The 117402-nt window shown below is 39.6% G+C and overlaps 1 protein-coding gene across 1 annotated transcript; it reads right to left on the reverse strand.

Annotated features, from left to right (window-relative positions):
- Window positions 1-2088: 2088 nt before the first annotated feature.
- Window positions 2089-101960, reverse strand: zmp:0000001114 (suppressor of tumorigenicity 14 protein homolog). Its single transcript, XM_042107500.1, has 19 exons — window positions 101703-101960; window positions 99937-100084; window positions 99438-99601; window positions 88364-88434; window positions 84053-84222; window positions 72080-72115; window positions 63437-63665; window positions 63087-63226; window positions 61106-61209; window positions 60776-60885; window positions 60307-60437; window positions 55457-55561; window positions 39916-40023; window positions 36633-36746; window positions 35840-35959; window positions 10879-11044; window positions 7582-7856; window positions 6688-6824; window positions 2089-2444 (listed from the first exon to the last, which is right to left on the reverse strand). The coding sequence occupies exons 1-19, from the start codon at window positions 101724-101726 to the stop codon at window positions 2283-2285; spliced, it is 2514 nt and encodes an 837-aa protein (XP_041963434.1). The 5' UTR covers window positions 101727-101960; the 3' UTR covers window positions 2089-2282.
- Window positions 101961-117402: the final 15442 nt, after the last annotated feature.

Genomic DNA, 117402 nt, shown 5'->3' on the forward strand with positions numbered 1-117402 from the left:
TGTATTGGTATGTGAGAAAAACTTACATTTGGAAACATAACAAAAAAAATGGTAACACTAATATCAGATTAATAACTTCATTGTTCTTGCTAAGGTTGGTGGGATTCATTTAACAAAGAAGGGGTGGCAAGGTTGTATACAGACCCTTTGTCAGCATTTCCATTCCTGGTTGAACTTTGTTTTACCTTACATGATTCAGTTAGATAAATTGAATTCTGTGTCACACTGTTGATATGAACTTAAAGGATAATTCCGGTAGCACTTTGAGTCCCTTTTCTTATTTGTTTTGGATGAACTAGAGTGGTGAACACCAGAATTTTGACGATGGGTCCTGTCTCGACTTTCTGACTCGTTTTGAATCGCCTTTGACTCTTTCAGAGTGGCTAGCTATGGGCATGCACAATCATGTTCTTAAAACAACCCTTAACGTTGGTTTTCAAAACTGTAACCAAGTGGTTAGTGGTGTTCGTTGATTAGTAAAAACAAATATATCGGCGCAATGTATGATTTCAAGCCATGTAATTTGCTATTCACTAACCACTCAGTGAGTTGCACAGTTTTGAAACAAACGTTAAGGGTTGTTTGTGCATGCCTAAAGCCAGCCACTCTGAAACAGTCAAAAGCGATTCAAAACAAGTCAGAAAGTCGAGACAGGACACATTCTCAAAATTTCGGTGTCTACCACTCTAGTTCATCCAAAACAAACCAGAAAAGGGACTCAAAGGGCTAAATACCGGAATTATCCTTTAAGATATCAGTTGTTCACAATAAACGTTGTACTTTCAAAGGGAATGATAACCTGCATGACCATACTTTACAGCAGACACACGACATAAGCTATCATACAATTTTGTACAGAAGAAATAGTCTACTGGTAACACAAGGTAACTAGCAAGTAACAGAAATGTTGGGTTGAGTTAAGAAATCCGCAATTTGAGGACAGTGGTTGCAACATTACATCATACTACCGAAGCTGAATGTCAATGTGATAGTACCATTGTCTTTTACAAACATTCCATCACCAGAGTTGAACACTTTTTAATGAAAGCCAAATATGGATCATTCTGGACTCTATTTTGGCGGTCAAAAACAAAGCACAAAGTTTATTCTTATCACGACGCAAAGCTTATTCCTATCTTACACTCAAATTTTTCACCATGCGCTTCACTTTTATTAAGCCTTGCGCCCAGGGGTGTGGCAGAAGGTGTGGTCTGGCACATGACCCAAAAATTGCTATCTTACACCCTTTAAAAAAATCATTACGCCACTGACCAAGAAAAACCTGGTCTATAGCGAAAGGCGCATCTAAAGCACAGCTGTGAAGATGCGCTGTCATGAGATGTAAGCAGCCCTTAGCAAGCAGTCCCAAACAACTTCTTTGCAGGATAAATAGCCTTAGGATTTTTATTCAGTCATTCTAACATTATTGGGGTAAATGTTGCTTTTTTCAGACTATGATTTTGATGGTAACCCCTTGTCAGTCAATAGTGAAAGTAATTAACTGTTTATAACTGTTTTGTCGTTGACTATGAGACGACGAAGTTAATTTCACTTTGCCAATAATAGACGAGTGTAGATGTGTGTAGGCTATACTTGGTCTCGCGTGCAAGCAGATTCCTTCAAATGCGCCGCTGACTATTAAAATACTGATGCGCTGTTTAAAGTTGCACTGCTTGCTGTTAAAGGGAATAACAGATGTCATTCTCATTGGTTTAAAGGATGTTACACCCAAAACACACCCATGACTGATTAAGAAACGTAAGAACCGCCTTTTTGTGCCAAGCAACCGTCGTTTGATAACAAAACCACCCTGAATGTGGACTGGACACACCCCTAAATGTATTTAAGCTTTTCACCAGTGACCATACGTTTTAGATCGCCAAGATAGAGCCCTCTATGTTAAATCAGAATCAAGAAAATAGTTGCTGCATCGTCTGAGATTTTGCTCAGAGTTTGTCTACATAATGTTTTAAGTTCCAAAGCTAAGACCTGTCTTCATTCTTAAATATTCTATCTTAAATATTTAAATTTTCAATTCCCAATGTCCCATTCAATTCCCAATTCCCATTTTTGCAGCCTTGATTTTTCATCATTTTTACTATAAAAAATACCTTACCTCCAAAGCCATGTTTAGACATTAATGTCTTAAAAAGTATTATTCCAAGCCTGCCCAAACTTACAAAAACAAGTATATACAGTAGTAACCTGAGTGTATTTTTGCTCTTTTTTCCAAATCTATATGGAATGACCCATATATGACCTCCAACCCAAACACCTCTGCACTAGATACCTGTTTTTTCATGGATCCAGTCCCGCAGTTTAGTTACACGAGTATATACACCAGGCTTATTGCGACGGGCACAACCTTCACCCCAACTCACAATGCCTGATTGGAACCACTTTCCAGCCTCTGAGAGACACACCAAGGGGCCACCCGAGTCTCCCTGTAATGAGGGGGAAAAGAGTTAAACATATTATACAGAAGACATATAGAAAGTCTTTTTTTCTAAATTTATGGTGATTTTAAGGTTGAGGGTGTTCAATAATCTACGGTCACATAGTGTAGATGCATGCATTTGTCTCTCCAAAGTATGTCGTTTTGCAGTTGGACACATAGCTCAGTGCACATCAATTACTTAATCAGAGTTTATGAAATAATATGTCATTTTTTCAGCCAGCGCTACACTCTGGGGGCATGTTCATGAGCCCCCATGTTCATGCCCCTAAAGAGTAGCTCTGTAAATGCCTGGCTTCTTTAGCTGTTTAAGTTTTTAAGTTTACTGGCAAGGACATGAGTCAAACTTCATGTAGTCCTTACCAGGACTGGAGTTAGCTAAGCTACCAATTACTCTATATTAAATGAAGCTTCATTATACACAGAAAGCAAAACACGGCAAAAGTTGTTTATTTCATCAAAATGCCCTGCATATGCCAGGACATTGTGCATGCAAACACGCATGCACACACACACACCTGCAAGTATCATCTCTCTCCTTCACATTTGAGGAGTTTCATTTTGTGTCATGTGTAGGGGTGTCACAATATCGTTTTTAAGTTGAAAATCAATCGAAATGACATCACAATCTCAAACTTCAAAATCAAATGTAGAATCGACGATGCAGCCACACCCCCATGTCACATCCAGCATGCATGCCAAGAGGGAAAAAAACAGACAGCTGAGCCGCTCCAAAGTGCTTCACAATAAAGTGTTTAAGCGCAACAAAGGAATGATTTAAGGCAAAAAGAAAAAAGAAAAGGGCTACAAGACAATGACTGTAGGAGTTAAAATAATGCAAAAAAGAGAACATTTAACACAAGGTAACCAGGAGACACTATGCACTGGCACTTGGCACAAGGAGACACTAATCAAAGGCAAGTGAAAAGAGGTGGGTCTTTAAAGGAGAATTCCGGTGTGATATTGACCTAAAGTGTATTGAAACATGATACCGAGTGTGAACGTATCTCTCATAGCCCATCTCGGCTTGTCCCCTGCACTCCAAAATCTGGCGCTAGTTAGCCGATGCTACCAACAGCTTTTTCAATAGTGGTGCTTCGGCATCGGGCTAGCCATGCAAATAAATCACTGTTTTACACCCATTTACGAGGCTCAATGTATCTCCACACTTCATTGGTAGACTTCCGAGGGCCCTGACATTTAAAACGAGACATTGAGAACTGGAGAAAAGCACTGGTAGTTTACTTACAAGACGATTTATACAGACAGTATCTTCACGAAGTTTAGCATTTGCAGCCATCTTGAATTTAGTCAAGATGTCGACGATAAGTCGAGCAACGAGTAAGAATGAACAGGTATGATAAGGGATCAGATTCCAAAAATAATTCAGTGGAAATGCATGGATTCCAGTTGCTGCTACTGGAAGAAACTGGAATCCATGCATTTCCACTGAATTATTTTTGGAATCTGATCCCTTATCATAACTGTTCATTCTTACTCGTTGCTCGACTTATCGTGACTAAATTCAAGATGGCTGCAAACGCTAAACTTCGTGAAGATACTGTCTGTATAAATCGTCTTGTAAGTAAACTACCAGTGCTTTTTCAAAGTTCTCAATGTCTCGTTTTAAATGTCAGGGCCCTATTCACTACCAATGAAGTGTGGAGATACATTGAGCCTCGTAAATGGGTGTAAAACAGTGATTTATTTGCATGGCTAGCCCGATGCCGAAGCACCACTATTGAAAAAGCTGTTGGTAGCATCGGCTAACTAGCGCCAGATTTTGGAGTGCAGGGGACAAGCCGAGATGGGCTATGAGACATACGTTCACACTCGGTATCATGTTTCAATACACTTTAGGTCAATATCACACCGGAATTCTCCTTTAAATGGGACTTAAAAATATTCAGAGACTGGGCTGCACGGATGTGGAGGGCAGTTCTAAAGTCTGGGGGCTGCCACTGCAAAGGCTCTGTCCCCCTTGTTTTTTTTGCCTGGACCTGGACACTTCCAACAGCAATTGGTCAGCTGACCGTAGTGCTCTGGTGGGGATGTGGTGGTGGAGAAGATCAGACAGGCATGTGGGGGCCAGACCATGGAGGGATTTGTAAACACTCAGTAGAAGTTTAAAGTCAATGTTGTAGCGGATGGGGAACCAGTGGAGCGATGCGAGGACTGGGGTGATATGTTCGCGCTTTTTTGTACAGGTGAGGAGTCGGGCAGCTGAGTTCTGAACCAACTGCAGGCGGCGGAGCTGTGGTTGATCAATGCCAGTGTATAGAGCATTGCAGTAGTCTAGTTGAGATGTTATGAAGGCATGGATGACTATCTCTAGATCACTCTGGTGCAGGTAGGCTTTGGTCTTAGCTAGGGTTCTCAGGTGGAAAAAGCTTTTCCTAACTACTGCACTGACCTGCTGCTCGAACTTGAAGGCACTGTCAAAATTCACGCCCATATTTCTGACAGAAGGCCTGATGTAAGAGGCGAGAGGGCCCAGGGCATCGGTTGAGAAGGCCGGAGAAGTTTTGCCAAAAACAATTATCTCAGTCTTACTCTCATTGAGGTTGAGGAAGTTTGCACCCATCCATGCCTTGAACCCAGCCAGACAGTCAAGCAATGGATGGATGGTATGAGTGTTCACAACTCCAGAATGGTTCAGTCCATGTGGTTGTGTTAATTGTTTGTGACTGCCATGCCTATTTAAGGGCTGGCTCATTTCTTGTTAGAGACTAAGGGCTGTATTTTGGGCTCCAGCGCATGGCGTAAAGCTCGTTATTCACCCACGCAAAGCTTAATTCGGTATTTTGCACGTTTATTTTTTTGCATTAATAACATTGCGACCAGGGGTGTGGCAATTAAAAACCTAGGGAGGGGCCTGGCACGTTGTCTAAAAATCGCTATCATACACCACCTAAACCTGGTCAGAAGTCAATGGCGAGTTGTTCATATGCTATTTTAAGAGCGCATGTCAACAGCAGTGATGGGCAGTAACGCGTTAGAAGTAACGCGTTACTGTAATCCAATTACTTTTTTCAAGTAACGAGTAAAGTAAGGGATTACAATTGCAAAAACAGTAATTAGATTACTTTTACTTTCCTGCAAGCAGCCTGCATTACTGCTTACTAAACCGTGATTTTGCCATAGACAGTAAAAGAATTTGGGATTTTGCCATATGGATTTTGTGACACTAACTCGTGACAATGATGTAGGCTATAGATGCGCGATATAGATGTAAACAACAGACACACATGTGCAAGACATGGAGTGCAGGAGAGAGCTCGAACATGGAGCATTTAATTCATTGCAGTTCAGACATTAAGAAAAAAACATTAACGCTGTACACTCTTCGTGGGAAGAAAAATGTTGTCTAGCGAAAAATTCCACCTCAAATCTGAGCAAGCACCTAGCAAGCCGGCACAGGAATGTGAAACTCATTGAGACACCCCCAGATCCCGACATGACGGCTGCAGCAACAGGTGAAAATAGAGGACGTCGCAGTTCCCTGTAGCCTAAAACTATGTTGTTTTATTCAGTCATTTGAGCAATATTAGGGTAAGTGTTGCTTTTTCCAGCCTATGTTTTCGATGGTAACCCATTGTCCGTCAATAGTGAAAGTAACTGCATATAACTGTCTTCGTTGACTGACATCTTGGTGAAGTTAGTTTCACTTTGCCAATGAGTTCAAATAATAGACGAGTGCAAATGCGTGAAGGCTATGCTAGGTTTTAGTAATGCATGGTTTAAGAATGACTATTTCATACGGTCTCGCAAGCAGCCTCCTTCAAATGCGCCGTTGAATGCCAAAATACCGATGCATTTATTTGACATATCGCGCTTTGCGCCGTTAAAGGGAATGCCAGATGTCATTCTCATTGGTTTAAAATGATGTTACGCCCCAAACACACCCATATGACTGATTAAAAAACCTAGGAACACCTTGTTGCGCCATGCGCTCCACTTTTGATAACGAAACCCCTCCGAATGTGAACTGGACATCCTACTAAATTTGAATAGATTTTTGACAAGTGACGATGCACTTTAGAATGTCATGATAGGGCCCTAAAGGAGGGACCAGGAAGAGATATTTATGCACTGTAAATATTTCAAATAAGAAGTTTAGAAATGTCAGAAGTTCAGATGTTAAAAAGTGCCCCAAAATGAAAAATCATATTGAGGCATTTATATATTTATTATCACTATTATTTATTATCACTATTACAACAAGAACAAACCTGGCAGGCATCCACCCCTCCTCTGAGAAATCCACTGCACATCATTCTTGAGGTGACCTGGCCCTCTGTCACCACATTACACACTGTGTCATTAATTATCTTGACCTCTGCTTTTTGCAGTACTTGGGCAAGGAGTCCTATAAAAAAGTAATACATAAACCCAGGATGGTTTTAATTTCACATACTGTATCCTATATGAGTGAACATGAACTCAAATATCAACTTCACATAATGTTTAGGTTTTATAGCATTCTCAAATATATTTCATGGTTTATGGCTATGTGCCTTTCTTACAAGCCACCCAAACTTTTCATTGTATGGTACACAGTCATCTTCTACAGGATTACTTCACCAAATACACAGAATAAATGCACCTGTTATCCATCTGGCTTGTGTTGCCGAAAATCTGTTGGCTAATAGCTACTTAGCTGAAATATATCCCTAACACCTCAATCCTGTTGCACACCCACAGTCAGGTCCCTCACACCTTGTACCCCTAGTTAATGTTTTACCAAATAATGCTAAAGGGTCCTATATCCTGAAATTACCAGGAGTCTGGCTTGTTCAAATAAGTATGACTTTTATGACCAATTTAAAACATCAGAACATTTCATCCAAATCAATCATAACTGCTATCTAAAATGGCTTGTGCCACAAATGTATCTCTCCCAATCATATTAGCATTTGTCTCAGTATAACTGAGATTGTAAAAATGGAGTGAACTGACCCAATCTCTGGCTCTACACCTCTTAAGTGTACAGGATTGATTGTGAACATGAAAAGAATGACATGGATTCCAGAGACAGAGACGTCTTGACAACTGAAAAACCCCACAATAAACACAAACTGCATCCTGCAAATTTGGCTAATTTTAAGAGTCCAAGAGAAACCTACCTCCTTCTCGTAAGGTTCCCCAGCCTGTAACCCAGCAAGGTGTACCTGCTGAGAAAACATGTGATTTGGCAGGCAGACAGATGGGGTGGATCAGGTTAGTGAACTTCAGTGGCTGCTCTAGTTCTAGCAGAGCAATATCATAATCAAATGTCATAGGATTGTAGTCAGGGTGTGGAATGATGGTCTTCACTTTACGCAGTTGCACATCCTTATCAGTGACCTTGAACTGATCCCGAAGACCACTATATGTCAGCCAATCTCCTGCATTATCATTCCTGTCATGAAGCAGAAAGCCATGAGAGAGCAGTGAAAGACTGGGTAGTTCAGAAAATAACAACTCCTGTGTCCTTTTGGTCCCTTACAACCACAAAGTCTTTCAGGAAATTTGATATGCCTAATATTTTTTTATTTATTTTCTCCCCATACTGTTGATCTCTGATCAATGAAGACACTACATACAGTATAGGTTAGCTACATATTTTAAGAATTCATCATCAGCTTCATGTTGTTTGGTATTGTTCTATAAGTTTAGAGTGACATCCACACTACTCTGTTTTCATCATAATACAGTGTTTTTAAATAGATAGATAGATAGATAGATAGATAGATACAGTAGATAGATAGATAGATAGATAGATAGATAGATAGATAGATAGATAGATACTGTATTGATCCCCAAGGGAAAATTCAAGATAATTCAAGATACGACAATACGATGCATCTACAATGCCATTTCCAATTGCAAGACAGAAATGTTTTTCGACCACACCACTGCCTTCATACATAAATCACAAAACCATACACCTCTGTCAAGTCCAGCATTCCCATCTTACTGTTGCTAGGTCAGACAAACAACGGCCAGGCAGGGGTCGATTCCCATAGAAAAGCCTTGAAAACCTATAGACTTAGTAGGTATTAAAACTTGTAATTCTGATTCTTAGAAATCATAACAAAATACAGTCTAATACAGTCAAGTATGGGTACAGTGCAAAAAATTACCATCACATAAAATCTGAATACTGCTGAAAATTGGGAAATCTTTCCAATATCTGACAACAGTTACTGCCTGGGAGCAATAGACAGTGCTTACGGTTTGTTTAGCATGCCCATTCCTGGTAACACTTTATAATAACTACACACAATTCATCATTTATTAAGCCTTTGTTACTTATTAGTTAATGGTTTGTTCATCATTAGTAATTCATACATAATTTTCCGGTTCCGGCGCCGACGAGGTAGCTCTGTGTCTTTGTGTTTTTCTTACCGTCTTTTGTTTACTTTTTACTTTTTTTACTTCGCAACTTTTTTTTGTTAGTTTTCTTATCTTTTACTGTCTTTATTGTACAGTGGAGTTTAGTTATATGTTTATACTTATACTTATGTTTACCATTTCTGCTGTAAGTGCATGTTGTGTGTGATGTCTGTATGCTACTGAGACCCTTGAATTTCCCCTTGGGGATAAATAAAGTATCTATCCATCTATCTATCTATCTATCTACTGTATCTATCTATCTATCTATTTATCATCAGTAAAGCATTTGTTCACACAGGTATTGTTTGTTCATAGGTTTGTTAATAAGCCTATATCTAAAATATGTTTATACATTATTATTAATACTTAATAAATGATGCAATAATATGTTTTTGATGAAGTAATATTTCCATTATTTAACAGTTGTTACACATTCACTAATGATTAGTTAGGGTGAGGATACATATTTTATAAACCACTTCCTAATTGTTCTATCTATCTGCAGAGACAACTGTTTCAAAATAAATGTCCTCACTACAATAATTCACTATTAAATAATTGAACTATTTAAATTACTCAACTATTTAACTGTTCAGCCATCTCAACTGTCAGTTGTTATTAACTTTGACTCCCACCAACTGTTTCCTCTGCCCACAACTGTTTCAATAGCCCAGGCTACTGGCTCGCATGCCAGCAGCACTCTTGAGGCGTCGGGGAGTGAGGTTTACCAACGTTCCACACGCACAGCTAAGCTAGCTGGCATCCGTTACACCAACAGAGGGTCAATTGTCAACAAGATAAAAAGACAATTCACACAGTTGTAAAATGCAGTTCAATTGCACTAAAAATGCTACCAAAGATGGCAAAATCAGTAAAGCTTGTACTTCGTTTAACCATGTTGCTTTCACTGCCAGCATGTGGAAGTGGAAGTGGGTCATGAAACATTGCAGGGGATTTTTTTATTTTCTTCTGGAAAAGGGGCACCTGGCCATTATCACAAGATCTGAACACAACAAACCAGGGAAGGAAACATCAGACTGACCACGTCCAATCATTAAGGCCCTGTTTACATGACAATGCTCATGGGTGAAAACATCAACACATTTTTATCAGATGTGCCTTTCGGCGTTTTGAGGCTTAAAAACGCAAAAAAGTGAGACCAAGAGAAATGTTAAAAACGCTCCACTGTCACGTTCCCGTCTAAAGGGTAAAAACGCAAAAGTCTGCTCCAATCTGGTAATGGTTGCTCTCATCACGTACACATTTACGTCACAGGCATGCGCCAGTACAGGAAAATAACAACAGAGCTCAGAATTTCACCACATATGCTAAGATCTAGGTTCTATAGGAGTTAGGAATGTTAATTTTGGGCACGTTTTCATGATCCTCAAGCCCTTCTGACTATTCGCCTTATTCACCCAGCGGCCATTACGAGGCTAAGGGGTACACCTGCCATTACACCTCAGACCAGCAGATGGTGGTGGAAATGCACTCCGTTTGCAAACTGCTAAAAAAAACTCACTGAAGAAGAAGAACAGGCCAGTGAACCCTTCTTTTTTTCGGTGAGCTTCTAATGTAAAGAAGCATAGTGTGGATGTAACCTAAATCATGCAAATGGTTAGATAGGTGTTAGCCACAAATCCCAACAACATTAGATAAGCGTTAATCATTGGTGCCTGTCAAATTTAATGGCCCATCAAGCTGTCATTTGAAAGGATAGAGACTGCATTGCAGTGCCTGCAGTTTTAAAAATCTGGGCAATTTTCAGCAAGATTCAGCTGTGTACAGAATACAACTCAATCCTGATGGGACTATGGCATTCAAAGACAGGAGTTTTGAATGTCAGATATACTTTCGAATTACACACTTGACAGAGGCCTAAAATGTTGTATAAAATGGCCTATTTCCGCAACCTGCCAATGGTGACTGACCTCATCTATTTTACTCATTAATGTGGATTTTAACTCACCTGACCTCAAGCACAACAAGTTGAATTCCAGCCCTTTATCCCAATTTAAAAAGAAAAAGAAGACATTGTTACTTACTGGAAGCAGTGGGCAGCAGACAGTAGCCATGTGTTTGATATAATGGAGGCTCCACACACATGTGCATTTGTCCTGAAGTGCAGGCTAACCTGCCAAGGCCACTCTCCAATATCTGCATCTTGCCCACCCACAATGCGGTTATGTTTGTATGGCCGGACTCCGCAGTCTACAACAAAATATCAATGAGTGTCCCTAATTACAGGTTTAGTCTGATTTTAAAACAAGTCAAGTCAAGTTTATTTATATAGCGCATGTCATACACAGAGGTCATTCAATGTGCTTCACATAAACAAAAGCAAACATAATAATAGCAAATAAAAACATAGAAGGGAAATAGTCAAAGAATGGTTTAAAAGGTAAAGATCATAATAAAAAAGAAAACATAAAACGCACAAGGTAAAACAATTTAAAAAATAAAGAATAACTAAAAAGACAAAACTTAAAGACACAAAGTAGAATAATTTAAAGGGACACCAGGCAACGTTTTCGTGTTAATTACTCATCTTCGTAAGTCGGTATATGGTTAAATGACTCATTACAGGCCGATTAAAGACTCTCTCGCCCGCCCCTACTGCCTGTTGGAAGAATATCCCGCTTGCAAGTTCAGTGTATCGTACCCGCCGACCGAAGCAGGATCAGTTTACATCCTGCATCCACAGCACAGAGGCAGGCTAACGAAACGCTAGCCATTGTTGCAAACGTGTGTATAATGGCAGAGCCGGCGAAGAAGCAGCGAAAACCCTTGACGGAAGATGTAAAGAAAAGGAAAAGAGCTTCAGACCGAGCGAGGGGGAGTTTTGTAGAGAAAAAGCATCAGGCTTGCCTGGTGTCCCTTTAAAGGCAGATTCAGAATTTGTAACTCAAAATATTGCAACATATTCTTGTTTGCAGTAACAGCCAAACATTTTAAAAAATGGGGTCGGTAGGTAGGTCAATATTTTTTTTTTTCAAGATAATAAAATAAAATCAATCAATAAAAAAAGTAACATTTTGGTCATGGTGATTACGTAGGTATGAATTTAAACACATTTGCGTATCGTGACGTCACTGACTGTGTCTTCAACCCGTGCCTTCAGGCGCACCATTGCAAACCTCATTCTGATGCAGGTTATATAGACTGCAGGTTATATAGACCAGCCTTTTTCAAACTTCTTTGACCTGAGGCCCGGTCATGGCAGACTTAGGGGTCATTGGGCCCACCTACACATACCCAAACCCACCCCCCATCAAATTATCATTCTCATTATCACAATTATTATTATGCCTATATTGTTATACATGCTCTTTCACTTCAATGTTTTTAAAGTGCTGTTCACAAAAACTTTGTGAAAACATGCACATCAGAGGACTGCTTTGTAAGAATAATTGAATGTAAGAAATAATTATTAGTTGCATTGCTTTTGCATTGTTGCATGATGCTTGCATGAGAAATACTTCTCAAAACAACAGCAATTATATGGGTGCTATTGTTTTGGGATGTTTCCATTATGCAAGCGTCATACACTGGTAGGCAAATGGAGAAGAGATGTTTTTTAATGAAATTTAATTTGAATGCCTGAATGTAAGGATTCAGGAAACACAATACCAGCTTTTGTGTACGGTAAACAGCGGAGCAGATAAGGCATAAATCATTGATCTAGATATCTTTAACAAAAAGACTAAGGCTACAATAGCTTTTGGCCACGTTATATTCAAATTTGACTATAGGCCTACAATACTCAATGTTAGACAGTGTAGGCCTATTATACAGTCTCTGCTCTGTTTCTATTGAAGTTCCAATAATCCACGTTCTATTAAATGTCGTTAAATAAATAACATAATAGCCTTCCAACAGGTTGAAGCGGAGCTTTGCTACCAACATTATCGAGTAGTTTCAGTTTCTCACGCAGACGCGCACACACATGCATTGAATGAATGCTCATACCACTACTTAATTGTATGGCTCCATGTCTAATGACATCGAATTAGAAAGTATTTCCTCCTGATAGCAGAAACATTTGTTTTCTCTTTTCTGTTGGTCCGCGGTTTCTTGATCAACTGCGCAGCAAATTATCAGACAAAGCACCGGGCCTAATTTCATTCCACGGCTCCGCGGACCAGGAGCCTCCACGTTGTGGACCCATAGTTTGAGAAATGCTGGATAGACCACAAAAATTTTTAAATCTTTGACAAGGTCACCGTTAGACTAGAGGGGAGAAGGGATGGGAAAAGATCTGGACACAGTTCTTCCAGAACTTTATGTCAAGTTAAAGTGTTGTCGAGATGTTTGTGTGAATGAAAGGAAGCGTATAGGCCATAGTGTGACATGCGTAAACCAATGGTGTAGATTAGAGTAAAAAAAAGAAATTGGTCGGTCTTACAACAGGCAAGTCGGTCGGACTAAAAGGGGAAAAAAAAAAATATTTGGGTCGGTTCTAAATTGACAGAGTCGGTCGGGTTACGGCAAACAAAAATATTTTTAAGGATGGCCTGTAACACCCACCAACGTAATAACTTCCCACCAACGTAATAACCCACCAATGTAATAAAAATCTGCACAAAATCTGCACATTTTAAACGTAATAATCCTGCCAACGTAATAATTTCCCACCAATGTAGTTGTCAACAATTGTCACCATGTAAACCATCTCATGACCATAAAACATGGACCCCCCCCCCCCCCCCTTTACCATTTACTTATACCTTTACTTATTATTCATCACCTTTACAAGGAGCCATGCAAAGCTACATGGACACCCCTTGTGTTTTTTTGTTATTGTTATTACTTGTCTCAAGTAAAGTATGTAAAACAGTGATTATATCGATAGCTAATGTCATTATAGTGTTATGATCTATCACCCAGAAGATATAATCTTTTCTGATTGGCTGGTAGGGTGGCTATGAAGTGGTAAAAAAGTTAATCAACATTCCATGTCAATGAGTAGAAACACTGCAGCTTTCTTGGCCCCCAGTAAGAGAAGGCATGGGTACATTCACAGCTGCTTGGCCCCCAGAAAAAAGGTGATGAAAATAACTAAAGGTAGAAAGACAATGATATCCTGTGCAGTAATCTGCTTGGCCCACACTAAAGGTGTTGAATGTATGTAAGGTAAAAACACAATGGATGCTTAATCAACTTTGCATAAAGAGTCTGGGACCTGTCCCTATACACAGCCCCTGTCCCTATACTACATTTAAAAACTGTTTCTACGGTTCTAGGGCTGCTACAAACTGCAATTATGGCATTTATCTGAGTGAAACAATAACAAAATATAACCACAAGTGGTGATTGTTGGTCCAAGCAAAATGGCAAGAAGTGCGCTTTAGTAGAATGAAGGTGGGGGCTGTAGCGCCCCCTATTGACCGAAATGTTCGAAATTTGGTGTGCATCCAGAAGACGTATAATTTATCATGTGTACCAAGTTTGAAAAGGATTGAACTTTTACAAGATACAATATAGGTAATACAATCATTATAAGCCATGTCCCAAAATTGGATTGATGTGTAACTTTCAGACGGAGTGACGAATCAAAAATCGAAAAAAGCTTGGTCTGAAGATGATGTGTACCGAATTTTGTAGGAATTGAAACAACTGTCAAGGAGGAGATAGATTAGTTTCACTTTTGAGTTTTCAGAAAATGGTGGGAAAATGTGAAGGATGGAAATGGGTGTGACTGAGTTTATTGGATGCAGGAGATCTGAAGGTACAAATGGAAAGAACTTGTCACAAATTCCATACGGTTCTGGAGATATGAGCAAAACTGTAAATTTGCTTATTATAGTGCCCCCTATGGAAAGAAATGGGTAATTTCTGTTTTGTGAGATCATACATTGATTTGGGACCTATGGTAAAAATGTACTGTCTGTGCCTATTATGGTTATGGCTGCAGACACTAATGTAGTGCTCTCTATGGACAGAATTTCATGAAATTCAGTGTGCCGCCAAAGAATGTTGTGTTGATTATGTGTACAAAGTTTGAATAGCATTCGACCTTTACAAGATACAATATAGGTAATAGAAACGTTATAGGCCATGTCCTAAAAGTTGATTGATTGACTTTCAAATGGAGCGACGAATCAAAAATCAGAAAAAGCCAATAGGCTTTGTCTGTAGATGACATGTACGGAATTCCGTGGGAATCGGAACAACTAGGGAGAGATAGAATAGTTTCACTTTTGAGATTTTTGAAAATGCCGCGAAATTTGTCCAATGGACTAGTTGCACGAAAGGCTCTCTATGACCTCCTTTGTTTCCTGTGGTGTTTGAACCTGCTGCTATTCTGAATGTAATTAGTGTCTATATGGACCCGGTTGGGTGTGGCACCAAGTGAATCAGCATGTTATGATAAAGAAGGACGTGTGAACAACTAGTCCATTGTCCATTCCATATGGTTCCTGAAATACGAGCAAAAACGTAAATTGGTTATTATAGCGCCCCTATGGACGGAATTCGGTCATTTCTTCTTTGTGAGATCATTACCTCTTCTTTGTGACATCATTACATGGTGACAATTGCTGACAACTATACACTAAATCATTGATTTATTACATTGGTGGGAAGTTAATGTAATAACTTTTTTAACTTCCAACCAACGTAATAACTTCCTGCAAACGTAATAATTACGTTGGTGGGAAATTTGGTTATTACGTTGGCAGTAGGCAAAAGTTATTACGTTGGTGGGAAATTATTACGTTGGTAGGATTATTACGTTTAAAATGTGTAGATTTTGTGCAGATTTTTATTACGTTGGTGGGTGTTACAATGGCCTTAGCAGAAGGCATCTGAGAACAGTTTGTATGTAGGAAATTTACATTCACAATACTTAGGCCCACTAAAATATAATATTATTATAAATAAATATTATTTTATTGCATTTGCATTTGTTGTTTAGAGTAAAAAAAAAAATTGGTCGGTCTTAACGCAAGTTTACGGTCGGGTTACGGCAAACAAAAATATTTTTAAGGATGGCCTTAGCAGAAGGCATCTGAGAACAGTTTGGTCTTAAGTCTAGATTTAAAACTGGCTACAGTTGGGGCCTTTTTGATGCCATCCGAAAGTTGGTTCCAGAGCTGAACTGTTCAGGTATAGGTCCTGCTCCATTTACTGATTTATAAACAAGCAGTAGTGCTTTAAAGTCAATTCTGTGACTTACTGGAAGCCAGTGCAGGGAATTGGAGTAATGTAGTCAGTTATTTTAGTTTTTGTGAGAAGCAAGAAAATTGGTGTCATTAAAGGTTGGTCATTAAAGTCATTAAAGTGACATTATGGGAACAGCACTTAGCATTGCAAGCCTAACCCAATGCAGTATCAATGGGCATGTTAGCTAAGGTTGCATTTTGATCACAAGGGTCCTTACGCTCTATTCCCTACTCTTTACCCACTGCACAGGGTGTAAAATTCACAGGGAACTCGATTGCTAAAACAGTTTCATTTGGAATGCACTGCTAGTCATAAAGATGTTTGAATTCACAAGACATGTCCGTTCAAAAAACAGTGGAGTGTAGTTAGCTTGCTAGTTTGCCAACGTCGAATAACTTACACAACATTTCAGACATGTTTTGGGATTACAATAAAGGCTTTTTTTTTAGAATGTACAGTGTCTATTTGGCACTAACTTGAACAAAATCCAAGCATTAAAACGGCGTCATTGAACTTCTGGTTAAGGAGCTGGAAGTAGGAAGCGGGCTGGTGTCTATATAGATTTCGGGGATGTTACAAAGGTACAGACCAGAGCCAAATAAGATGCAGCCGCCAAATTGTTGTCATTTATTAGCTTTGTTGTGATTCGCCTGTTTAACGCCGGCAGTTCCAAGTTATAAGATTTCCATATGAAGGAGGTGACAATGGGATTTTGAAGTTCCTTGTATGTTCATTTTACATAGATAGATAGATAGATAGATAGATACTTTATTGATCCCCAGGGGAAATTCAAGGAATACCGAACTTCTGTTATTCAACTATGCCAAGGTAAACTCGGTTTTGCATTTCACCCCTTTAATTATATCTTACTTTGTTTATACTCATTTCTATCTTTTTAAAAAAAAAATATTAATATATATATTAAATGTTGCTATTTCTACTGATGATGTAAAGCTTGGTATGAAATGTGATGCCTTGCAATCTATGACCCCTTTAAAAGTACATGTGATTTGTCTCCAGGCCAAAGTGTTTTGAAACAAAATATACATTTCATTTTTAATTTAAAGATCTCAACAATGCCTGATTCCCCTACATGTAATGGAAGGCCGTTCCAAAGATTCAGTGGCGGCTGATGGTCTTTCAAAGAGGGGAAGCTCATTTTCGGCCTACATCATAATTTTTTTTATTTATACGTACATTTTGCCCTACGTTCCTTTTCAAGAAAATGCTGTGTGACCCTGTCGTACCAACTACGCGTCTTTTCCAGTGACTTGACCAGTGTCCTCTCAATGGATAGCAGAGTGGGTGTAGGACTTGGGCCACTTTAAACAGGAGAAGTTCCTTTCTACACCTGCAGATGTAGCTCCAATTGTAGCCACTAATGACAACAGTTTGTAAAGCTGAGGCATTGCACTGTCCAACTCCCCTTTAGAGAACACCAAGTAATCACAGCTTTCCCCTGTTACCCTGCAAGTCCTGATCTGAATACATTTCAGACCTCAGTCTCTCTGAATCAAAGTGATGGCCATAACTTTTTAGGACACTTTGGAAGGCCTCCTCTGGAAACACTTGTCATCAAAATCCTGCCCATGCAACTTAATCTTGCACATGCACTCACATGTTCATTGCTCTTTTCATGCCTTTTATATGCCATTTTATTATTAGACAGATTGCCAAACCCCACCTTTGACCAAACAACACATCCGTGGGATTGTTTCATCAAGAGGCATGGCCACCCATACAGACAAATAACATTCACATGCAGCTTGAACATATTCCAGTTTAAGATCTATGTTAAATAAATATATTTCCATCTATGTTAAATAAATACATTGCCATACCAATATATTTTAAAATATGACTAAATATTCAATATTGACCACTTTCTTATATTGTCTGCATATCATATAGTCAGCAGACTTATGCAAGATATCCAAATATAGCCTATGTTGGGTTCAGGTGGACAGCAGTAAATTTCCATTGTCACAGCACTCTCAGTCAGCCAGCTAACTTTGTCATACCAGGAGAGCTGAAAAGACCTGGGGCCGGTTCCCCAAAACGTTCTTATCGCTAAGTAGTTCTTAACCTATTCCCTTACCTCTCTCTTAACGTTATGGTACGATTCCCGACACGTTTGTATGCTAAGTATATCTTCTGTAAGTCACACGTTCGTAAGGTTGGTCTGGACCATTCGTAAGCTCTCTCTTAGCGTTGTTTGAGCTCTCAAGACGCTAGTCGCTGCCACTGTGCAGCAGTCTTTAGAAATCAGCGCAGCGCAGTACAAGTCAAACTATGGTAGGCCGACAGTATGTTGACAATGTTGTGGCTCAACGATGATTTTATGTTATGGACATTTTAAGACTAATAATAAAATATGTTCGCAATGGATGCAGGCCTATTTATGAAGTTTACTGTATTTGGTATCAGAACTAATATGGTGGTAATTAGCCTAGGCTATTTAGTAATGTCTTTAAAGCTTTCAAATTGGCAATCACTTTTGATAATTAAAAGCTGGCAAAGAATTTACCTCTAAATGGCTAAGATCTATAAATGGGTAAGCATGGTGGTGTCCAGTAAGCGACCAACTAGGCCTATGGCAGCGATCCAACGTGTCCTTGCATTAAATCAAAAACGGCGTGTAGTCCATAGTCGCTCCATAGCTCTTTTTTGTTGCTGTTGCACAAGTTATTCCGAAAGCTGGAAAACGGTGTCACCTTGTGCAAGCTCACCTCGTCCAGCAAAACTTCAAGTTCCTCTGACGAGAAGCTTGGTGCCCTTTTTTTACGTTGCTTCCCCACCCTACTGTATCTAACTCTCTCTCTGTTCATTGAAGATAGGTTGCTTTTTATTGAAAACATTAACCAATGGCAATCATTTTTTTAATTTGAACCTTGAATTTCCTATCTATCAATACCGCATTAAACAGAAGTAACTGCAGCTGCTTGCCAATCAATTATAATTGTAAGGTACCTTACCATTAATATAAAAGTGTATTACATCATTTTAAGAAGTTGTTAAATCCATGTCAAGAAGCGGCACAAGTGGCATAACGGGATAAGGAGGGTGGATGATTAGCGAGGGATAGGCCTACCCGGTTAGTCTACCCGTCACAACATATCGTGTGAACATATTACTGACAAGTTGATAATTTAGTTTATAGTTTATATTTTACTGATAACTTAAACTATGTTAAAATAAATGTTACTGGAATAATTTGAGGAATGTTTCATTTGCATAGAACGTGTTGTGTTTCTTAACGCCGTCATGCACCTTCACGTGAAGTAGAAAATCGATTCCTGAGCAATCGATGCCAACTAATTCAGCACCTTCACTTGGGACAGCGCCTTTGTAACGTCGAACGTAAGAGGCAGCGTGTTAAGAAGCTTCCTAAGGGACACTTCGGGGAACACACAACTTTGGTAAGATATATCTTTTGAGTCTTCTTAGCGTGCTAAGAGTGAGCGTTATCGGGGAACCGGCCCCTGTTACTTTTCCCTATCTTTTGCACTAAATCAATCGTATGTGCTGATCTGCCCTGCTGTTTAATTTTAAGTTTCTCCTTTTAAGGGAGACTTTCAAATGGCTTCGCCAAAATCAGGTGGACAATATTAGAATGGTCTACCATCGTGTGCAGTTTGTTAGCTGGCTAGTTCACCCCTACGACACTAGCCTAGCCTACTGAATGAATGAATGAACGAACGATCTAGCGAAACAATATTAAACTCGAAGGAGGAAATGTGGGGATTAGTTCAAACGGAAACAAGGAATGTGGTGTATAAGTGTTTGAAATGTACGATAAAAATTGGCTAAAAATGTCCCCAGCAAAACCCTGGGGCCGGTTCCCCGATAACGCTCACTCTTAGCGCACTAAGAAGACTCAAAAGATATATCTTACCAAAGTTGTTTATGTTCCTAAGTGTGTTCCCCGAAGTGTCCCTTAGGAAGCTTCTTAAAACGCTGCCTCTTACGTTCGACGTTACAAAGGCGCTGTCCCAAGTGAAGGTGCTGAATTAGTTGGCATCGATTGCTCAGGAATCGATTTTCCACTTCACGCGAAGGTGCATGACGGCGTTAAGAAAGGCAACACATTCTATGCAAAAGAAACATTCCTCAAATTATTCTAGTAACTTTTATTTAAACATCGTAAACTCTGTTTGTTTGTTTTTGTGATTGTGTCTTTACGCACCTTTTACGCACAGTATTTAATGGCCAACAAAACATCTTACTGCTGGACTTTTAATATACTTTATTGTTGAAGTTGAACAGAAAAGCATCAAATCATGGAGATAACCGTCTTGTTCCTTCTGTGGACAGTGATCTATATCGCGGAAGCGCTAACCGGGTTCACCAAACCGGAGCATATAACATACAGCAGAGACTTTCTTCTCCAATGGAGTTACTTTCAGAATCTTTGTGGTGTGGATCTAGTGGTTCCCGATCTAAACTGTCTTGCCGATCAAACAATTGGAAAAAGGGATTCTACCTGCGCGTTTCCCTGCAAGATCAGGAAGCGAGGAAAGTGGGCTGGCCTGCGTCAAAGACTAAGGAAACAACCCCTTTCCCGTATCCCTTTGCCTTCCATAATTCTCTCGAATGCGCGGTTTCTTCGAAACAAGGTTGATGAGCTGCAAGCCAATGTCAGATTCCAACACGAATTCAGAGATGCTTGCTTGTTGGCGATCACAGAGACATGGTTGTCAGGGAGGGATTCGGACACCGAACTTGCCATTGACAGCTTTGGCTCACCCGTGCGGCTTGATCGGGATGCTGCTGCAACTGGTATGTCACGAGGGGGCGGGGTCTGCCTATATGTGAACCAAAGATACTGCAAAAATGTTCTTGTAAGAGAAAGACTGTGCACTAAAGACATTGAACTGTTGTGCGTATCACTGCGCCCCCCTGATCTTCCCCAAGAGTTCCCCCAAAATGTTGTCATGGTTGTGTATATTCATCCAAGAGCAAACGCTGACAATGCCTCAGAGACTATATTGCAATCTACCCAAAAACTACAGGCAATATCACCCTACGCCAAGGGCGGACTCGGACCAAAAATTGGCCCTGGCATATTTGGCCCCAGCGGCCCTCAAATCGGTCGGCACACCTAATTAAATACAAAATCTTTGCATTACCCTTAAATATGCATATATTTTCAACTGCCATGGAGCACTGAAAGTGATGTAGCCTAGGCCTCATTGGTTATCTCTCTGACTGATCAGAGGTAGGCATGGAGCATATGATCTCCATATTCAAGTAGGCTAACAAGCAATTATTAAAGAAGAGTTTCTGCTTGAATTCAAAGTGTCATTTCAAATTATTCAATGGGCTAAATTGACAGCAGCACCAAACATTTCTGAAGCCTACTGTATGTGTAAAGAGTTAAATTACCCAGATTGTCTTAGACATTAATGTAATTTATACCAGTTATCACTATAGGACAACTGAAACAACACAAAATAAACAGGGCTGTTGCTGGAAATATTTTATTCCTGTAGGCTAGACTACCTACCTACATTGCTGGTACATTTTGGAACAGTACAGCTACATGAACTAATTATCTTTAGTGTCTTCCAGTAACCTATCGTAAAGGTTATATATACTGTAGCTTAGTTGGCTTGTGCATGACGTGACGTTTTGTAACCTACATTTCTGTCAGTCTACAGTCTTTTAGCCCTTCTTTACCATGATAACCCTTCCAAGAACCCTTCTCTACTTTGAGAGACCAACCACCACTCATGCCATCGATGTTGAATTTTGGGCGTCTGACGGAAACTGATCAATCTGACCAACAATTAACGTCGATTTGACACTATTTTGCTGTCTGGGTTTGCAAATCATTCATTTAGAAAATTTAAGTTGCGCTATTTGTCTACATTGGTGTTAATTTTGCACAATTGTCACTACCGGCACCCGCCGCAATTTCATGTAGGCAACTTCGATTAATTTTTGATGCGCTCACAGAATCCTGGCTCTGAGCCAAAATGGGAGGGGTAGGGTCTGATGTGAGCTGTTATTGGATCAGTCCAGTTTCAATATTGAAATGTAACCAATGGGCCGCTGATTGTCCTTCCTTTGGGACGATCGTTGTCCAAAATAATTAAATTATATAGCCTATTCTATCTGCCCAAAAGGTGCGTCGTCCCACCAGGAAAATGCCTGGTATGCCAGATGGCCAGTCCGCCCATGCCCGACGCTCCAGTGCTGATCCTTGGGGATTTTAATCATTGTTCTCTTCAGAAAACCATTAGGGACTTTGACCTATATGTTAAGTGCCCTACCAGACTCAACAAAACGCTGGACTTGTGTTATGGCTCCATCAAAGGAGCATATAAAGCTATTCCCCTTCCTCCACTTGGGGGGGCCGACCATAATTGTATTCAGCTTATCCCATCATACTGCACTGCACTGCAGAGGGGAAAAACGGTCACCAAGTGGGTTAAAGTCAGGACTGAGGAATCCATACTGAGTCTGCAGGAGTGTACAGACTGGGAAATGTTTAAGCAATCCTGTTCGGACATTGACGTTCTCACAGATGTTGTCAGTTGTTATGTCACCTTTTGTGAAGATAATGTTATTCCTGAAAAAACTGTAAAGGTGTACCCAAATAGTAAACCATGGGTGACAAAAGCACTCAGGGCACTCCTATACAGGAAACAACAGGCATTTAGAGCGGGGAACCTTCCAGAGCTTGAAAAACTAAAAAAGGAAGTTAAACATGAAATCGCAAGAGCAAAGCGGAGCTATAAAGAGGACCAACTGGGGAACAATGGGCGCCCCTCTCCCACCTCCGGGTAAGGTGGGACGGGCCTCTCCCACGGCACAAGGTCGGAGGAGCTAAGATCATGCAAACGGTTTCTTTTAAATCATTTTCAGCAGAGCGGGACATATTAGTGGGACTGGGGCTTATAGGTTGCCCCAGTCAGGACGAGTTATGACTCACGGTTGCTGAAAAGTTTTGAAATTTACTTTGATGATTTAGTAGGTGTAACATATTTAATAAAATGTTCTGCTGTATGACTGGCTTTATTTTAACTCTCATATTGAACTTTACGTTGTGCAAATTTACAAAATTGGATCGTCTCCTACAGGCGTCAGTGAGAGAACACTTAAACTTACATGATTTTGGTTTCGATTTTCTAATTGGAGTAAGTCTTTGTGACAACACGTCATGATACATTTGATAATGTTTGATCGTTGTTTTGGTATGAAGCATCTTTTACGTAGCCTAATGAATGCGCTCTAAAGTGAAAGTAGCCTAACCTAGGCCTATATGCGCTCTGTGTCTGAGCTGTATGTGCACGTCCGCAATTGATTACGTTCCTCAAATGGAGAACACATCAATCCCATGGTATTTTTTTTGCCCTAAAATGCATGAAACATGCAAGTTCAAAATCCCGCCGGTAGCCACGTTACATCTCCGTTTCATATTTGCCTAGGCTACCAGCCTACAATAAATGAATTGAACGAACTCAACTGACAACAGGTATATCTACTGATTCGGTCATTGCGACTACAGAATACAGACTACAGAATACAGTACAACAAACTTTCTGTCTTTCTGAAGTTTATTTTTGTATTCCGGGGTACAGTAGCCTAATTGCCTAATGTCTTGACAATAGTTTTTCTTACCGGCTTGCTGTTTAAACCAGTGTTTCTCAAACTTTTTTTCTGGGGACCCACTTTTTAAAAATGACAGACTATCGCGACCCAACTCGTGACTGTGGTAGTTAACAAACTAAACTGACTGCACCGCTCTGAACTTTCCTGCCAGGTTTATGACGCAAACCGCTACATCTCGGCTCTGGCATTGCCTAAACTCATCGTGTGGGAAATCAGATTAGGCCTATCTGTCAATATTGGGCTTTGAAAGTAAGGAATATTTGCTCAGTAGGCTAATAGTAGGCTACATTTTGTAACATTTATAGAGAAACCGAGGGGAAGTTAAATTAGAAATTAGAATCGTTGGAAATTGAAAACACATACAAAAAAATATTCGGGGCTTTTAAAAAGAGATTCGGGGCTTGAGCCCCCGAAGCCACCCCCTCGCTCCGCCAATGCAACCACCCAGCAGTAACTTCTGCATTCAGTGAGATTTGCACCGCCCGAATTTTATTTTTGACTCTTCCCGTCACCGTTGCAACCTCTGAGCGCTCATTCTCCAAGTTAAAGATCATTAAAAACCACTTGAGGAGCACAGTGGGACAGGAGAGACTGAGTGGACTTGCCATGTTGTCCATAGAGAATGAGAGAGCAAAGAAAATGGACATACACAGAGCATCGTGGACGAGTTCGCGGAGAGCAAGGCTCGTCGTATGCCCTTCAAATAGTGCTGCGTATTATTGTTGTTTTATTATTAGGGGTCATGTAGCCTAATGTTTTTGTTGTTGTTCTCTTGGTTACACTTCATGTACGTTCGATGGACTTCAAAATGACATAGTTGCTCTCCGTGGCGCTGACGCTTGTAAGACCCGCTGTTGCGGGCATGTGTAGCCTATGTTGTAAAATTATGTTATGATGAGTTTAATAAAGGGCCCGGTCATGTGCCCCGCCCCCGGCCCGGCTCGGCTCTGACTTGTTCCGCCACTGGTCCTCCTCATCTCTCCTCACTGTTTCTTCTCCTTCTGCCTCTGTTCAGGAAGAATTTTCTGAATCTCTGAATAGTTTATCAGAAGGCTATGTTTAGTTTTACAGTAGGACAGCTTCACAAACAGTACAGGCTACTTTTACAGGACTCTCTCTACACTATACGTAAATCATTATTAATTGTCCGCACGTGTGCATGCAGCCTACGCATGGTGTGAGTGTGTGTGTCAGGGAGAGAGCACAAGCTGGTAAACTGTTGCTAAATTTAGGCTACAAATTTGACGCTAAGCATTGAAAAACAGATGCTAATTATGTGGGCAACATTCTCTAACATCGATCAACTTGTCATATTTTCTGTCAAACAAGTTGTGAATTTGTTGTAACATTAAAACAGAGGACGACTTACTCTGCGCTCAAAGTGATGAGATGAGCTCCAGCGGTTTCCACTGTACAACGAAACACTCGGAAGAATCATTTGAACGATTTTCATTGGTTGTTGCGTTCAATCTTACCCAGCTACAGAGGTGCTATTTCCTGATTGGCTATTATGGCCCCTTTCTTTTTTTCCTTGTTTGTTTTTTATTGGCTGGTAAGTGACAGGCTCGAGTCATGACTAAAGCAGGCATGGAGATGCGCTCATGCCGTTTCCAGCGAGAGCAGCGCTATAATTTTACTGGGGCACTGGAGACTTTTACTAAGGCATGTGCCCCAGTGAATAAGGTCTAGTGACGCCCCTGAACCTATGGCCTCTTGTTGCTTGTTGCTTAATTGCATGGCAGTCGAACGGTAAAATTCCTTAAGGTACTGTCTGTATAAATCGTCTTGTAAATAAACTACCAGTGCTTTTTCAAAGTTCTCCATGTCTTGTTTTAAATGTCAAGGCCCTTGGAAGTCTACCAATGAAGTATGGAGCTACTTTGAGCCTCGTGAATGGTGTAAAACAGTGATTTATTTGCATGGCTAGGCCGATGCCCGAGGTACCACAACAAAACACTGTGTTGGTACAGTGGGTCCCCGTTAAGTTTGGACGGGTTCCTTCATGAATCACGCACCCCATTTTCTCAGCAGAAATGGCACAAACTGCAGTTGACACAAACAACCACAAGGTGTCACTTGGGTGCCACTACTATTTTTGATGCGACTGACTTACTGCTTCCATGACGCAGCGGGGGCACGGGAACTTAAATCGATCACGGTAGTTTAAGCTTACACTTGACAAAACATTCTAATATGAAAATGTAGATGCAATTGTTGTAAAATGGTGCAGCTCCTTTAAGAAAGCACCGTGTGCAGGGATGGAGAGAGAGAAAGCGAGAGGGGATAGGCCTATGTGTGTTAGAACTTAGCGTGTGGAAAAAGTACGTGCTGTTGAGACTGGAGCGAGTCATATTCAAAATAATGCAAAAAAAAGCAATTATCCTCATTCATTGCAACCAAAGCATGCCTGCTTGCCGACGTTCAAACGAAAAATATATCAAAGCACCTTTTGCGTTTGAATGTAGCACGAAAAAATGTTTAAACAGCTGGACAAATCATTTAGCTAATTGATTATATAACCTGTACACCAGCAATTGTTGAACATTTACCTGTACAAGTACATTGACAGTAGCCCAGCCAAACAGCATGTTGTAGGCCTACTGTAGAAATTTCACTTAAATTGCAACCGCAACATGCCTGCTTGCCAACGTTCAAACGACAACGAAAAAGATAATAAAAGAACAAGAGGGTTGAGTCTGAATGACACTGAGTTTTTAGACACTGAGTTTTTGTAGTTAAGAAATATTTTCGTATAAAAAAATGGTCATTCTTCAATCTCCTTCACTGACGCCTATGGAAAAGGCTTAACGTCCCAAAACAACGATCAATGATCATCAAATTTCTCTCTCACATTGCTCCTCATAACCATCTATAAAAAAGTGTTTTTTCTTTTCTTTTTGAGCACATCCGAATCCCAGGACATAACGCACTGGACCTTATAATAGGCTCGAGATATAATTCCAAAGGGGGCAGATAGGGGCCACTGCACTTAAAACTTAAAAAGATGAAGCTTTCCGAACTTTGAAATTGCGATCAGTGACTGGCATCGGGTGAACGAAGCTTTTCGAAGTTGAACAGGCTATTAAAAACTATTTGCGCACCTCCATGTCACAGGAGAGACTGGGCTCTCCCTTCTATGAAAAAGACGTTAGGCTACCTGCAAACTGGCCTATGATTGAAAGCAAGAAAAAAATTTTTTTTTCCTGAGTCAGGATATGGCGAGTCAGTGTCATTTATTTGTCCAATGTTAGCCTATAGATACAGACCAGTACATCTTATCAATAGTTTGAATGTCGTGTGTGTTTCTGCTCATTGACAAATACCGTTCAGCACAATGATTCATGCCCAATTAATTCCCCCTGTTAAAGTGTTCGCCTTTGTTACACTATTTGGTTTCGTGTTGTAGCCTATGATAAATACATATGGCCAAATATGTGACTCAGCTAATGTTATAGGCTATACAATTGAATTTCCCCTCTTAAAGGCAAGCTGGTGTAGCTTATTAGACTAGGCTACTATTAAAATACACCGACGGTAGCCTTGGCTATGTGTAAAGTAAGCTATCGCATGATTTCATGCACGTAAGTGAAAAGGGCCTTGCATCTGTCAAGTTCGCACAGGGCCTCGCATCCCCTTGCGACGGCCCTGCAGCTCCTCCTAAGACAGCGAGGAAAAAGTTAAAATACGCGATAAACCCGGGAAAAGTTGACAGGTTTGTTTCGGTCCGGTGATTATTTGTGAAATTGTGCAAACGACAGCCTTTTCAAGGCATTTCAAGGAAGGAGTCGTAGCATGCAAGCTCCCAAATTGACCCAGTAGCCTAAGGCATCAATAAATTGTTGGGACTGGGGAGGGTCATGCGTTTTTTCTCAATCACTTTGGAGGGTCATAGAAAAAATTCTTGCTGGCGAGGGAGGGTCACGTCTTTTTTGACTAACGCTCCCAAAACTCCTCCGGTAGCCCCTTAATTAAATAAATAACGAACAGTCCCTAATTGATTAATAGCCTAGGCCTACACCAGCAATTGTTGAACATTGACCTGTACAGGACATTGACAGTAGCCCAGCCTAACAAGCAAATATTGCAAAATACATCAAAAGACGCAATTAATCAGAAATAAATAATGTAATCTGCATCGCTTTATTTAACAAACTGCAAGCAACAAGAGCATTGAGTTCGCTGTAAGGCCAAACCCAAGAGCAAAGCCTACTGTATCTGTTAAGGCAGTCGATAGGCTATATAACGAGCTGTGTGCCTGGAAAGACGATAGATGACGGCTCTGGTCATCCCATACCCTCCCCCCACTTCCTGTAGCCTACCATTATGAAGGCCTGTAGCCTAAAATGACTCGTTGCCGTTTTGTGACATTAAGCTTTTTCACGTTAAGCCCCCCTCCCCCATCCCCTTCTTTCACAAGCAGTGGGGGAGCGCGGGGCACAAAGTAACACTTTTTGGTAGACAAAGGAGGGTTCTCCGCGCTTCTGTCGTTTGGCCACAATCCGTTGCAACCAGGCCAGGACAGATATTTTAGAGAGGAGAGACGCCGGGGCAGCTCAGATGTCTTCTTAATTTTCTTTATTCTTTAGTAAAAGCTGCAGAACATTATTAAACTTTGACTAACATTTCGATGTGTCGATGTTTTTGACTAACGAATATCGAAACGTTAGTCAAAGTTTAATAATGTTCTGCACCTTTTACTAAAGAATAAAGAAAATTAAGAAGACATCTGAGCTGCACCGGCGTCTCTCCTTCTCTCTAACACTTTTTGGCTTTGGCTAAATATTTCTAAAATCATTTGAGTTTCACTAGTCACATGTTTTAACAAGCAACACTTGTTATTGAACTAATAACAGATGTGTGTCGAAAACTGACTTTATTTTCCATACGGAGAAATAACATATGCGGAGTCTAACCAAGGTCAATCTTGCCAAAAAAGCCCTCAAACCTGAAAACACATGAGGCAAAAGTGCAAAACATCACAAAACTAACTAAACTAACACGCGCATATTTTTGTATTGCAATCATTGTAGCCTACGGTTGTAACAGCGCGTAACAGTCGTTTTACTCCCAAAAACAGCTGTCAATTAATCACCAAACGTCTTATAAACAAGTATTGCCAGGAGCAACACCTTGCAAAAAATTATAACAATAGGCCTAGGCCTTTATATGGCTCTGCTCCTGCCTAGATTCAAACTCAGAACTACCTGAAAGTTGCAGACCTGTTCTGGAAATACGTGCATTAACCCACTCGACCGTCAGACAACGCTATCTGCTTCGAGTAGGCCTATTGGGTAGGACTGTAGCCTACACTGGTTGCTGTGGCACAGTCTTGAGTGACCGAATTCGTTTTTCTTTGTCATATGAATGCTGTCATTTTGTTAACATTACTGTTAAGGAGATGCTGTAGGCAAAGTCTATATTTCAACCTCTTTAGTGTAGTAAAAAAAATCAGAACTATTCACAAGGTTTCTGGGCAGCATATTTATGTTCTGTTAGCAAGCGAACTTCTCATGACTACCGACAAAGTAGCCTACTGCCAGCTGACGAAGCTCTCATTTTAAAACATTACTGAGAGACAGACACTGTACAATCAAGAAATCTTGCCACTGAATCCAAAACTATGTTTAACATTATGTACAAGGCTTAGGCTACAGTGGACTAGCATGTTGCAGGGGCTGCTAAAAACACAGAAAAACGCACTGAAAACTCGGCCAATCACAGCCCTTGCTGTCGAATGCGCCGTCTGGTTCGACCGTGGAACTCCACAGCGGACTATGCTGCCCCCAAGCGGCTGCAGTTGTACTTACATTTCACCATTCACCATGATCGAGAATGAAGTGTCAATTTTTAACTGGGACCCACTGTAGCATTGGCTAACTAGCACCAGATTTCTGAGTGCAGGGGACAAGCCGAGGTGAGCTATGAGACATACGTTCACACGGTATCATGTTTCAACACACTTTAGGTCAATATCACACCGGAATTCTCCTTTAACGAGAGCAAGACTGAGTTAATTGTCTTTGGCAAAACCTCTCCGGCCTTCTCCACCAATGCCCTGGGCCCCATTGCCTCTAACATCAGGCCCTCTCTCAGAAATCTGGGCGTGATTTTTGACAGCAAATTCAAGTTTGAACAGCAGGTCAGTGCAGTAGTTAGGAAGAGCTTTTTCCACCTCAGAACCCTAGCTAAGACCAAAGCCTACCTGCCCCAGAGCGATCTTGAGAGAGTCATCCATGCCTTCATCACTTCACAACTGGACTACTGTAATGCTCTCTATACTGGTATTGATCAATCCCAGCTCTGCCGCCTGCAGTTGGTTCAGAACTCAGCCGCCCGACTCCTCACCTGCACTAAAAAACGTGAACATATCACCCCAGTTCTGGCTTCACTCCACTGGCTCCCCATCCGCTACCGCATCAATTTCAAACTCCTCTTGACTGTATACAAATCTCTCCATGGTCTGGCCCAACTGACCAACTGCGGCTGGAAGAACCCAGGGCGAGGCTGAAAACTAAGCAGCCCATCAGACCTGTACAGTAGATTTGTCCAAAAAAAGGCAGAATCTATTTTATCAGCAAATGGTCATCCTCTTCACTCTCAGTTTCAGTTGCTACCTTCTAATGCTAGCTTCATATTCCCTGCAGTTACAACCAATAGATATAGACATTTGTTTGTTCCCAGTGCCATTTCTCTATTGAACTCAGATTTTGGAGCTCTGGGCTGACATCATGGTGTTTTTGATGCACAGTGTGAGATATGATTTCTTGCTGTATGAAGGTACTCCATGGAGAGCAGAAAGTGTTTCCTGTTTTTATTGTATTTTATTTATTTATTTATTTATTTATTTATTTATTTATTTTTTGCCTGTATACACACTGCACTGCTTATCTGCATGTATGTTTTCTTCACCCATTGGGTGTTCATGTTGTCATGTTGTACTTTTTGTCCCATGTTGTCTACTGTATGGATGTCTTGCTGCAAACCAAATCGCCCTTAGGGGACAATAAAAGCTTTAAGTAAAGTAAAGTATAGTTTAAGTTATCAGTCAAATAATTAAATTATCAAATTGTCAGTAATATGTTCACACGATATGTACAGTAATAATAATAATAATAATAATAATAAAGCTTTATTTGTATAGCACCTTTCATACACAGAATGCAGCTCAAAGTGCTTTACATTTGAAGCATGTAACACAATAATAGTCAGTCAGTCATTATCAATCACTTTTCTTTGCTGTTTATGTTATACTCAGCAACATATCAAAAATATAGAAAATGACGTCATAAGACTGGCAGCCTTAACCCTCTTACCCCCCACAAGCACGCCATATGGCAACTGTGGCAAGGAAAAACTCCCATATTCCAGGAAGAAACCTTGAGCAGAACCTGACTTAATAGGGGGAGCCCATCTGCTTCTGGCTGGCTGCGCCCTCCAATAGTAGCAGATGTAGAATAATCTGAAAATGTAGTCTACAGGATAAGATGAGTTAACTAAAAGCTTTCCTGTACAGGTATGTTTTCAGATCTTTTTTAAGAATATTTACTGAACTCGCCTGCTTGATGTACAGAGGCAGGGTGTTCCATAGTTTGGGGGCATAATAGATAAACGCAGCTTCTCCACTTTGTTTGTGGAGCACTTTGGGTACGATTAAAAGATTAGAATTGGATGATCTAAGTTTCCTTTGTGGTTGATAAGATATTAAAAGCTCAGAGATATATGAAGGTGCTATGCCATTCAGAGCTTTGTAAGTAATTAACATAACCTTAAAATCAATTCTATAGGAAATAGGGAGCCAGTGCAGTTCAGCCAACACAGGGGTGATGTGTTCTCTCTTCTTAGTCTTAGTTAAAAGTCTAGCCGCAGAGTTCTGTATGAGTGCCAATTTCTTTAGATGTTTTTTGGGAAGACCAGTGAAAAGTGCATTGCAGTAGTCTAACCTGCTAGTGATAAAGGCGTGAATTAGTTTTTCTGCATCTTGTTGAGTTAAAAAGGGCCGCACTTTGGCAATGTTTCTCAAGTGGAAATAGGCTGTCTGAGTAACTTTACTGATATGGGGCTTAAAACTTAACTCTGCATCTAAGATGACACCGAGGCTTGTTACTTTTGGTTTGACCTGGTGTGCCAAGTTCCCCAGATTACTAAGAATAATATCTCGCTTTAGTTTTGGTCCAACCAGAAGTACCTCTGTTTTGTCATCATTTAGTTTCAAAAAGTTTTTGCTCATCCACTGATTAATGGAGGTTAGGCATGCAGTGAGGGAGCAAAGGCCATCTGGGTTAGTTGGCTCCACAGAAAGATACAATTGGGTATCATCTGCGTAGCTGTGGAAGTTTACATTATGCTGACTTATGACGTTTCCCAATGGAAGCATATATAGAGAAAATAGCAGGGGACCAAGGCAGCTCCCCTGGGCCACACCAAAAGGCAAGTCATGTTTTTCAGATACATGATCTCCTAGACTGATATAAAAATCTCTGCCAATAATGTAGGTTTGAAACCAGTTTAGAGCATTATCAGAGAGACCCACCCACTTCGCAAGGCGGTGAATTAGGATACTATGATCAATGGTGTCAAATGCCGCACTCAAATCCAGAAGAATAAGGATTGAGACTTTGTTTGAGTCGGTAGCTAGTCTGAGATCATTGACTATCTTTACTAGAGCCGTTTCTGTGCTGTGATTTGATCTAAAACCTGATTGGAATTTTTCAAGGATACTGTTTTCGTTGAGGAAGGTATTTAACTGATTACAAACAACTTTTTCAAGTACTTTGCTCAAAAACGATAGATTTGATATAGGCCTGTAGTTGCTCAGATTGGTATGGTCAAGATTTGACTTTTTAAGTAAAGGTTTCACAACAGCGGTTTTAAAAGCAGTTGGAAATATACCTGTTTCTAATGAGGTATTTATTACCTTGAGAAAAAAGGGAGCTAAGCCATCATATACTTTTTTGAGGAATGTAGTAGGGATTGGATCTAAAACACATGTTGAGGAGCCGGTTTGAGTTATAATTTTACCAAGCTCAGATTGAGTAATAGTGCTAAAGGACCTTAATTTTGGGGGGCTGTTTTTGGGTGTACTATCAAACATATTACTTATGTTACCAATAGCCTCCCTTATAGAAATGACTTTGTTTTTGAAGAAGTCTGCAAATTCTTCGCATCTTAGAGAGGATGCCTGACTGAGTGTATCAAAAGGTGTTTGATGCAATAGCCTATCAATGGTAGAGAACAACACCCTAGAGTTTCCACTGTTTTCAGCAATTACCTTAGAGAAGTGGTTCCTCCTCTCATTCCGAATAGCTCTATTATAATTTGCAATTTTTTCTTTTAGAATGGCACGGTGAACCTGTAACTTAGTTTTTCTCCATGTTCTCTCAGCTTTCCTACATGATCTTTTTAGATCATGGATATTTTCGTTCATCCAAGGTGTCAGTTTGCTACAGGGCCTTTTTTTAGTCTTTAAGGGTGCCACTCTGTCAAGCAGAGCGCCTAATTCACGATTAAGAGCCTCTACCATTTGATCAATGGGATGATGTAAAATATCTAAATTTATGGAGTCTATAAGAGCTATGAACTGCTGTTCTGCTCTAATGTCCAAGAGTCGCGATTTGATTGCAATTTCGGGATGAATTTTTGGAGTATGTAGTACAATATTAAAAGATACACAATGATGATCAGACATATTTATATCATTTACTGATAAGTCTGTGACTTCTATCCCTCTGGAAATGACTAGATCGAGGGTGTTGCCAAGGTTGTGGGTGGGTCCTGTAACATGCTGCTTTAGCTCTAAACTGTCCAACACATTAAGGAACTTACTGGCTTTAGCATCAGTTGTCTTATTGACATGAATATTGAAGTCGCCATTTACAATTATCCGATCATAGCTAGTGATGATGAGCGACATAAGTTCAGAAAACTGGTCGAGAAAGCCAGTCCATAGTTTAGGAGGGCGGTATAAGGTTAATAGAAGTACAGCTGGGTCAGCCTTCAGAGTGAGGGCAATATACTCAAAGGAAGCGAATTCGCCAAAGTTGACTCGTGTGCAACTATATTTGTTTGAGAGAATGGAGGCAATTCCACCACCTCGTTTGCCTTGTCTAATTGAGTGGAAGAAATTATAATTTGGGGGACAAGTCTCAACAAGAACAGCTTCGCTGTCTGAAGTCAGCCAGGTTTCAACAAGAAACAGAAAATCCAAATTTTTTTCACTAATAAAATCATTGATTGCAAAGGTTTTGGTAGTAAGTGCACCTATATTTAGTAAACCCATGTTAGCTGAAAATGCCTCTGGCTTTTGAGGAATATGCTGAGGTATGGAAAGAATATTTGTTAGGTTTCTGGTTTTAAATTTGTCTTTTCTTTTTACTATACGTTGGGTAGAAATGTGTTGGGTACACAGTAGACTAACCGGGTAGGCCTATCCCTCGCTAATCATCCACCCTCCTTATCCCGTTGTGCCACTTGTGCCGCTTCTTGGCATGGGTTTAACATTCTAAAAATTATGTATTACACTTTTATATTAATGGTAAGATACCTTACAAATAGAATTGATCGGCAAGCAGCTGCAGTTACTTCTGTTTGATGCGGTATTGATTGCCATTGGTTAATGTTTTCAATAAAAAGCAACCTATCTACAATGAACAGAGAGAGAGTTAGATACAGAATATGGTGGGGAAGCAACATAAAAAAAGGCACCAAGCTTCTCATCAGAAGAACTTGAAGTTTTGCTGGACGAGGTGAGCTTGCACAAGGTGACACTGTTTTACAGCTTTTGGAATAACTTGTGCAACAGCAACAAAAAAGAGCTATGGAGCGACATGGACTAAACGGCTCTGCGGCCAGCGCCGTCTTTGATTCAATACAAGGACACGTTGGATCGCTGCCATAGTTTGGTCGCTTACTGGACACCACCATGCTTACCCATTTATAGATCTTAGCCATTTAGAGGCAAATTCTTTGCCAGCTTTTAATTTAAAAAAATAAAAAAGTGATTGCCAATTTGAACGATTTAATGACATTACGAAATAGCCTACTAATTACCACCATATTTGTTCTGATACCAAATAAAGTAAACTTCATAAATAGGCCTGTATCCATTGCGAACATATTAGTCTTAAAATGTCCATAATATAAAATCATCGTTGAGCCACAACATTGTCAACATACTGTAGACCTACCATAGTTTGACTTGTACTGCGCTGCGCTGATTTCTAAAGACTGCTGCACAGTGGCGGCGACTAGCGTCTTGAGCTCAAACAACGCTAAGAAAGAGCTTACGAATGGTCCAGACCAACCTTACGAACGTGTGACTTACAGAAGATATACTTAGCGTACGAGCGTGTCGGGAATCATGCCATAACGTTAAGAGAGATGTGAAGGAATAGGTTAAAAAACGACTTAGCGATAAGAACATTTTGGGGAACCGGCCCCAAGAAATTTGCAGTTTGTCTTTGGACTACACTTGCAAAACCCGAAATGGACTGAGCTTAAATGGCTTCAGTTAGCCTGACGAGCTAGACCCACATTAAAATGTAGGGTCTGGGCACTCACCGTTGGCAGTGCTCAGTCCGAGGGGCAGGATAATTGGTTGTCCTTCAAATTCCCTCTGCACGCAATAGGACAGCGCTATGAGTCCCATGCGTTTCCCCACCAGCAGAGCTAGTTGGCTAGTTCAAACTTTTGCCAACTTATAAAAAGCTTAACTCGTGTCACGCTGTTCGCAAAAAGCAACATCCGTCTTCTTTGTTTTCAAGTAGCAGGGAATTCAAGCCAAACCGTTGCAACTCTGCCATCAATCATTCTGTTAAGCCCGCCTAACATCTCTATGCACGATTTGATTGACCTGATAGAAGTTTAATTTTTCCAGCTCACAAGCCAACGGAGAGTTGCTAGACTAGCCCTGGCAGCAAATATAATTTGCTGCCGCTAGGGCGTGTCTAGATTTCTAGGCTAAGCGTAGAGGGTATGCCGGTACGAACAGAATCTTCATAACAAGGAGTCTGAATTCTCCCCTTGGGAAATACTCTGTTTACAGACTCTTCCTTGGATCTGCAGCTAGAACTTTTTAATGAGGTCTTTCATAGAATTGGGCCTAATCTGTGCTGTTAGTGAATTTTTATTTCACTTCAGCTTAGGGATACACATTGAGGCAAAACAAGAATTTGCATTTGTGCAAAGGTGTCAAGAGAAAAGTAGACAGTGAAAGGTTCTCTGACTTACTGCATCCCTCCTCATCAGATCCATCGGCGCAATCCTTGTCGTGGTCACACTCAGCATTTATCTTGTTCACACAGGTGCCGTCTTGACACTTGAAAGTGAAGTCTGTGCAAATCCCTGAGGCTGTAGGAGTAATTTATACTGTCAATATGAGAACCTACAAAAGGATTAAAACAGTTCCCTCAAAAAGACGTTATAAAGTAATACAGTAAAACAATAAATTGTTGAGAACAGTGAATTCCAAAGCATGCACGTTCAGAAAAAAAGCAGCAAGTGCAACATTGTGGGGAAAGTACTTCATGCTGCAGGTTCTCAGTAGGGATGCTCGATTATAAAACAATTATACGCTTATTTTGTATTAAGATTATTGAGCATGTGTATAACTTGACTTTGGAAACATCCTGCATTAATTGAATTTAAAAAGTCTAACAGTGGATTTCTGAGACTTAATAAAAGCTTAACTCATGTCACACTGTTCGCCAACAGCAACATTATCTTATTTGTTTTCAAGTAGCAGGGAATTCAAACCAAACTGTTGCAAGCCCGCCTAACGACTCTATACACGATTTGATTGGCCTGATAGAAGTTCTCACACGCCAACGGAGAGTTGCTAGACTAGCCCTGGCAGCAAATGTAATTTGCTGCCGCTCGGGTGCGTCTAGATTTCTAGGCTAGAAACAAACATGTTTTATGGCAGTTTTATGACAATGCACGGAACTCTCATTTTTCAACAAAGGAAAGGTAAAAATGGGTTTCCATTCTATGTCATCTTTAATTTCAAAAATACTTCACTCACATTCTTTACAGGATGCTTCATCACTACTGTCTTCGCAGTCTTTCTTGCCATCACAAACGCCACTCTGCTGAATGCAGGTACCATCACCACATCGTACCTCGCCCTTACCACAGCCTGGAGAAATTAGACAATTTTTCCCTTTACAGCTGCACATTTCCTTAAGCATCTTAAAATAAAATACAGCAGGTAAAGCTGCATCTAATTACATTAGTTCTGGTACACTCACAATGGAATAAGAGGAACAACAAAAAACAAGGCATGAGGATAAAACAATAAACAAGATTTCAGCAAACTGAAAACATCTCTGCTTATGACAGTGATAGAGGCAAGGCAAGCAAAGTTTATTAAAAGCTCATTCCATGTTAATTCAATAATGTTTTGGGGAATCCCATACGCATCCCATACAAAAATGTTATGCATGAGGCACCCTGCATTTTAAAAACAAAATCAGGCCAAAACTGTTTTAAATAGGGTACAGCCAGTTTCCTGAGGAGAGAGGTGTGTGAATTTGTGTGGATCTGTCTTAATTATTCTTCAAATTTTAAAGTCCATGGGCCCTATCATGACAGTCAAAAGCGCATCGTCACTCGTCAAAAACGTATTCAAATTTAGTAGGATGTCCAGTCCACATTGGGAGAGTTTTCGTTATCAAACGTCGAGCGCATGGCGCAACAAGGTGTTCCTAGGTTTTTTAATCAGTCATGGGTGTGTTTGGGACATATAACATCATTTAAACCAATGAGAATGACATCTGTCATTCCCTTTAACAGCGCAAAGCGCGATGTCAAATAAATGCATCGGTATTTTGACATTCAACGACACATTTGAAGGAGGCTGCTTGCGAGACCGTATGGAATAGTCATTCCACTAAACCATGCTTTACTAAAACCTAGCATAGCCTTCAAGCATTTGCACTCCTCTATTATTTGAACTCATTGACAAAGTGAAACTAAGTTCACCATGGTGTCAGTCAACGACAAGAGAGTTATATGCAGTTACTTTCACTATTGACTGACAATGGGTTACCATCGAAAACATAGGCTGGAAAAAGCAACACTTACCCTAATATTGCTCAAATGATTATCCTGCAGAGGAGTTGCTTATATCTCGTGACAGTGCGTCTTCAGCTGTGCTCCATACGTGTCTCTCTCCTCTCCCCTAATCGCTTTTAACCGTCATTACCAATTTGCAAATGATGCTGAATAACTACTCATCATGAGATGTACAGTATTTCGTAATATCTTTATTCTAATTATGTTTCCTATTGTAATCGTGCAATTTGTAATGTTTTGCTTGGACGTGGCTGGTGTGCGTTCATGGATGATAGGTGCACCCGCCAATATGACTGTTGACAATGCGCTCTTAAAATAACATATAAACAACTCGCCATAGACTTCTGACCAGGCGTAGCGATTTTTAGACAATACGCTAAGCCACTCCCTAAGTTGTTAATTGCCACACCCCTGGGCGCATTGTTTAAAAATTAAACGTGCAAAATAAGGAATTAAACTTCGCGCCGGGTGGAAAACGAGTTTCACGCCATGCGGCAGTGTGCAAAATACAGCCCCATATCTCAAAACTGAACCACCTAGCAGGCTCAGACCTTTCATGCTAGTACATAAGTATAGGATAAAAACAAAACAATTGATCCAAATGCTGCCCCTCAAAGATGACTTGAATTTAATTTGATATTTATTTATGACTATACAGTAGGCTGTTGATTTTTTCCTTACAGTGATACCAAAAAAGTGTTGGGGTTTAAAAAATGGCCCACTCAAATTCCAATCAAAATCCGATTTCACCAAACCCTACAGCGATGTGTAAATATAATTACTTTTCTTTATTATTGTACAATGCCCCTTCTTTATCAATACATAAACTTACTTTAATTTCCCATTCTAAATATGGGCCAAATTCACCAAGTGTGAATAATTATCATATGTGCATAATCTAAGACCATGTTTTTAGTTTCAGTGGAAGCAGCAGTTTTTCTTTTGGGGTGCCAAACAGAACCTACAATGACCTATAATGGTTTCCCAAACATAGACTTTACCTGGGCCCAGGTAAATTAATGGTCACCCAAGTATAATTGGCGATGCATTTTAATTTTTTACATTTGTTTTCATTCAAAAAAGAGATGTTTTTTCCTATTTGTTTGTACGATGTAGCGATACTAGGAAGGTATCATGATGCCCTCCCGTAAAAAAAAATGATACAATTCCCGACGTTTCGGGATAAAATAGGTTTATTCCACTGTATTAAAGAGTAACACGGTTGTAGCAGCACAGCTGTTACATGTACACTGAAGACAATAAGGCCTTGACTGGAGCTAAGAATGGTTTGTATATCAAATCTATCATGACCAGATTTACCCCATCCAGCAGGTCTCAGGTCAGCTCTTTGCCTCTGATGAAAATTTAAGGCAAATTGGCAAAGTTTTGTAAAAGCACTCAGTATCACAATGTAACAACTATATGTAGGTACCCACAAATACATAATGCAAGTATGTTGTTACACAGGTTGTACCACTGTACCTAATTAGGTTGGTACACTGTAACAGCGACACATTAAAATAAAGTGTTACCGAACATGCTAAGCAAGCATCTCACAGACAGACATCCCAACCTTTTTAAAGAGTTCAAAGAACGGCAGGTTAACATGATCAATGCCAGGCTTATTCGCTCAGTTATAGGCTATATATATATATAGCCTATATATAGGCCTAGCCAAAGTGAAATAAGTGAGGTTTATTCTGTGATTAAGCAAACCTTCCTTTTTCACTGAATTTTGACGAGGCATAACGACTGTGATCATAGTGTGATGAAATGCAATGTTCACGCTAGTTAACTTGCACACAATCTATTTACTTTTTCGGTGTATCATGTATCATGGCATGTAGCCTGCATTTCTTCAATAATTATTTCCTTGATATAGGATAGGCTACCCGAAATGTGCACAGTAAAGTCCATAGCCTACCACATAAGTGTACTGAGTCCTAATAGCAGCTATAGCCTAGTTAGGCTATGTGGTAACAAATACATACACAGGAAAAGAACACAATTAGACAAAACGTGACTTATTTTTGTGGAAACAATGTGCTGGACTGGGCGGCGGTCATATTTTGTACCGCTCTGCGGTACATCAAGTTATATACCAATGTCAGTTATTCTTCTTATTTCTTTTTATGAGTGTTTATTAGAGTAGCATCTGTTCAAATATCCACTGCCATAAATGAAAGAGGAAAAGTTAACATAAGGAAAAGAAACCCATTAAGAAGACTTACTGCACTGCAACTCATCACTGTTGTCTCCACAGTCATTGACCCTGTCACATACCCAGTATTTCGGCTTGCACATTCCATTGGCACAGGCAAATTGATCCTGTTCACAGTCTGATCAATAAAATGCATTGTTATTATTAGTAGTCTGTTCACAATCACACATGCACGCACAAGTACCAACAGGAAAAACAGCACAGTCTGTATATGCAAGCTACTTGATTGTGAAATTATATGCAGAAAATTATGTGCCAAGAAAACAACATGTGCGAACAGCCTGCAGCCTATAGCAAAAGGAAATAAAATGAGTGTGTATTGTAGTATTGTAAGGGTATAATGGGAATGTACATGTACTGTATATAATGTCACCTATATCTAGCCATGAGTGTTCTAGATGTCAGTTCATGGTCTTGGTTTCACTTTGCAACACTGTGCTGTGCTGTGCAACAGAGCTATCAGAACTCTGTTGTTAACATCCAGAATAAAGAACTATTCTTTCGCAAGCCAGCCTCAAGTTTTACCTGCTTTAAAGTACATTGGATCAACTCGGTCAACGGTGTCTCCATTTGGAATTAAGGAGACCTTTTTCAATAGCATTCTTCAGAGGAAAACAAGTGTTGCCAGAAGCACCCAGTTTTGTTGCTACACACACTTTTTAATTTCTATAGATATATTTTATCTTATTATTTTTATTATTATTATTATTATTTTATGTAAAGCACTTTGGTGCAATGCTATTGCTTTGAAATGTGCTATATAAATAAATTTGACTTGACTTGACTATAGGTAGTGAAAAATTGCTAAATTTAAAGCCTGAGGGCCCTATCATGACAGTCTTAAAGCGCATTGTCAAAAGCTTATTCAAATTTGGTAGGATGTCCAGTCCACATTGAGAGTGTTTTCGTTATCAAACGTTGAGCGCATGGCACAAGGTGTTCCTAGGTTTCTTAATCAGTCATGGGTGTGTTTGGGGCATAACATTATTTAAACCAATGAGAATGACATCTGTCACACTCGCCGATATGACTGACAATGCGCTCTTAAAATAACATATAAACAACTCGCCATAGACTTCTGACCAGGTTTCTCTTGGTCAGTAGCGTAATGCGCTTTAGGTGGTGTTCAATAGCGATTTTTAGACAATGCGCTAGGCCACTCCCTAGGTTGTTAATTGCCACACCCCTGGGCGTATTGTTTAAAAAAATAAACATGCAAAATAAGAAAATAAACCTTGCGCCGGGTGAAAAACTAGTTTTACGCCATGCGCCAGGGTGCAAAATAGGGCCCTTAAACCAGGGGCGGAGCTTGAGGGGGTGCGGGAGGTGCGGCACGCCCCCGGCCCGGACCCGCAGGGGCCCGTTGCGAGGGCGCCCCTCCCCCACCTCCGGGTAAGGTGGGACGGCCCTCTCCCACGGCACAAGGCCAGAGGAGCTAAGATCGTGCAAACGGTTTCTGTGGAAATGCATGGATTCCAGTTGCTGCTACTGGAAGAAACTGGAATCCATGCATTTCCACTGAATTATTTTTGGAATCTGATCCCTTATCATACCTGTTCATTCTTACTCGTTGCTCGACTTATCGTGACAAAATTCAAGATGGCTGCAAACGCTAAACTTTGTGAAGATACTGTCTGCATAAATCGTCTTGTAAGTAAACTACCAGTGCTTTTTCAAAGTTCCCAATGTCTCGTTTTAAATGTCAGGGCCCTCGGAAGTCTACCAATGAAGTGTGGAGATACATTGAGCCCCGTAAATGGTGTAAAACAGTGATTTATTTGCATGGCTAGCCCGATGCCGAAGCACCACCATTGAAAAAGCTGTTGGTAGCATCGGCTAACTAGCGCCAGATTTTGGAGTGCAGGGGACAAGCCGAGATAGGCTATGAGACATACGTTCACACTCGGTATCATGTTTCAACACACTTTAGGTCAATATCACACCGGAATTCTCCTTTAACATAGCATACACAGTAACCTATGGTAGCAACCTATATAGTCATAGAACCCAGACAGATTTGTTGAGCTCATGCCATGATAAAGTCTCTTAAATGACAACATAATATTTTAAATCATCATAATGTAACCCACAGGGAAAATAAATATGCGGATATAAAGTTAAATAGATAAATAGATAAGTTAATACATATGCTAATACTTAAATATGTAAAACTACATTCAATATTTAAATAGTTGTTGAGAACTTTCAAGAGTTTATTTGTAGGCACTCTAACCCATAGAACATTAAGACTGGCTTACAGCCAATCACAGTTCATACAGGGGTCCCCGGGTTTTTGAGTAGTGAGCGAGCGTTGGAATAATAAGACGCCCTGGGAGTAACGTTAGTCAGGCTGACTACAGGTGAAAGGACCCAGATGTGATGAGATTATTTTGTAAATAAGCAATTTTTTTTGGTATGCCAGTTGTCTATTCGGGAACTGTGTGTAACGAGTTTGTTTGTTTTGTAATAGTGTAAAAACAAAAAGTCTCATAAGTTAAGGGCTATAGTCGTGTGTAGATAAGTGGCGTTGCTAGCAAGCTAAGTAAGCTAGCCAGCTAACGAGTGAGTTCGGTTTAGCTGCTAAGTGTCTGCTGTTCACTCGACGACGGTGAAGGAAAACCAGATAGGCTACCGAGTGCCTTATACCTCCTCTGGCAACGTTGGACGTCTCACTCTCACTCCCTCTTTGCTGGATGTTTTCCCCCGCTGTTGTCCTGTCACTACCTCGGGTCTGTGGAGCCTCATTGCCAGCGCGAGCTAACGTTGTTGGAGGTATCGTTACCCTTTTTGTTTTCAGGCTCAGCTGGGACATTCTAAAACGCTTAACGTGAAAAAGCTTAACGTGGCTTAAGGTAGGAAAACAACGATGAATCATTGTTTAGGTACATTGAATTGCGTTAAGCTTTTTCCTTTCAGGCCTCAATGAAGCAGAAACGCTTAATGTTAGATAACGTCCATAATAATTGGACTTTGGGTTTGACATTTTGACAGTTTTATGTGCTTATTAGGAGCAATATGAAAGAGAAGTTTGGTGATCATTGATCGTTGATTAGGTACATTAAACCGTTAAGCCTTTTTCTCGCCATATGCGCCAATGAAGAAGAAAACGTTAATGTGAGATATCTTCTATACCATATTTTCCGGACTATAAGTCGCATTTTTTTTTTCATAGTTTGTCTGGTCCTGCGACTTATAGTCAGGTGCGACTTATATATGAAAAAATATATAATTGAACATGTTTTTAAATGTTAATTTATATTAACTGACATGAACCCTACGTGAAACATTACGTCTACAGCCGCGAGAGAGCACTCTCAAATGCACAAGTCCTGTGCACTTTCAGTCAGAGATTAGTGCTTGCACTACGCCTGAAACACACGTGCATACCTAAATCGTCAAATTATGGCAGGGATTCTATTTATAGCCGGGCCTCAGATTTGGACAAATAAAAGCCAGTATAATTTTGTTTCAATTTAACTCATAAAAGAGCTCTTCTTAATATTTTATATTGTTGGTTGGTATTGTTGCCAATGAAAAGTCATTTACTGTACACCATGAGTCTCCAACACGTTGCTCTCATTGCTCTCAAGCTAGTCGCATGCTGCACACTTCTAAGCTAGAGGCTGAAGCCTACATTTAAACACAATTGTTGCTGCCAGGCATCAGCCTATGAATTTTATAAAAAAGTAAATCATGCATAATTTAAAAAATAACTACATTTAGGCTATCTTAGAATAAGGTTTCCCTTGCAGCACAGCACACGAATGAATGAAAACGCGGATACCTTATCTCGCAATAAGTGGATGGCAATCGAAATTCCCGACACTATGAAACTTAATAGTAAGCCATTAAAAACCCCACAGATTTCAGTGGTCATCAGTCCCGATATTTAGCAATATAATCAACAGTCCAAACGTAAATTAAATCTCAAATTAAACATCTGCTTTTGATAGCCTACCCATGCCGCTCCAAACGAAAAGTAGGCCTATGTCTCACAATAAAACGCAAGAAATAAAGGACTATATTATAGCTGACTCGAATACAAGCCATGGCCAAATAAAGGTGCTGTGCTTTGCTAAATTTGAGGATTTACGAGTCTCCTAAACATCCCTCACCTGTTATCTAGACATGCATGAAAACATTTGAAAACAAAACGCACTGCCATGTAATATTTGATCGCTGTTTTGCTACTAATTATCTTTCACGTAATGAATATGCACAGAAAGTGAAAGTAGGCCTAATGTGCACTCCGTGTCTGTAGCTGTCTGTTTACGTCCGCAATCGAACGTCAAATAGAGAAGTCATCCATGTTCTCTACGTTATAGCCTAGGCGGTCATGCTTCTGTATTTGCAAGATTCCTGACGGTTCCTGATCGCTAAATGTTGGTTTTCCTTTCCTGTCGATAGCGGTTGATGTTGAAGCACCTAGGCTATAATTTGACTTCAGCGGTGACAAATCCTGCTGAGAGAGAGAGAAAGAGCAACAAAAGAGAGGCACCCCCAAAGTGGTCCTGCGCGCGCGTGTGTGTGTCTCTGCATGGGGTTCAATTGAAGTCAGAGTTGGCCCGCATTCAGGCCGCTCCATTATTATATTAATGTCAGACAGGGTACAGGGTAAAATGTGTGGGAATCTCTCACATTATGATGGCTAGATTTGCAGGACTTTTATTATTATGCTCAATACTAAGTAATAATTTATTCGCAATACCCGCAATTCCGCACTGGAATTTAGACCCTTTTAAATGTGCATCTTTTTTTCTCTCGCTCTCTCGGAGGTGGCCAGGCAAGCAATTGTTCTGCTGCATCACATGATCACATGTCCCACCATGAGCTCTTTGAACCTCTCCAATCGGGCTTCAGACCCCATCATAGCACCGAAACCGCCCTCATCAAAATAACAAACGACCTCCTGATTGCTGCAGACAACGGCTTTGTTTCCATCCTCATCCTCCTCGACCTCTCTGCTGCCTTCGATACCATTTCCCACTCCATCCTCCTCTCCCGTCTCTCTGAGCTCATCGGCCTTACCGACACTGCTCTCTCTTGGTTCCACTCTTACCTCTCCAACCGTAAACAATACTCTGCAAGGCTCCTACTCCAACACTGCAACAGTTAACCATGGCGTTAACCTTGGCCCCCTCCTCTTTACCATCTACTTGCTCCCCCTCGGTCAGATCATCCGCAACCATGGACTCAGTTTCCACTGCTATGCAGACGACACCCAACTGTATGTCAGCACCAAGCCCTCCTCACAACTCCCACCAATACAACTCAACAACTGTCTGCATGATATCAAAACCTGGATGACCAACAACCTTCTGAAACTCAACACCAACAAGACAGAGCTCATGGTGGTGGCCCCAGCACCACTGCTCAGGAAGGTTGGAGACCTCACCCTGGTCATCGACGGCTGTCCCACCTCCCCATCTCCCAAAGTGCGGAACCTGGGCGTCATTATGGACTCCACACTCTCATTCAGTTTCCACATCCAGAGCATCACCAAATCTGCCTTCTTTCACCTCCGTAACATTTCAAGACTCCGGCCGTCACTCACCGACTCAGTCAACGAAACTCTCATTCATGCATTTGTCACCTCCCGTCTGGACTACTGCAATGGTGTCCTGTCTGGGCTGCCCAACAAAGCCCTAGACAGATTGCAGTATGTCCAGAACTCAGCTGCCAGGGTGTTAACCCACACCAAGCCCTTAAGAAGCTCCACTGGCTGCCAATCAAACAACGCATCAGCTACAAAATCCTCCTCCTCACCTACAAATCACTTCACTCACTGGCACCCAAGTACATCACTGACCTCCTCCACCCGTACACCCAGTCACGGTCCCTGCGCTCCACCAGCAAGGACTTACTCTCCACTCCCCGCACCAGACTCAAGACCTTTGGTGGCAGGGCTTTCTGTGCAATTGCCCCTACCCTTTGGAACACCCTGCCCCCTCCTATCCGTTCCGCCACTTCTCTGACACAGTTCCAAAAGCACCTCAAAACACACCTCTTCTCTCTTGCCTACCCTCCCTAAACCCCTACCCTGCCCTTGCCGCCCTACTCCCACTCTTGTAAAGCGACCTTGGGTATCTTGAAAGGCGCTATATAAATTGAAGTTATTATTATTGTTATTATTATAATATTTTTGGCCTCAATGTGTACAGTTACATAGTCTGTCTGTTCTTAGTCTTGGATTTTGTGAAATACATTTCTAAATATCACCTGCTTGCTGCAGCTTCGGTCTGCACGTCAATTTAAACCCGCATCTTTTTCTCTCTCGAGCATTTAATCTGCTGCCAGCTTGTATCTCCACATCGTCCAAAATGCTTGATTGCATTGCATTGTCCACATTTTTAGCTACATTTTCATGTACCACATCAGCATTTTTGTTCTGTGAATCTTTTGTAAATTGCTTTACAAATACCGTCGGGCCTATTGGCCTATTGCCATGGCTTGCCTCAACTAGGTCACGTCCTTTTAAAACCGTCTTTTTCTCTATCGTGAGCATTTAATCTGCTGCCAGCTTGTGACTCCACATCGCCCAAAATGCTTGATTGCATTGTATTCTCCACATTTTTAGCTACATTTTCATGTATCATATCAGCATTTTTGTTCAGTGAATCTTTTGTAAATTGCTTTACAATTACCGTCGGGCCTATAAGGCCTATCGTTTCGGTCACGTCTAAAACTGCATCTTTTTCTCTCTCATGAGCATCTTTTACACTTGCTGGTCAAGTTCGTCAAGCCACAGGTTTTATATTGTATGTATTGATTGTTTTTATAACCTTTTACTATTCAGAATATTTAGTTGGCAACTGATTAGCGAAGTGGTCATATAATGATTGTCAAAGGTTTTTTTTTTTTTTTTTCTTTCCCTCATCTACTTCCTGAATTTTTGGTCAACGATACCCGGGACACCGAAACACCGGTGCACATGACATTTGGTGGGTATGTAGCCCCACTAGACTTTTACGGAAAAATTTTGTTTCGTCCCCGGGGGCCACTCCCCCCCCCGTGCTGGGCCCCCCGAACCGTAAAAAAAAAGCAGTTTTTCCTAAATAACTACCTGAACCGTGGCACTGAGGATGAAGAATCTTTTATGGTATGTTGGTCTCAAGGGCCCACATCAACCTGGCCCATAATCACTCATTTGTGATTTGCACCCCCCGGTAAAAAATGAAAATGCAATATCGTTCTGCTTTAATCGCCCCTATCTTCAGTTAAGATGTTCAGAACTGCACCAAATTTTATGTGTATGATTGACCTGGCATTCTCTGGGGGTATGCCAAGTTTCGTAGAATTTCATCCATGGGGGGGGTCTAAAAAAATTTAGGTTATGTGTACATTTAGTGACTGTACACTCATTGGCCTGTAGATGGTGCTGCACACATATACACATGCACACACACACAGGCACGCACATACTATCGGTATTAGAACGGCTGATACATAATTACAAATTCAGTAGGATTAAAAGAAAGCCAAATATTCATCATCATGGCTGCATTTCCAGTATTGGCGATACGTAGTCGTTTGTCCACTAGATGGCGCATCGTTGCAGTGAGACGTAAGTTTGTTGGAAGTTAAAAGTGGGTTGGAAAAACAATGGACGCTTCCTACAAGGACTGTAGTTTACCACAGAGAACGTCTAATAAGGATAGGACGATGTTCACATGAAATGTAATTCCCATTTCTTCTTGAAGCCGAAATAAATCTGAGAATGTTTATCGGACATGCTTGGTTTTTACTGCAGGTACGTTAATCTTATAATATATCAATAAGGACCTAGGTATAATAATGTTACCGTTAGCGTTGGTTGAGTGATGGAGGCCAATTTGATTGATTGCATTTGTAGAAAACTATAAATGCGGTTGTGGGCAGCCGTGGCCCACAGGTTAGCACTCTGGACTTGTAACCGGAGGGTTGCCGGTTCGAGCCCCGACCAGTGGGCCGCGGCTGAAGTGCCCTTGAGCAAGGCACCTAACCCCTCACTGCTCCGCCATTGTAGCAGGCAGCTCACTGCGCCGGGATTAATGTGTGCTTCACCTCACTGTGTGTTCACTGTGTGCTGTTTGTGTTTCACTAATTCACCGATTGGGTTAAATGCAGAGACCAAATTTCCCTCACGGGATCAAAAAAGTATATATACTTATACTTATACTATACAAAGCAAATTGATAGCAGCACTGTAATTGTATCTTTCGACTGTCATTTGTTGCATGTGCTACAAAAATCATTCTGTGCAATGGAAGATTTACCAACGTTACACCGGTCTGATACAGTTTTGCCTATACATGCGTGAGACTGAGACGCCTATTTATTTGTTTTAAGTGCGTGCAGGGTGTGAGAGGGGAATCGATGTGCTTTGATTCCAGCTTGGTAGTTGTAGTCTGTGAGATTAAAAAGCACATGTATGTAAAGTATCCAAACAATGACACCTTCATTTCATTATGGCTGCTTTAGCAACACACCTTAAGCTACTGTGTAGAGGGTCCCATTTAGAAGTGGCTACTTCATTCGCGCTTTCCTTGACTCATGGAGCTGCGTGAATTTTATTACAACTTTTCGCCACGATATGGCAGTTTAAGTCCGCTTGATACTGTAAGGCGTAAGCCATTGGTTTCCAAAGGAGATTTTATTTGTGTCGCCAGCATAGCCTATTGACAATTTATGTTGTAAATAGGCCTACCTTATAGGCCTACCTGTAGCTTAGGGAAGCTAACAGCTTTCTATTAGGATCTAGTTTGTTAGTTACAGTTTTGTCCTAACTCCCTGATGCATTTTTGCATTTAGAATAGCCAGAGCGTGGATATCTCAATCGGAAAATTAAACAATATCAGGCGCCTATGGACTAGGCTGGGTGAACCCAGCCTGATCTGCCCGCTATTTATTTTTTGATTTCTTAAAAGATTGAGCTTGGTCTGGTGAAAGCCAGACTAGCCATGGACCTCAGTTACACAATGCAAGGGAACATGAATCAGCCTATATTTGCACGAACAATAACGGACAACAGCTCTTCAACTTTGACCCGTTAAAATGTGTATGAACAGTCTAGCGACGCATTTCATCAAGGCCCATTTGGACATGTCAGTTATTTGCACCACTGGTTAGATGTAAAACAGCATTTCGTTTCAGACTACTGTTACTTAATTTGTGCATTGACAATAACGTTTCAGACTACTGTTACTTAATTTGTGCATTGACAATAAAGTATCACATGAACTAAAGATGACTAAAATCTTATGTAGAAGAAGAAACATTAACAAAAAATCCATCCATCCAAAAATGACCTTTGTTTTTGATAGCTGTTGAAAATGGCATGGAACTGACAGAGATGTTTTTGTTTATTAATAAATAAATAAATATATACATTATGCTGATACCTTTTGCTTTTCCCAAATACAATGTAGCCTACAGGTGTAAGTGACCTTTCATCAATCCAGTTGCAATGGATGAACTGTGATGAACTGCCCTACTTGTGATTGTTTAGAGATTTTAAAGGTTTTATAACAATGCTACAACTTCTTTGGCTATTCTACAATCTATTCACCTTTTCAGCGCCAGTAGGCTACTTTATGTGCAGCCGCACACACACACAGGCATGACAAAACAAGCATACACAAAAGTTTCAAGAGTGGGGGATGGAGTAAAAGATGGAGACAAATTAAAGTGTGATTTATTATTGCGGAACGGATGTACAGGACTGAGCGGTGGTCATATGTTGTACCGCAATGTGGTACATCTAGTTGTACATTAGCTATACATAATTTATATATTCATTGTTAAACATACAGTTATATTTCACATTTATATATTTATTGTTATTTATATAACTCCCATATCCTTACTTTTGTTAGTAGAAATAAAAGAACAGCCATTGGTATTAAAACTGTGGTATTTGTCTTGATGAGGGGATATTTATTAATTGTTCAGAAATGCTCATACTGGGAAATTTGATTTAACTAAGCATTAAAAGTATTGACACAAAAATGTAAGGAGAGATCCACCTTAACAGAACTCAGGCCTTTACCTTAAGTGAAGCTACAGGTAAAGGGCGTTAAAATAATACCAGACTTCCTGGTCCCCTGGTGTAGATAATTAGTCACTCGCTTGCACTCGCTTAGTATAGCCTACTGATTTTGACACTGACGTGAGTGGATCATTGCCCATTCTTCAAATGGTTTGGTTGAGCAGCATTCAATGAATCTACCATGCTATATCCCAAAGGTGACATTTAAGTGCTTCGACAGAAAGAAAAACTTTATTATCATACTGCCTTTCACTCATGTACAATTTGTTATTCAACATACTTTATAATAACACTAATCATTTCACAGAGGGTTTTTTTTTTTTGGGGGGGGGGGGGGTGATGGTGTGTCAGCTCAGCTGAAACTAAATAAAATGTTTAGCATTATAAGTGACTGCTGTTTATTAAGGGACTATGTATTATAGGTTTGATTGGTTCCTTGTCAAGATTGTTGATAAAACCCTGTTAAAACAAGCCTTCATAACCCTATATAGTCTGACGTGTTTTGGGCTATCTTTTAACGTGGCTTGTTCAAATGTATAGACTATTTCTTTACGCAAAGGCTGACTGTCATTAGCTCTGAATGACAGTGCTACTGAAGCACAATTAACCTTATTTTAAATATTTAAATGTATATCCCTTTCACTGCAGCCTGAATTTTTTGGGGAAGATCTTGTTTTCAGTTGGTACTAAAGTTATGTTTGAACTGCCTGATTATGTTTTTTGATACTGACTGATGGAACATTGAGGTCTGGAGGACACTTGTTTGATTATTAAAGACGTTTTTACAACAAGTGTCGGGAACTTTCCTGGGTCATTCCACGTCAATTGAACCAGGACCCACGCACTTAGGTCTCAAAAAATTCTGAAAAAATTATCAGGTGTACCTATGTTACCCAGGAGACACACTGTAAAATTACTCTTATGTAAGATCAATACTTTCCAAGATACAGCCAGTTTTACAGGGGGAGGGGGGTGTCGATTTTGGTCGGCCTCTTTTTTTTGTCAAAGTTCACAAGCCCCACAGCGCAAGAACTAAACCTTGTAGGAGGCTCAAATTTTGCATGCTGGTACATAAATAGGAATAGTATGTAGCAAAATCGTCACGTTTGGTCTGGATAATCCTACAGGGTCATAGCTGTCCCTCAAAGTTGATACAAATTTTATTGGAGTTTTTGGCTGGGCTCTGAATAGTAGTTGAGTACAAATATGTCTTCAGAAGACATATTTGTACTCAACATAGTAAAGAAAATAAATCAAGAGCCTGAGATAAGTAGAAACACTCTCACAAAAAACAATGAACAGAAAATAAATTCCTTCAGGGTCTGAACAGCAGACCTTACAAGTCTGAAAAGTCATTTTGGTTCTCATTTTCAGAGCACCCAAACACCTTGTTGGAATATGCAAAGATTTTGTTTATATTTTTTTCTTTATTCTCCATGATCCTTTCTTTTTAAAAACACTAATTTGACTTGTCTTATGCAAATCTTTCTTTTTCACTTTCCACCCTGAACATGGGCAAAATGCACCATTGAGATCAATATGTTTTGTATAGAGCTACCACAAGTTACTCTATACAACCACAGGTGGCACTGTGGTAACTCTATATAAAACATATTGATGTCAATGGGGCATTTTGCCCATGTTCAGGGTGGGAAATAAAAAAGAAAGATTTGCACAAGACAAATTGGTGTTTTTAAAAAGAAGGGATCATGGAGAATAAAGAAAAACATATAAAAAAAATATTTGTATATTCCCACAAGGTGTTTGGGTGCTCTGAAAATGATAACCAAAATGATTTTTCAGACTTGTGAGGTCTGAGAAGAGGTACAGAAGCCTGCACTCCCGCACCACCAGACTCACCAACAGCTTCATACACCAGGCTGTTAGGATGCTGAACTCTCTCCCCCCTCCACCCTCAGCTACATAACACCCTGGACTTTGGTAGCCTGGCGGGCCATCCTATATCATTGAAATGTATAGTCTGGAATCGAACCATTCACCTCGCTTAATCCAAGGGGCGGGCAGAGAATTGTCTTTCAAACTGCCTAGGCATGCAATAGGCCAGCGCTACGACCATATCCGTATCCGGTCGGCAAAACGGCAAATACATCCTTCTTCGAAAGTAATGACTTAAGTGCATTGTGTTGCTCAACTTTCAAAGAAAAGCACAAGTCCAACTCCTCCAAAGTTGACGCTAACGCCGATTCAAACAACCGCTCTTCGTTCGCAATAGCCACCTTTCTTGTTGTTCACAGTCGCAGGACTATAGTTATCCTGTTAAGCCCGCCTTAAGACTCTCTAACAAAATAGAGCGCTGTGATTGGATGAAGTCCACGGCGTCAGCCAATAGAAATCCCTATGGTTTGATACTAGACGTACAGGCTGAGCACATTAATTTGCCGCCGCTAGGGTGCGTCTAGATTTCTAGGCTAGGACTTTGGACCAGTGCTCGAATTACGTGGGAGCCAGAGGGAGCCGAGCTCCCATAGAGTGAGGACTGGCTCCCATGAAAGCAACAAAGTCAAAAATCTGAGGGGGTCTCTGATATCTGAAGGTGTCTGGCATTGTAATTTAATCTTAAACAACCGCTCATTATCTATCCCTGTGCGATCTCTTACCATTACAGACGTGAAATTAAAATATAGGCTACTACGGGACGTAGACCTACCCTACGCTCTTGACCGCAGCATGATGACACTTGACCACCACACCACTAGACTATATGAGCAAACCGCATACAATCGATGATGACAGCACTCACAAGTCTGAAGAAGTTACCCTGCTTTGATGAGAATGTTTTGTGTATTTACATAGGCGCTCATTGGGCTAGCCTACATGGGTTGATACGTGCGGAAAAGTCCTGTTTGCTGTTGAACTTGCGCCGATCTTCTATGTTGATTAACAAAGCCATAAATTATGGCCCATAATGCAGCTTACTTCAATGATTCTGTGAACTGATCTGTAGCTATCCTCTGTCATTCAGAGCTCCGGGAAGTTCCCAGATATTTTGAAACACCTGTTAGCAATCTCTGATGGCAGAATAGCCTATTCAATGGCTACCCGACAACATCTCAGTGCAAATTCCAAAATTGTTTGTCTATTTATTCCCACGGTTCAACACACGAGACGACTTAACGCCCAGGTGTTGTTACTATGTGCACATTAGCCTATAATACTAGAACATAGTTTGGCTGCAATGGCTTTATTATTTTCTGCCAGTTAGTGCATTTTCCCTGTGTATAAGTTATACTACATGCATTATTGTGTTTGACACTGAGGATAGCCTATCTGAGACGGTGGTCTGCTTCAAATGAGTTAGCCTACGTTGTGAAATTGAGAATGGCACTCAGAGTAAATCCTTTAGTCTGTCTTTGTATTGTGAAATTAAAATTAAATATGGAATATTACAATCAATAATATGTTGAAATGAATTAAAAGGAATCAATTTCTATGAAAAATCTCTGTCTATTGTGTGCGTGTGTCTAGGGCCTATCGTGCGCATATAGGCTACTGCGCAAAAGCGCCACTCGCGCCTAGGCTATTTAATTGTATCGCCTTGTTAGGCTATGCGCGGGGTGTGCCAACTTTTTATGAGATAGAGAGACCCCCTTAAAGACAAAAAGATAATTCGGGCCCTGCTTTGGACCCACTACTCCACTTGCACTACTCCACTTGTACACTTGCACACCTTGCACACTTTGCAACTTGTTGTTGTCCTGTTGTCCTGAAAACACAACACACTTCTGCTGCTCTTACATAACTTGCACCACTATGCCACTTGCTTACTTAGGTCAAACAGAACTACCTCAGCCATTTATTGGCCTGACTGCACTATTATATTGACTGTCTATGCACAATTGCACAATTTCAACCCAATTTTGCTGCTCTTATTTCTTCATTGTATGTGCCTTCTTATTTACTTCTTATTGTTTACTTGAATGTTATGTTTGTCTGTGGACTTAATTGGTAAAATATGTCTTGTCTTCACCGTGGGATAGTGAGAAATGTAATTTCGATCTCTATGTATTTGGCATGTGAAGAAATTGACAATAAAGCACTTTGACTAAAAGACTTTGACTTTGCTGTTCAGACCCTGAAGGGATTTATTTTCTGTTCATTGCTTTTTGTGAGAGTGTTTCTACTTATCTCAGTAAGGAAAATAAATCAAGAGCCTATGTTGAGTACAAATATGTCTTCTGAAGGACTAAACAGAGCCCAGCCAAAACATCCAATCAAATTTTGATCAACTTTGAGGGACAACTATGACCATGCAGGATCATCCAGACCAAACGTGACAATTTTGCTACATACTATTCCTATTTATGTACCAGAATGCAAAATTTGAGCCTTCTACAAGGTTTAGTTATTGCGCTGTGGGCTTGTGAACTTTCACAAAAAAAAGAGGCCGAACAAAACCGACACCCCCCTCCCCCTGTAAAACTGGCTGTATCTTGGAAAGTATTGATTTTACATAAGAGTAATTTTAGAGTGTGTCTCCTGGATAACATAGGTACACCTGGTAATTTTTTTCAGAATTTTTTGAGACCTAAGTGCGTGGGCCCTGGTTCAATTGACGTGGAATCACCCTCCTGTATTATGCGCCAAAGGGCATGTTGTAACTTACTTTGAACTAGGCTACCTCAATATTACAGTAAGTGATCTTCTCAGTCAATTGTGTTATTTTTTCTCATTAAAATAAAATTCGGAGTAACAGAGACAAAGGTTTTCCCCCATTTTTGTTGGCCTAGCCTATATTTGGCAAACTCAGCTGGCAATATAATTGACAACCATAAATGAATCTCATCATAGGCTACCTTCAGCCAAACATTTGTGACTTTCTTAGACTACAAACTGAATGTTCTGTACTGTAAGCCTAGGCCTATAGCAAAAATGAGGAAAATCATTCAAAAGATCAAAAGTGTTGCCTACAAGACCCGCCCTGTTCAGCTTCTGATTGGCCTGTAACATTTGGCTAGTTAGGATGAGAGCTGCCTTCCTCTCATATCATTGATAGGTGAACTCAGTCGATAGACAGATGCCTACAAAGCCATTTGCTCTCACTAGCTGATGTTATTTCACATTTGATGCTATAACTGTAACAAAAGTAATGATTAACTTCTGAACTGTGAGCATTAGAATTATAAAGCTAAATATTGTATACTGTATATAATATAAATGCTGTAGACTTTTCCCAGAAATAACACAAGAGGCCATAGGTAGAACATTTGACATACACAACATTTCTCGCCTAATCACGGTTAGGACATGTTAGCGTACTTTTCTACCCAAAACTACACTATCTGACTCAGGGACTCTCAAAAGCAGAGGAAACCTATTCCAAGGGTAAACAATCACCAACGCTCAATACTGTATATGTATTATTACAATACAATAATAAAATCAATAATTAATATTCTAATTGTTAAACACATTCCATTTTCTACCATTAACACAGTATCAGCTAACAAGAAGCTTAAGCCAAACAACAGTAAATGTATAGCAAGTTGTAAACACTCTTACTTACGGCATGTTCGTTCATCACTCATATCTCCACAATCATTCCAACCATCACATTCCAGACCTTTATCAATGCAGATTCCTGAAGAACAAGCAAACTGTGCAGGGCATGCTGTGGAACATGTAAGAAATAGAAATACATTAGGCGTAAGGAAGGACAGAGGAACAAGCACATGCTTTTGCTAGTTCATATTATTTCATAATTTCCATGTAGAGAAAGTGATTGTAAATCTTTCCATAACATGGATACTGCTAGTGTAAAGTTACAGTGGTCGTCGCTGGAGCAAGGTTGGTGTCGTGAAGCTTTGCGCACACCCATTTCTGCCCAAATAGATGCCTGATAAGTGCCAAACAGCATTGCAATATAGCCGCAGAGTGGAGGGACTTGCCTAATAGGACTTTGGTGAAACCCCCCGCGGCTCCTGGATTTTTTTTTCCATCTCAATGAATCCTTATGGCAAATAAGTTCCACCCGTGAAGCAGTGACCAATTGGGCAAAATTTTACACTTCCTGCAGTTGAATATGATTGACCCAAAACTCTGGCCAATCGCTGCCTCCATTGTCAGCTTGCCATAATTTTTCAGTTGTCTGTCAGCTTACGATAGCTTCATGATAAACAGTGTAACTCATACACATAATACACATAATTGTTTTACATTCATTTTGTGAGGTACATTATTTTTTGTAGAGGAGGAAGTTTTGTTGAGGATTATTGTGTATACGAATCATATGATACATATCTTTGGCTATAATGTTTTCCAGACTTATCGCATGAGCAGAGGGGGAGTTGCGATCTATGTCAAAGTATCATATGTTTCAACTGTTTATGCGTCGACTCGACCAGCAGACCTAAGTCCTTGAATTCCCAAACAACGCTGACCTGAGAGAAGTAGGATGTTACCGCCCACGATCGGCGTCACCTGAGACTGCTACCCTCCTCGCAGAAATCCGGCACAAATTCTCTGATAACGAGTTAATTCTGTTGGAAGATTTAAACTGGTTATCTACTTCTTCTAACGCACTCAAGGATATTTGCGACACACTTGACGCAACTGATATCCTCTCCCACTCGTCTAAACCAAAAACACATGGATAAATCAACCTAGCTTGATGTGATTCTAACAAATGCCCCACATAAATATACAGCTATTGGCATATTCTGTAATGATATTAGTGATCATTGTACTATTGCCTGTATTAGAGACTGCAAGCTTCCTAAAACTAAGCTACGATTTATCTTTAAGAGGAATTATAAACGCTTTAATGAACAAGCCTTCCTGCATTACCATAGTGATTTGAAATTTGTGTGTGAGATGGTGGATGTATAATTGGCATGGGATTTCTTTAAAAACACCTCCCTGTCCTTAATTGATAAGCATGCACCTCTGAGAAGGTATAGGATTAGCGGTAAAAATAACCCTTGGTTCAATGAAAATAGTGCATCACAGAAAGGGATAGAGCATGGACTAAAGCAAAACAAAACAAGGACACCAAGCACTGGACAGTTTATAGGGAACTAAGAAACCAATGCACCAGATTGATAAAAAATGCAAAAAGTGGTCACTATTTTGAATTAATAAATCAAAACGTAAATGACCCTAGAAAATTCTGGAAGCTGGTCAAATCAACAGCTGGAGAGGTTACACCTCCAACTCTTCCAGAATTCTTAAAAATAAACCAAAAATGAAACCACAGGGAAACAAAACATTGTGGATGCCTATAATATTAATTTTATCAATGCAAGGGTGAATACTCAATCCAGTATATCAGTAAATTTTGAGGAGCGTGCACTTTCAACTACACGTGACTGCACAAAAATTTAAATTTTCAACGATTCTTGCCTCCCAAGTTCATAAGGCCCTTTCAACCCTGGACTGTAAAAAGTCCTCTGGACCAGACCAGATAGAACCATTTTTCTTAAAGACGGCAGCAGTTCTGATTGCTGAACCCATTGCCTCAATTTTTAATCTTAGTTTATGTAGTGGGTCTATTCCCAGCTCCTGGAAGTTGGCTCAGGCTGTTACTAAAATTAGGTGATCCTTCTGCTTCAGATAATTACCGCCCCATATCCAGATTGTCCGTTATAGCAAAAGTATTCAAATCCCTTGTAAATGAACAGCTAAAAATCCTTTTATCTGATGCTAATATTTTGAGTTCCACACAGTTTGGCTTTAGGCAAGGTCACAGTACTACAACTGCTGTAACAGCTGTCACAAATGACATTATTACTGCCTTGGACCACAAAAAATCTTTTCATTGATTTATCCAAGGCATTTGATACTGTTGATCACGATCTCTTATTGCAAAGGCTGTGTACTTTGAGCTTTAGTGACTCTGTATTGGCCTGGTTTTCTGACTATTTAACTAGGAGAACACAGTGTGCCTCCTTAGAAGATTGTCACTCTGTATCTCTGGGAGTAAAGACTGGTGTCCCACAAGGGTCAATCTTAGGTCCCATTTTGTTTTATCTGTATATAAATAATATAGGTATGGGTTTAGACCCGGCCAAGGTACACCTTTATGAAGATGATACAATCCTTTATGCTATTGCTCCCTCAATACAAGAGGCAATGGATACCCTACAGACTGCATTTAATTCACTACAAATGTCTTTAGTCAAGTTAAAACTGGTATTAAATGCCAAAAAAAACGAAATATATGACTTTCACACGGGCATGGTCAAATTCTGACCGCACAATACTGTCACTGGATGGCACTCATATAGAAGGGTAACCTCCTATAAATACCTTGGCATCTGGCTTGATGACAAGTTATCTTTTGATGTCCATATACAGATATATTTGAACCCATGCTAAAGTTGACTAAAAAGAGGAATATAAAATAATCGGTTAGAAATTGATCTTAATGCCTTAATTAAAAAAAATGATTAAAAATCCAACCCGAACACCAATTTTAGTGAATGAAGAATGTATCGTAAATAAATAAATGTTCTTCCTTAAAATACAGGGGTAATAAGTATTTGACCCCTATGTTAAATTCCTATAGAGGCAGGCAGATTTTTTTATTTTGTTGATTATCTTATTTTATGGATCCAGGATACTATGCATGCTGATAAAGTTTCCTTGGCCTTTGGAATTGAAATATCCCTACATCACCACATACCCTTCACCATACCTAAAGATTGGCATGGTGGTTTTTTTTTTTGTTGTTGAGTCTATTAGCTGGTTTGATGTTCATTGAGTTCAATGCAAATTGAACCAGCTAATAGGCTAACTGAAAAATACACCATGCAAATCTCTACACTACTACATGACTACATTAAGGAGAATATCAATAATAAACAACAATGTCAAATTAATCAACAGCCTAATGGAAATAAAAAAATATTAGAACTAAGTGCATGTTGAACAGAAATATCTTTAGACCCCTCTTAAACGACCCAAAACTATCACAGGAACGGAAAGCACTGGGCAACTCATTCCACCAACATGAAACCACTGAGGAAAAGAGTCTTGAATTAGACCTAGCATTTATGACTGGTCGACACAACAGACGCTCATCAAAAGACCACAGTGGGCGGTTGGGGATGTACGTCTTGATTATTGAATTAAAATGACTAGGAGCAGATCCAGTCAGTGTCCTATAGTTCAAAGTGAGAGATTTAAATTTAATTCTGGCTACTATAGGGAGCCAATGGAGAGTAACTTGGAGAGGAGTTACATGTGTCCTCTTTGGCTGATTGAAGACCAGGCGTGCGCCAGCATTCTGAATCAGCTGTAATGATCTTATTATACAAGCGGGTAAGCCAGCTAATAATGAATTACAATAGTCCAGCTTCGAGATGACCATGGTCTGAACACGAAGTTGTGTGAAATCTTGTGTCAGATAAGGTCTGATCTTCCTAATGTTGTAAAGCATAAACCGACATGATTTTGCAATAGAAGTTACATGCTCAGAGAAGTTAAGTCGGTCATCTATTACAACGCCCAAGTTACATGCCGATCTAAGTGGGGTCAGTGAAGTTGAGTCGAGCTGGATGTTAATCTGTTGGGGAATCGCTGTCGGCTGAAATCGGCTGAAATATCCTTAAGGCATGCAGAAATCCGGCGAGAAACAATAGAATCATCAGCTGGGAAAGACAGATAAAATTGAGTGTCGTCTGCATAACAGTGATAGTCAAATCCATGGGAATGAAATGTCTCACCTAAGGAAGTGGTGTAAATAGAGAAAAGCAAGGGTCCTAATACTAATCTCTGAGGCACACCTGTGGTGAGGTCATGAGACTTTGATACCTGTCCCTGCCAAGACACGTTGAAAGAACGCCCTTTAAGGTAAGATTCAAACCAGTCAAGAGCTTTCCCAGAAATTCCCAGTTCAGATAGTATAGAAAGGAGAATGTCATGGTTAACAGTATCAAAGGCTGCAGATAAATCTAGTAGAATTAATACTGATGACTGAGCAGAGGACTTAGCTACTCTCAATGCTTCAGTCACAGACAGAAGAGCAGTTTCAGTAGAATGACTTGAAACCAGACTGCATAGGGTCTAGTAAATTACTTTGATGAAGAAAGTCACATACTTGCTTGAAGACCGATTTCCTTTATTAAGGCATTAATGCTCTTACTTAAGGGTTTTAACACTGAATTTCATCTACAGGTCTCAGATTTACACATTTGTTAAAGTCCCCACAACAAATTAAAATCCCCTGATTTTCCCTTTGTCCTTAGAACTTCAAATAATTTATTGGGAGAGCATAAAGTCATGGCTACATTTGTTGGTACCCTTGCAGATAAATGAAAGAATGATTTTCCTTAAAAGAAACACAATTTTCTCATGTACAGCTGCAAAGATCTGGACAGATTTATTGGTATTATTACAAAATCCATCGTCACTTACGGTTGCCAGGGTCATAAGCATTGAACTCTGCTTGAAATCCTTTGTCTGTGTAAGATTCATCGGAATGAAAGTAAACTTCCACTTTATCTGATGTGCTTGTGAGTGACAACGTAGACCGCTCTCCACAATATCTGTCAAAAAAGAGAAAAATCACAAAATATTGTTACGCCAGGCCATCATTAAAACTCCTATCTGTTCTCAATTTGTCTTAATAAAATTGTTATAATCATTCTATTAAAAAATCCTATATTTCCAGTCTTAAACTGTGTTATGCTGTTTTGCTCCTGACATTTACTACATCTACATCTACTGTTTTCACCATTAGTGTACTTTTTTCCAGGGCCAGAAATGTTTCCCCCCACATGTTGCCATGTTTATCTGCTTCATGACCTTGTACCCAGTTACAGTCATCAATCTCCAACTTCTTTCATGGCCTTATTATGATAAAGTGATTATACTGTGCTCTTACTTTATGCCCAAGACCTCCACATAGTCTTTGTGACAGACTCGAATGTCCACTCCTGGCTCTTTCATACGAAACATTGTGAACGTCAAACGCACATTCATACCTTTAGGCACCTGCAAAAAAAATATCACTGTAGCCAGTCTCTTGAAAGTCAACACATTGCCACCTTTACCATGGAAATATCTGAAGATGATTTCAATTGACATATAATTTTGATAAATATTCATAATGAACAGTGCAAATTAAAGTTTTAGAAAATATTCAAATTGAACTCAAATTGAAGAGTTTGAGAAAATAATCAAATTTAACTTAGAAGGATGGACGCTAACTTACTGAAATGGTCCATTTGCAGTCTATGTCTGGTGGATAAAAACTGGGAAAGTGAGGTGAGGTGAAGCTACCACTGGTGTTGGTAAAAGTTCCACCACATGTTTTGGCTGCAAAAATGGACCCAATCAAACAAATCATATTTTACAATACAACAAATCATATAATACAATTTCACAGTGAAAATACAGCAACAATAAAAATAATTGTTTTCATTAACTACTAACTCATCTTCAGCTGTTTGTTCACAGCGATGGCAGCGAACAGGAAACATGTATGCCGACTTCTAGTCAAAAATGGAAGATTGTCACTGTGCTAGTGCACAGAGTCTGTTTTGGGGCTGTCTCCGTCCTTTATCAAGGCTCAGCGTGATTGGGTACGGGTTGGAAATGGACATACAGTAGACAGCTGGTGGTGGCAACCGTTTTGCTGCTTTGGCAACAATTCACAGACATTTCACAGACACTGGCTCCTCTACAAGACAGCCACATCCTAGCCAGGTTGTGAGCATGTCCTTTTCCCCCACCAGTTATGTTTGCTCCCATTTAATTAACTTAGCTCCCATTTAATTAACTTAATTTAGTCAAAAAGAGCACATTACAATAAAACACTCACATGATGTTGGAAACACTAAATATGCCCCTCCTACTACAGGGTTCAGGTCTTATATGTCCTGACCTCCCTCAGGGTAAAGTCTCAGTGCAATATCCTTACTGACACATCTAGTCAGTGCACCAAATAAATACCCAGCTGTCTAGCACACAGTGGCTATCACCCCCCCCAATGGTCACTGGAAAGTGGGATTGTAACACATCAGACCAACTGCTCAGCCTCCCTGCCTCCCTGTGGCAGACAGGTACAACTACACCCTGTTTTTTGCAAAGGTTACAATTACATTACCTGTAGTTAGTTACCAAGAGGGGACAAAGATAGCTACTGGATACATGGCAGTGCTGAAGCGGGGAGGGTAGGGTGCACATAGCATAAATGTAACTCGATTCCATGTATTTGTAGTACTATGGACTGGGAGACGGGTGTTCTATCAAAGAGGCTGAAACCCATATAGTTTCACTAAAATAAACAAATTGTAATTGTTTTAGAGGTATACTATATATACCTCTAAAAGAGAGGTATAGAGGGGGCAGCCGTGGCCTACTGGTTAGCACTTCGGACCTGTAACCGGAGGGTTACCGGTTCGAACCCCGACCAGTAGGCACGGCTGAAGTGCCCTTGAGCAAGGCACCTAACCCCTCACTGCTCCCCGAGCACCGCTGTTGATGCAGGCAGCTCACTGCGCCGGGATTAGTGTGTGCTTCACCTCACTGTGTGTACACTGTGTGCTGTGTCTGTTTCACTAATTCACGGATTGGGATAAATGCAGAGATCAAATTTCCCTCACGGGATCAAAAGAGTATATATACTATACTACTATACTATACTATGAAGTTTCAGGTATTTTTGGCGACTGTAGAGCTCCGCCTAGAGTCGTGATATATTTATATTTTACTCTGCTGTTGTAAATAGCCTACTTCTCATGGTTTGTTCCCCCTGTACACAATGAAATGCTTTTGTTGTGGAGGCGAAGGATTAACAACAGGCAAAACTATCTCCAAAGAGCTACAGTCCCCTCCATAATTTTTGGAACACATGCTAAAGTTGACTAAAAAGAGGAATAAAAATCATCTTTTGGAAATTGATCCTAATGCCTTAATGAAAGAAAATGAGGAAAAATCCAACTTTTAAGGACACCAATTTTCACCAATTTTTGTGAATGAATAATGTATTGTAAATAAATAAATGTAGGTAAACGATTCCCCTATTGCAAGTTTGTTATAAAGGTAATATAAATGTGAAATTCTTAATAGTGTACCTTTAAAAATTTGGGTGCAAATTTCGTTCATTTCTACAGTAATTTTATGAGCTAACTCTATCTGCCTTGACTGTGCTCAAAGTAGTCTCAAAATATTTAAGACAAAATGACACATACTTGTGGTTATGGGAATGACAGATAACTCTCCTTGGAAACCTGGCCACTGCTTATTGCTGTCAGTGATGAAGTTGATCAGTAGAATGTTGCTTGAGGAAACCACTTGTAGCTGGTTAGTGGGAGGTCGCTTGCCACACTGCCTGTTAGAACCATGTGAGAACCATATGAAGACCAGTAAGAACCTGACCACCTTCCTTTCAACCCTTACAAGACAGACATCTGAAACATTTTTGAAAGTCTGGAACAAATATTAGTTACCATTAGTAACCATTAAGTAGCAATAAAACATCTTTAGTAATCATTTCTTCTCATGAAGTACACACTTGATATGTTACAGCAGAATTACTGACTTGGTGATGGCTTGGGAGTCATCTGGGCTGAGTGAGTCATAAATGAATACAAAGTCATTGGTACAGTCATCCTCCACATGGAAAAATGGGAACTTTACAAAAATGGCAGTATCTTTGGGTGCTCGAATCTGCCACTGACAGCGTGCATGGGGTGGGTACTTCTTTGGAAACCCTGGCGACTGGAATTCCTTCACAGAATAGTCGGCTTCAAGGCGGTAGAAGCACTCCTCTGGCAGGGAAAGAGAACCCTGGTGGGTTAGTCTGGTCAAATTTGTAACACACTTCAACCTAAATCACTATTAACACAATATGTAACCAAAATGTAAAGATGCAGAGGATACACAACCTGGGGTTTTGGTGTGACTACAGCATTCATTAACTTGTTAAGAAGATTAATATATTCATTAAAAGAGGTTATAAAGTCTATATATCTTTTCATGTTGCTATGTTGTATTGGATGGTACAACAGGGTTTCTGCCAGTTCAAAAAAGTAAACTTTAAGACCTACATGGCGTAAAATGGCAGAAAATCCCAGAATTACTTTCAACATTGCAGTGTGCCAATAACTAGAAAATTAATATAGAGCTAGAACACACGGAATCAACTATGAAATAGCTGCGAACAGCAGTGAATGGGGTCCAAGCAGTTTATGAATATTATGAATATTAATGAAATTGAGATGCTAAACTTGGGTTACTCCTGCAATGCTTGGAAATTGAACCTGCATCTCCCATGTTGTTATCTACACTGCTAACCACTGCACCAGCAAGCCCTACACTAGAGATGCAACGATATGGAATTTTAGGGCTGATAACGATAACCGATATTTATTGGTTTGTTGTGGCCGATACCGATAACCGATAATACTCTCGAAAAAAAATTGTGAAAAGTGAATTGGGGACAGCATTTTTTAAGCATAATTTAATTGCAGTAATTTTACCTACCACCAATGATGGACAGAACTCATAATAGTCCTCAATGGTACAGCAGTCAACAAAATAGCTGTAGCCTAGGCCTATGTGTGGCTCCTTTAAGTGAACCTGACGTCAGTGAATTGCGACTGATTGGCCAGCGACAGTGTATGAATCGTTTTCTTATGGAGTAAACGCCTAACGCAGATAAACGGTTAAGCTGGGGAAAAGCTATAGCGACCAAATCAGTTTGTGAGGGAAACTTATGTTTAGTTTCAACTGCATGTAACTGAATAAAGCTGCAACTCCTCGGTCTGTATCTTGTGTCCGTCTATTCTGTTGTGCACAACCTGCATCAGAAATGAAAGGGGTTAGCCCTGAAGGTTTTAATGATGATATACTGATGATGACCTGTCTGGAACTGAAGCAGGAATGATTAGCATATTTCTCTGCAATAATACAAGCCAAACGAACGAAATACAGTTATTAGGGGTTTGCACGGCGTGTCATCAGATATGGACGTCGCCATATTGGAGATACTCGCCTCATTAGAAAGCATTAGGCACTGAAGTAAATCCCTAACATTGTCAAGGAAAATGGTTAATTATTGCCGTGTTTTAGGTTGTACCAATAGGTCAGACTGGAAAAAACATCTGGTGTAGGTATCGACTTCCAAAAGTTATTAAAAAACCAGGGAGAAAGGAGAATAATGCCAGAAGTTATCAGAGGAAGGGGGGCGCTTGTGGTTGAACTTGGTACTTCATCTCCCTTACCCAACTCATATGGATCTGCGCTGCCAATAAACCGTAATTTCTCGAAATATCGCGCCTTTTCTTGTGGTCCAAGTCCTGCCCTATATGCCTTTGCATCTCAGACGCATTTTGATGAATTTTTCTGTTGTTTAAAAACGGCTACAATCACATAAGATATCCAAAGTGCATAATACTCCATTGTACTTCATTCACTGAGTACCGCCAATATGGCCGCGCATGCTGGGTTACCATGGTTACCGGACAGAACGTGACGTCCATGCAAACCCCTAGGGCTGTATAAAGTTGTCCAAATCAATAGGTCATAATTAGGCGTTGTGTTGTTATGTCCAATGCACAAAAAAAACCAGGAAACAGACAAATATTATCAAGGCTTTGAATGTTTCTGTGTGTGCACGGGGTGTCTGTAGATCGGTGTTGCAGGTGCCCCTGTGGCCATGCATGCACCCTTAAAATAGCATCTGAATTTGCGCCACTGACTTTAAATGCAGCAGGGGTAAACACAGTTTTCATGTTACAAATCCGTTTCCCATTCAGTCTTTAAACAACAACAGAAGCGGAGCGCATACACGCTGCTCGCACGCATAGACAGTAAAAACTAGCTCGTCTGGTGTAGCCAATGGAAGCATATCTTTGCAAAAGTTCTGTGGCCATTCCATGTTCGTCAAATACGGTTCTTGCATGATTGTTCAAGAACTGAAAAACAATTGCTTTAGCTCACAGGCCTTTTCTCCTCCGTAGGCTACTGCCGTATAATAGCGCTGAAAATGTTGTGGCATGCATGACTGAGCAGAACTGTGCATTACCTTTTTTGTCAGATCATGGAGAGATTTCAGGTGTGCAATAACTTTAAAAGGAGTTTTCATATGTTAGGGTGGTGTGGGTGATTACTATTGAAATGTTAAAACTGAATTGTCCACTGAAATCACAACTTAAACAACCCCTGAATTCATAATGGTAGGTGGGTATAAATTGGGTACAAATTTTAACCCAAATTATTAATTGCACAAAACGATTGTTTTTTTTGTTAAAGATTTTGTTAGATTCCCCATGCAAACTTTGAAATGAACAAACTGAACAAAAATGTTGGTAGTGTTGCATAGGCCTACACAATATTGATAATTTAAAAGTACAAATCTCATAGGCCTATTATTTAGGAGGACTACCCTCGCAAAAAAGGGGTGACGGTATGTTTGTTTCAAATGAGTAGCCCTCCATATGATTTTTTTGGCTTTTTTTCCTTTTATTTGGACAGGACAGTGGAGAGTGACAGGAAGCAAGCGGGAGAGAGAGAGATGGGGTGGGATCGGGAAATGACCACAGGTTGGATTTGAACCTGGGTCCCCCGTGGGCACTCGGACCCGTATATGGTACGGGCGCTGTAGCCTGCTGCGCCACAGCGCCCCCAGGTACATTTTTAACAAACTAGAATATATGTTTTAATTCTTTCATGGAGTAAACATGTATGACTCCTTTCTGGCCAAATTTCACAGCTTTCACGTAACAGCTTTATGTAGGCTAAATCGAGTTTGAACGGAGAGAATAGAAAAGTGTTGACTGTGCCAATTCTCCCCTACTCTCGCATAGTAAACAAATGGAATGTTGGAACATTGCACTCCCCAACACATACGCGAAAGGTCGGGTTTGCTTCATCTTTTGATGACACGTTTTGAAGTTTTATTTTGAAAACAGAAGATTAGCCTACTTAACATAACTGTGGTTCTGTGAGAAATGTCATAAGATCCAAGACCAAGAAGAGAGAACATATTACCCCTGTGTTGGCTGGACTGCACTGGCTCCCTGTTTCCTATAGAATTGATTTTAAGGTTATGTTAATTACTTACAAAGCTCTGAATGGCATAGCACCTTCATATCTCTGAGCTTTTAACATCTTATCAACCACAAAGGAAACTTAGATCTTCCAATTCTAATCTTTTAATTGTACCCAAAGTGCTCCAGAGTGGAGAAGCTGCTTTTATTCATTATGCCCCAAAACTATGGAACACCCTGCCTCTGTATATCAAGCAGGCAAGTTCAGTAAATATTTTAAAAAAAGATCTGAAAACATACCTGTATGAGAAAGCCTTTAGTTAACTCATCTTATCTTGTAGACTACTTTTTCAGATTATTCTACATCTGCTGCCATTGGAGGGCGCAGCCAGCCAGAAGCAGATGGGCTCCCCCTATTAAGTCAGGTTCTGCTCAAGGTTTCTTCCTGGAATATGGGAGTTTTTCCTTGAAACAGTTGCCATATGGCGTGCTTGTGGGAGGTAAAGGGTTCAGGCTGCCAGTCTTAAATGTCTGTGTATAAAGTCAAATAATTACGACATATGCTAAGAACATGCTAAAGCTGGCTGCTTGGAAGCCGCATCAACGGGGCCTAAGCATTTGTTAGCAAAGCCTTTATATATCTATAGAAGTATAATATTATTTCTGATATGTTGCTGATTGGATCATTAACGGCCACAGCAACAAAGGGGAATGACTGACTCTTCTCTATAATTGTGTTCCATGTTATTTTCTATATTTCTGATATGTTGCTGATTGGATCATAAACGGCCACAGCAATGAAGAAAAGTGAAAGTGATTGATAATGACTGACTGACTCTATTATTGTGTTACATGCTCCAAATGTAAACCACTTTGAGCTGCATTCTGTGTATGAAAGGTGCTATACAATAAAGCTTATTATTATTATTATTATTATTAGTATTATTATTATTATTATTATTAAGATTACAACATTACATACTACGTGCACACATGTGCAGGCCAGACGTCTTAAGCTGACTGCATAACGTGATTATTTCTGAGATTCTGCTACGTTTTCAATCCGGAATTGTGCATATGTCATGGTTGAAAATGTCAGAATCTCAGAAATAATCACGTAATGCAGTCAGTTTAAGAACTCTGCAGGCGGGTACATGAAGTCGAATCCCCCAAATGTTTCACAGATTTATTTATTTTATTTTTTTTTGCGGTGATGACGGTGACGAGCTCAGACCCGCAGTAGGAGTCATGTGACCGCGGTATTGCGGTAATACGGTCACCGTTCCAGCCCTAACCCACATACACTCCATTAGACCCACCCCCTCACCCCCCCCCCCCACACACACACACACACCTCCCTACCTCACCCCACACCCACCACTACACCCCTCACACACAACCTACATACACACAGGTACCCCCTCAACACACACACACACACACATCACACACACCATTACCCTACACCATACATGGGCAACATACGGCCCGCGGGCCACATCCGGACCCGTGGGCTTTCCCTGACCGGCCCGCGTGAGTGTTGATGAAATGGTGGCACAGGCCTATGGTTGTACTGACTCCTTCACATTTTCATGGCCTAGCCTAATTATATAGATATTGTAGTACTTTTTTATATCAGTCTTTGAAAACTGAAAAAAAATGTCAATGTCAAAAAATCATTTTCGAGAATAAGGATTAAATACTGGACATAGATTAAAAAGCCTATTGCTGTTTTTCCTTTGTCTCCCTCACATTTTCATCTGTTCTAACGAGTAGTAAACAAAACCATATGATTTACTTAATGTTATACAAGAACAGAATAGAATTGGACAGAATTGAGTTCAGACTTGAGTTAGGTATTTTGGGTCCGGCCCTCCTCAACAGTCCCAGTTTGTCATGTGGCCCCTTGGGGAAATTAGTTGCCCACCCCTGCCCTACACACACAGACACACCTTTACACCCCCCCTTACACACACACACACCATACACCCCCCCCCCCCCCCCCCTTACACACACACACCATACCCCCCCCCCCCCCCACACACACACAGGTACATCCCTCAACACACACACCATTACACCCCCCCCCCCCACACACACACAGAGACACAAACATACCATACCCCCCCCCCCCCACACATACACCATTTCACTATACCCCCCCCCCCCCCCCCACACACACACACACACACACAAGTCCCCCCCCCCCCCAATCACACACACACACCATTACCCCACACACACAAACACACCTTTACCCCCCCCCCCCCCCCCCACACACACACACACACACATAATACCCCCCCCCCCCCATGCACACACACACCATCCATATTTTCTCCCGCACACCTACACACGACCCCTCCCCCATTCACACATACACAACCTGGCACACAAACACATATATATGAACACACACAGACATGGCATGAGATGCAAGAGTAGGGCATGGAGTAGGAGATGGAGATAATGTACTTGCGAGAAGTGCAGGACTGAGTAGCTGTCATATTTTGTACCACTATGCAGTACATCTAGTTACTTTACTATCTTAACTAGTTTTAATTTCATTTCAATTGTTCATATAGCCTGTTTTAGCATAGAACACCTGTTTTTACATAAAAAAGAACATTTACCATTTAATCGAATTTTACGTTCTAAGTCTTGTTTAAAAAAGACTAAGTCTTGAAAAAGCTTAGGAAAAAAATCTACCTCGAGAATTAATCATTCATGCATGAAAGGCTTAATTACTTTCACTATTGACTGACAATGGATTACCATCGAAAAAATAGCCTTGGAAAAAGCAACACTTACCTCAATAATGTTCGAATTACTGAATAAAAAATGTTTATCCTGCAGAGGAGTTGCTTACTGTACATCTCGTGACAGTGCGTCTTCAGCTGTGCTTCATATTTGTCTCTCATCTCTTGTCTAATCACTTTTATCCGTCATTACGAATTTGCAAATGATGGTGAATAACTACTCATTGTGAGATGTATTTCGTAATATCTTTGTTGTAATTATGTTTCCCATTGTAATCGTGTAATTTGTAATGTTTTGCATGGATGTGCGCCGGTGTGTGTTTGTGGATGAGAAAAGCATGGTTGGGTCTTGTGCACCCACCCATATCACTGTTGATAATGCGCTCTTAAAATAACATAAACAATCATAAACATAAACATAAACATGCCACAAACTCGCCATGGACTTCTGACCAGGTTTCTCTTGGTCAGTGGCGTAATGCGTTTTAGGTAGTGTATGATAGCGATTTTTAGACAACGCGCCAGACCCCTCCAGGTCGTTAGTTGCCACACCCCTGCGCGTTGCTTAAAATAAGAGACATGCAAAATAAGAATTTAAACGTTGCGCCAAGAAAATAACCCGTTTTCCGCCATGCGCCAGGGCGAAAAATAGGGCCCAGAGTCCCAAATCTTTGGAATGATTTACTTGAGGAAATCAGGTTAGCTGAGTCAGTGTCCCCTTTTAAGTCCCTCCTCAAAACCAATCTTTATAGGAAAGCCTATTTTAGTTTTGCTGAATTTTGATAACCTGTAAAAAATGTATTGATCTTATTTCATAATTGTATTGATTTTTTTTTCTTTCTTGTATTTGAAAAAAATGCCCAGATCCGTTTATTGGGTGCCACGGATGTCTATCAAATACGTCTGTGCATAGCTCATCATCATCTTGCTTTCCCCCCTGTTCTGTGATTGGTTCCCTATCTCAGGCGAAAATTTGCTCCATGGTCTCCAGGCTGCCTTAGCAGCGTGAATCAAATCACACGCAAGGCAGCATGGGAACACCCAGGCTACTTCTCTACTTTCTCTATGGCTTTTGGCATTATATTGTATTGCATTGTGCATGTACAGTAATTGTAATTATTATATATTTTTTGAAAGTATTACTTTTGGTACTTTGTAACTTGTTTTTTAATGTCACATACATAATTTAGCCTTGGATTGTAAGAGTGAACTTAGTAAATATTTGTTGTATATATTCTATGATACTACAAAATATTTCCTCTTCTTAATAGCCTGAAATTACTGTTAAAGGAACCATATGTAAGATTGTGGTCAAAACTGGTACTGCAATCACTTTCAAATATCTGTAAAGCGGTGTATCCCCTCCCCCCCCCCCCTGACTCGAGGTTGCCGAAACACTACTGACTTCGTGATTATTACATAGGTGGAGGGTGGCGCATCAGGCCAAAATACATGACATGACAAAACACAACATCAACATCAGTTGAGGGCTGCAACTTCACTTTTGAAATGACAATGTCCTGGCCGGACTGCTGTTGTCAGTGATATAAGTATTTGAAATGAACATGATTTCCCATTTCCCATCTAGTGACATATCAGGGCCATTTTATGATTAATTGAAATACATTTCTTACATACGGTTTCTTTAAACATTTTATCTAAAGGCATCTTTTCCCCCTTCTATTTCTGTTAGATGCCACTCATCAACTTGGACATCTACATAAAGCAATAGGTCAAAGCATGAATTGGTGAAGGCTTTTAAAAAAAGCAATGCATTAAAGCAATAGGTCAAAGCATGAATTGGTGAAGGCTTTTAAAAAAAGCAATGCATTTTGGGGACTTTCACGCATGTCCAACTTTGACCTGTTGGTGGTGCAAGAGTGCTCAAGCACTTTGGCCCTTCACTAGCCTAGAAATCTAGACGCACCCTAGCGGCAAATTTGCTGCCAGGGCTAGTCTACCAACTCTAGCAACCGTTGGCTTGTGAGCTCAAAAAATTAAACTTCTATCAGGCCAATCAAATCGTGTATAGAGTCGTTAGGCGGGCTTAACATAATGATTGATGGCAGAGTTGCAACGGTTTGGCTTGAATTCCCTGCTACTTGAAAACAAATAAGATAATGTTGCTGTTGGCGGTATGACACGAGTTAAGCTTTTATTAAGTTGGCAAAAGTTTGAACTAGCCAACTAGCTCCGCTGGTGGGAAAGGCATGGGAGCGCTGTCCTATTGCGTGCAGGGGGAATTTGAAAGACAACCGATTATCCCGCCCCTCGGACTGATCACTGAGAACGGTGAGTGCCCAGACCCTACATCTTAATGTGGGTCTGGCTTGTCAGGCTATGCCTTCACAGCTTCACTACTTGACCTCCAATTATGCTTCAAGTGGTAATAACAAGTGGTTATTTGAGGAGATATAAAAGAGAGCTACTTACTTGCTCTGGGGTTCCTAGCCATCCTAGGGTCTGTGACTACATAAAGCATAGAGAAAATGACAAAGAGAAATAAATATGTAGGTAATTGAGATGTGGCAAAAAGTTGAAATACAAACAAAGGTACAATTGTATTTCATTGTATTATACAACAAAGGTATCAATTTGTTGACCAATCGCTCAATTTGGTTGACCCATCTTGACTTGACCAATACATAGAGGGGCAAATGTACTGTTAAGTTTTTTTCAGGCCCGGTGGTACTAAAGCTTGAATATTTTTAGGGCTGTCATCACTTTTGCAAATGCAAAACAATTTAACTTAACGCAAGAAACGCAATGCAAGCAAATGACGTTGGCCCATGGAGAGTGAATGAGAAGTGCCTCCATCAACATATTCAATGGAGCAGTGTGAGTGCACCGAAACATAACATGTGGAGGAGGTGGTTGATCCGAGGGATGGCTTGCATCACAATCTTTGTTCGCGTCCACACTTTGTCTTTGTTTACATTTGCCTGTTTTAATTTAAATTTCAATTCCAGATTTGCACCCCAATCATTTGCATGATTGTGTTTCTGTTTCACCGTGGCTTTGTGGCCATGCATTAAATCATCCTAATACAACAAAGGCAAGGTAAAAACAATTTTACATTTTTCTATATCTGCTACTCCCCTTACCTATCTCTCTTCTGCCCCTGTCACATCTCCCACTTCTGTCCCTACACTGTCCCGACTCTTCCAAGAAGACCTCCTCTCCAAGCGCTTATGACAACCCCACACACCTAATAAGCACTTACCACACTCTTCCCCTCTTCCCTCATCTCTCTCCACTTGCCTCTCTACTAGGTGTTGTGGTAAAATAAGAGGTGGGTAAACTGAATTCTGTGATCACAGTGAGGTGGACTGCGCCATGCAGTATCGGATTTTTGAAAAAGGCATTCAGAACATGTTTGATGATGGTGGAGGTTATTGTCCAATGTTTATAACAATACCAATGGTATTAAATGGTTCCTAGAGTGTTGAGGATTGTACACATTATGAATGTGGATAATACAGTATGATTTTTTGAATGTTAAAAGTTGCAATTGGTGAATAAACTCTTTTGAGAGGTGGATAATAAACTCTAATAAGAGGTGGATAAACTCTATTTCTGAAATTTCAGAGGTGGATAAACCGAATATATATAACCGAATGACTAACTAAGTAATGCACCACACCGTTAACTTACCTTCTATCCGATATAAGCCATCATCATTCATATGGACACATATCAGAGACAGATTGAAAAAAACTAAATGTATTTGGAATTAAAGCCATGAAGCCTAAGAAAGTTAACTAAAGCCAAATAACAGGCCCTGATGATTGCTCTGCAAATAGGCTAAAATAAATAAACAACAACAACATATTACATTTATATAGCGCTTTTCTCAACACTCAAAGTGCTTCACATAGAAAGGGGGACCTCACTAACCACCACCAATGTGTGGCCCCCACCTGGGTGATGCACGGCAGCCATTATGCGCCAGAACGCTCACCACACACCAGCTTGAGGTGGAGAGTGAGGGAGCCAATTACAGTGGGGGATGATTAGGGGTCCGGATTGAATGAGCTAGGTTGGACATTTAGCCACCGGGACATCCCCTACTCTTTGCGATAAGTGCCATGGGATCATTAATGACCACAGTGAGTCAGGACCTCGGTTAAACGTCTCATCCGAAGGACGGCATCTCCTACAGTGTCCCCGTCACTGCACTGGGGCATTGGGATCAATCTTTTTGGCCAGAGGGAAGAGTGCCACCTACTGACCACACACCAACACCACTTCCAGCAGCAACCTAGTTTTCCAAGGAGGTTTCCCATTCAAGTACTAACCAGGCCCACACCTGCTTAGCTTCAGTAATTCAGCTAAGACAAGGTATTTGTCTGGCTGCTGGATGTACCCTATTTCAAGTCAGTTTTATTTGTATAGCGCATTTAACATGCACAGAGTGCAACCCAAAGCGCTCCACATATAAGACATTGTCATTGACACATAGGCTAACAAAAGACATTAGATGCCGGACAGAGCGGCGTAGTCGCCAGTGTACCCGTGACACCAAGACATACATTTAAAAAATAACAAACACAAAAGATGCCGGACGGAGCGCCGTAGTCACCAGCGTACCCGTGACACCAAGACACACAAGACAGTCAACAAACAAATTAATAAACAAAATAAAAAAAATAAAATTAGTCCAATTTCCAACCGGCTGAAAATGTCCAAGGGCAATGATGACCCGCGTGAAACTGCGCACAGCTGTGTCTCCACAACCATGCAACGCCAACAAAGTTCTTTGCAACTGACCAACCCCGTGAACTCACTGGCAGTCTGGAAATAACGTTAACGTTAGGCCTTGTTAGTCTGAAGATCACTGGAAGCATAACAGCCCGAAGTCATGGGCAATCTTGTAGATCAGCAACTCGGTGGACTTTTAACAGCAACAGTTTGTTGGTCCGTGATGCAGAGTTCTACAACGTCAACGTTAGTCTGCTCAATCCAGACTCCAGGCTGTTGGCATGGCAGCTCACAGGTCAGAAACAGCTCGGCGGCCTCGGCAGATCTCTTGCAGAGTAGTCAGCTGCTGTCCCGAGAAATCCCCTCGACCAGACAGTGAAGTGCAGCACCGGCTCACAGATGGATGGGAAGGATGTCGGAGGCCCAGGGCAAAAGCTAGCCATAGCAAGCTCCCAATGGACAAACGTTAACAACATCAGCCGACTTGGAAGCAGTAAAAAGGACTAAGAGAATAACACAAAACCTATCAAAAATAACGTAAATAAAGAGAGAAAACATTTAACTAGCCACATCATTACAAAAAATAAACATGACATTACATAAGATGAAACATTACATAAAAACAAACAAAAACATGATGCCAGACAGAGCGGCGTGTCTCGCCAGCGTCCCCGTAACCTAGCAACCTTTTTCAACTGATGTCCCCTATTTAAGTGTGTTTCATTTTTTGTGTGCACACTTTTCCCTACTGGAAAGAATTCAAAACTACTTTCACCCTTGCTTTTACATGCACATATAAAATAGAAATCACCTGTGAATAACCAATAATGTTTTAATGCAGATCCTTACTTACAGGGATTGGATTGCAAATTTAGCCTAGCCTACTGCATCATACTGGTATAATTTAAAAGATCACAGGGTGAAAGTGAGAATTCATGAATTCTTTTAGAGTGAATTTCTAAATATGGAGATATATATTGTATATTGTGAAATAGACTAAAATATTGCAATATTATTTTTTAGCTACAGTATATCGCCCAGCCCTAGGTGAAGCTAGATATTCAATGTACTACTCAACCTCCTTTCCTCCTTGGAAACTCTCCTCCATGAGCCTACCCCAGACCCTGTATTAGCAGGTCAACTTTGATAAAAACCACCGTACTTCACATTCAGTTTAAACTTAAGTGGCAAATGTAACTAGGAAGTGTGTGAGAAAAAAGAAACAGGGAAAAAAACAGAACACAGAAATAACACATTTGGCAGACTCTCTAATGCTAATGATAGCCAAATGAAGAGTTTCTGAACCACCAAATCTTTCAACACAATTGTATCGAAAACAAGGTTTATTACTTGAAGCAAAATGTTTCACAACTGAGACACTTCAAAGTATGAATGTTGTGGACCTGAAGAGGCGGAGCTGTGCTCGGGTGCACCCCGGTCCATTTTAACCTCTGGTAATTTAGCCGCGGTTTATACATTGATTTTGCAAAATTTCTTGAGCTATGACTCATAGTATGAGGTTAATACACGGGAGCAGTGAACACAGTATTAATATGTTTTGTTTCTTTTTTTTAACTTGCATAAAACACTGTCGTGCAGTTTATACACAATACACAGGAAATTACTGTAGTCCATACATAGTGGCAGTTCTATTCCAATCAAGGTGTTTATATGTGTCATTTTTATTCCAATTGAGCCGTTGTACAGATTCAAATCAGATTAAACGTGTCCATGTAAATCCCCTACTGTGTATGTTTGACTGTGCTCATGTGTGTTAATGGGCCAATCCCAAAGTCCGGACTCACAGACTCACAGACTTTGGTGCGCATTCTCCAGAAATTCGTAAGGGCTTAGGGCTGTCCCAATGTCGAATTTCAAAAGGTGTGAGGGTTTGAGTACACACAAAGGGAATTACCCACAGTTCAAAGCGTTGTGACGTTTACCACAGAGACCATAGGGAAATCCGTAAACTACAAAGGTAAACAACAGCACGACACACGTGCATGCTGCAGAGAGAGTATCTGTGTTTGCCTATGTGTCTCACCGGTGTGTGTGTGTGTGTGCATGTGTGTTTGTGGAGTGTATTACAAACAGTGTTGGGTGTAATGTGTTAGGGTTAGCCTCCTCCAAGTGTATTGAGTCATTTGTGTTGAATTTGGTGCACTTTTGGTCAATTCTGGGTTTTAAACTTCTAAACTTTCTACATAATTATTATTTTTGTAGTCAGCAAAATAGTAGTTTGTGTGTGATTAAATCCTTTATTGTTTGTTATAGCTCATTTATATTGTGTGGTGTTTTGGCAATAAATTACCTTTAAATAGCCAAAGTAGGCTAGATCATGGTCAGTGTTCAAATTACTGCATGCAAATCACTTAATGCTGCTAATCTTTAGGCCATCTGATGTAGTCTTCCCTAAGCCTTCCCGTGTTTATGGGATTTCTTTGACAGTTGCAAAGGGGAAAAAAGTGAAGATAGTCTTCTTTGCTCCCAGTGTAATTTAATAAGTACGTTTCAACCACTCAGGTCTTAATCAGATAGGCCTATACACCATTATCTGTTTTGCTACCACTGTTTTGCTACCACATAACAAATACCAAATAACAATACGAAAGTTTCTCACAAACTTTCCTGCATACCCTTAAATGTGCTGTAGTCAGATGGGTGTCCTAAAGACATACACTCTAAAAAATGCTGGGTTATTTTCTCAACCCAAACGCTGAGTTGAAACTGTTGGGTCATTGTGTGGGGTTGTTTTTACTCATGTTGGGTTATTTTCTGTAACCCAGCTTGTTGGGTTGATAGTTTAGGACAGCGCCCCTCCTCTCCCCCACCTGACGTGAGCACACTACCCAGCACCAGGGTAACTTTAACACAGCTGCAGAGTTCGGGGGAAATAGTTATTCTTTCAACCATCCATGCAGTCCAGAAGCTGTCAACATGCAGTGGAAATCAGGCGATTTTGGAAGGTATGTATCTGCTTTTAACTTTTTTATTATTATTATTCAGACGGATTTTAAAAGTCCACCCAGAGATACCCTTCGTGATTTGAATGGATATTCTGCCTGCCAATTTCGTTCAGCCTAAGCAGGATAAGAATTGTGTCATTCAAGCCAGCTAACGTTAGCTAACATTAACTTACAATTACTGCTCATGTTAATGTTAAATCTACACAAAGACAGACTCTTAAAAACATAGTTCTGTGTTAACTGGGTATGAACTGCTGAACAGAAACGAAACAATCTTTTAAAACAAACTAAAATTAGCATAGTTCTACCAACAGCTGGCTAGGTTAAAGTTAGCAGACGGTTGGTATGCTAACGTTAATTAAATGCTTCGTGGTAGTGCAGCATGTGTGCAGTGTTGGTCAAGTTACTTGGAAAAAGTAATTAGTTACTGATTACTTATCCAAGAAAGTAATCTAGTTACTTTACTGATTACTTATTTTCAAAAGTAATTAGTTACTTTACTAATTACTTTACTTAGTTACTTTACAAAAACACACTAGCTATACACAACCTGAATACGCTTTTTTAAAACTTGGTTTTATTAGTTTCAATCTTAACTTTTTGGTGTGTATACTCCTTCATTCGAATAAATGTAAATAAAATACAGCAAAAAAAAATATTAAAACCAAAGTCTCTATTAACATTTACATCTTATAACAGTTGCAGTGCAGAGAGGAGTAATGCATTTACCAAAACAGAAAATGCTGTTGCATGCCACATTCAGGCTGTTCTAATGTCAAGAAGAGTAGGCTATGTGTTTGAACTGTGTGTGTGCAGTGCCACTGCTGGCTATTTTGGTGCCCAAAGCAGAACTGTTAGTTTAAATTATTTCTTAAGAAATACTACTAATTTGATGCAGTTTAACTCATTTATAAATGGTGCGCTGTCACTTTAAGAGCATCTACACAACTCTCATAATGATCAGCTCCATTCAAATATAAGCCTATGGATAGTCCACAAACTCCACATTTGGCACTATATTAGCAATAGTCATGATATTAAGTTGGTATAAACAGCTAGCTAGACATTTTCTGTTTGCAATTAAAAGTGATAGCCTATATGAGCCTGGTAGCACCTATCTGAGTGGAATGTGTTTCAATCGGCATAGGCTACTGTGCTTCATGTAAATGCTTAGTTTAAGGCAGTGGTTCTCAAACTTTTTCTTTCATTCCCCACTTTGATCAAGGGGGCCTTTTCGAGCCCCACCTGTCCCTCATCGCTCTAAGAAAGTGGTAGGTCAAGCTTAAAATTGTCAAATGTATTGAAATAATGACAAGTTCTAAATATATCCTCTTCAGCAGAGCTAAAATCAGATGGTGCTGCAGATATAATAATAAATAAATACATAATGTGCCATTGTAAATTAAACACACATATTTCTGTTTTCCAGCAACATATTAGGAAGCATAGGCCAATATTTTACAGCATTGTACAATATATTCAATGAAATACCAACATGCTGCATTAAATGGATCCATAATCCAGTCATACTGAGCACTGCTGGTTGGGAAATATTTTTGAAATAAACTTTGCAGGGATGTGATGTAGGCCTACTGTTTAATACATGGGATCACAAGAGTGGCTCCCGAAGCAGACGTTTCAGCGATTTCACTCAGATTCTCAAAGGCATACTGTTGCGATCGAGGCGCCTGTCCCATACCTCAAGTTTTTGGGTGAATGCAGTAATCTTATCTGCTAGGTGAGGTAGGTGCTTGTCTTTGCCTTGTAACTGGAGATTTAACTCATTGAGCTTTCCAAATATATCGCTAAGATAGGCCAGCTTCAAGAAATGTTCATTTGTGAACGTGCTTGCAGATTCAAACATGTGCTCACGCTGCCTTGACACGAGCGCTTCCCTATGAATAACACAGTGCGTCCATTGCGCATCGGGTGCTACCTGGGCCTAGGCTACAGATAAAAAAATAAATGAAAAAAACTCCTGTTTTTCGCACCCTACCTGGCATGTCTCCGCGACCCAGTAGAGAAACGCTGGTTTAAGGGAAACGAATTATTGAAGACTTCAACACTCACCAGCCCCATTACAAAAAGGCAAAGACCACATTATATTTTTGCCCATTTTCCAAATCACAAGTGAATGCAGCCAGAATATTATAATGCCCTGGCTCCTGTTATAACGGGCCAGTAGGCTACAGGGAACCCGTGACGTCCTCTATTTTCACCTGATGCTGCAGCCGTCATGTCGGGATCTGGGGGTGTCTCAATGAGTTTCACATTCCTGTGCCGGCTTGCTAGGTGCTTGCTCAGATTTGAGGTGGAATTTTTCGCTAGACAACATTTTTCTTCCCACGAAGAGTGTACAGCGTTAATGTTTTTTTCTTAATGTCTGAACTGCAATGAATTAAATGCTCCATGTTCGAGCTCTGTCCTGCACTCCATGTCTTGCACACGTGTGTCTGTTGTTTACATCTATATAGCGCATCTATAGCCTACATCATTGTCACGAGTTAGTGTCACAAAATCCATATGGCAAAATCCCAAATTCTTTTACTGTCTATGGCAAAATCACGGTTTAGTAACGCAGTAACGCAGGCTGCTTGCAGGAAAGTAAAAGTAATCTAATTACTGTTTTTGCAATTGTAATCCCTTACTTTACTCGTTACTTGAAAAAAGTAATTGGATTACAGTAACGCATTACTTCTAACGCGTTACTGCCCATCACTGCATGTGTGTCAGCTAATGTATATAGTCGAAGTAGTCTCTTCACACGTACGGTAATCATCATGCCAAACAACATATTAATTCATTCAGGGTAGCTTCATACTATAGCCATGTAACTTACTGGGTGGTTTTTGGTGGAAACATTAAGGTTACAGACAACTTGAATTTAACTAACTGAGGGCCAGATGTACGTACATTTGCAAACGTAGCGTTATCAGCGCCATGGACACACCGCAGATTGCGAGCGCTGTCAGACCCAAGTTTCCGTCGTATTTATCAATCGTTCAATCCTTAGTGTAAACTGCGCCTTTCTCTGCCCTTCTCCGCCCATAAACGCAATTTACGAACGTCCACAACTGAATGGCAGCGCCTACAAGCGCAGTTGAATGAAGTTGATGACAACATTAAAAAGAACGTTCAAACGTTTAGCGATCATGAAATAATACCATACATGATAAGATGTCAACAAGCAGGGAGATAATGAAGATCAGTAGTTCTACTCAAACTACTTGTGCACGTAGGCTATGGAAGATTGGTCAAATCTAGCAAGTAGGAAAGTTTAAGTGAATGACGTGAAAGTGAAAGTAAGACATGCGAAAGGCCAACGAAAGTTAAGGTTGCTTTTGGTAGTACAAATACTTTCACCACAAAAACTGGTGTTCTAAATAGCGATTCTGTTGTCTTTGAAAGGTTCTCTTATTGACGCATTGAACTGCAATGTGGATTAACACCTGCTTTTACAAGGCAGAAGTATTTAGGTGCAGAATAGACGTGCACTTTCAGGAGCAGTCTTTGTACATACCGCGGAATACATAACTAGGCGCTCTTTACTCTTCCCCTCCCATCTTTTTACGCTAAACTCCCACTTTCCCCTGGATCCTCCCATGAATGCATATGCATGACATGACAATCGCAATCTGCCACTTTCAGCTCCTGCGACAGGCAGTTTTCGCTTTTACATCATTGCGGCCTGTTTGTACATACCTCGCAATGATTTTACACGCACATTGCGAAACAAATACGCCTGAAATGGGCGCAAAAGCGTTAGTACATCTGGCCCAGAATGTGTTAACATGAGCTAACTAACGGTAGAACTATCACTGCCACTAACATAAATATTACTGAACGTATGTTTGTCAGTCTGCTGTTAAACAACTCCATGAGGTGGTCATGGTTTCCGAGTGTGTTGCGCTAATATTTTGTCTCCGGATTTGTAATGTTTGTCAACATCATTCACTGATAATGGTTCGTGAAAGTCTTGATATAAAGTTCTGTCAATAGCAGTGATTAATTCTCTCTTTTTCTTTCTTTGATTGACAGGGCTGGCCCCCAAATGGACCGTGAATCTAGCTGTCTTCATGTAAGTGACTTATCACATGCTGATGCTGCTTTTAGAGTAGGCTATCCATTCAAAAATAAAGTAAACTGTGAAATAAATAATGATGTCGAACTGTTTTATTTCATTGCATGACTATTTGTTGCCCATTTTCTCTCAATGCAAGCCAAATACTGGGTTTAGAAAACCCGACAACTGGTAATTTTAACTAGCAGTTCTGTTGATATAACCCAGTGGTTTGGGTTGAATCTATACCCAATATACTGTGTGAATTTTACTCAACATTTATATAGTTATAACCCAGCACATTGGTTACCTTTACCCAGTCTATGTGCCAATTTAACTAACGTTGTGTTGATATAACCCAGCGTTTGGGTTAGAATCATACCCAATCTGCTGGGTTTAATAATGTACCCAGAACATTGGGTTAGGATAACTCAATGTGGTGTTGGTCCAATAGTTAACCAGCGGCTGGGTTATATTTGGGTTATTTTTAACCCAACATTTTGTGTGTACTGTAACTAGATCTTGAGCATCTATTACCAGTGTTGAATGAGCAGTTTTTGCAGTGATCACTACTGGACATTCCACATTGCTAGACAGCACCTGTGAGGATAGACTTATTTCCACTTCACAAATAACCATCACTATCTGCAATAGCTACAGTACAGGGACATTAATCACTTCATAGCTGAGGTCCACTTTCCTTTCAGCATCATATGCAGTAATGATGCACTGGAGAATGTTTCTTTTTGTTGCACTATAAAGGATATCTTGTCTAAATTCTTTGCAAATAATGCAATCTCCATAGCACTCTTCAGCACTCCTCAAACATGCACATTCTTCCATTTTTCTGCAGTGAGATGTTTTAACTAGGCAAGCACAGTCGCCTTTACAGTAAAAAAAAAAAATACAGTGTAAATCCTCTGTAAAGACTGACAACTGTTCATAATAGTTAGTGGCAAAGGACTTTCTACAGAAAAATGAGCAGTCACCTACAGTACTATTCTATCAAGTTATTATCAAGGAATCTATTTTGTTTCTAAACGTCATACTGACTTTTATCTATTATTTCAATTTATATTTTAATTTTAGCTTATTTTCACTTGCTACTTGAGGGTTATTGGGGTAATTCCTGTCCTGTCCTACAACATATCTGATACATAAAGAGTATATTAATGCCTTATTTTTTGCAATTCCTATGAAATCTGATGGCAAAACCAAAAAGTATGTGAAGTATGCTAATTATGCTAATTAGCAAGCTTAAAACTCAAAATTGAGCTTGGTAAACAAAATATTTGAATTCAGCACCCTCAAATTGTGTGAAATAGGCCCTTTACCGACTTTCCTTACACTTAAAGCCCTGTTTTCAGATAGTTTATGATTAAATAGAACGTTTAAGATTGAAATTTGGACACATGCTGCTGTCCTGAGAATTTTCGGTTTCTGTGGTAGCGCCCCCCCTCTTCCAGAACGCTGCATCGCTGGTCTATGAGCTCTCACACTAAAAAACAGGGTGGAGAACAACATGAAACACAAAGAACAGAGAACATAGGCTTAAGAGTTAAAAAAAATAATTTTTAACACCTTTTACGGGCGGGAGCGGGACCTAATTTTACAGATGCGGGCGGGAGCGGGACAAAAGATTACACATTATTGTGGGAGCGGACAGGAGCAGGACAGAATGTTGCGGGAGCAGGCGGGCGTGGGACTGAAAAATCTGTCCTGCGCAGAACTCTATTTTGTGTTTTACCAAGTCATGCGTTGCTGGTATTAGTGTCTGGTGTGATGTGTGTGTGTGGGATTGTGTGTGTGTGTGTGTGTGTGTGTGAGTGAATGAATGTGTGGGTCAGTCAGGTCAGGATGGCATCTTCTGGGAGGGCGGCAAGAACAATCATTCATTTGTGTCTACTGGTCTTCTTGTTAATTTGCACGTCAAGTCAATCTTGAGAGGAGAGTGGGCGCTCTATATTATGTGCAGACATGTGTATTAGCTGCTGAGAATGTCTCACACACAGTGTTTGTTGACAAGGGGAAGGTCTCCCTACTGGAGTGGGGGAGTGGAGAATAGTGCACAGTTACTAGACTAAAGTCAATCACACCACAAATTGCCTCAAAAAACATTTCTAGGGCGTCATACACTTCACTGATGCACTTTACTGATAGCAGCAGCAATAATTTATGCAAGTTGTGTGCATGTCACCATTCAGCATTGAGGCTACGCGAGCTGGGCAGCAGCACTTCCATAAAGCAATTCAAATTTATACAATTCTTAAAAGCAGCACTAAGGTGCTTTCATTATTTGTAGTAGACGCATAATAGGCTAGATTACTAATTATGTAATGTTTCTCACAACATCATTAATTAAATAATAAACACCCATGAAGGGGGCGTTATCAATAACAGTGTCAATAGGAAAAGGAAAAGTAAAACGCAAAAGTAATGTAACGAATAAAGAAATAATGTAAGGGATTACATTTTTTTCACAGTAGCAAGTAAGTAATGTTTAATTTTTTATTACTTTGTTTGAGTAATGACCCCAACACTTATCACAAAACGTAACATTTTGCTGAATAAATGTATAATTTGTTTATAGTTCACAGATTTCAGAGCAAAAACATCCTTCATAAAAAAAAGACATTAGCCTAATATTTCATGAAACCTACTTTATATCATTATACTTACATGACACTGTGATATCTGTGATAGTCAAATTCTGCTGACTTTGTTTGCCTTGCTGACGGATGTTTGAACGCAGTATTTCCATCATACGCTCCTCTGACACTTCAGGAAGAATCTCCAGATCTTCAGCGGGAATATCAAACTGGACCCAGTGATAAGCCGTAATACCTTCGCTAAAATAAATACATCATGGGATTATCATAGTGGTGTGCATTATGTCATTATGAATCATTAAGCAAGTATACATTTCAAGTGTCATATTAGAGGTGCACTGAAAAAAGAAAATTTTGTTAAAATTGTTTAATTGTAATGTGTAGGGCAGACCAGGCACAACTAGAAATATTATTCCAAGGAATAAGCAGTGCATGAAAATGCAAAAAATGCTATGTAAAATTAGCCTGGCTAACGCCAAACCTCATCTCATTGAGATGGGGTCTGGGAACTACATGTACATTTTCTTGTATTTGAAACGTGGTTTGCGAATGCCCAGAGTCGTTTATTGGGCGCTACGAATGTCTATCAAATGCGTCTGTACGTAGCTCATAACCGCTTTGGTGTGTCGTCATCGTCTTGCTGCCCCCCCTCCGTTCTGTGATTGGTTTAAACGAAGTCCATGGAATCCAGGCTGCCTAGCAGCGTGAATAAAATTGCGCGCGTAAGGCAGCATGGGGAAACCCAGGCTAATGTAAAATATCATATATAGTTAAAACAGATAATGCAAGCACAGAGATAGTTACTATGGTGTTGAATATGGCGTTATTTAGCTGCCTTAATTATGTGAGAGCATAAATAGTGAAAACAAGTGCAGATTCAAGAATCGAGAGCATAAATACAGAAACTGAGGGGTGAAAAATCATCAGTCATCACCACTGTACAAATCGGATCGCTCACCGGCTCGGTCTTCTGCTCACTCCCGCTTTGAAACTTTCTACGCTCTCTGTGTATTTTTTCCAACCTGAAACACGTCATGGATTAAAGCTTGATCAGACGATTGATACCCATCAATCGATATGGCGAGTTCAAGTACACTAGATGCTTCTGCTTCACAAAAACAGGTGCTAGTGCTATTGATGTTAAGTTGAATTATATATTATTAAATAAATTTAGTCACATTAGCAGTTTAAATTCGCAGTTCAATCGACACACAGGGTGATTGTCTGATGGACCCTTAATCCATGACGTGTTTCCGGTTGAAAAAAATACACTGAAAGCGTAGAAGTTTCCAAGCGAGAGCGAGCAGAAGATTATGAAAATTCTGTTCGATTTTTGAGACAGTGTTCATTAAATCGATTGTAAAATCGATTTTCCATGTCTAAAGACGTTTCCATTTTCAACGCCAAATATAGGCCAATCCACGGACAACTAACAGGCATTAGGACGAACGTAAAGAGGGTGCTTGAGACGCACAAGTCAGCAATATTTCTGATGATTTATTGGTGTGAAGTTTCGTGCACAATGACAAACTCGCATCCAAGAATTCAAGGATATTGTCGCACACAGGCAGAAGGTTGCAGTTCTCAACCTGTTGTTACTCTTCAGGCTACCATTTGGAGTTTACGAGATGGAAACGAAGGGGAAAGATTTAAGATGTTTAAGATGTCCATTTAAATTGTAGCCTGAACTCTTCCATGTTTTACATCCAAAATAGAAGAAATGTGAGGAGACTGCTATTAACTGTAAAGGAATGCATCTGCAATGGAAACACGAAACACAATCGCGGGAAACACTGCTAAGGTTGAGCGATGTTAGATCAAAAGCAGCAAATGTGCATCTTGTCTGCTGAAGTCGTTGATTTTTCACACAAGATAAATAGAGTAGTGCAAGTAACAAACTCATTTAAATTTCAGTAATTGTAACTGCGTTACTTGATTTAAAAACATACTTCATTACATGCTTGTTACCACTAAAAGTAGTGGAATTACAGTAACTTATTACTTTGTAATGCGTTACTCCCAACACTGGTCACCAGTGGTCAGGGGCGCAGCTACCCATTTTTTGAGGGGTATGCAACAACAAATTGGCACCCCCCCCCCCCCCCCAAAAAAAAAGAAAAAAACACAATCAACTAAAGTAAAACAAAAGGCCAATAATTTACACTATTAGTTAAATTATTATTATTTTTAAGAAATTCTGCCAATTTGAACTTGAAGTATTGTTAAATGGTGCATTGTCATTTTAAGAGAGTCTAAACGGTTCTCATAACGTCCTTTTGCCAGTTGTTGCTCGCGAAGGATAAGGCTGATCCAACTCTAGCCTTTGTTTGCCACATTATCAGCACAATATTAAGCTATTAATATTAGGATTGTTAGGAAATGGAAATATGTAATGAGTTGTTGCTAGAGTGACATTTCTGTTTGCAGTTTGCCATTAAAAGTTCAGTATGAGCATGGTAGCCACCTAGCTATATTAATGGAATAGGTCATATTTCAATCGGCATATGCTTAGCAAACGCTAGTTAGTCTGTTAACATGAATATTTGCAAGCCTCTTAAATCCTACCTGTTGCTTTTCACCATCCACTTATTTAACTACTGTCGCATCCCTTGACATGCCATCTCATTTTCCCTCTTTATTTTTCTATGTTTAGCCCCCGACAGCTTTTCTTGCTGTATCCATATTTTTCCATAGACGGCAACTCACTACTCCCTGCTCACTCAGCGCCCACGGTGCCCCCACTCCCTTTTCTATGTCAAAATTCTATGATGGAATCTTATGAGATAGGGCGCCTACTCTAGCCTGTTAGTCCTCTAAAATGTTATTTAACATTGAGGAAATGCAGAAATGATTTAGAAACGTATAACAGTAGCTACATATAGAATATACCAATATATTATTATTATTTTTACCATCGCTTTGGCGCCCCCACGGTGCTGCGCCCCTATGCGCCGCATATAGCGCATACCCACTTTTTGCGCCACTGCCAGTGGTTCACCTCCTATCTCTCTGGAAGGACACAGTACGTACAAATGCTGAGTTGCAAATCTGAGTGTAGTGCTGTGACAAGAGGGGGGTCTGTCTCTGTTGTTCATTATCTACCTCCTCCCATAAGCTCTACTTATCTACAAAACCCACTGCCACTCTTCTGTCAACTGTAATTACTCCCTGCCTCCATGACATAAACTTGTGGATGACACAAAACTACCTGAAGCTGAATAGCAGTAAAATTGAGCTGCTAGTAGTTGGCTCCAAATCAACTCTTGCTAAGATGGAACCTTTCACCCTTTCTGTAGATGACGGCACCATCCCTTGCTCCAACCAAGTCAAGAGTCTTGGTGTCATACTGGACAATACACTCTCATTTAGTGCGCACATAAACAGTATGTCTTGAAGTGCCTTTTTCCATCTAAGGAACATTGCATGGCTTCGCCCAGCGCTCACCCAGCAGAGTGCAGAAGTCCTTGTCAATGTGTATATGACATCCCAGCTTGACTACTGTAATTCCATCTAGTCTGGAATCCCTAATAAGCTATTCCACCGGCTCCAGCACATTCAGAATTCTGCAGCGAGGATTATAACATGCTCCAAATCCACTAGCCATGTAACAACATTGCTTATGCAACTGCACTGGCTCCCAGTTGCCTACAGAATATGTTTCAAAGTCCTGCTCCTGGCATACAATGCCCTACACAATTATACCCCCACCTACCTCGCTGACCTCCTAGAAGTTTACACCATTGCCCGCTCACTGAGATCCTTCTCAGCAGGCCTACTGCATGACCCTAGTGTGAACCTCAGCACCCTGGGAGAGAGGGCTTTCAGCTACATCACCCCCAAGCTGTGGAATTCACTGCCATCGGACACTGTGACTCAATTACTGACTTTAAAAACAGACTTAAAACATATCTCTTTAAGATGGCTTATGGACTGACTGACTGACTTTTATTTTTATTTTTATGAGATGACTATAATTTTAATGACTTTTTTGTTTGTGAAGTGACCTTGGGTGTCATGAAAGGCACTTTAAATAAAATGTATTATTATTATAGTAGATTTCTGTCTGTTGTATTGCCGGAGTGCACGAAACTTGGTGGGCATGTAGCCCCACAAGGATGACATGGTACCACTCCCCACCCCCGCTGGACTGGGCCCCCCTAAAGGAAGGTAGGGTGGATAGTTTTCTGTGAAGGTCTCAAGAACCGAGGCACAGACACACAAAACAACAGCTGTAGTTGCATTTGGTATAATGTTGGCTTGAGAACGCCAAATCATATCATACAACAATGAGTTAAATTATTTGTGATCTGTAACAGATTACAAAAGCACTACAATAATTACAAGACATTGTCTTACAATACCAGGAGAATTTGAGCCCTACCTGAAGGCTGTAATGATTGACTTGGTGAAGAACTTTGCAAGGATTGGGTCTTTCATGTATGTTTTCTCCAACTGAAAATGTAGATCACAAAAGAAATAAGAAACAATGACATACCATACCATTTTTTGCTGGAAGGTCTGTATGCTGCTACAATAATTATCACACCGCTATGGCATCAGATCATACTCCAACCCAACTCATTTATTTATCAGGGTTCATAGTTATAAGCTTTAAAGTATATTTGATAAAATTGTGTGTTAAATAATATTTATAAGCCTCTAAAACTGTTACTGGGGAATTTCCCAATACTCTCAGCAAATATTGAAATAATAGACTGTTTCAATGAAATGTGTGCAGTGTCAAATGTTTTCAGTAAATTATCACATGACCAGAGCTGTTAACTTCCTGGTTGCACCTTGAGAAGAGGATGACTGCTTCACAGCTCCCGAATAAAAGGTTTTTAAAGTATATTAAAATAAACATAGGAAAAAGATTTCTGTACACATGGTCTTTAAGTTGTCTAGTTATGATATATACAGTTGTAATTATTCAAATGTATTTGGTGTGTTTGCAGAATGAGTAAACATGTTAACGGTCACAATAGTGACCGGTGGGATACCTACACACACACATATACACATACACACACACTCACACACAGATACACTCGCTCACACACACACACACACTCACACACATACACACAGATATACACACTCACACACATACTCACACACATACACACATATACACTCACACATTTATTCTATGGTCTAATGACATAGAAAACATAATGAATTGCATCCACATAGCCTAAAACCATGTATTTCTTACAGTGACAGGCACTCAATTACACCTGCACATCACCAATGTGCACTCAATTAGACCTACAGTACACACCACATTAAAGATAAGTGTAATAGTTTAAAAATCAATATGAAGTATTCAAATGACTAAATATGTTTAGCTACTAGTAATTATGTAGATTATAAAATACTATACATTATTAACTAAATACACATGAATTTCAAAATATATGAAATAGAAACATGACATAAGCCATCATTTTATGTGTGTGTATGTGTGTGTGGAGAGAGTCAAGCAGAATCTAGGACCTGGGGCACTGGTGTGAATGATCACACTACAGTATATTAAATATTACTGATGACGTCAAGGTGGTGGGGGCCCCCCAAATCAAATACATTTTTTAAAAAGTATCGAAGAAGCAATTCTTGACTTGGTATCGGTATCAAAACATTAATTTTGGTATCGTGACAATACTATTGCACGCGGCATGCACTTTGCTCGCTGCTCTCACACACCAACCTGCAGATACACACATAAGTATAAATATACTCTTTTGATCCCGTGAGGGAAATTAGGTCTCTGCATTTATCCCAATCTGTGAATTAGTGAAACACACTCAGCACACAGTGAGGTGAAGCACACACTAATCCCGGCGCAGTGAGCTACCTGCAACAACAGCGGCAGGGAACAGTTAGGTGCCTTGCTCAAGGGCACTTCAGCCGTTTCTACTGGTCGGGGTTCGAACCGGCAACCCTCCGGTTACAAGTCCGAAGCGCTAACCAGTAGGCCACAGCTGCCCCTAACATACATACACGCACACACACACACACATATATATATACACACAGGGTAGGAATTTCACAGATTTTTGAAAATGGCGGAAATTTGTCCAATTGTCCATTCCATACGGTTCCTGAAACACGAGCAAAAACATACATTTGCTTATTATAGCGCCCCCTATGGACAGAATTCGGTTATTTCTTCTATCTGAGATCATGCATTGATTTTGGACCTAAGGTGAACATTTGGTGTCTGTACCTATTACAGTTATGGTTGCAGATAGTTTTGTTGCAGAAACACGATAGGTTTAAAAATCACAACAAAAACAATAGGAGTCCTGCAGCTTCGCTGCTTGGACCCCTAAAAAAGACAAGGGGTGTCTACAGTATGTAGCTTTGCTTGGCTCCTAAAGGTGATGAATAATAAGGAAAGGTATAAGTACATGGGGTGGTCATGTTTTATGGTTTTGAGATGGTTGTTGACAACTATACCCTTACAACTTATACAACAGATATAATATCACTAAATCAGTGATTTATTACATTGGTGGGAAGTTAATGTAATAACTTTAACTTTCCACCAACGTAATAACTTCCTGCAAATGTAATAATTATTATGTTGGTGGTAAATTTGGTTATTACGTTGGCAGTAGGCAACAGTTATTACATTGGTGGGAAATTATTTCGTTGGCAGGATTATTATGTTTAAAATGTGCAGATTTTGTGCAGATTTTTACTACATTGGTGGTTTATTACATTGGTGGGAAGCCTATGTTTTTGATGGTAACCGATTGTCAGTCAATAGTAAAGTAACTAATTGTGTAGAACTGTTTTGTCGTTGATGGACACCACGGTGAAGTTAGTTTCACTTTGCCAGTGAGTTCAAATAATAGACAAGTGCAAGTACGTGAAGGCTATACTATGCTAGGTTTTATTAAAGCATGGTTTAGTGGAATAACTGTTCCATAGGGTCTCGCGTGCAACCAGATTCCTTCAAATGCGCCATTGACTTTCACAATATCGATGCACAGTTTAAAGTTGTGTTCCGTGCTATTAAAGGGAATGACAGATGTCATTCTCATTGGTTTAAATGATGTTACGCCCAAAACACACCCATGACTGATTACGAAACATAAGGCCCACCTTCTTGCACTGTGCACCGGACATTTCATAACTAAACCACACCCAATATGGACTGGACAAACCGCGAAATTTGTTTAAACTCTTCGCCAGTGACGATGCACTTTACACTGTCATAATAGGGCCCGAAGTCTCCAAAGACCACTATATCAGGTTGGTTGGTTGTTGTAGAACTCCATCTGCCGCAAATGGCTCTACATGTACACTATCAAATTTATTAATTCAAGTTATTTGTAATGACACTATTGTTGTTGGTGATCTGAAATGGGATTGGCTGAGGCCTGTATCAGATGCTTTTAAAGAGCAGTGTGACATCTTGAATCTGACTCAATGAATTAACACTCCTACTCGCCCAAATCATAAATGAGAAATCATCACTCATTGATCTAATCCTGACCAATGCCCCTTTTAAGTACTCTGCTATAGGTGCTTTTGCTAATGATGTGAGTGATCACTGTGTGATTGCCGCTGTTAGAGACACTAAGGTGCCCAAGTCTGCACCTCATATTGTTGAAAGGCAGAATATTAGGGATGCACGATATATCGGCGGCCGATATATTATTAGCCGATAAGTGAAAAAATGAAAATATTATTATCGGTCCGATAACAGAATTCTGGCCGATAATTTGCGCCGATATTTTTTAAAGTCCTAATTTAGGCTTACGTAAGGTCCGTCTGGCTACACTGGGCTACTTGAGCTTGGTTGGCTATACTTTTTCCTCAATATAATGTCAGCGGTGTGAATGTATTTCACCACTGTAACAAAATCTGTGGATATGCGTTCATTTGGGAATCTGTGCATCTCAAAATCCTCTCGTGAATGATCCGCCATTTAACCTTAACAGAGCGGAGCTCAGCCCTATCTAGAGCCGTCTTGTGCAGGTGTGTTTGCACTTTACCGCGCTGGTCGGGGAAACAAATAAACAAACTCGTTAGTGGGACGAGTACATAAGTAGGCCTAGTTCTAAGTTGTGTTTTAGTGTTATATTTGCATTACTTTAGCTTGGGTTTTGTATTATTACCTAGAAATATGCTAACCATTCGTGCTTCAGTTCCAGACAGGTCATCATAATAAGTTATTAAAACCTTCGGGGCTAACTCCTTTCATTTCTGCTGCAGCAGGTTGTGCGCAACAGAGTAGACGGACATAAGATACAGTCTGAGGAGTTGCAGCTTTATTCAGTTACCCGCAGTTGAAACTAAACCCTAAAGTTAAACACAAAGGGAAACACTAAAGTTTCCCTCACAAACACTGATTTGGTCGCTATACTGTAGCTTATTCCATTTTCACAATTTTTTTCAAGAGTAATATTATCGGTTATCGTATCGGTATCGGCCACAACAAACCAATAAATATCGGCTATCGTTATCGGCCCTAAAATTCCATATCGGTGCATCTCTACAGAATATGAAAATGTTTGTCAAACAGGGATGTTTATTTTATTTTGACTGGAGGAGAATTGCCCTTATTGATGATGTGGATTTAGCCCTGACCTTCTTACAGAACAGTTTTCTTGACATTCTTAACAGACATGCACCTATTCGTAAATTTAGAATTAAAAGGGGCGGGACAACCCCTGGTTTACTTCTGAGATTTCTCATTTGCTCCATGAGAGAAATGTAGCCTGGGCTAAAGCAAGGTGGTCAGACATTGACACTGACTGGCTTGTTTTCAGGCAGTTGCGAAACAGATTCACCTCACTCTTCAGAAAAGCTAAAGCTGAATTTTACCTATCTGAAACCACAGAGAATCTAAATGACCCAAGGAAATTCTGGAAAACTATTAAGTCATTATCTGCATCTACTAAACCAACAGGTTTTCCATTGTCTTTGGTTAAGAATGGTGTGACTATATCTGACAAAGTAGAAATGTTAAATTGTTTTAATGAGCATTTCATTTCATCTGGGTTCTTGTTTGATTCTGTTGCCCCTATAGTGTTGGAGCCTGTAAATGATACCTTTACTACTACCGACAACACTTTCAGTCTTAGCTCCTTCTCTGTTGCTGGTGTTCATAAAGCCCTGAAACAATTAAATCCTTGAAAACCTGCAGGCCCTGATCAGTTAGAACCTTTCTTCTTGAAATTAGCTGCAGATATCCTAGATGAACCTTTGACTCAACTTTTTAATCTTTCACTGGTCACAAACAAAATTCCCAAGGTATGGAAGTCTGCTTATGTTTTACCACTTTTAAAAGGAGGTGACCCAACCTTGCCTAATAACTACAGACCCATTTCCAAACTTTCAGCATTGGCCAAAGTGTTGGAATCCTTAGTTAGTAAACAAGAGTACTTAAATGCTCAGTCAAATTTATCTAAGCATCAATCTGGTTTCAGGAAAAAACACAACACTACCACAGCTGCTGCAAAAGTAGTTAATGACATACAGTAGTCAAAGCGCTTGATGATAAGAAACACTGTGTATCTCTTCATTGATCTGTCCAAAGCATTTGACACTGTTGACCAAGGCTTTGAACCGGTTTACGGAATGAAAATGAAAACCAGAAACTTTTGATGTTTTGCTAGGTACAGAAACGAAACAAGAAACTTAACTCATTGAGTGCCAAAAACGTAATATTACGTTTTTCCTTCCCATACGTTGACTGCCAAAAACGTAATATTACGTTTTTAGCTTTTTTTTTAAATTACGAAACTAGACACTCTAACACACCTTATATGTGATTTTGGGAACTCTGCGATGAATGGAAATGAAATATATGACAATCGAAAACTCATGAAAACGCACAATCTGGACATTTTATCATAACTCGGTTGTCGCTTTGGGTCGAATCAGTGACACATGCACGTCAGGTCAAAACCAGGCCATTTTCGTGGGTCTATCACTAGGTGGCAGTCTCGCCAGGTCTCGCTGATCACTTCCCGGAAAGTTTACAGGCAACACTTCATATCTCCATTTCTAGAAAAAAAACAGCAATTTTGATGAAAACTAGCCACTGTTTAGCTTGGGATTTCTCAGGAACAGAGGCGTGTAGAAATACACGGTTTGCACCCACTGAGAGCTTAAAGTCTCACCTTTTAAACGAGCCATTGTATGTGTTCATAGCTATAACACAGAATATGCTGTGGCTGTACAAAAATCATCAACAATGGTCTAGATTGCTGGCACTCTAGGACAAAGCTTCCGAAAACAGCTTGGCATTCAATGAGTTAACATTTTTTTATGTTCCAGAACTGAATCGTTTATCTAAAATAATGGGTAACCGGTTAATACCGTTATTTTTTTCGTTCTTTGACAAGATTTCTGTGCAATATGACTTGGTGAGGTTGACTTCTGGTCGTTCACTCATCGGGAGAAATGTGATAGAGAAGCTTGCCGCCACCTGTACAGGCAGAATCTTTTGTCATTTCCCTCTGGGACCTGACAACGTTTTGGGCATTTGTTTATGTTTAATATTCACAATGACAGCTATGTACACACCATTGTGGTTTTGTATTGTCTGATGACATAAAAGAGACAAAAACGCATAATGTAGCCTACCATATTTCAGTTATTTCATATACAGATTTAGCTATGTGAGTTGCATAGGTTTTTGGATGGATGTAAGAACTACAGTGATGCTTCTGTAATGCTTTCTGGTTTTGTATTGTTTGATGACATAAGAGAAACAAGTGCACTGATTGAGCCCTGACCAGGTTTGGTCAATTGAAGTTCTCAATGACAGCTATGTAGCCTGCCCTATTTGTCATGTATAGAACACTGGTCATTATTGGGAAAATAAGTCCCGACAGGGCGAACCGGACCCCGACACGCAGCGGAGGGGTCTTGTTCCGCCCTGAAGGGATTTGTTTTCCCAATAATGACCGGTGTTCTATACATTATCCCGCTTATTACACGGCTACTTGCCAAAACGAAACAATAAACTCCCCACGATATGACTCCCCGGGCTCCGTTCTGGGGCCACTTTTATTCACTATTTATATACTGTCTGGGGGAGAATGTACAACATGCATTTTTCCATTTTAATGCAGACGACACTGTTATTTATTGTTGCACAGCTACCATAAGGAAGGCATTTGAGTGTTTGCGAACTGCTTTTTGACAGCTTTATCAATTAAAGCTTGTGCTAAATCCTGAGAAGACCACACATCCTAGGTCCCTTCAGGGTGGAACAAGACCGGTTCGCCCTGTCGGGACCTATTTCCCGATAATGACCGGCGTTCTATACATTATCCCTTACATAAATTACCTGGCAAGTCCCTGTCCACCAACAGTGACCTTCCAGCTGTATGTGGATGATGCTGCACTATATGTACACACAAAAGACAAAACACAAGCTGCAAAACCACTAACAGCTGTTATGAGTGATGTGTGCAACTGGTTATAGATCTCTCATCTGCGCCTAAATGTCTCCAAGACTGTCTGCATGTATTTTTCAAAAAAGGTAAATAAGTCCGACACAGTCCCCAATTTTGTAAGGGAGAAAAGGCTTGAAATAGTTCAAGACTTTAAATACCTACATTGGACTCACAACTGAACTTCAAGCAGCACATAAAAAAACTATGAACAAAATGAAATTTAACTTGTCCAATTTTAGAAATATTAGAAACAATCTAACTTTTGAATCGGCTAGGCTATACTTTGATGCAATGATCATGTCTCACGTGACCTATTGCATAACTAGTTGGGCCTCAGCATGTAAGACAACTCTAAAGTCCTTAGAGACAATATATAAACAAGCTATAAAAGTCAGAGTTATCACTGTCAGATTTTAAAGAAACTTGAACGGCTAGATTTGGAGAACACTGTGAAATACATTGACTCTATATTAGTTTTTAAAATCCTTCATGGTCTAGCTCCACCTCCTTTACAGGAATATATAAAAAAGAACTCAAACAGCACTACCAAAACAGGCTCCAGAGGTAACTGCACTGTTCCCTTTAGGAGAAGTGCATTTGGCCAGGCTGCTTTTTCCTTTAGAGCAACCAAAACCTGGAACTCTATACCAAGCACAATATGTAAATTATCAACTCTCACCTCATTTTCAAACAGTTTAAAAAATGGCTTCTGCCAAACCAAACCTGTTGTCATTAGCTGGGATAATCTGTAATTTGTCCATTTGTTGTTGATCTGTAATTTTGTAATTTTTTATTGTGATGTTTTACTCTGATTTGCTTTAAGTTATTTTACTAAACTTATAGGGACCATCAACCTGTCAGGGACTTAGGATGGAAATTAGCCTTAGCTGCGATTCAAGGTTGTTTTCTCAAAATGAGTTTCCTCTCCCACTCAGAGAATGAAATCTCCACTTCAGAAGTATGCCTACTTACATGCACTGTAACCATGATCCAAAACATATCATGTCAAGTATCATTGTAAAGCTCTGTCTTTCCTGCATGACACTATGCAAACCAATTATGGACACTTCCTTTGTATCAGCAATCAGCAACCAATCGTAGAAGTTCTAAGGGGAGTCTAGGCTGAAAACAGAATCTCATTGGCTGCATTTCAAGGCTGTTTACTCAAAATGAGTTTCCTCTCCCACTCAGAGATAGAAATCTCCACTTCAGAAGTAGGCCTACTTACATACACCAAACTTTCTAGTTTTATGCCTAACTACATTTTGAAGGCTTTTATAGAGGGGTTTGTTGATATAATAATCCTAGCCTGATTTAGCTATTGACAGTATATTCTGATTTACAAGATAACAAAAGCAGATATCCATAAATCCCTCTGTAACCCCCCCCCCCCCATCTGGAACCTGGATTTATCCAATGCTCAGATTAAGCTTTTTTTAAAATGTATGTTAGTGCATACTTAATTAGATAATGACTAATTTGCATATTGAAACAATACATTACAGAAAACTACAATTTTTTCTCATATTAAAGGATAATTCCGGTATTTAGCACTTTGAGTCCCATTTTCTGGTTTGTTTTGGATGAACTACTGTAGTAAATGATATAGCTACTGTTGTTGACAGTAAGAAACATTGTGCAGCTTTGTTTATTGACTTGTCAAAGGCTTTTGACACTGTTAATCACAGGTTACTTCTTGAAAAACTAACTTTGGTCTAGATGAAGTTTCCTTTAAATGGTTTCAGAGCAAGCAGTGTCATATCTTCAATGTGCATTTGATTGTGTGCAGAAATCCTTGAAAGATCTTAAACTGGTTCTAAATGAAGCAAAAACAAAATATATGATCTTTACTAGATCGAGAAAGTGTGACCTTGATGCCTATAACATTTGTTCCCTAAATGGGACACAAATTGAGCAAGTTTCTCAATACAAATATCTGGGCATTTGGCTAGATAACAAACTATCATTTAGAACACATGTGCTTGATCTCACAAAAAAGGTCTAAATTAGGTGCACTTTACAGGATTAGGTCTTGCTTCTCTTTAGAAAACAGAATGGCCATTATTCAAGCAACTATAATGTCAGTCCTAGACTATGGTGACATTGTGTATATGCATGCAGCCCCTTCCACTCTGAAATCACTTGATGCAGTTTACCACAGTTCACTACGTTTTATAACTGGAGATGGGTTTAAAACTCATCACTGTAAATTATACCAAAATGTAGGATGGTCTTCCCTCTATGATAGGAGGGAAAGGCACTGCCTCCTTTTTGTTTATAAGGAATTACTGGGAAAGTTACCTTTTAAGTTAACTTCTCTTCTGAACATAAAATCAATCTGCCACAATACACGCTCACAGGGTTTTATATCTCTTCAAACTCCTCAAATTAAATTTGAATTTGGTAAATTAGCTTTTACATTTTTTGCATCTAATAAATGGAACAAATTGCCAGAGTATATGAAATTAGATAGGTTTGTGTCACTAGACCAATTCAAGGGTATGATTGATGATATGGCTGTTGCACAATGTTCTTGCTTTGGCTAATATTTAGACCTTTTATATCATTATTATTATTTATACATTCCCCTTCTTCTTTTCTTTCTATTTATTATTTTTATTATTATTATTATTATTATTATTATTATTTTTATTTGATTTTTGTTATTATTATTATTATTATTTGCCTTTTGTATCTTTTATTGTTCTTGTTTTGTTATTTTGATTATTGTTGTTGTATGTTTTGTATCTCAGGGCATTGCTGTAAAAGTTGTGGGCGGTGGTAGTGTAGTGGTTAAGAAGCTGGGCTAGCGTGCAGTAGCCTGAAAGCTGTAGGCACTTAACCCCAAGTTGCTCCGGGGACAATGTGATCCCTTGTAATATAGCTGACATATGTAAGTCACTTTGGTCAAGAAGTGTCTGCTAAATGTAATGTAATGTAATAATGTAAAAAGAGCTTAATGCTCAGTCAATTTCTCCCTGAATAAAAAACGGTTGATGATGATGATGATGAACTAGAGTGGTGGACACCGAAATTTTGAATTTTCGATTGGTCCTGTCTCGACTTTTCTGACTCGTTTTAAATCGCCTTTACTGCTTCAGAGTTGCTGCCTAGGTTTTGGCTGCTTTTAGTTCCAGTTTAGTTTAGTTTAGTTTAGTTAGACACACTGTAAAATTACTCTTATGTAAAATCTATACTTTCCAAGATACAGCCTATTTTACAGGGGGAGGGGGGTGTCGATTTTGTTCGGCCTCTTTTTTTTGTCAAAGTTCACAAGCCCACAGCACAATAACTAAACCATGTAGGAGGCTCAAATTTTGCTTGCTGGTATATAAATAAGAATAGTATGTAGCAAAATCATCACGCTTGGTCTGGATGATCCTGCATGGTCATAGTTGTCCCTCAAAGTTAATCAAAATTTTATTGGAGTTTTTGGCTGGGCTCTGTTTAGGCCTTCAGAAGACATATTTGTACTCAACATAGGCTCTTGATTTATTTTCCTTACTGAGATAAGTAGAAACACTCTCACAAAAAGCAATGAACAGAAAATAAATCCCTTCAGGGTCTGAACGGCAGACCTCACAAGTCTAAAAAATAATTTTTGTTATCATTTTCAGAGCACCCAAACACCTTGTGGGAGTATACAAAGATTTTTTAAATATGTTTTTCTTTATTCTCCATGATCCCTTCTTTTTAAAAACACCAATTTCACTTGTCTTATGCAAATCTTTCTTTTTTATTTTCCACCCTGAACATGGGCAAAATGCCCCATTGACATCAATATGTTTTATATAGAGTTACCACAGTGCCACCTGTGGTTGTATAGAGTAACCTGTGGTAGCTCTATACAAAACATGTTTCAACTTGCGAAGTACTTTCAAAGTGCAAGGTCAGTGTATTCAATTGTCAGTTTAGGCAAACCACTACGTTGTGCTTACCGCTGTCGCTTCGTCATTTCCAGTGTGATCCCCACCTTATTGTCATATATTTCATACCAATATAACAGCATTCTAGGCATATGAATTTACTCACAGTTTCTTCCAAGGTGTTAGCCGTAATTTCAAATTCTCTACTGGTGGGATCTTCTAGAGTATCCATATATGGAATTCCAGACAACTGCATATGACCACTGAAGACCCTCGCCACTGGTTTCCGCTTCTGGCTTAAGGTGGCATTTTCCTCAGAATCATGTTTACCTGATCACATGCATATATGTCAATTCATGATTAATAAGTAGGGCAGAAGGTCAGCAACCTATCTGTCAAACCTGAACTATACCTCAAAAGTACCCTTAGTGGAGCCTTTATGTCAAGTTATACACTTATGCACTTTACTTTATACACGTTTTTTAACTATTGTTCTTTTATGCTTTTGTTCATGTAAAGCACAATGAATTACCTGTGTGTGAAATATGCTAAACAAACTTGACCTGAATTGGCAATGACAGCTTTATCCTACATACTGTAAGCAATAAGTAAGACTGTAAAACAATGACAACAGCAGAACAAAAAGCAACACCAAATTTGCTTACCAATGAAAATCCATAGTAACACCCCTACAACAGCCGCAATAACCAGCAGTGTAAGGATGACACCCAACACCACAGCTACCTTCCTCTTGGATGTCACCTTCTCTTGATTGGTCAGAAAAGTGACATGCTCATGTTGTCCTTTAAACCCCTAGAGTTGAAGAAAAAATATACAGTAGACAGTATATGTTTGTCATGAACTTAATGATTGGCATAAGTGCCACACTCATTGTGTAACTCTTCAGGGCTTTATATCCATTTTTGGCATCACATCTCCTCCCAGGGATTTGGTCGTATGGACAGTTTCTCAATGCCAACACATTTGCCATGATCCTGTGTAGTGGTCTTGTATTCAGATTTCCACATAAATAATGTATGAGTTATCCTACAATGATATATCCTCCTGTAACATGCATCATGAATATAGGAAGACTTGCAAAGGTATCAATCAACAGTGTCATGTTCACACATTCGAGTTGCTTCGCGCAATCACAGCCTTCTTAGACCACCTCATTATCAGCTAATATAGATCAAACGGGAAACATGCATGCTGTTTACAGATGATCCTTTATACTTCGTGCAAGTAGAACCTCTGTTTGACAAAGAGTGTCCATTAAGATGATTAAAATGCTGCCCAAGATTCGGTAAGCAAATTGCCTAGAACTATCTTGTTACACTGTCTAAATGACAGCTAGTAGACTGACAAGGCAAACATCAGGGCATGTCAGCTTTTTCTGCAAGTCGTTCTATTTGTGACATCAATGGAACCCTGCGAAATTATTATTTGATTGGTCGCATGCGAAATTTCGCATCAAACGAGAATGTTCCGGAAGTGTTTTTTCCCCATCTTTTTTCATGCCATCCTCGGTGTGTACAGATTAATTAGAATACATGTGTTAGGCTATAGCCTGCGTAATTTTGTGCGAATATTTCGTCCGAAAAAGCGGACTTGGTACAAACGGGCCTTAAGTCTGTGATTTGCAGGTGTGCCATTCTACGTGTTAGGGCGGCTACTATACATCATTAACCACGATGGTACCAGAGCCCTAGAGAGAGATCTATCTATAAGGCTCTGGTACGAACTACAAAAGTTTGGAATCTACCTTGGTTCAAAGTTCAAACCAAAGATTCTAGAGCTCTCCGCAGTACGTTTTCAACTATAGTTCAAACCATACTACCCAAACTATGTTGGTCCGACAGTTTTGGGTAACCTTTATCAGTATGTTGGTTAGTTAACCAATGCATCGTACACGTTAGTTCAAAGCTAACCTCTGTAGATGTAGGCCTACGGGAAGCACAGCCCTGATTACAAACGCTTAATTAACCTTTAACGCGTGTTGAAAACTTTGTAGGCCTAGTGCGTAAAGCTTCACTTCACTATCATTAAAGGTCACGTTGGCTACTTATTGCGCCTGCGCCGTTTTCTTACAGAAATTATACAGCCTACAGAAAACGATGTAGACTCAGTAAAACATAGTCTAGGCCTACATAGGGCTAGTGACCAGACGCATTGCTTACGGACAGTTCTTTAATCCTAGTCTACTGTACAATGCTATTCCCAAACATTTTAGCCCAGTGCCGCATTAAATCGGCCCGAGCCCTCTTGAAAGGTTATAGTCAAAACGACAGCCTACAACGACGGAATGACATACTGTGTTGGTAACCTATTTCATTGTAGGCTAGGCTACGTAATATTTCTCTCCCAATAACAATAACCTAAAGTAAAGGCCGTTTTTACATAACCATTTTGGTTAGTTTTCGTAGCCTACCTGATTATATTGTGCAGAGCTCATTTTCCTTGTAACGTTAGCTGAATCCAAGGTGTGTGACCAAGACCTGGAAAAGTAGGCTAGATGACTTAGTTGATAATCTATTCATCAACAAACAACCGTTCAACCAACAAACTGGGTAGCGTGCACAAGTTTAGCCTATTTTAACTTAAGTAAACCGAATGGGCATCTGAACAATCTTCCTGTTTCAGTTCCACGCCCAAAGCGAGGCGGCTGAGTCTGGTCCTTAGGCAAGGTGGGACAAACACAAACAGGTATAGCAAGATTCCTCACTTTGGTGTAGTCTAGTAGGCTACAAACCTAATCCATTGGTTTTAGGCATACGGTTTACTGGGGTTAAAATGAAATAATTTGACTCAAAAACATGTTAGGCCCTATCTTTTTAATGTTTTATTGAAACATTAATCTGGCCAATTTAACCAAGGAACTTTATAGGCTAGGCTAGTTGAGAAATATTGTAAGCTATAGGCTATCATGATCAGATTGAGGATAATCAATTCTAGTTAGTGAGTTTGATCCAACCGATCCAAACATGCATCATGAAACTACATCAGAAGTAGACTAAACTGATTTAGGGAGACTAGCATGTCTTGATGTGGGTGGGGTTGATTTGCACAATTTTGGGCTGTTTGGCATAGGGTGTTAGTGTTAGTTAGCTGTCAACAGTCACGCCCCTCCTATAAGAGAGCTTATTATACAGTAAGTTACCCATTCATTTCTCAAATCGATCTCGGGAAAAATCTGTAGGCCAGTGGTGGGGTCAGTAAATATTAAAAAAAATATAAAATATTTTTTTTATATTTTCTATATGTAGCTGCTGTTGTGTGTTTCTCAATAATTTCTGCATTTCCTCAATGTTAACATTTTAGAGGACTAACAGGCTAGTAGGCACCTTATCTCATAAGATTCCATCATAGAATTTTGACATAGAAGAGGGAGCGGGGGCACCGGGAGCGCTGAGCGAACAGGTAGGCTAACAGTAGGTAGTTGTGGTCTATGGAAAAAGATGGATAATGCAAAAAAGCTGTCGGGCTAAAAATAGAAAAAGAAAGAGGGAAAAGTGTAAAGTGTGTCAAAAAACACACACTTTCTTCTCTGTTACATTCCTCCGGAACTGTTCATCGCAGCAAGATGAAAGCTTTATTGCGTGACAGAGCAAAAATGGGGCTTTCCAACGACACTACGCACTTGTCTGTACAATCAAGTATGAAAATGAAAAAAAAAAATCATGAAATCAAATTGCATCATATTTACAGTCTATACTTCTCTGCGTTCACCTGTGCACCCATTACTCTCGTTTGAATTACTCTTCAAATTACTCTCAATTGTAGTACTCTGAATTACTATTGGCAAGCATATCAGATGAAAGAGGAGACACAGGGCTATCCATTGGTACCAAGTATATCAATCCTTCTGGGTTATAAAAACAGACGAAGTGACTGCAAAATAATAATGTCATGTTGATACACAATAGGCACAATCTTTGGAACAGCTTTGGAGTTTTGGAGGAAGGCTGCAGGCAGCAGGTGGATAGATAAATTTGGTAAGGGGTCATTCCACGTCAATTCAACCAGGGCCCACGCACTTAGGTCTCAAAGAATTCTGAAAAAATTACCAGGTGTACCTATGTTACCTGCTGTATGAGACACACTGTAAAATTACTCTTATGTAAGATCAATACTTTCCAAGATACAGCCAGTTTTACAGGGGGAGGGGGTGTCGATTTTGTTCGGCCTCTTTTTTTTGTCAAAGTTCACAAGCCCACAGCGCAAGAACTAAACCACGTAGGAGGCTCAAATTTTGCATCCTGGTACATAAATAGGAATAGTAGGTAGCAAAATAGTCACGTTTGGTCTGGATAATCCTGCATGGTCATAGCTGTCCCTCAAAGTTGATACAAAATTTATTGGAGTTTTTGGCTGGGCTCTGTTTAAGCCTTCAGAAGACATATTTGTACTCAACATAGGCTCTTGATTTATTTTCCTTACTGAGATAAGTAGAAACACTCTCACAAAAAACAATGAACAGAAAATAAATCATTTCAGGGTCTGAACAGCAGACCTTACAAGTCTAAAAAATCATTTTGGTTCTCATTTTCAGAGCACCTAAACACCTTGTGGGAATATACAAAGATTTTTTAAATATTTTTTTCGGTAACACTTTATTTTAATGTGTCGCTGTTACAGTGTACCTATCTAATTAGGTACAGTGGTACAACCTGTGTAACAACATGTACTATCAGGTACTATCATTGTCCTTGCATTATGTATTTGTGGGTACCTACATATAGTTGTTACATTGTAATACTTAGTGCTTTTACAAAACTTTGCCAATTTGCCTAAATTTTCATCAGAGGCAAAGAGCTGACCTGAGACCTGCTGGATGGGGTAAATCTGGTCATGATAGATTTGATATACAAAGCATTCTTAGCTCCAGTCAAGGCCTCATTGTCTTCAGTGTACATGTAACAGCTGTGCTGCTACAACCTTGTTACTCTTTGATACAATGGAATAAACCTATTAAGTGTACCAGTTAATTACTTACATGTACATATGACATGTATGTTATGTCTTCGATGTCTTGGAACAGGTCTACTAATTCACTACATAGTACATATATGAACTGTGTTGGTACACACTTATTGCTCTTTATCAGCATTTTTGTTCAGTGAATCTTTTGTAAATTGAGCATTTAATCTGCTGCCAGCTTGTGACTCCACATCGCCCAAAATGCTTGATTGCATTGTATTCTCCACATTTTAGTAACATTTTGGTGCACCTCATGGCATTTTCTTTCAGTGAATCTTTTGATTTGCAATTACCTTCCTGCCCTCCTCTTGGCTGCCTTCACTCCTTCATCTTCATTAATCTTTTTCAATTGGTTTTGGATTTTGTGAAATACATTTCTAAATATAGCCGCAAGCGGCAATGGCGGGCCTGAGCACCTGCAGGCCGCAACCCCGTGACATGTCGGAATCCAACAAAGCACCGACGTGGTGCATTTGTGAAATGTACATATTTGATGTGTGTGCTATTTGTTTTTGTATTTTATTTTCTGCCACATGTACTTGCTTGGCCAGGTGGGGGCGCAATGCAAGGCAGACCCATTGGGTGTCATCATAATCATAATATATATTAACCTGAGAAATTTCAGACCATTCATTTTAAGCAAAGAATATTTCTGATACACTTTTTGGTTGGCCAGATGGTGGCGCTATGTTAGACATGGAAATTAGACATGTAAATATCATCACAATAATGATATCCAAAATTTGTGTAAACTTTCAGATCAATCACTTAAGGCATTGTCCATTTCTGGCACATTTCCTGCTTGACCAGGTGGTGGCGCTATGCCAGGCAGGCCCATTGGGTGTCTGGATATCATAATCATAATATCTATTAACCTGAGAAGTTTCAGACCATTTATTCAAAGCATAGAGCATTTCTGGCACATTTCCTGCTTGGCCAGAAGGTGGCGCTATGCTAGGCCTGTGAATTACGCATGTGAATATAATCACGATAATGATATCCAATATTTTATAAAGTTTCAGATCAATCACTTAAGGCATTGTCCATTTCTGGCACATTTCCTGGTTGGCCAGATGGTGGCGCTATGCCAGGCAGGCCCATTGGGTGTCTGGATATCATCATAATCATGATATCTATTAACCTGAGAAGTTTCAGACCATTCATTCAATGCACTGTGATTTATGACACATTTCCTGTTTATGTGGTGAGATATTAAAATCATATCAAATATATTACAACATTCAAAAATCCATTCACAATTTAACATCAGCGACATCTTGGCATAATGTTTGCCAAATTTCAAATGAATCTGACAAACCGTCTAGGAGGAGTATGTTCAAATTGATCATGTGACATCAGTATAATTGTCATTCTTTCTGTTGCCAGTTGGTGGCGCTATGCCAAACATGCATTATGGGCATGTGAATATTATCATTAACATGGTCTTCAATGACCTGTGAAATTTAAAACATTTCAAGCCATGCATGGTGAATTATGACACATTTATTGTTTATGTGGAAGGGTATTAAAATTAATAATTTCGCCATTTCGTCAAATTACAACATATCAAAAAAAAACTTCACAATTTATAATCAGGAACATCTCGGCATCATGTATACCGACTTTGACATGAATCGGATCAACCGTCTAGGAGGAGTACGTTAAAATTGATCATGTCCACAACGCACAAAATCTCAATTAATTAAAAACTACTAAAATTTCCCCATTGACTTAACATTAGATTATGACATCACAATAGCAATTAGAATCCTATGCCAGGTGTTCAGGCCACCTGGAGCCACTGTCTCAGGCTTTAAGCATACAATATGGCTGTATTAAGACTGCAGATCCTGTTCAACTGCTTCCTGTGCCCACAACTGTTTCAAATTAAAAGTCCCTTTAAACTATCCAACTTTTAAACTGTTCAACTGTTATCAACTGTTCAACTGTTGTAACTGTCAGTCAACTATGACTCCCATCAACTGTATCCTCTGCCTTCAACTGTTTCATAATCATTCTATTAAGACTACACATTCTGTTCAACTGTTTCCTCTCTCCACAACTGTTTCAAAATAAAAGTCCTCGCTACAATAATTCCCTATTAAATAATTTAACCATTTAAACTATCCACCTATTAAACTGTTCAGTCATTCCAACTATATTAAACCTCATCTACCTAGCAAATAATTTAACCATTTAAACTATCCACCTATTTAACTGCCCAGTCATTCCAACTATATTAAACCTCATCTACCTAGAAAATAACTTAACCTTTTAAACTATCCACCTATTTAACTTTTCAGTCATTCCAACTATATTAAACCTCATCTAGGCTACCTAGTTCAGTCAATCCAACTATATCCAGTCATGAAAACTGGGTCTAATTCCAGACTCTTTTCTTCAGTGGTTCCATGTTGGTGGAATGAACTGCCCAGTGCTCTCCGTTCCTGTGGTAGTTTTGGGTCGTTTAAGAGGGGTCTAAAGACATTCCTATTCAACATATACTTAGTTGTTTAAGCGCTTATGTGTTATGGTTTATATAATGTTGTTTTATTTTAATTGGGCTGTTAATTAATTTGACATTATTGTTTATTATTGATATTCTCCTTAATGTAGTCTTAGCATGTCATTGTTTTTATATTATTGATTGAATTGACATTATTGTTTTATTATTGCCTTTCCCCTTTTTTACATTGCTTTTTATTAGGCTATTGCTTGAATTGATATTATTGTGTACTACAACTATTCTCCTTACTATATTTGACCTACATTTTAATCTGTTCCCTGTTCATTTTTAAATATTATTATGTTGTTTTGTATTTATGTGTCGCTTTGGACAAAGGCGTCTGCTAAATCCATAACCATAACCATAACCATATTAAACCTCATCTGCCTAGCAAATAATTTAACCTTTTAAACCATCCACTTATTTAACTGTTCAGTCATTCCAACTTTATTAAACCTCATCTACCTAGTTCAGTAATTCCAACTATATTAAACCTCATCATGTTGGTTGCCAATTAGCACATCATCTGTTTTAACAATATATTTCACACCATGTGTTTTGCATTTTCATGCACTAGTAATTCCCTGGAATTGCGTTTTCTAGTATTAGAGTGCATGAAAATGCACTTTACTGTTATCCGAATTATTCTTAATTACAGTGCATGAAAATGCACTGTACTGTTATTCCAAGGCATTTTATTATTAGAGTGCATGAAAATGCACTCTACTGTTATCCGAATTCTTCTTATTACAGTGCATGAAAATGCACTGTACTGTTCTTCCTAGGCTTCTTCTTATTACAGTGCATGAAAATGCACTGTACTGTTCTTCCTAGGCTTCTTCTTCTTATTACAGTGCATGAAAATGCACTGTACTGTTCTTCCTAGGCTTCTTCTTATTCTTCTTCTTCTAACGCGTTTAATGCAGCTTCAACCGTTTAACGTAGAAACTTCATTCAAACTATGTTACGTAGGTCTTACTTAGGACATGGGTGCTATGTATTTTTCAGCTTTGTAACTTTTATACTTTTTAAACTATTAATTAAAAACTAGTCAAAATTTCCCCATAGACTTAACATGGGCTGATGACATCACAATAGAGCCGTTAAGCAATTAGAATCCTATGGCAGGTGTTCGGGCCACCTGGATCAACTGCCAGTCTCAGGCTTTAAGCATACAAACTGGCCCTATTAAGACTACACATCCTGTTCAACTGCTTCCTCTGCCAAAAACTGTTTCAAAATAAAAGTCCTCACTACAATATTTCACTGTTAAACAATGTAAACTACTGAACTTTTTAACTGTTCAGCCATTGTAACTGTTACTTGTCATCAACTATGACTCCTACCCACTGTAGCTAGTTAGCTAAGTAACATGGTTAGCATAGTTAGTATGCTAGCATGTTAGCATGCTAGTTAGCATTTTTAGCAAAACTGCTAAAAACGATTAGCTAAGTCAGCTAAGTAACGTGGTTAGCATAGTTAGCATGCTAGCATGCTAGTTAGCATTTTTAGCAAAACCGCTAAAACCGATTAGCTAAGTCAGCTAAGTAACGTGGTTAGCATAGTTAGCATGCTAGCGCTAGCATGTTAGCATGCTAGTTAGCATTTTTAGCAAAACTACTAAAAACGATTAGCTAAGTAACATGGTTAGCATAGTTAGCATGCTAGCATGTTAGCATGCTAGTTAGCATAGTAACTTTGTTAACATTATTATCTTTGTTAACATAGTTAGCATAACTGCTAGCAAACATTAGAGCCATTCCAACTGTCAGTTATCGTCAACTATCTACCTAAATAATTTAACCATTTAAACTATCCACCTATTTAACTGTTCAGTCATTCCAACTATATTAAACCTCATCTACTTAGCAACCAATATAGTTTGTTTTTACTCTGTATGATATTTTACATCATATTTTTGCATTTTCATGCACTATATTTCCTTCAGGAAATGCTTTTCTAGTTACAGTGCATGAAAATGCACTGTACTGTTCTTCCTAGGCTTCTTATTACAGTGCATGAAAATGCACTGTACTGTTCTTCCTAGGCTTCTTCTTATTACAGTGCATGAAAATGCACTGTACTGTTCTTCCTAGGCTTCTTCTTATTACAGTGCATGAAAATGCACTGTACTGTTCTTCCTAGGCTTCTTCTTCTTATTCTTCTTCTTCTTCTAACACATTTAATGCAGCTTCAACCGTTTAACGTAGAAACTTCATTCAAACTATGTTACGTAGGTCTTACTTAGGACATGGGTGCTATGTATTTTTCAACTTTGTAACTTTTATACTTTTTAAACTATTAATTAAAAACTAATCAAAATTTCCCCATTGACTTAACATTATGATTATGACATCACAATACGGCCGTTAAGCAATTAGAATCCTATGGCAGGTGTTCGGGCCACCTGGACCAACTGCCAGTCTCAGGCTTTAAGCATACAAACTGGCCCTATTAAGACTACACATCCTGTTCAACTGCTTCCTCTGCCAAAAACTGTTTCAAAATAAAAGTCCTCACTACAATATTTCACTGTTAAACAATTCAACCCTTTAAACTACTGAACTTTTTAACTGTTCAGCCATTGTAACTGTTACTTGTCATCAACTATGACTCCTACCCACTGTAGCTAGTTAGCTAAGTTAGCTAAGTCACATGGTTAGCATAGTTAGCATGCTAGCATGTTAGCATGTTAGTTAGCATTTTTAGCAAAACTGCTTAAAATGATTAGCTAAGTTAGCTAAGTCACATGGTTAGCATAGTTAGCATGCTAGCATGTTAGCATGTTAGTTAGCATTTTTAGCAAAACTGCTTAAAATGATTAGCTAAGTTAGCTAAGTCACATGGTTAGCATAGTTAGCATGCTAGCATGCTAGTTAGCATTTTTAGCAAAACTGCTTAAAATGATTAGCTAAGTTAGCTAAGTCACATGGTTAGCATAGTTAGCATGTTAGCATGCTAGTTAGCATTTTTAGCAAAACTGCTTAAAATGATTAGCTAAGTCAGCTAAGTAACATGGTTAGCATATTTAACATGTTAGCATAGTTAGCATGTTAGTTAGCATAGTTAACATAACTGCTAAAAATGATTAACTAAGTTAGCTAAGTAATATGGTTAGCATGTTAACATGTTAGTTAGCATAACTGCTAAAAATGATTAGCTAAGTCACATGGTTAGCATACTTAGCATTTTAATATTGTTAACATGTTAGTTAGCATAGTAACTTGGTTAACATTATTATCTTTGTTAATATAGTTAGCATAACTGCTAGCAAACATTAGAGCCATTCCAAGTGTCAGTTATCGTCAACTATCTACCTAAATAATTTAACCATTTAAACTATCCACTTATTTAACCGTTCAATCATTCCAACTATATTAAACCTTATCTACCAAGTAAATAATTTACCTATATAAACTATCCACCTATTTAACTGTTCAGTCATGCCAACTATATTAAACCTCATCTACCTAGCAACCAATATAGTTTGTTTTTACTCTGTATGATATTTTACATCATATTTTTTGCATTTTCATGCACTGTATTTCCTTCAGGAAATGCTTTTCTAGTTCTTCTTCTTCTTCTAACGCATTTAATGCAGCTTCAACCGTTTAACGTAGAAACTTCATTCAAACTATGTTACGTAGGTCTTACTTAGGACATGGGTGCTATGTATTTTTCAACTTTGTAACTTGTATACTTTTTAAACTATTAATTAAAAACTAATCAAAATTTCCCCATTGACTTAACATTATGATTATGACATCACAATACGGCCGTTAAGCAATTAGAATCCTATGGCAGGTGTTCGGGCCACCTGGACCAACTGCCAGTCTCAGGCTTTAAGCATACAAACTGGCCCTATTAAGACTACACATCCTGTTCAACTGCTTCCTCTGCCAAAAACTGTTTCAAAATAAAAGTCCTCACTACAATATTTCACTGTTAAACAATTCAACCCTTTAAACTACTGAACTTTTTAACTGTTCAGCCATTGTAACTGTTACTTGTCATCAACTATGACTCCTACCCACTGTAGCTAGTTAGCTAAGTTAGCTAAGTAACATGGTTAGCATGCTAGTTAGCATTTTTAGCAAAACTGCTTAAAATGATTAGCTAAGTTAGCTAAGTCACATGGTTAGCATAGTTAGCATGTTAGCATGCTAGTTAGCATTTTTAACAAAACTGCTTAAAATGATTAGCTAAGTTAGCTAAGTCACATGGTTAGCATAGTTAGTATGCTAGCATGTTAGCATGCTAGTTAGCATTTTTAGCAAAACTGCTAAAAACGATTAGCTAAGTCAGCTAAGTAACGTGGTTAGCATAGTTAGCATGCTAGCTTGCTAGTTAGCATTTTTAGCAAAACTGCTAAAAACGATTAGCTAAGTCAGCTAAGTAACGTGGTTAGCATAGTTAGCATGCTAGCGCTAGCATGTTAGCATGCTAGTTAGCATTTTTAGCAAAACTACTAAAAACGATTAGCTAAGTAACATGGTTAGCATAGTTAGCATGCTAGCATGTTAACATGCTAGTTAGCATAGTAACTTTGTTAACATTATTATCTTTGTTAACATAGTTAGCATAACTGCTAGCAAACATTAGAGCCATTCCAACTGTCAGTTATCGTCAACTATCTACCTAAATAATTTAACCATTTAAACTATCCACCTATTTAACTGTTCAGTCATTCCAACTATATTAAACCTCATCTACTTAGCAACCAATATAGTTTGTTTTTACTCTGTATGATATTTTACATCATATTTTTGCATTTTCTTGCACTGTATTTCCTTCAGGAAATGCTTTTCTAGTTCTTATTCTTCTTCTAACGCATTTAATGCAGCTTCAACCGTTTAACGTAGAAACTTCATTCAAACTATGTTACGTAGGTCTTACTTAGGACATGGGTGCTATGTATTTTTCAACTTTGTAACTTGTATACTTTTTAAACTATTAATTAAAAACTAATCAAAATTTCCCCATTGACTTAACATTATGATTATGACATCACAATACGGCCGTTAAGCAATTAGAATCCTATGGCAGGTGTTCGGGCCACCTGGACCAACTGCCAGTCTCAGGCTTTAAGCATACAAACTGGCCCTATTAAGACTACACATCCTGTTCAACTGCTTCCTCTGCCAAAAACTGTTTCAAAATAAAAGTCCTCACTACAATATTTCACTGTTAAACAATTCAACCCTTTAAACTACTGAACTTTTTAACTGTTCAGCCATTGTAACTGTTACTTGTCATCAACTATGACTCCTACCCACTGTAGCTAGTTAGCTAAGTTAGCTAAGTAACATGGTTAGCATAGTTAGCATGTTAGCATGCTAGTTAGCATTTTTAGCAAAACTGCTTAAAATGATTAGCTAAGTTAGCTAAGTCACATGGTAAGCATGCTAGCATGTTAGCATGTTAGTTAGCATTTTTAGCAAAACTGCTTAAAATGATGAGCTAAGTCAGCTAAGTAACATGGTTAACATTGTTAGCATGTTAGTTAGCATAGTCAGCATAACTGCTAAAAATGATTAACTAAGTTAGCTAAGTCACATGGTTAGCATACTTAGCATTTTAACATTGTTAGCATGCTAGTTAGCATAGTAACTTGGTTAGCATTATTATCTTTGTTAATATAGTTAGCATAACTACTAGCAAACATTAGAGCCATTCCAAGTGTCAGTTATCGTCAACTATCTACCTAAATAATTTAACCATTTAAACTATCCACTTATTTAACTGTTCAGTCATTCCAACTATATTAAACCTCATCTACCTAGCAACCAATATAGTTTGTTTTTACTCTGTATGATATTTTACATCATATTTTTGCATTTTCATGCACTGTATTTCCTTCAGGAAATGCTTTTCTAGTTCTTATTCTTCTTCTAACGCATTTAATGCAGCTTCAACCGTTTAACGTAGAAACTTCATTCAAACTATGTTACGTAGGTCTTACTTGGGACATGGGTGCTATGTATTTTTCAGCTTTGTAACTTTTATACTTTTTAAACTATTAATTAAAAACTATCAAAATTTCCCCATTGACTTAACATTATGATTATGACATCACAATACGGCCGTTAAGCAATTAGAATCCTATGGCAGGTGTTCGGGCCACCTGGACCAACTGCCAGTCTCAGGCTTTAAGCATACAAACTGGCCCTATTAAGACTACACATCCTGTTCAACTGCTTCCTCTGCCAAAAACTGTTTCAAAATAAAAGTCCTCACTATAATATTTTACTGTTAAACAATTTAACCCTTTAAACTACTGAACTTTTTAACTATTCAGCCATTGTAACTGTTACTTGTCATCAACTATGACTCCTACCCACTGTAGCTAGTTAGCTAAGTTAGCTAAGTAGCATGGTTAGCATAGTTAGCATGCTAATTAACATTTTTAGCAAAACTGCTTAAAATGATTAGCTAAGTCACATGGTTAGCATAGTTAGCATGTAAGCATGCTAGCATGCTAGTTAGCATTTTTAACAAAACTGCTAAAAATGATTAGCTAAGTTAGCTAAGTCACATGGTTAGCATAGTTAGCATGCTATCATGTTAGCATGCTAGTTAGCATTTTTAGCAAAACTGCTAAAAATGATTAGCTAAGTTAGCTAAGTCACATGGTTAGCATAGTTAGCATGCTAGCATATTAGCATGCTAGTTAGCATTTTTAGCAAAACTGCTAAAAATGGTTAGCTAAGTTAGCTAAGTCACATGGTTAGCATAGTTAGCATGCTAGCATGTTAGCATGCTAGTTAGCATTTTAAGCAAAACTGCTTAAAATGATTAGCTAAGTTAGCTAAGTAACATGGTTAGCATGCTAGTTAGCATTTTTAGAAAAACTGCTTAAAATGATGAGCTAAGTCAGCTAAGTAACATGGTTACCATACTTAGCATTTTAACATTGTTAACATGCTAGTTAGCATAGTAACTTGGTTAACATTATTATCTTTGTTAACATAGTTAGCATAACTACTAGCAAACATTAGAGCCATTCCAAGTGTCAGTTATCGTCAACTATCTACCTAAATAATTTAACCATTTAAAGTATCCACTTATTTAACCGTTCAATCATTCCACCTATATTAAACCTTATCTACCAAGTAAATCATTTACCTATATAAACTATCCACCTATTTAACTGTTCAGTCATTCCAACTATATTAAACCTCATCTACCTAGCAATCAATATAGTTTGTTTTTACTCTGTATGATATTTGACATCATATTGTTTGCATTTTCATGCACTGTATTTCCTTCAGGAAATGCTTTTCTAGTTACAGTGCATGAAAATGCACTGTACTGTTCTTCCTAGGCTTCTTATTCTTCTGCTTATTACAGTGCATGAAAATGCACTGTACTGTTCTTCCTAGGCTTCTTCTTATTACAGTGCATGAAAATGCACTGTACTGTTCTTCCTAGGCTTCTTCTTATTCTTCTTCTTCTTCTAACGCATTTAATGCAGCTTCAACCGTTTAACGTAGAAACTTCATTCAAACTATGTTACGTAGGTCTTACTTAGGACATGGGTGCTATGTATTTTTCAACTTTGTAACTTTTATACTTTTTAAACTATGAATTAAAAACTAATCAAAATTTCCCCATTGACTTAACATTATGATTATGACATCACAATACGGCCGTTAAGCAATTAGAATCCTATGGCAGGTGTTCGGGCCACCTGGACCAACTGCCAGTCTCAGGCTTTAAGCATACAAACTGGCCCTATTAAGACTACACATCCTGTTCAACTGCTTCCTCTGCCAAAAACTGTTTCAAAATAAAAGTCCTCACTATAATATTTCACTGTTAAACAATTTAACCCTTTAAACTACTGAACTTTTTAACTGTTCAGCCATTGTAACTGTTACTTGTCATCAACTATGACTCCTACCCACTGTAGCTAGTTAGCATGGTTAGCATAGTTAGCATGTTAACATTGTTAGCATTTTTAGGAAAACTGCTAAAAATGATTAGCTAAGTTAGCTAAGTAATATGGTTAGCATAGTTAGCATGTTAACATGCTAGTTAGCATTTTTAGCAAAACTGCTAAAAATTATTAGCTAAGTCAGCTAAGTAACGTCGTTAACATAGTTAGCAAGCTAGCATATTAGCATGCTAAATAGCATTTTTAGCAAAACTGCTAAAAACGATTAGCTAAGTTAACTAAGTAACGTGGTTAGCATAGTTAGCATGCTAGCGCTAGCATGTTAGCATGCTAGTAAGCATTTTTAGCAAAACTGCTAAAAATGATTAGCTATGTTAGCTAAGTATTATGGTTAGCATGCTAGTTAGCATTTTTAGTAAAACTGCTAAAAATGATTAGCTAAGTTAGCTAAGTAACATGGTTAGCTAGGTTAGCTAAGTCACATGGTTAGCATAGTTAATATTTTAACATTGTTAGCATGCTAGTTAGCATAGTAACTTGGTTAACATTATTATCTTTGTTAACATAGTTAGCATAACTGCTAGCAAACATTAGAGCCATTCCAACTGTTAGTTATCATCAACTATCTACCTAAATAATTTAACCATTTAAACTATCTACCTATTTAACTGTTCAGTCATTCCAACTATATTAAACCTCATCTACTTAGCAACCAATATAGTTTGCTTTTACTCTGTATGATATTTTACATCATATTTTTGCATTTTCATGCAATATATTTCCTTCAGGAAATGCTTTTCTAGTTCTTATTCTTCCGCTAACGCATTTAATGCAGCTTCAACCGATTTTTAACTATGCTAACCATGCTACTTAGTTAAAATGTTCTAGCAGTTTTGCTAAACATGCTAACTATGTTAGCAATGCTAACTATGTTAACCATGTGACTTAGCTAACCTAACTTATCATTTTTAGTAGTTATCAAAGTCAAAGTCAAAGTCAGCTTTATTGTCAATTTCTTCACATATTCCAGACATACAAAGAGATCGAAATTACGTTTCTCACTATCCCACGGTGAAGACAAGACATATTTTACCAATTTAAGTCCACAGACAAACATAACATTCAAGTAAACAAAAAAGTAAGTAAATAAGAGGGCACATATAATAATGAAAAAAATAAGAGCAGCAAAATTTGGTTGAAATTGTGCATAGACAGTCAATAAAATAATAGTGCAAAGTCAGGCCAATAAAAGGCTTGTGTAGTTCTGTTTGACCTAAGTAAGAAAGAAAGTGACATAGTGGTGCAAGTTATGTAAGAGCAGCAGATGTGTTGTGTTTTCAGGACAACAACAACAAGTTGTAAAGTGTGCAAGTGGAGTAGTGCACGCGGCCATTGTGGGTCCAATGTCCAGGATGTTATGTAGCTGAGGGTGGAGGGGGGAGAGGAGGGAGAGAGTTCAGCATCCTTACAGCTTGGTGTATGAAGCTGTTGGTGAGTCTGGTAGTGCGGGAGCGCAGGCTTCTGTACCTCTTCCCAGAGGGCAGTAGATCGAACAGATTGTGAGCGGGGTGACTTGCATCACTCACAATTTTGGTCGCCTTGCGGGTGAGGTGGGTGGTGTAAATGTCCTTCAGGGAGGGGAGTGAAGCACCAATAATCCTTCCAGCTGTGTTCACTATGCGCTGCAGGGCTTTCCTGTTGTATTCAGTGCAGCTTCCGCCCCACACAGCGATACAGCTGGAGAGGATGCTCTCAATGGTGCCTCGGTAGAATGTGGTCATGATGGCTGGTGGAGCACTTGCTCGCCTGAGTTTCCGCAGGAAGTACAGGCGGCGCTGAGCTCTCTTCGCCAGTGATGCAGTGTTGGTGGTCCAGGAGAGGTCTTCGCTGATGTGCACCCCCAGGAATTTGGTGCTGCTCGCTCTCTCCACCACAGCACCGTCGATGGTCAGTGGCAGGTGTTGGGTGTGACCTCTCCGGAAGTCAACAACAATCTCTTTGGTCTTGCTGACGTTCAGCAGGAGGTTGTTGTCCCTGCACCACGTGGTCAGATGGTCGACCTCCAACCTGTATTGGGTCTCGTCGCCCTTGGTGATGAGACCCACCAGAGTTGTGTCGTCAGCAAATTTCACTATGTGATTGTTGCTGTAGGTTGCAGTGCAGTCATGCGTCAGCAGGGTGAAGAGCAGCGGACTGAGCACGCAGCCTTGGGGGGCCCCTGTGCTCAGTGTGATGCTGCTTGAGGTATTGTTGCCAACACGTACTACTTGAGGCCTCTGACAGAGGAAGTCCAGTAGCCAGTTGCAGAGGTAGGTACTGAGTCCCAGTTTGTCAAGTTTGCTGATGAGTTGTTGTGGTATTATGGTGTTGAATGCAGAACTGAAGTCTATAAACAGCAATCTCACATATGAGTCTCTTTTTTCCAGGTGGGTGAGAGCTGGGTGGAGGGCAGAGCAGATTGCATCCTCTGTAGACCGCTTGGCTCGGTATGCAAACTGGAAGGGGTCCAGGGTGGGGGGGAGAATGGATTTGATATGTGACATGACAAGCCGCTCAAAGCACTTCATGATGATGGGTGTCAGTGCCACAGGGCGGTAGTCATTGAAGCAGGATGGAGCAGTTTTCTTCGGCACAGGTATGATGGTGGCAGCTTTGAAACATGATGGGACGATGGCTTGCTTCAGGGAAGTGTTAAAGATGTCTGTGAAGACATCCTTAAGCTCCCCTGCGCAGTCCTTCAGCGCACGA

Source organism: Alosa sapidissima, chromosome 10 (genome assembly GCF_018492685.1).
Source record: "Alosa sapidissima isolate fAloSap1 chromosome 10, fAloSap1.pri, whole genome shotgun sequence".
NCBI lineage: Eukaryota > Metazoa > Chordata > Actinopteri > Clupeiformes > Clupeidae > Alosa > Alosa sapidissima.

Bases quoted from the DNA above. Each gene is read 5' to 3' on its own strand.
- zmp:0000001114 (XM_042107500.1), bottom strand. From the start codon at position 101,726: ATGAGCTCTGCACAATATAATCAG. The intron at 99,602-99,936 runs GTAAGCAAATTT...GCATGTGATCAG, and splicing joins GTTACTATGGATTTTCATTG to GTAAACATGATTCTGAGGAA. The intron at 72,116-84,052 runs GTAAGTATAATG...TGCTTTATGTAG, and splicing joins CACAGATATCACAGTGTCAT to TCACAGACCCTAGGATGGCT.